This window comes from Malania oleifera, chromosome 3, assembly GCF_029873635.1.
Source record: "Malania oleifera isolate guangnan ecotype guangnan chromosome 3, ASM2987363v1, whole genome shotgun sequence".
Classification (NCBI taxonomy): domain Eukaryota; kingdom Viridiplantae; phylum Streptophyta; class Magnoliopsida; order Santalales; family Ximeniaceae; genus Malania; species Malania oleifera.
This window is the reverse complement of record NC_080419.1, coordinates 45,462,564-45,606,742: the sequence shown is the minus strand read 5'-3', so window position 1 is coordinate 45,606,742 and position 144,179 is coordinate 45,462,564. Positions and strand designations below refer to the sequence as shown.

The following is a 144,179-nucleotide window of genomic DNA, read 5'->3' as shown; positions in this document are numbered from 1 at the left end:
ATTTGATAAAGAGTTTAGTGTCAATCTTGCCACGGGTAAACCCATTTTCTAGTAGAAAACCACTAAGCCTCTCATACCAAACTCTAAGAGCTTGTTTCAATCTATACAAGACTTTAGATAACCGGTAAACATGATTAGGATATTTATGATTTTCAAAACCGGGTGGTTGTTCTACGTATACCTCTTCATTAATGTAACAATTTAGAAAAGCGCTTTTAACATCCATTTGAAACAATTAAAAATTTTTAAAAGCGGCAAAAGCAAGTAGCATACGAATGGCTTCTAACCTAGCAACAGGAGCATATGTTTCATCAAAGTCAATCCCTTCCTGTTGGTTATACCCTTGGGCAACTAGTCTAACTTTATTCCTAGTTACTACCCCATTCTCATCTTTCTTATTTCTATATACCCATTTAGTTCCAATGATGGTGTGCTTATTAGGCCTAGGAACTAGAGTCCACACTTTGTTTCTTTCAAATTGGTTAAGTTCTTCTTGCATGGACATTACCCAAGACTCATCTTCTATTGCTTCTTTAATATTTTTAGGTTCTTTTTGGGATAAGAAGGTGGAATGATTCACTATATTTCTCAAGGAGGATCTTGTGGCTACTCCACGAGATGCCTATGATTTGATCTATAGGATGACTTCTAATGAATTTCTAATCTCTAGGCACCTCCTAATTTCCATTTTCATTATCTTCGGGTGATTTTTCATTTGCTTTTTGATTTTCACTTGCATTGTTTTCAATAGACATTTTCTCTAAGCATTTTCTAATATCAATATCATCTCATCATCTTTATTAGAAAATGGATTAGACTCATCAAACACTACATGAATAGATTCAATGATAGTTAAAGTTCTTTTGTTGAAAACTGTATATGCTTTGCTATTTAATGCATATCCTAGGAAAATACCTTCATCGGATTTTGAGTCGAACTTTCCTAGATGTTCATTATCTCTAAGCACAAAGCATTTACAACCAAACACACGAAAATAGGAAATGTTAGGCTTATGGTTGTTTCACAATTCATAAGGGGTTTTATTAATTGATTGTCTAATCAACACTCTATTCATAACATAGCATGCAGTATTAATGGCTTTAGCCCAAAAGTATTTATGTAAGTTATGTTCATTCAACATGATTCTACCCATTTCTTGCAGTGACCTATTCTTTCTTTCTACTACACCATTCTGTTGAGGTGTCCTAGGTGCAGAGAAGTTATGTGATATTCCCTCAAAGTCACAATATTTTTCTATGCTTTCATTTTTGAATTTCGTGCCTCTATCACTTCTTATGTGAGTGATTTTATATCCTTTTTCATTCTGGATTCTCCTACAAAGTTTGGTGAATTGTTCACATGATTCATTTTTATGTGTAAGAAACAACACCCATTTGAATCTAGAAAAGTCATCCACAATTACAAAAGCATAAGATTTACCACCAAGACTTTGCACAGAATTAGGTCCAAATAGATCTAGGTGAAGCATCTCCAAAGGTCTAGTAGTAAATATAAATTTCTTTTTCTTAAAACTAGATTTTGTTTGCTTACCTATTTGACATGCATCACATATTTTATCCTTTACAAAAGACATCTTAGACAAACCTTTAACTAATTCTTTTCTAACAAGTTTAGATAGTAAATCCATGCTAGCATGTCCTAAATGCCTATGTTATAACCAACTAGCTTCATTTATAGCAGAAAAGCATGTTACTTGTTGTGAAGCTAGATTATCAAGAGAAGTAGTATAAACATTTTCATGTCTATCAACAGTAAAAAGCACTTTATGATCTGTTTTATTTTCTATTATGCATTTGTCATTTTCAAAAGATACTTTATATCCTATGTCACACAACTGACTTATGCTAAGTAGATTATGTTTTAGTTCATCAACCAGCAAAACATTATCAATAGTAAGAGACGAATCCTTACCAACCTTACCTACCCTGATGATATGTCCTTTGGCATTGTCCCCAAATGTTACATAGTCTCCATCCTTGGGAGCAATTGATGTGAATTTTCCCTTGTCGCCGGTCATGTGTCGTGAGCTCCCACTATCCAAGTACCATCTGTCCTTGGAGGATGACGATCTTAGGCATACCTGCAAAATAGGCTAAGTGACTGATGTTGGTCCCCAAATTTTGTTGGGTCCAACGGAGTTAGTAGCAGGATCTCCCTTAACTACCCATACCTTCCTAATTTTAGCATGCTTATTCCTAAGTGGATAATCAAATTGAATGTGACCAACGGTCAACCAGGGCCAAAATGAACTTCTTAGGTCAGTCGACTGAAAGTGCACATTTTGTGCATTTTAGTCCTATTTCATCCAACAATCACCCTATTTCAAATAATCAAACATGTTTATACATGAGTGAGTGTCCTAGGGTCCTTTTTAAGTTCTTTTTGAAGACACTGAAAAAATCCGGTGTCAGTCGACCGAAGGGTAATCCCTAAGGTCTTTCTAAGGTCATTTTCATTTCGAGCTTACACATTACATCATGCAGGTGATGCATGCAATTATTACAATCAAAGCCCTATTTACTATTACAGACCCTTTAAATGACAATGAAATAGAGTACAACATGTATTGGGCTTCCAACTTTAAGTTTTCATGTGCCATCAATATATCTACTAATATAGACCTGCACATGATCTAGATATCCATTAAATACATGAGTATTTGTCATTATCAAAACTGGGATATGACCCATGGGGTTAACAATCTCCCCCTTTTTGATGATGACAAATACATCAAGCAAAAATATGGGTATAGCCTAAGAATGCTCCCTCCCCCCCCCTATCCCGGGATCAATATGCATTAAATAAAAACCAATTTTAACCCAAATATTTTTGCCTCTTCATCTCACCTTTTTGGCAACAACAAAAAAGAGTCATATGAGTTAACACTTTAGGCAATGGGTAAGTGTTACATTTGTACATTATAAGTCTTGGAAAGATTTTGAAAAAAAAAATTCGGCAGAGTGCTGTTTGAAAATTGGACTTTCCAAAACAAATCCTGTATAACATGTAACTTGTTTGATTTTATATATCCTACCAGTTTATTCACAACTACTCAAACAGTTCAGTATGATCTAACCAATAGAATATAAAGCTCAATAAGATCATGCAATAAAATGTAAAGTCCAAGGGCATCATGGAGTAGACATACAAATTATGCACACAAGCAACAATCAATAGTCACAAAGTCAAAGGCAATAAAAAATATCAACTGTAAAAAAAATTTCTTAGACTTGTAAATTTTACTTGAGAGCTCCCCCTAAATTTATGTAAACTATGAAATGTCTAGGAAGCATCTACTTATACTGACATTAATTATGAGAGTTCATTAAGTTTCTAATACAGTATAAGTAATGAAACAAATCAAACTCAAAAAGTTAAAGCCAATTAATAGTATAGGTCCATTGAGCTTGGTGCGTTATAATTCTCTTCTCAAGGATGGGGCTTAAACTCCCCGATATAGTCACAGGCATACATAAGTGCGTTAACGCTCAAGAATGAATTTCATTTAAGCACATCCATCATATGTTCATTCTTCTAGATATTACTTAGCATGCAAGAGATTTTAGGCATTAAGTTCTTACTGATTTATTCTAAGATTGGGACTTAAATTCCCATGTACATTTGCAAGCACGCTTACTTGAATTAAGCTCAAGGATGATGTTCTCTTGAGTGCATTTCTTATATACATATCCTATCAAATAAATTTAGCATGCAGCAAATATTAATCATTCAGCGCATATGTATGACATATTGCATTTCATTTTAAAAGCACGATAGTCAATTAAGACTATACTCAAAGTTATGCAATTTTGAAAAACATATATGTAAATAATAATAATGAGGCAAGAGGAAAAAGATTTTGTTTTGAAATTTGATCTTGCCAAAAGTTCATGTAGATAAATATATATATACCTATATAATTGTAATATACATCGCCTTTTTAATGTTTGCAAAATAGTGCTGGGGGTTGCATACAATAACAGTTATCAAGCCAGCATTGGCATGATACCGTTTGAGGCGCTCTATGGTAGGGAATGTCGTTCTCCTTTATATTGGGATGAGATGGGTGAACGGCAAGTTATGGGGCCAGAGTTGGTACAACAAGCGTATGATAAGGTTCGACTCATCAGAGACAGAATCAGTGCAGCTCAGAGCCGATAGAAGAGTTATGCCGATAACCGCCGCAAAAAAATTGGAGTTTGATATTGGCACTCATGTGTTTTTGAAAATAACTCCGTTAAAAGGGGTTATGATATTTGGAAGGAAAGGTAAGCTTAGCCTTAGGTTCATTGGCCCGTTCGAGATTCTAAAAAAAATGGGGTCGGTTGCCTAAAGGTTAGCTTTACCACCTGTGTTGTCTAGGATATACGACGTATTCCACGTTTCTATATTGAGGAAATATGTCTCAGACTCTTCTCATGTGATCAATTATGGTGAATTAGAGCACAGTGATTTACTAGTTTATGAGGAGGTACTAGTACAGATTCGGGATAAAAAAAAAAAAGCAGGAATTACATAATAAGAAGATTCCTCTAGTGAAAGTTCTGTGGAGAAATCACGCAATAGAAGAAGTTTCTTTTGAGGAACGAATAAGACAGATATACCCGCAATTGTTCCATGGGGTTCAGTTATAACCAGATAAATTGTGAGTAAATTATGTAATGTTTCTTTTGCAGGTTGGTCAGTGTATGTATTAGTTTAGTTAGTAATTAGACTTTTGATTTTGGGAGAATTTTATTTTATATATGTAATGTAACGTCCCCCTTTCATAATCATATAATAAAACATATTAAGTGAAATAGTCAACCCGAACCCGTTGGTAACGAGGACACCTGCCATACACAGCGGAACCTAGGCAGTAGTAAATGTAAATCACATTCTTATGACCATAAAATATAAAATACCAGAGCCAACTAAAATCCACAGTGACACTGTATTCATATGCAACCTCAAAATATCAAAAATACATCTAAGATCCCACAACAAAAATCTCCTGATCCTAGTACAAGACTTATACTCCTAACGGGGTACCACAACAAACTCAACGGCGACCACGACCCGCCGGTCCTTTTGGATTTCCTAAAAATCATTTAATGTTCGGGGGTGAGACAATTCTCAGTAAGGGAGAATAAACTAAATACAGTTGTGTGGCAACATGAATATTTAATGATAATATAAATATACAGTGCATTCTTCATACCAAAAAACATTAATCATTTAATAACTGCATAAACGTATACCTTCGTATTATTAATAAATCATACTAATCATAACTGTCTGGTATAGCTAATAATACTGAAAGCATACTCAGGATGAATAGCTAACTAATGTCATGTATTACCCCTCATGACGGGTTGTGCAGCTCGAAGGCGGGACCCGACAATGGCTGGCCAACCACTGCCGAGTCAAAAATGTATGTAAGTACGATGGGCCCGTCACACCCTAATTCGGACTACTAGGTGGAAGTCTACAACTCTACATTGAAATTCACATCGACTATCCATCTCCTACCCCTCGTGGGGTGGTTACACCAATCTAAACATAGATATCCGATCTATATAGCTACGGTACCGTGCTCTTGAAACTGAACTAAACTAACATCCGGGTTCTGATAACATATAATACATGATAATATAGCGTTTAACATAAATAGATTGATAAAATTTTCTATAATTTCATAAATACGGCCTTGCGCCGAAATCATACGTAAAACACGGTCTTGCGCCGACTATTATTCACAGTCTTGCACCGAATATCTCATACATATCATTCTGAATAATTAAATCAATTGTCATGTATTTTCCATAATTCTTGAAAACATGCTTTACTTATAAAATTTACCATAACATAATACTTATCACGTAAAATAATATTCATGCCACACAATGTTGAGTAAAAGCATACATTTCATTCAAAAATTACATTTTCTGTATAACAGCAGTATTTTCCCAAATATGCATTTTCTCAATAATATTCAAATATAACACATGCTTTTCTAGAAATTAATTTGCTAATAAATAATACTAATTTGCATGAAAAAATAATTGCTTTTGTTTATTCCCATTCCTGACACTAAGAAAAACCCCCTAAAAATTCACTCGTCCTCCACCCACAGGGTTCCCCATTCAACACCTTGAACCCAACAACCCCCATAACTAAACATCAGTATTTTCATGTGAATATCATTTCTTATAACTATGAAAAGACCAAATTTGGCATAAAAAACCTTACCTCAACTCAAGGATGAATTTCAACTCGCTTCCACCAACGATCCGCTCCGGCAGATTTGGAGAGAACTTCCCTAGGAGCATCATGGTGGCCTCAGATCGTCGATCCGACGAACGATGGAGCCGAAATCGAAGAGAAAGGAGAGAGGAACCATAGAGGAGAGAAAGAGTGAGAATTTTTCTGATTTTTCTGCTTTTAAGCCGAGTTTTAGGCTAATTTATAGAGCTAGATTCGTCGACGAGACACGTCACCTCGTCGACGAGTCCCTAAAGAGTTTCGTCGACCAACCTTCACCTCTCATCGACAAAATTTAGAATTTCTAGAACCCTCCTCGGTATTTTCTCTTTAATGAGACATACCCTCTTCGACGAGCCCAATTGCCACGTCATCGACGAACGCGACCCTCTTTTCTATTCCCATTTTCTCTCTCTCTCTCTCTCTCTCTCTCTCTCTCTCTCTCTCTCTCTCTCTCTCTCTCTCTCTCTCTCTCTCTCTCTCTCTCTCTCTCTCTCTCTCTCTCTCTCTCTCTCTTTTTTTATTATTTAAGTACCATTATTCTTCAGGTCATTACATTCTCCCCTCCTTATTAAAATTTTGTCCTCGAAATTTACTATTCATACAACTCATCATCCCTTAAAGGCAAAATGGTCTACTTATTTTATTACTCACCCTCACTTATGGCAGAGGAATACCGTGGTTACATCCGAGTTCTGGGAGATTACATATACAAAAAAAAATTTCCCCCAAAACTAAAATACCACTTACTAACTAAAATATTACATGTACCTACAAAAGAAATACTACACAATCACTTATATTTCTCGTTATATCTGATCTTCTTGGAACAATTGTGGGTATTTCTGTCTGATTTGCTCCTCGAGCTCTCAAGAAGCCTCTTCTATTGCATGATTCCTCCATAGAACCTTTACTAGAGGAATCTTCTTATTACTTAGTTCCTGTTCCTTTCTGTCCAGAATCTGCATTGGTACCTCCTCATAAACTAGCGAATCACTGAGTTCTAACTCACCATAGCTGATAATATGAAAAGGATTTGAGACGTATTTCTCAACATAAATATGTGGAATACGTCGTGCATCCTGGATAGTGTAGGTGGCAAAGCTAGCCTATAGGCCACCGGCCCCACTTTCTCTAAATCTTAAACAGACCGTTCAACCTAGGGCTAAGTTTATGCTTCCTACCAAACCTTATAACTCCTTTCGATGGAGTTATCTTCAAAAATACATGATCACCAACACCGAACTCCAAATTCCTGCGGCGATTATCAGTATAACTCTTCTGTTGGCTCTGATCTACACTGATTCTATCCCTGATGAGCCAAACCTTATCATACGCCTGTTGTACAAGCTCTGGTCCCACAACTCGCCGCTCACCCATCTCGTCCCAATATAACAGAGAACGACATTTTTCTACCATATAGAGCCTTAAATGGTGTCATGCCGATGCTAGACTGGTAACTGTTATTATACGCAAACTCTACCAGTGGCATGAATTGAGTCCAACTACCCCCAAAATATAATACGCACGCCTGAATCATATCTTCTAGTAACTGTATCATCCTCTCAGTTTGCCCGTTTGATTGTGGATGCCATGCTAAACAATAACTAAGACCCTAAAGCTTCCTACAATCTTCTCCAGAACCGTGACGTGAAACGTGGATCTCGATCTGAAACTATGGACACAGGCACTCTGTGAGAACGAACTATCTCCTGGACATAAATCTTTGCTACACGGCTAAGGGAGTAGCTGATCTTAATAGGGAGGAAATGGGCGATCTTAGTCAACCGGTCTACTATCACCCAAATCGCATTATGGCCATGCGATGTCAACGGCAGCCCTGAGACAAAATCCATGGAAATACGATCCCACTTCCACTCTGAGATAAATAGCGGCTGCAACTGACCAGCAGCCTCTGGTGCTCAGCTTTTACCTGCTGGCACGTCAAGCACTAGGCTACATACTCAACAATCTCTCTCTTCATACCACTCCACCAATAAAACTCTCGTAGATCCCTATACATTTTCGTACTGCCAGGGTGAACTATATATAAAGATCTGTGAGCCTTCTTTAAGATGGTCTTCCTGATGTCAGCATCAGCAGGAACACACAATCTAGAATAGAACCGTAAAGCCTCGTCATCTGAAATGCAGAATTCCTCCCCCTGACCAGTTTGCACTCTATTTATCACCTCTGCTAATTTTGGATTTTATTTCTGAGCAATTTTAATTCTTTCCTCTAGAGTAGGTTGTACCACTAAACTGGCGATACATTCAAGAGGATCACTCTCTACCAACTCTATGTCGAGTCTCTCCAAATCCATCATGATCGGACGCTGGATCTCCATGGCTGCTACCACTGATCTCACAGACTTCCTGCTCAACGCATCTGCTACCACGTTTGCTTTCCCTAGGTGGTAACTGATAGTACAATCAAAATATTTAATTAATTCTAATGACCTTCTTTGTCTCATATTCAATTCCTTCTGAGTGAAGAAATACTTTAAACTCTTGTGGTTAGATAAAATTTCACACTACTCGCCGTACAGGTAATGCCTCCAAATATTCAATGCGTGTACCATTGCAGCCAATTCAAGATCAGAAGTAGGGTAGTTCTTCTCATATTCTTTCAACTGTCTGTACGCATATGCCACCACCCTGTCATGTTGCATCAATACACAACCAAGTCCTTTCAAGGACGCATCACTATAAACAATATAACCCTCACTCCCTGATGGGATGATCAGTACTGGTGTGTGACTAGCCTCTACTTCAGTTCCTGAAAACTCTGCTTATAACTGTCATCCCATTCAAATATGGCATTCTTCCTAGTCAGTCGTGTCAGAGGCCCTGATAAAGCTAATAATCCCTCAATGAAACGACGGTAATATCCAGCTGACCCCAAGAAACTCCTGATCTCGTGGACATTCCTTAATCTAGCCCAATTCACTATCGCCTCAATCTTACTAGGATCCATAGAAATTTCATCTCTTGAGATGACATGCCCCAAAAACACAACATTCTCGAGCAAGAATTCACATTTGTTGAACTTGGCATACAACTTCTTCTCTCTGAGCATCTGTAAAACCTACCTCAAATGTATCTCGTGCTCCTCATAGCTCTTCGAATAGACCAGTACATCATCAATAAAAACTACAACAAACCGATCTAAATATGGATGAAAAATCCTATTCATCAAATCCATAAATATAACAGGAGCATTCGTCAAACCAAATGGCATAACAAGGAGCTCATAATGCCCATATTTGGTCCTAAAAGTCGTCTTCGATACATCTTCTGCTCTCACCTTTCCCTGATGGTAGCCTGACTTGAGGTCGATCTTAGAATATACCCGTGTGCCCTGGAGTTGGTCAAATAAATCATCGATGCGGGGTAGAGGATACTTGTTCTTGATTGTTACTTTATTAATCTCCCTGTAATTTATGCACATCCTGATAGACCCATCCTTCTTCTTCACAAAGAGTACTAGAGCTCCCCACGAAGATACACTAGGTCGTATAAAACCCTTATCAAGTAAATCCTGCAACTGATTTTTCAATTCTACCAACTCTTTCGACGTCATTCGATACGGTGCTTAAGAGATCGGCAATGTACTTGGAAGTAGATCAATAAGGAAATCTACCTCACGATTAGGTGGCAGACCTGGTAATTCATCTAGAAACATATCTGTAAATTCTTTCACTATAGGCGTGTTAACAAGCTTCAATTCATTCTTTGATATTTCTTTTACAAAAGCCACAAATCCCTGACAGCCATTCAAAAGCAATCTCCTCGCCTGAATAGCTAAGAATCCTCGCCTGAATAGCTGAGACCATCTAAGGTAGAGATTGCACTTGTGACCCTGTAAATCTGAATGCTGGTTTCCCTGGAGGTCTGAATATCACTTCTCTTGCACGACAATCAATACTGGAAAAATTAGCTGCTAGCCAATCTATGCCGAAGATGATATCAAACCCATGCATGTCTAGCACTACCAAATCAGCATATAGAATCCTCCCCTGAACATCAACTGGACAACCATGAAGCATCCTACTACATCTCACTGTTGACCTAGTTGGTGTAGCTACTAAGAACTCAACATCTAACGTCTGTGTTTCAGCCTCACACAATTTAACACACCCCAAAGATACAAATGAGTGTGTGGCCCCGAGTCAAAAAGTGCAATAACTTTAAATGAAAACACATTAATCGTACTTGTCACCACGTCACCAGCTATCTCAACATCACCCGGCGTCAAAGCAAAAACCCTAGCTGGGGCCATATTCCACTGCTGGCCTCCACAGGGTGCCTGATAGCCTCCTTGAGCAGGTCTAGGAGCAGGAGCAACACCTATTTGAGTAAGACAATCCCTCATCATATGCCCTACCTCCCCACACCAATAGCAAACACCTCACCCGGCATGACACTCCCCCAGGTGCCTCTTCTCGCAAGACGGGCAAGCTGGAGATGGCTGCACACCCGAAAAACCGGGATTCCCAGTCTCCTGCCTTTGATCTCTGTAGTAACTACCTCTCTTCCACGAACCACGGCCAACTCCCTACTGGGAACCGGAAGGTGCGGATACCTTCTTCTACCTCTACTCCTCAGTCTCTAACCGCCCTCCAACCTCTGCTATAGTGGCCCTATCCACCAATTTAGTAAAATCCTATAACTTCAATATGGATACATGCTTATGTATTTCTCTTCTTAGACCTCTCTCAAATCGTACCTTCGTTACTTCATCTGGTATGATGTACGAGGCGAAGCGAAATAATTCGATGAACCTTACCGCGTACTGCTGTACGGTCTGTTGTTCCTGCTTCAGATTCAGGAACTCCTCAATCTTCGCTTACCTGGACGAGGCTGGGAAATACCTGTCAAAAAATATCTCCTTAAATCGCTCTCACGTCATCTCCACAGGTACCTTCCTCTGTTGTTCCAAGAGTTTCAACGCCGACCACCATATCTCAGCCACTCCAGTTAGTCTGTAGGTAGCAAACAGCACCCTCTGCTCCTCTGAACACTACAATACTGCAAATATTTTCTCTATCTCCTACACCCAGTTTTCAACAATTGCAAGATCAGTTCCTCCTGAGAAAGCCAAAGGATTCATCTTTATGAATTTCTCTATCGAGCTATCGTGACCCGCTGATAGACCACCTTGTTTCCTTGAACTCCTGGCAATTTCTGCCATTACCTGTTGTGTTACACTGCGCAAAACTGCATTTGAATCTCCACCTGCAGCGCCTGAGGGTCCAACACCCTCATTTCCACTGGCATGGGCACTACTACCACCAGGGTGAATCCTGAAAAACAAAAACTTAACTCAGAAACCCGTCACTATACATATCACCCAACCAATATAATATATACTCCCAATTAATTCATCTTTCTTGATCTTAATTCAAGGTTCAATCTTGCAACCTAGATACCCAACCTGACAATAGTTTATCATGACTTTTCAGAAATTGTCACCCCAAGAAAACCACACAAACCACCACAGAAGTCCTGCATCTAGACTACAAAACCATACCACAAATTCTCTTATCCTAAACTTTGGTATTATTACTGCTGCATTCTAGAGTCTACAAAACCTAGTATCCTAGGCTCTGATACCAAACTATAATGTCCCCTTTTCATAATCATATAATAAAACATATTAAGTGAAATAGTCAACCCAAACCTATCGGTAACGGGGACACCTGTCATACACAGCGGAACCTAGGCAATAGTAAATGTAAATCACATTCTTTTGACCATAAAATATAAAATACCAGAGCCAACTGCAATCCACAGTGATACTGTATTCATATACAACCTCAAAATATCAAAAATACATCTAGGATCTCACAATAAAAATCTCCTGATCCTAGTACAAAACTTACTCTCCTAACGACGCAGCACAACAGACTCAATGGCGGCCACAACCCGCCGGTCCTTCTGGGTTTCCTTAAAATCGTTTAATGTTCGGGGTGAGACACTTCTCAATAAGGGAAAATAAACTAAATACAGTTGTGTGGCAACATGAATATTTAATGATAATATAAATATACTGTTGGCCTAACAAGGCTTATAATTCTTATTTTGATAATAACAAATCACAATATGTTTAATATGGTTTGTTTCAAGTGAAATTCTTTCAGGAAGAAGGCAAAACTTAAAGATAGTTCAAAGCTCAAAAGGATGATAAAGCTCATGATGAAAATATTAGTCAAAAATATCAAGAAAGAAAGATGATATATGATGATAGAAGAACAAGGACTTACTTGAAAATCAAAAGAATATAGTTTAACGATATTTGTATGTAAGTACTTCAAGTAAACTTCAAATATAAACTGAATTGAAGCTTTTATAAATCAAAAGAAACTTAGAAATGTATTTTTAGAAAAACCCTAAAATATGTTTTTCAAATAAAAGAAAATAAGGGTTTAAAAGAAGAAAAGTTTTTTCTTAAATAGAAGGGCCAGGCGACTGCTTAAATTAGAAAAGGTTTTTTAAAAGAGGCAGTAGGGTGCTAGGCGATTGCCTGAGCACAGCCAGGCACCTAGGTGGTCAAGCCAGGTGACTGCCTGGGTTCTAGCAGGCGACTGCCAGTATTCTGAGTTTTGAGTTTCTTTTATGGCAGACGACTACCAGGTCATGGCAAGTGACTGCCACTCAAATAGAATTTTAAAAATTCTCAACGGGAAGATTTTTTAAATGGATTTCTTGGGCACTACTCTTTTGAAAAACTTGAGGAATACTCCAAGTAAACTTAGGGGGCAAGGAATTACTTTTAAACATCTATAAATAGTCCTAAACTTCAAAAATTTTAATACCAAGAAATTTTTCAGCTATCAAAGTTCTCTAAAAGCTCTCAAACCCTCTTGTGTTCATCATACTTCAACTACTGAGTTACTGCTGATACAAATTCCAAAGTAGAGTCTTCAAACTCTAAATCATTCAATACTTGAAAGATATATTTGGTGATCTAAATTCAATTTGAGCTTCAATCTTTTTATATTGATTTACTTTGAAGTATATTTGTGCTGAATCTTGTACTAATTAACTCTGCTGTGAGAGTGTCTCTTGTACACAAAACTTTATCTATCTTGTTTCTTGTTTATAGATGATTTAAGGTTGTAGAATCTTTGGACCGAATGAAGAAATATCGTTTGGAGAGGCAGGCTCTAGCCTAAAGGAAGGAGTGGTTGTAATCGATATTGTTCCACCCGTCAATGTAACTGAACTAGTGAATCCTTTGGTGGTTTGCCAAAGGCGAGGATGGAGGCTGGGTATAAGCTGAATCTCATAAAACCTTGTGTCTCTCTCTTTCGTCCTTACTCTTTATTTTTCAACAAAATTTACAACCTACATGGATGCTTTAAAATTGATAAATTTTGAGTGTATGGTTGTTAAATAGACCGGAAGATAATTTGTTTTGGAATGATCAACATTGATTGCGGAAACTGAAAGGGACTACGTTGGTTGATCATCCTAAACTTATTAAATTGAAAGTTTATTTAAAAACTGAACACTAGGAAGAAGTGTGATTGCGAAATAACACAAGGCTAATATAAATTCAGTTTGCTTTACACTTTGATACAGGGCTACTGGTACAAAGATTAAGATATTAATTACTTTGTTGTTTGGTTGTGGTTGACTTAATTTAATTTTGTGATTGTGTTGAAAGTATACTTGTTGTGTTTGTTGTTATAAAAACAAAAACATTAAAAAGGAAATATTTTTTTTTAAAAACCCAATTCACCTCCAACTCTTGGGAAGCTATCCTAATTTCAATTGGTATCAGAGCCTAGTTATAGCAAATTCCTAACAAGAAGCTATAAAAAGATCTAAATGGCAAACATGGGAGTAGCTCCTTTTGGAGAGGGCCAATCCTCAACTCGTCCACCAATCTTTTGTCGACACAACTACACTTTTTTGAAAAAGAGAATGTAAATCTATCTCCAACACATGGATTGGAAAGGATGGGAAGTAGTTATGGATGGAGACCTTTTTCCCACTAAAATAGTAGATGGAAAACAGATTCTAAAAGAGAAAAAGGATATGACCGATTCAGATTATAAAATGTTTCAAATAAATTCAAGTGCTATAAATGTTTTATACTGTGCTTTAGATGCTAACGAATTTAATGGGGTCATGGCCTGCAAGATGGCTAAGGAAATATGAGACAAATCAGAAGTTACATATGAAGGAACTATTGATGTTAGGGACAACAGGATAGACATGTTAACAAGCAAGTATGAAGCATTCAAGATGAATTCAGATAAAACCATATCCAGTATGTACACAAGATTCACCCACATAATCAATTCCTTAAGTGTCTTAGGAAAAACTTATACCACCTACGAAATGATTAGAAAAATTTTAAGAGGCCTTCCCTCCATATGGGAACCAAAGGCTACAGCTATCACTGAAGGTAGAAACTTTAAGACTACCTCCTTAGATGAACTCACAGGTTCACTTCTTACCTATGAAATGACCTTAAAAGAAAGGAATCCTGAACCAAAGCATAAAAGATCCATTGCACTAAAAGCATCTAGCCACAGCTCTAGTGAAGAGGAAAGTAAAACAAGTGACTTAGATCAAGATGAATTAGCAATCACCACTAAGAGACTAGGTAAGTTTTATAGAAGGAATAAAAGATTTCCTAGAAAATTCAATAAAAGGAAACCTAAAAAAGGAGAGACAAGTAGAAAACAAAATAAAAGTAAGAATGAACCTCCAATATGCTATCACTGCAATAAACTAGGGCATATCAAATCGGACTGTCCGTTGCTCAAGAAAGACAAGAAGAAAAAGAAGGAAGCTATGAAGGCCACTTGGGATGACTCAAGTTCCAACGAGACAGAAAACAAATCAAGCGGACAAGAGATGGCAAATATATGCTTCATGGCGAATGAAGAAGAGGTAAATTCCTACTACTCTTCAACAGAATCTTGCAATGAGTCTTGTGATGAGTCATGTGATAGTATGCCCACATACAAGGAATTACAAGCTGAATTGTTTTCTCTACATAAAAGATTCATTAAAATTTCCAAAAGAAATATAACCTTGAAGGATCAAAATAAAGAACTATTGAAGCAACTTGAATCATTCAAAACCATTGAAAAAGAAAAAGACTCTTATATTGAGAAGTTAGACGAGGAAGTACATAAAGTAACTCAGGAATTAGGCAAAACTCATAAAGAAAATTTGAATGAAAAGGATTTAGAAGTAAATGAACTTAAGAAATTAGTAGAGGATAAGGAGAAAATTATATATAACTTTACCAAAGGTAAAGATAATTTTAAAAAGATGATTGGACAGCAAAGGCTACATGGAAATAAAGAAGGGATAAATTATAATGGTAAAACAAATAAAAAGAATAAAAAATTATACATGGGATACTTCATCAAGGAAGCCAAGCACTATGCTAGCACTTCCTCAAACAACAAACATGAACACACTACTTGCTATATGTGCAAGACTAAAGGTCACGTAATGTTCGATTTCCCACTAAAAAGAAAGTATGTTAAAGTGCAAGGAGAATGGAAAGTTAATAATGGAACTAACACAACAAAGAAAGTTAAAAGAATTTGGGTTCCAAAGACTAACACAATGAATCATCCATTGTAGGTATGTTTTAGGACAACATCGTCAACTGATAAGCGGTACTTGGACAACGGGTGTTCAAGACACATGACCAGTGATAAAACCAAGTTTACCTCTCTAAGACAAAAGGATGGAGGATATGTCACCTTTGGCGACAATGCCAAAGGTAAAATTATTGACATCGGGAAAATAGGTAAATAAACTTCTCTTACCATTGATAATGTGTTATTAGTAGAAGGATTAAAACACAACCTTTTAAGCATTAGTCAATTAAGTGACAAAGGGTTTGAAATAACCTTTAAGAAAGAAAAATGTGTTATCCAAAATCCTAAGGAAAATAAAACATTGTTTATAGCCCATAGGATAAATAACATTTATTGTATAAACCTTGAGAATCTAGTGAATCAAAACGTAACTTGTTTGGCAGCAATAAATGAAATAAGTTGGCTATGGCATAGGAAATTAGGACATGCTAGCATGGACCTATTATCAAAATTATCAAAGAAAAATTTTGTAAAAGGATTACCAAATACCAAATTCATAAAAGATAAGATATGTGATGCATGCCAAAAGGGAAAGCAAGTCAAAACAAGTTTCAAAAAGAAAAAATATATATCTACTAAAAGACCCCTAGAACTATTACACCTAAACTTATTTGGTCCAACTAGAACTTCAAGCCTAGGAAGAAAACAATATGCTTTTGTAATAGTGGATGATTATTCAAGATTCACTTGGGTATTATTCTTAACAAACAAAGATGAAGCTTATGATATGCTAATCACCTTATGCAAGAAATTGCAAAATGAAAAGGGATATAATATAACATGTTTTAGAAGTGATCAAGGTAGGGAGTTTAAAAACAAAGAGGTTGACGAATTCTATAATGAACATGGAATAAATCATAATTTTTCAGCACCTAGGACTCCACAGCAAAATGGAGTTGTAGAAAGAAAAAATAGAATCCTACAAGAAATGGCAAGAACAATGATAAACGAAAATAACCTACCTAAATATTTTTGGGCTGAAGCTGTGAATACAGCTTGCTATATTGTAAATAGGGTATCTATAAGATCAAGTATAAACAAAACACGTATGAACTATGGAAAGGTAGAAAACCTAATATCTCCTACTTTCATGTATTTGGATGCAAATGTTTTATTCTTAACACTAAAGATGATTTAGGAAAGTTTGGTACAAAATCTAATGAAGGTATCTTCTTAGGCTACTCTACAAACAGCAAAGCCTATAGGGTTTATAATAGAAGAACTCTTACTATTATTGAATCAATACACATAACATTTGATGAATCAAAAAATTATGACAATAAAGTTAAGATTGATGAAAAAGAAGATATTCCACAAAAAGAAGAAGATCTTGAAATAAAAGAAGAAAACAATAATGAAACCTCAAATGAAAACATTATAGAGAATCCAGAACTACCTAAAGAATGGAGATATGCTAAAAGTCACCCAAAAGAACAAATTCTTGGTGAAACATCAAAAGAATAACCAGTTGAGCCTCATTGAAAAATATTTGCAAGCATTATGCTTTTTTGTCTCAAGATGAACCCAAGAATATTGAAGAAGCCTTAAAAGATGATTCTTGGATTATAACTATGCAAGAGAAACTAAATCAATTTGAAAGAAGTCAAGTGTGGGAACTTATACCTAAACCCAAAGACAAATCAATCATAAGAACTAAATGGGTGTTTAGAAATAAAAAGGATGAAAATGGGGTAGTTATAAAAAATAAAGTAAGGCTAGTAGCACAAGGTTATAATCAAGAAGAAGGTATTGATTACGATGAAACCTTTACTCCCGTAGCAAGAATGGAAGCAATTAGGATGCTCTTAGCTTATGCAGCCCATAAGGATTTTAAATTATACCAAATGGATGTAAAGAGTGCATTCTTAAATGGATATATAAATGAAGAAGTGTATGTCAAACAACCTCCTGGTTTTGAAAATTCAAAAAATCCAAATCATGTATTTAAGTTGACCAAAGCTTTATATGTATTGAAACAAGCTCCTAGAGCTTGGTATGAAAGACTAAGCAAGTTCCTACTTCAAAACAATTTTTCAAGAGGAAAGATAGATAACACTTTATTTACAAAAACCAAAAACAAAGACATGCTTATAGTACAAATTTATGTTGATGATATTATTTTTGGAGCAACTCATGAAGAATTGTGTAATGAATTTGCTAAGTCTATGCAAAAACAATTTGAGATGAGCATGATGGGAGAGTTAAATTACTTCCTAGGATTACAAATCAAGCAAGCTAAAAATGGAACTTTCATAAATCAAACCAAGTATATTAAAGACATGTTAAAGAAGTTTGATATGGAAGAAAGTAAACCTATAAGAACTCCCATGAGCACCTCAACTAGTCTTGACAAGGATGAAAAAGGGAAACAAGTAGATACCAAGCATTACCGAGGCATGATAGGAAACTTACTTTACTTAACAGCAAGTAGACCAGATATCATGTTTAGTGTATGTATGTGTGCTAGGTTCCAATCGGCTCCTAAGGAACCACATCAAATAGTAGTTAAAAGAATCCTTAGATATCTACTAGGCACACTCGACCTAGGCTTAGGGTATCCAAAGGGAACTGAGTTTGAAATGATAAGTTATTCAGATGCAAACTTTGCCAAATGCAAGATAGATAGAAAGAGCACTAGTGGAACTTGTCATTTTCTAGGACACTCATTAGTCACTTGGTCTTCAAAGAAACAAAACTCTATGGCATTATCCACAGCAGAAGTAGAATACATAGTAGCTGGGAGTTGCTGTGCCCAAACATTGTATATGAAACAACAACTAAAAGATTTCAAAATTCAATATCAAACTATTCTAATAAAGTGCGACAACACAAGTGTCATAAATATTTCAAAAAATCCGATATCTCACTCAAGAACAAAACATATTGACATAAGACATCACTTTTTGAGAGATCATGTGCAATACAAGGACATGATGCTAGAATTTGTCAATACAAACGATCAATTAGTAGACATATTCACAAAACCACTCTTTAAGGAGTGGTTCATATTCATTAGACAAGAGTTAGGAATGATGCATATACGAGAAGCCACTTAAACAAAATTTCTGCTTGGTAGGTGACTACCACCTACGTGCCAGGCGATTATTATGCTACGGACTTTGTATTTCTTGTGTTGAGAGGCGTCTGCCTCCTTGTAGCAGGTGACTGCCACGCGACGGGTAAGGGTTTAAAACCCTGTTATGTGTCCTTTTAACTTCTCTTAGGCACCTGCCCCTTCTCCTCTCACTCCAAAATCGTTCATTCCTACTTTTTTTCAAACAAGTTTCTCTTCCAAATCCTTCTGAAATCCTAATTCAAACCCAAATTTTACATCATCTCGCACAAAGTTCTAGGGTTTATCAGTTTCACTCTTCAAAACAAACATGCCTCAGATCAAATCAGTTGGTAACAAGGGTACCTCTTCCTCCGCACGAATCAACAACAACGAAGTAGAGAAGTGGTTTGTAACTCTTCATGTAGTGACCCGAAGAATAATAGTATTTAAATAATAACGAGGGAGAGAAATGGAAACAGTAATAGAAAGAGGCAGCCGACTTAGCATTCATCGACAACATTGCATTTTGGATGGAATAACCCGAAAGATTTTCCACAGGGCCTTGTCGATGAACACAGGGAGTTCGTCGACGAGTGCATAAGGGGACATTGTCGACGAAGCTACGACTCGTCAATGAGAAGATACCGAGAAAGGTTTTTGGGACAGACTGAAATTCGTCGACGAAGGAGGAAGTTCGTCGACGAAATTATTGAAGGATTCATCGACGAGGTAACGTGGCTCGTCGACGAATCCCACAATATAAATAGTGTTTAAACTCAGTTTTACACATAATTTCAGCGCTGCTCTCTTCTCTCTCTCTCTCTCTCTCTCTCTCCTACGACCTCTCCCTCTTCTCTCTTCGATTTCGGCCCCGTCAGTCGCCGGATCAACGATCTGAGACCACCACGACGTTCCTGGCAAAGTTCTCTTCAAATCTTTTGGAGCTGATCATCGGTGGGACGAAGTTGGAATTCATCCCAAATCCAAGGTAAGGTCTTTTATTCGAAATTTGAGTTTCTAGAAGTTGTAAGAAATGTAATAGACGTAGAAATAGTAATGTTTTGTTTTGGGATTTATGGTTTTCAGGGTGTTGAGTGGAGAACCCTACGGGTGTTGGACCCATTATAGTAGGGGATTTTTAGTAGGAAACAGGTAAGGGAAATATGCTATACTAGGCAATTTTACTATGTTTTAGTATAAACTATACGTTTTTATCAGATGATTATTCACGATAGAAATTTATAAAGTTTATCATTATGTATAATATGTTAAAAATTTCTGTGTGGCTTAAGAATATGGGTATACTAAAGAAACATGTTTTACAGTATTTTCAGGATATGATTTATAGAATATACAGCCAGTGGTTATGTTTTATAGTAAGTACAGAATACCATGATTATATAGTTTTCAATACCATGGTTTACAGATTATAGTTCAGTTTATAAATACAGATGATACAATTATAGTTATTACAGTGTCATGGTTAATACAGTTATTACAGAATCATGGTAAAATAGCTAGTTGTATATAGAAATATATTATATAGTATCAGACCCTGTTGGACCATATAGCAAAGCACGATACTGTAGCTATATATAGTTTACAGAGTGCAATCACCTATTCAAATAATACGTAGTAGTAGGTCGATCGTATAGTGCCCTGACGTGGACAGGCTCCCCATCAGATATGGGTTGAGGAGGGAAGATCAGATCGATGGAGTATAGTGGTTTATCCTAGTCGGCCAGCTAGGGTAGATCCCGCATACGGGCCGCACAACCCTATCATAAGGGGTTAAATTATGGCACACAGTTATCCACAGGGAAGTTTTCAGTTATTATTATTATGGATATACAGATTTACAAAGACAGAGAATATACTTATGTACATTAGAAGTATTTTGAATAGCAACCTAAAATGCAGATATGTTAAGCAACACGGATATGGTGGTGGTATCTATTATTTGTACTGTATTTACAAATCCAGCTATTCATGACTCTATAGAAACAAATTTTCATAGTATAGTAACTCATTTGCCACACACTAGTAATAGCATATTTCGTCTTACTGAGCGTTGGCTCATCCCAATTACTTTAACATTTTTCAGGTGATCTAGGTAGGCGAGCAGATCAGGCTCACAGATAGAGGGGCCTCAGTATTGCCCTGATATTAGAGTATTTTTGGGAGTATTTTTGTATAGTCCTAACCAGTTGAGGATATTTCTAAGGAACAGTTATATATGTATATTTTGGGAAACAATTTAACACTCTGGTATTGTATATAATTACATATGGTTATGTTTATTTGATTTTTGCTTCTTGCTGCTTAGGTTGATGATTGGGTTTAACCCCGTTTGGTATCAGAGCATTTCAAATGTTATAGTATATATACATATGAAAAAAAAAAAACCCAGTTAAATAGCAAGTCGTTACACCTCACTCCAAAACTCTCTATAGAAATCAAATAGCTTCAGCTGAACCTATTCTAGGAAAAGTACTTGATGTTACATTCTTCAATTCTTATTTTCCTGAAATCATGGAACTTTTTAAGGAAATTGGATGGGAATGATTTATTACATATCAAGCAAAAGGGTATTATCCAAACCTGGTACGGATTTTCTATGCTAACATGGAGAAAATTGACTATAGGATTCGTTTGTGTTTTCAATATATAGATATCTTGAAGATCTTTCATATCTTATACTCATACATCTATTACTCTTATTGAAAAATAAAAATCCTTGTGTTGTTACATTTAAATTTATTTGTGAAAGGATTTTCTGAACTTCGAATATTTGGTGATCTTCAAGTTCTTATTTTCATTCAAAGACTCAATATTTTGGTTATTGCAAAATCTACTGATTGAAAAGTATAAAGGTTCTTTATATATATATATGTGTGTGTGTGTGTGTGTGTGTGTGAGAAATATTGTTGTGACAAATAGTGTTTAAATCTTTGCAATACTCAAAGTCTTTTATGTATTCAAAGATTCAACTTCACAAATTATTTGATAGCAAAAACTTAGATTTTCATAATATTCAAGACCAATATTTTTAATAAGATCACATTCGGTATTCTTTCATTTAGTAAGTTGAACTAAAACCCTAAGTTCTCCAAAGCATTTACTTATATGATTATTTTGGGAGATTTGATCAAAGGGAAATTTTGTGAAGCATATCATTCATATAACGATTACATTGTTACATACGTACCAAGCTTCAAGTTTTATAATATGGATATGTGTTAGGTTTTCCATTGTACTCACTAGCTTTGTTAGAAGTAATATTGAGTTGTTTTGCAAATTTGAAATTCTATATTGTAATCACGGTTTGGGTTGTGAACCGGGTGAGGAGGAAGTTGTGCCTCTTGCAAGAAGCGGATGTAAGGGAAGCTCCATCCCGATTAAAAGAGTAAGGATTTAGTGGAATCCTTGAGTGGGTTGCTCAAGGTGAGGACGTAGGCCGGGTTGGCTTAACCTTGTAAAAATTGTGTTTGCCTTCTCTCTCCCTTTACTCCTTTTAATTTCCGCAACACATTTCATTACCTATCTCGCATTTGTGTATGTTGAATAACCCTACATGCACTTGATAATTAATTGGGTAAAATAAAATTTATTGAGATAATAATTTGAATCAATTTCAAACCCCTGCAATTAATTTGTTAAATATAGAAATAGGGATTAAGTGGTAAATAATCTTAAAGATTTTTAAAATACCCAATTCACCCCCCTCTTGGGATTACACCTGAATTAAAACTTGAGGAGTAGTTGGAAATAACATCACACTCTACAATAGACTCTCTCATAGACTTTGTAACAGATATACACTTTCATAGACTCATACGCAGACTTTGTTACAGATTTTTTCATAGATGCACTATAAGTTTACTGTGTAGATCACTGTGCTTGTTTGGTCATTTTACTATACTAATGTGCTTTAAATTACCTCTTATATTATTGATTGATATCGTTGAAAAATTGATAACCCTCCCTATCAAAGCCTTAAGGTTCAAATTTCAATTTGGAGAATTAAGCAAGGATCAATCAAAATGGGTAAAATTGTCCTTCTTCGATTGGGCAATAATGGTCAACTATATACATATAGATCCTCCAGCTTAATTTAGAATTAACTACAAAACCTAAAGGAGCAAACTAGAATTCGTCCATTCATCCATAAATACTAGCAAAAACTACCTAAAGATGAGTGAGACACAACACACAAAAACCTAGAGTTCAACTTTAATTTTATGCATTGTTATCTGTTCAATTTGGTTGTATTGTTGTTGTAACTACTCGGCTTTTATTGTATATCTTACCTAATAGGTTGAGTCATTTGAATGGGCTCTCTAGACTTATGGACTCAAAATTTAAGAACATACTTGTGTGAATTAGAAAAAAGACCTCAAAGGATTATTAATTTTCATTTATTTCCTTTAGGTGTAATCCTGGATTAGCACATATTTTCTAAAGTGCTTTAGTACGAGGTATTGAGTATAATCCTAAATTAGAATGTGTGTCCTAGAGTGCTTCGACACTTGGTATTGGGTGTAATCATGGTTGGGATTGTGTTTCTAGAGTGCTAGGCATTGTGTTTGGCTAAGGCATGTAGAGGCTATGTTGACCCTATAGGGCTTTGCAGTCCTTAGTGCTATAACACGACATGTTGATAGGTGTTCAACAATGTAGGACATTTGTTCTAAATTTGTATACTGCTGAAAAGCTCAAATGTGTTTGTTTGGAGAGTGGATGTAGGTCAAGGACCGAACCACTGTAAAATCCATGTGTCACTTTTATCTTTCTCTCTATTTTATATTTTGATCGAGCACTTCATTTTTAATATCCTTAATCAATCAAATAAATGATTGGATTGTGAGTTTATATTACACTTTTCATTACTCAATCAGCTTAATGATTAGATCAAAGTTGCAATCTTCATATTAAGCATTCTCACCATATTACTCATTAAGCAATGTACATCGTGGTTGTGCTTCTCGTATCATCAAACTTAATCAACTAGCTTGACAATCTAGTAACGCTGATCATTATTGTATTTAATCTATTGTTCAATTAACTCAATATTTCTAAATATTAAATGTTTTATTGAATATCATATGTGATCCATTTATCAAATAAGCAAGGTTGAGTTCTGAACTTATTGTTTACATGCATCATCCAATTCACCCCCCCCCCTTTTGAGTGCCTACCTAGACCAGCACAAACTTTATTTTAGGGAGAGAGGATAAAGTTATGAAAGAAGCGGTCTCGGATGCGGTTGTGGCCATGGTCATGGTCGAGGTCAAGGAAGAGGAAGAGAAAGTGATTCCAACTTATCCAACAAATGATGAGGAACCTAATTATTAATTTCACTGGAGGAAATTAAAAAGGAACAAATTTGAGAAAAAAAGAAAAAGGTTATGACAAATCTCAAATTGAATGTTACAACTATAATAGACACTATCAATATTCTTATGGGTGTAAAACTACCACAACGTTGAAGAAATAAACGATTTTGTTGGAGAAGAAAAGGAAGAGGTGGAACCTACTTTTTTGCTAGCATACAAAGGAGATGGAGGAAAAGAAAAGAGCATATTGTGTCTTGATGCGAGAGTAAGTAATCATATGTGTGGAAGCAAGAATTTGTTTATAAAGCTATGTTGTTATATGTGGATTACATACTAAGTGGAAAGCATACACAAAGAGAAAGCATAAAGGAAATCAAGCAACAATATAGGAAACCATTGACTGTAAGACTCTAACTGTTGATGGTTTGGAGCAGTATTTCAGACAATATACATTATGTTTGAAACCATCGATGGTTTAGTTCGGGAACCTAGCGTAGATTTAAAATTTTGAAAGGTAGATGTTAATATGGTTGGGATTTGGAGGGAAAACCTCTAAGAACTCTATTTATATGTCTTCTCGTATATATATTTATAGAGTGATGGTTGTAATAGTTGAGAGGATTGATGTATTGTTCTTGTAATTTGGACAAGAAGATAGTGAATCATTGTCGTTTGCTCCCATGGATGTTGGCATTGTCGAACCACGTAATTCCTCATATTATTTGTTGTTCTTGCTTTCATATAATTGATGTGGTTGTGGATTGTTCTATATATTCATCATTTACTACATTGTGTGCTTGATCCTACACATAAATATTTCATTGTGCAATTCATTTTTCACAACAAATTGGTATCATAGTATTGTTGTAATGGCATCTAGATCTTCATCTGTGAAATTTGACGTTGACAAGTTTGATGGAATTAGGAATTTCGATTTGTGGTAGAGAATGGTGAAGGATCTCTTAGTGCAGCAAGACATGGTGAAGGCCTTATAAAAAATTCAACTAGAAAGCATGGATGAAGCAACTTGGAATGAATTGGAGGCAAAGGCAGTGTCAACCATCTGACTGTGTTTGGCTGATGACGTGTTGTATCACGTCATGGATAAGGATTCTTGAACAGTAGTTTGGAAAAAAAACTTGAAAATCGACATAAGCCTAAGTCTTTATCGAACAAATAATTTCTAAAAAAAAAGTTGTATTGGCCTAAGATGGTGGAGGGTTCAGATTTGAACCAACATATCAACGCATTCAATCAAATTGTGAGTGATTTGAAGCGTGTTGATGTAAGGTTCGAGGAGGAAGACAAGGCGCTGATGTTATTAAATTCCCTACTTGCATCTCACATGTATGAGAATCTGGTTATCACTTTTACATGGGACAAAGAAAGTCTATATGTCAAAGAGGTGACAAGCGCATTGCTTGGTTTTCATCAAAGAAAAATGGCCAGCGATGAAATTTCACATGGTGAAGGCTTGTGGTGAAGAGCAACCAAGAACATGGAAGACATAAGTCTTGAAGCGGATATCGATTGTAGCTTGGGAAGAGGAAGGACATAAATTGTTTTAGGTGAGGTAAAATTGGGCACATAAGACCAAAATATCCGAAGTGGAAGAAAGGGAATGCCAAAAATCAGCATGGTCCGTTAAAATATGCAAATGTAGTGGAAGGAGACTCAGGGAGTAGTGATGATGATATGCTATGTGTTTGATAGGGTTCGAGTGAATTCTTGGACCCTAGATACCAATGTTCTTATCACATGACAGAAAATAGAAAATGATTCTGTAGAGACCCGAACCCAGAAAAAATAAGCAAACATAAATAAGAAAGGAAAATTTTAAAAAGAGGTGTTGAGCTAGGTGTAATCCCAAGAGGGGGGTGAATTGGGTATTTTCAAATTCTTTAACTCTATTTACCTCTTAATCCCTACTTGTATATTTAGAAAATCAAATTCAATTTACCAAAGTGTTCTTATTACCCAATTAATTGTGTGCAATGTTGTTCAACCTACACACGCAATATGAACAATTTAAATGTAGTGCTGAAAGAAAAGAGTAAAGGGAAGAGAGAAAACAAACGCGGTTTTTACGAGGTTTAGCCAACTCGGCCTACGTCCTCGCCTTGAGTAACTACTCAAGGATTTCACTAAAATCTCTGCTCCTTAAATTGGGATGGAGTTTCCCTTACAATCCGATACTTACAAGAGGCACAGATCCCTCCTACTCCGCTGCTTACAAGAAATACAACTCTCTCCTCAAACCCCGGTTCACACACCGAATCGTGAATACAATAGAATCTATAAAAACACTCAAAAATGCTTCCAAACAAAAGCTCGTGAGTACAATTCAAATTCCTAATACATTAACATATGATATAACTTAAAGTTCTGAATGTATGAAACGATACAATCGTTTATGTATGATATGCTTCAACACACAAAACCCTTTTCAACAAAAAACTCCCAAGTAATGATATATTTAAAACGCTTTGGAGAATATTAGGGTTCTTAGTTCACTTTGCAAAAATGCACAAACATCTAATGTGAATTTATCAAAACCTTTATATTGAATATTTATCAATCTAAAACCATAAAGCTTTCTTTCAAATAGTCACTCACAACCCGATCTTTGTAATATGCAAATATATATATATATACGATATGTATTCCAAAGATCAAATATTGAATATAAAGTTTCAGAAAATATCCTTTGCTAATAAATCGGTATAGGCACTATGGATATTCAAACAAGTCGTTTTGTAATATGAAAAGTATCAAATCTTTGAATAAAAAAAAACTCACTTGACTCAAAAAGATTTAATCAATGACAATAGCTTTTCTCAAGTGATAATCTTATCAAAAATGATTTTAGTATATAAATATAAGCACAGGCAAGATCAAACTCTTCACATTTAATCAAAAATAGATTTTGTAATACCAAACTCTTTAAAGAATGAATATCAATCAGCAAATCAGTTTAAATGATGAAACTCTATGAAAATAACTCTTAACGAGAGGATTGATTTACCAAACCTCAGTATTAGAATGAAAACAAGATGAGTAAATGAGTTCCCTTAGATATTCTGAGTTGATTTGCCTAAGCTTGAAGTATGTAGGCTAGAGTGCAGGCAATCGTGTATCAATATGCTTAACTTTCTCAATTCTCTTTCAAATCGAAGTTCTCTTCTCTTCTCTTCTCTTTTCGTTTTTCATGTGTACTAGGGTTTAGATATTCAGTATATATAGTGTCTTACCCTTAGGATTGATCTCAACCGTTGGATCAAAAGATATCTCGCATGTTTGCACGATAAAAATTAAATATTTAATCTTTCTAGCAAGTTCAGACGACTAAGGTCAAGGGCCCAGACGACCGAAGTCACTTTTATCCTTTGAAAAAATAGCCTGGACACAGGGTCAGACGACCGAGGTCAAGGTTCAGATGACCGAAGTGTCGAGTTCAGATGACCAAGGTCAAGGTTCAGTCATTTGAGGTGCTTTTGCTAGTTTCTATTTTTCACCCAAAAATCTTCAAACGACTGAACTTATTCTTCAGACGTCTGAGGAAATTCTTCAGCTAACCGAACTTAAAGTTCAATCAACCGAAGTCCCCATTTTCTGAATTTTTCTTTTCTAATTTAAAATTCTGTTTTGCTCTCCTTCTTGAGTCTTTTATAAAACATATTTTCCATGATTTTAAAAGTATTTCTAAGTCCATGAAAGTCTCCTAATAATATACATGAAATGCATGAATCCTAAAGTCTTTCTAAGTTATGTTGAGCCTCAAATTAAATCATACGAAAATGTAAATACATGAGGTCTAAGTACCCATTCCCACGATATGCTTGAACTTTGCCACTTGCATCTTGATTCTCGTCCTCTTTGAGTTCCATGGATCTTGCCAAGATATGTGTGCTTTACTTTAAGGCTTCCATGAATCGTTATCCATCCATGCATGCTTAATATGGTTCATGTTCACAAACTCAATGAACAGATCAAATACCAAGTGATTTGTCATTATTAAAATCAGATTGAACTCGTAGAGTAAACAAGGGGGATCAGCAGGCTTCGTCGACGAGGTCCATGTTCTCGTTGATGAAGGCCCTTCAGTTTTTCATCATCGAAATTCAGAGTCTCGTCGACGAAGAGCTCTAGAACGGCTGAAAAATATCAAGCTTAGGGTTCGTCGGCAAAGCCCTTCTCTCGTCGACGAACGACCTTCTGTAGCTCATCCACGAAGGTGCCACTTTGTCGACGAATTTGATTGGGTCAAGAGTCTATAAAAATAATTTTTGTTTGCTTCTTTATTAAGAAAGCTAAAACTCTCTCTCTCTCTCTCTCTCTCTCTCTCTCTCTCTCTCTAGAATCACGAACCACACACTCTCTCTCTCTTCAGTTTCTTCACCATTCATCGCCTGAATCGACAATCAAAAGTTACCATGAGGATCAAGGAGCGAATATCTACAATCCTAGAGAAGTAGATTCCTAATTTCAAGAAAAAAGTTAGAAATCGATTTTCGAGTGTTTTAGATTTTTTTTTCAAAAAAAGGTAAGGGGGTTGAGTTAAGTCAGTTTTTTTAATGGAATTGAATTATTTGAAATGTTTATGATGTAAGTATATTTATGTTTTCAGTTGATATTTCTAAAACCGACCGTTCAAAGGATCCGTTTTAAAACCTAGGATATATGTTACGGTATTTTCAGTGTAAACAAATGGTGGGAAGCTTAGTTTTATGTTTTGAACTGTATATGTTTTGTTGGTTGCCTATGGGCTATATTCAAAGTACATAAAATTGTGCGGCAGGAAAATGATATGTATATACTCTTTTATAACAGAAATGATGAATGTTTGTGGAATACTTGAACTGCTTATGAAAGTATAGGATGATATTTATGTTGTGAGGGCCAGGATTATGTTTAAACGGCTGTGAGCCGGGTTTTATATAACGGCCGAGGGCCAGAGGTTTAAATGATAGGTTTTATATGAAATGAATATGAAATATGTTTTTATTACTTAAATTGTATGATATTCTTTAGGAACCCTATGGACCATTATGTTATGAGCACGGTACCGTTGCTAGGATTTATATATGTGGCCATATGCGCCCACACTGTACTGCGAGAGTGGTGTGGGTGGTTTTAGCCGATTAGCCTCAGTAGAGGGTGTACCTTACCTAGAAGCCTGGACTTTTAGGACATGGTAGGGCCATCGGAGCATGCAAGAAATTGCGAATGCCTGCGTGGACAGTGTTAGACGCGGATGTATGTTTAACTTTGTCTAGGTTGATCACACCAGGCTTAGTCTAGCCTTCGAACAGCACAACCCTAATCACGGGGGTTAATACATGGTGGTAGTCCCAGGGAGTGTCTTTTATGCATATATGTATATTTATGTAAAAGATGTTATGTAATTAATGAACTGTTTATGTCAGGAAAATGAAACGAGTACTTTCAACTGTATAAGTACGTATGATGTAAAAATGGTTTTGTTCGATTATATGAAGAATGGATGTTTTCTATAAACACTAATATTAATTTGATCACCCTTACTGAGAAGTGTCTCACCCCATTATAAAAATCATCTTTTCAGGAAATAACAGGTATCATGCTTAGCAGCGTTAAGGGGGTGAAAGTTAGAATAGTATTTTGGGGAAGATTTGTATGATCTCAGTGTATGTATGTTATATTGTAAGTTAATGGATATGTATTATGGTTGTATGGACCGAACTAGTTGTCCAGTTCTAAGTTAGATTGTAATATGTATGTTTGGGAACTTATATGTATGAAAGAACTTAGAACTCTGGTAATGTATGTATGGAGAATGTTTCATTATTTCTGCTGCATGATTATAGTTTTGAGATGGGAGATGGTATGAGGTACATAAAAGTCACTAAAGTAGCACCATGGGCCCACGAGGGGTTCGATGCGTTACAGGTGGTATCAGAGCCTAGGTTTGCTAGGTTTTGCAGACTTTGTCTGTGATAATTACCAGAGTATAGGTTAAGATAAGTTAAGGATAGGAATGGGTAAGGTAAGTTGGGTTTTCATCTGGAAGCTTTGGGACGGTGATCTTTCAACAGTCTTCTGTGCTTTTCTTGGAATAACGATTTCAAGAAAATCACGGTAAATCCATTGATGGGTTTTTGTTTCTAGGTTGAGGGACTGGAGCTTGGAAATTTAGGATTGGGAATGATAGGTTAGAAAAGTATGTATGTAGTGCCAGCGTCATGATTAGGGACCGATACCTTGGCAATTTTGTGGTAGGAATGTATAAGTGATTCTTTTAACTGCAAATTTGTATGATTTGACTATTAGACATTCCATAATTACATCGACCTTGATAAATGTGGAATTTATAAGTCGATTTATATCCTATCTTTAGGATGGAACCTAAGGGAAAGGAGGTCATTTCAGGAGGGGACAATCATGTGGATGCCTCTAGTGAAGATGAAAAGGCCTCGGTTGTGCTACACAGTATAGCACGCCAGGCTAGGAAGGAAATTCGTAGGGATTCTTGTGAACATGGTCAGCTAGCGGCTGATAGAAGCTACACGTTCTAGTAGTTTTCTTAGGCCAACCCGTCGGTATTCTCGGGAAGACCAAACCTGATTACGGCGGAAGACTAGATTCAGGAGATGGAGGAACTGTTGGGGGTGCTGGAATGCACAGAGGAGCCAAAAGTGAGGTTTGCCACCTTTAAACTGGTGGGAGAGGCAAAGAGATGGTGAAGATCGGCTAAGCTGGTAGAGGAATAGCGGCCAGTGTATGCATCTGTTACCTAGAGCCATTTTAGGGATGTCTTCTTCAGCAGATACTTCCCTGTTGCCACTAGAGAGGTAAAGGCAGAAGAATTCCTGCATCTGACACAAGGATCCTTGTCAATGCAGTAGTATGTGGCCTGATTTGTGGAGTTATCTCAATTTGATCCATATATGGTCCCAGATGAGTCAAAGAAAGCTCAGATGTTTAAGAGAGGGCTGCGACAGGCAATACGCGCATAGGTGGCGGCTTTATTGGTCTAGAGCTTTACAAAGATGGTGGATAGAGTCATGGTGACAGAGGCTAATACTCAGGAAGGGGAGAGAGAGGCGAATCAGAAGAAGAGCCCTTGCCTTAGAGTTATCAATCTAGCTCCAACCAGAACTCTTGGAAGCAGCCTGATAGTTCGTCGAGCCAGCGACAAGTGTCAGGATCTCAAGCCTCTTAGGGGAGTTCCCAGAGTGCCATTTTTCCCAAGTGCCATAAGAAGCATTGGGGCGAGTGTAGGGCTGGAACGACGGTTTGCTACTGTTGCAATGTAGCAGGGCATTAGGTGCGGGACTGTCCCACGACACTGAATTACACACCTTAACAGTAGCAGTATGAGAGGGGAATTCAGGCACCTCAAGGTGGTCACTAGGGGAATACAGCATAGACACAGGTGTACTCTATGACGTCGGGTGATGCCGAGCACATAGGGGATGTAGTTACAGGTATTATTTATATGTTTTCCCATAAAGCTATTGTGTTTTTTGATTCAGGTGCAATCCACTCATTTATATCTAGGGGGTTTGTTAAAGTATGTGAAATAGAGTCTCAGTCGTTAGGCATTGAATTAGGTGTGGCCACACCGACAAGGTCGATTATTGTATACAGTAAGGTGGTTAGAGACTACCTAGTGGAGATTCAAGGGAGAAGGCTGCTTGCTAGTTTAATTATCTTCGATATGCATGGATTTGACATTATTCTAGGGATGGATTGGCTAACATCCAGCAACACAAGTATAGATTGTCATAGGAAGGAGGTGGTATTCAGGCCTCCAAGAGAGCAAGAATTTAAGTTCGTAGGGTCGTGTGTGCGCTCTACACCACGGATCCTTTCGGTGATTCAAGCAAGGAGATTACTTTTGGGGGGTTGTCAAGGGTACCTTGTGTATGTGAAAGAAGCATCAAAGGAAGGACAGAAGTTGGAGGATATCCCAATGATAAGGGAGTTCTCGGACATGTTTCAAGAGGACTTACCGGGGTTACCTCCTGATTGTGAAATGGAATTTGCCATTTAGTTGACTCCAGGGATGGCACCAATCTCCAAGGCTCCGTATTGAATGGCTCCAACTGAACTGAAAGAGCTAAAGGAGCAACTATAAGAATTGTTGGATAATGGTTTTATTAGACCGAGCATATCACCCTGGGGAGCGTTGGTGTTATTCGTAAAGAAGTAAGATGGGTCGATGAGAATGTGCATCGACTACAGAGATATTAACAAGGTAACGGTAAAGAATAAATACCTGTTACCACGTATTGACGATATGTTTGACTAGCTAAAGGGTACTTAGGTTTTCTCTAAGATCGATCTGCGATCCGGGTATCACCAGTTGAGGGTAAAGTCAGAGGATGTATCGAAAACAGCTTTTCAAACCCGATATAACCATTATAAATTTCTGGTTATGTCATTTGGTTTGATGAATGCCCTTGCAGCATTCATGGATTTGATGAATAGGGTGTTCCACACATACTTATTTCAGTTCGTGGTGGTGTTCATCGATGACATCCTGATTTATTCGAGGAGTCCTACGGAGCATGAAGCTCATTTGAGGCTGGAACTTTAGGTACTTAGAGAGAAGATATTGTTTGCTAAATTCAAGAAATGCGAGTTCTGGCTAGAACAAGTTACATTTCTTGGTCATGTAGTGTCCAGAGAAGGAATATCAGACAACGTAGAGGCAGTAGTAAACTGGGTGAGACCGAAGAACATACATGAGATCAGAAGTTTCTTGGGTCTAGCAGGGTACTACGTCAATTTATCAAGGCTCTTTCAGCTATTTTTATGTTAGTACCAGCATCTTTCAGCTGTTTTTGTGTTAATCCTAACATCTTTTAGCTATTTTTATATTAGTCCACATAGAAATGCGCTGGTCTGCTACCTAGCATCTTTTAGTTGTTTTTGGTTCCATGGTTGCATTAACACTCACGTGCAGCATATTTCATATAACATTTTCATTTCAATTCATTTCCTATATATCTTGCATCTCATACATATAACATACTTCCAGACAGAATTCTATTTTATTCATGTCACACTATTTAGTAGTAAAATTCATATATATATATATATATATATATATATATATTCTTGTAAAATAAGCCAACCTACATTTAACATTCATATACTAAAAATATATCTTTCATTTCTTACATAATTATCTTGAAAATATCTTTCACTTTCATCTGTCCATTTTCACACATACATATCTAATAAAACAACCCTAGGTTCAGAAAACATAATTTAAACGGTTGGCTTTTAAACCCATACAAAAACATGTACTTATATATATATATATATATATATATATATATGTTATTCATTTTTATCAATTTAATTCATAAAATCCTGGTTTAATATATATTCCCCTTTGCCTGCTTTCTTGAACTATGCCAACAGGAATCTCCAAAAGATGCCTGTGACGCTCACCCCGAACCCTAATTCAAAAGCCCTAGTTCAATTAAATAAACCATGAATAAACTACTATTTCTAAATTTTCTCAACTTATAAACCTTAAATAAACCTTTAAAAACCCAAAACTAAGAATCTTAACCCTTACCTCAACTTAGGAGCGTTTCTCGAAAAGCCCAGTTTAGAAAACTATTTCGCTAGATGTGTAGAGAATCTTTCCTAGAACACCATAACGATCTCCAATCATCAATTCAGGCTGAATTCGTGCCAGAAAGCTAGAGAGAAGGCAGATAGGTGTTTTAGAGAGAGAAAATCGGAGGAAGAAAATGTTTTCTTTGCCAAGAAGCTTCCCCAAACCCTTTTATACATGCTACTGTCACATGGCCTCATCGACAAGAAGAGAAGATTCGTCGATGAGTCATAGAAGGAAATTCGTCGACAGGGAGATTTATTCGTTGATGAGTCTTAAAATTTGAAATTTGCTCATTCGAGATCTTCTCATCGATGAGGAACTGAACTTACGATCTTTAGTGGAACACTCATTGACGAGGACATGAAACTCGTCGACGAGATCTGCTATTCCCTTCTTTCAAAATTTTCCCTTTTCCCCTTATTCCTTATTTATCTATTCCATTTATCATTTTCCTAATTATTTAATTATTAAAATTTTTCGGGTCATTACAATAGCACATTGCTCATTTAATCGATTGCCGAAAGTATCACTAGATGGGAGAGTTACAGGAGAATTGTGGGTAGATTTTGCAGTAGACTACTCGGGTTTGAGTGGATGTTCACAAGTGTACTATTCTAGTAACGTAGGATCTAGGCTTGGTGTTATGTTCAGACAGTACATCTTTCTAGGGTATAAGAAATGTGGGTTTAAGCTGGGTGATCCTATGGAAAACAAAGGGATGATCGGTGGAGGCATGGATTTTGGTGAGAAAGCCATGGGGCAGCATACTTAGGTAAAGAAAAGAGAAACAAATGCTAGAAAACTGCAGCACTAGCAAACATGTGGTTTAGGTGGAGTTAGACACCTAGGGAAATGCAAGGAGTTCAATCTCGGGTCAACAGTATCACATTATAAATGGGCATATGATGTAGGTGGAGCTACAGACTCGGGGTAGAGATGACACTGTTCATATTGCAGGGAGTTTCAACTTGGGCGACCAGCAGGATCACGGTGGGCCCAAGTGCACTATTAGACCACCACTCAGGTATAAATTTGGCATTTTGGTGTTTTATGCATTCATTACTACCAATAGCAAGGTTCCCACTATTTTTTAAGTTGTGGTGCACAATAAAGGGAAAAATAGATGGATAAGTTTTATGGTTGAGGAAATGAAAGTATTGCATAAGAATCAAATGTGGGAGTTGGTGAGTCTTCCAGTGGGAAAGAGAGTGATAGGATGTAAGAAAGTGATGTATTTGTTGTTTGTGAATGACATGTTATTGGTTGGGAAGGCTTTGACTGAGGCTAATCAGTTAAGAATTCTATTGAAAGGTTTTGACATGAATGTTTTGGGTACGCCCAAGAAGGGTCTTGGTTTGAAGATTCACATAGATAGAATTGTAGGGAGATTAATGTTATCTTAGGGTGGCTTTGTAGACAAAACTACAGGGAGACTTTGTTTGCCATCTCAAGGGGGTTCTATGGAGAATCAATGTAAAATTTCTATCGGTTGGTACCCAGGGACGGACTGTGATATCTAGGATATGTCAAAGGTTCCTATGATGATGTAATGGGGTGTTTCAGCAGGCAATGGAGTGGTCTGTCCGTTGTGAGATTTGCTGAAGACTATGCAGCGGGCTTTGGTGATAGAAGGCTTATAGTAGGTTTTGTGTTTACTATTGTGGGAAGGCCTTGTTGGAAGCCCAGGGCAAAATCTTAGGTTGTTACATATATAACTGAATCAGGGTTAATGGTAGAAGCCGAAGCTGCCATGGGCAAGTTCAAGTCATGCTTGGATTTGGTGTTTGTCTTCGGTTGCTAGATGGGAGGTGGTCCCAACCTAATGTTCCAAGATCAAGGTGAAGTAGTGGGTTCATATTTTCAGTTTCTACTAAGGGTTGTATACTTGCCAAGCTGGAGATTGTTGCGATATGTGGCTTACATACTGAGTGGAAAGTATACACAAAGGGAAAGCATGAAGGAAATCAAGCAGTAGCATGGGAAACTATCGACGGTAAGGCTCTACCCATTGATGGTTTGGAGCAGTATTTCAGACAATATACATTCTGTCTGAAATTGTCGATGGTTTGGTTTGGGAACCCAACACAAATTTCAAATTTTGAAAGAGGGACGTTAATATGGTTGGGGTTTGGAGGGAAAACCTCTGACAACTTTATTTATATGTCTTCTCAGATATATTTGTAGAGTGATTTGTAATAGTTGATAGCATTGATGTATTATTCTTGTAATTTGGACAAGAAGATAGTGAATCATTGTCGTTTGCTCCTGTGGATGTAGGCATTGCTGAATCACATAATTCCTTGTGTTATTTGTTGTTTTTGCTTTCATATACTTGTTGTGTTTGTGAATTGTTTTGTATATTCATCATTTACTACATTGTGTGTTTGATCCTACACATAAATATTTCGCTGTACAATTCGTTTTTCACAACAGGATGGATGAATCAGTAAGTGGGAATGTTAGATTTAGAGACTTGTCCAAGATTCAACTAAAAGGGAAAAGTAAAAATCTTAATTCACCAACATATGGAGAGTATCAATTCATCATTAATGTATATTATGCTCCAAATATGAAGAATAACATTTTATGTTTAGGAAAACTCAGAAAAAGATCACAATATCCACATGAAGATCATAAAATTGTTTAATTACAAAAGCAACGATGACAAAAAGTAGAATGCTTAAACTAAACATTCAAACTAATGTTGCCAAACATATGCAGGCTTGCCTAAACGATTCCTCCTAGCTTTGGTATCTTATGTATGGCCATATGAATTTTAGTAGTTCGAAATTTATAAATAAGAAAAAATTGGTAAAATATTTATCTTTGATTGAGCAGCCCCTCTAATTATGGGAAGGATGCCTTTTCAAAAAACAATACAGGAAGAGTTTCCTAAAAGAATTGAGCATAGGGGCAAAAATGCCGCTGGAGCTTATCAATACTAATATATGTGGACTAATTGATCTCTCATCGCTCGATAAAAAAAAAAGTTTTTTTCTCTTTATTGATGATTTTAGTAGAATTATTATTTTCTTAAATAAACACCAAATGTGTTTGAAGCTTTCAAAAAATTCAATATCCTTGTTGAAAAAAAAAGTGGATAGAAATTAAAGTCATGCAGTTAGATAAACTTGTGAGAATTCGCATAAAATGAATTCAAGCATGATTAAGTGCAAAAATCAAACACTCCTTAATATGACAAGAAGTATATTAAAGAGAAAGAAAATGCCTACTGAATTTTGGGCCATAGCAATTGATTCTGCAACATATTTGTTGAACCAATGTGCGACTAGAAGTGTGTAGAATCAAACCCCACAAGAAGCTTGAAGTGAGTGATAAAAGAAGTGGAGCACCTCTTGTTTTGTGAGTGTTGGGGAGCATAACATATGCACATGTAGTTTGATAAAAACGAATTCAAAGTCAGATAACAAGAGTGAGAGACGTGTTTTCATCGAATATGAATCAAATTTAAAAGGACACAAGCTCTACAATGCAAGTAGTGGAAAAGGGATCATAAATTAAAATGTCGAGTCTAATGAGACAAACACGTGGAATTGGAACACTCATAAGGAGAGGTACAACTTATTTCCTTCAATTTAAAAAACGAGGAGCAAGAATATAAATCCACTAAAGTACCAACCATTCCACATTACTAATATCATCTCTTAGTGAATCTTCATCATTATCATCATCAAAAAGAACGAAGACCGCCTCAAATGAGAAGTCTTCAAGTAATTTAGGGTGTAACTAAAAATATGGATGATCTAACCTTTTTCTATTCATTTTCTAAGTGTGAACCAATACTTTTTGATGAGGCTTTGCAAAATGAGGAGTGGAGAACTCCAATGGATGGAAAAATGTTGGAATGAAGAAGAATGATATATGGAAGTCAACCACATTGCTAAAGAGATAGAGTAATCGAAGTCAATTGGGTTTGCACAGTGAAGGGAAAAAAAAAAAGTTTGAGGGGGAGTTTTGGAAATTAAATTAAGCTTGATATTAATTGTTTTTGGTTACCAAGTAGTTGGAAAGATTTTTTTTTTTTTTTTATTTTCAGGTGATGCATCTACATAGATTCATGTAACTAGATAAATAGCTATATTAAATGTAATTAATATTGATACTGGAATTCATGGAAAGCATATAACAAATTATGTACTAGTAGAATTCACTTCTCTCCATCTATCTTATATCCTCTATTTCCAACACTTAACATCATATATGATCATATGAAAATAAAAGAAACATGATGATCATCAGAGATAATACTTCTTTCTAATAGGTTGGACACATTATTTATTTTAAGATATTTTTAATTTAAAAAGGAAAATAATTCGATAATGTTTCTTTCTTTTTGTTTGCTATGTTTAATTAGCCGTTATAATGGGAGGATCATGCCATTAGTTATTTTCCATTTTCAAATCCTTTCTTGAAGCAAAACTTTCATTGCTCCAAATCCTGCCACGTGTTCCTCCAACGGCCATGTTCCTTGCTCGAGCCGCACTAAAAACCCACTAACCCACTTCAGTGCTCCCGCATCGTACCCCTCACTCCTCCTTGTGGTTGTCTCTCAGCGCGCGTGCGAGGACGCAGACGCACGTCGGGTTTGCAGCTTAATCGTATCCGCCATGGACGCGGCAGCATCACAGCTGGTCTACTGCGGAATCGAGGCCCCCCGACGCGCGTTTCTCCCTCGCCGCGGCTTTTCTCCTTCACGGAGGGTGCCGAATTGCCGCCGCCTTCCAACGACAACTAGGATTCGCAGACCCAGCGGCGTTGTTCTCGCGGTGGCCGCCGAGCCCAAGCCTCCCGAGACGCAGCCTTCTTCGTCCAAACTCGTCAATGGGTCTGCGTCGCCCAAATCAATCAACGGAGTCTCTACGGTGAATTTACGGAACTGGAAACTGAATTTGTTGTCAGTTTTGATTCGTCGATCACGCATGGATTTCTGCTTTCGTTTGTTATTGTTCAATTTACGGATATGTGTGGCAAAGGGACGATCCTGTTTGTTTGCTTCCGAGGAAGCCAAATGTTTCAGTCAACTAAGCGGAGCGATTCTATTTTGAACAGATAGTTTTGTCGAATGCAAAAAATAAAGGGGGGTTTGTTTCGGTTAAGGGAGGTGTTCCCATGAATTTATTTCCAGAAAATGGCTTGAATTGTCTGCAATATAGACGATATTTTTTTGTTTGGTTTTTTTCTTTGAATGGCAATGGAGATATTTTTTCTTTCCAAAAAAATATGTTTTTGCAAACTGTTTAAATAAAAAACTCGTTTCTGGATATTTTCCCTTCTGTTTTCCTTATTTTGATTCCAAAAACCAAAAAACTGTCTTCTAGATGCGCTAAGATTCTGCAAACACCGTACCCTAGATTTTCTTGCCAAACAAATAGAGTTCAGACTGACTCCAGTTTGTATTGTGTTCCCACATCTACATGTAAACACTCATTTTGAGGATAATTTTTATTGAAACGATAACTTGATTCAACCACTCTTATGCAAACAAAACAAAATAAAATAATAAGTAAACGAAGTAATAGATTATTTATCAGTTGAATTTTTTGATTAGTAATTTACTACTCCTTGTTTTACTGAATGCGGATGGCACTATGGCAGAGAATTGGAGATGTTTCACAGGAGATTAGAAAAGTAAGAGCACAGATGGAAGAAGATGAACAGTTGGCAATACTTATGAGAGGTCTACGGGGACAAAATTTGAGGGATTCACAGTTTGCTGATGACGGTGTTCAGCTTCGTCTAGTTGAGGTACATGTAATTTATCTTTGGTTCACATTGCATATGCTTTCATTCCTTTTTTATTTTATTTTTTTTCTGCCTGTTTATTTTGTCTTCATGGGATTAATTTGTTTGACCATGTAAATGAATTTTAAAATTGGGGAACCATGATATGACCTTTTCTATTTGTTTTTCTTTTGTTGAGAATGTTACTGAAAAAGGAAATTAAGATCTTTAAATTTGGATTTTTTCTTACTTTCCATTGTCCCTAACTCCATATCAAGCTTCCTTACAATTATTGGCTATTGGTTTGTGATTATTTTTATTTTATTTTTCTGAGAAGCTAAAAGATATACTATACAATTTTGAATTTTCTTTTTTTGTTTTTCTCAATAAGAAATGGGGGTTCATCATTATCTGAAGAGTGTAAAAAAAAAAAAAGGTGAAGTGATACAATTGCTCTGCAACTGCTTTTTATTGGCTGAAGTTTGAGAATTAACAAAGAATTAGTTTATTTGGAGCATGGTGAACTTCAGTTATCACAATTACGAGATCAGATTATTTAAAGCAAGTACTGAGGGGCCTGAAGCAGCATTTAGAATGTTTAGTTCCACTTATGAATAAATATTTATATCACTAATAAGGAGTATTTGTAATAATAAGTAGTGTTTGATTAGCTACGGGAAGAGTACTTAAAATCTTAAAATAAGAAGCTTTTAAGAAGTAGTTGGTAGATGCTTATAGTTATGGCATACGTTTTAAGAGGTTGAATAGTATATATTTGTAAATTATAATTATGATTACACAATTAAATTTATAAGATTATACAATTATATATTTTGTCTAATAATGCGGTATAATCAAAATATTACGATATTATTATTATTATTATTATAGTCTTGAAAATAGAAAATATATGTTATGATATAATTATATAATATTAAATTTTATGATAATATGATATTAGTATAGAATACATAGCGTATTATTGTAATAAATGTTTATGCTATTATACTATAAAGTGATATAGTAATGTATTTTAATTTTTACCTTATAATATATTATTACTATCACACACTATCTTGATATTTATAATAATAAATTTTCATATATAAATCACTATTTTTTTATGAGATAACAATATAATATCATTATTGTTGAAGAGAAAACATAGTAAGAAAAGAGATTTCTATAACGGGAGAACCTACTGAATGTTATGGCCACCCAGTTTGTGAAGTCTTGTAATTAGAGATTCTGTCCTCTCTGATTGTTTTACCAAGCTAGGATTTGGTGAGATTTATACACCCTGAGCCTTGGGGGTGCAGGTGGGGTTATGGTAGCCTTTTCTGTAAGGTATTCTTATTTGATGTTCAAGGGTATCATCAGTGCTTCATAACAATATGGCTAGCTGGCCTGTGTGAATTACTCTTTCAGGTTCTCTCTTTAATTTCTCCTCTTTGTTTTTCTCCCTTCTTGCCTGAACATAAACTCACATGTTATCTAGATAATCAAGTTGGATATCCCATGTTTACTACCCTTAACTTGTTCTAATGGGTTTACCTCTCGGAATTTTTTCGGTTTCTTTAAACACATAAAAAATCAGGAAACACGTTTGTTTGCTTCCCTTGTTTTCATTGTTAACGGTGTTTATCTGGACTCTTCATTTGATTAATAATGTTGGCCAATGGTTTATTCTCAACCAATAACTACTTTCATTTCTTGTATATGGTTAGTGCAGATAAGAAGCTCCAGTTAAGATGGCCAAAGTGCCTAGAAAAGCTCTTTGTTTTGACATTAGAATATTAGATGCAATGTGTATGGTTTACCATGCTAGGTCACAACTTTACCTAAAAGCTTGAGCTGATAGGTGGTGGGCCAACAATATGCATAACAACCTATTCAACAGTCACCCTTATGTGCGGCTGTATCTCAAATTAATGAGGCAAACTTGTGAACTTAAACAGGTTTATGAATACAGACAAAACAGAGTGCACTCTAATGGACATAATGAGGGAAAACTCAGATAGCAAGACTTGAATCCAGTACCTCCCAGAAACAAAGCTTTGATACCACATTAGGTCACTACCTTACCTAATCCCTTAAGCTGATAAGTGGTGGCCAACAATCTATCATGCTATGCTACAGACCTCTATGGAAGGCCTTGGGGACAAAATCTTCTGTACTTGGTGGGTGTTAGTGCTATAAGTAGTTTGAGGGCATTCTCTTGTATGACTGATGGATTGGCTTCACCTACTTCTTTGTATTATTGTCAATCTTCTCAATCTTTTTTGGATGTTTGATGTTTCCTCCTTTGGGGAAGATTAAATTCAATTATAGCATTTTCCTTTGGAGTCTTGTTAGGTTAGTCAGTGGTGCTTTTTTCAGAGCTATCTGAGCCAAAATACTATTTTGTAGTTTCTCAAAGCCAGCTAGGATGGGGGTCATCATAAGAAAAAGATCCTTCCCCTTCCGTAAGATCTCTGGAAGATTATTCTGTGAGTTATCATTGCATTGTTAAAGTGGTCCTAGGAACCTGAAGTAGAAATGCTTGGGCTCTCTGCATTGTAGACATCTTAGACGAGATTCTTGATCTTGCCCATTCAATTTAAGCAGCTTGCTGCAGGGTGTTGGGAACTGCCAACTGGAAAGTGATTGTTCTAGTGAAAAGAGGAGTGGGTACTCTTTAGCCTATGAGACATTACTATCCCCCTAATTTGTTTTTTTTCTCTTTTTTTTGGGTTGTTATTTCCCTTGGAAAAAAATTATTTTATTTTCCTTTCTTTCCTTTCTTTTTGTTATGTTTCTTCCATCCCTCTGTATTCATAGTTTTTATTTGATGGTAATTTTTTTCCTTTTTATTTTTCTACGTAAATTTAAAATGACACCTGTTGTTTTGTGCTTCTTTAGGTAGATGAAAGCAGTGAGTCTCTGCCACTGGTGTATGATCCTGTCAGCATCGCTTCATACTGGGGAAAAAGGCCACGTGCTGTTGCAACACGTATTATCCAATTACTCTCTGTTGCTGGGGGGTTTCTTTCACGGTTGGCCTGGGATGTGATAAACAAGAAAGTCGAAGAGGTGAATCTTTTATTCTGAACTTGCTATTATTAATTTATTCCTGTCATAAAACAACTAATAGAATATTAGCTGTTGATGGTGGAAAATTTTTTGATATCTGAGCATTTCTATTTCCTAAAAACTATTATTTTACCCCAAACAGCTGCTGATATTTATTCCATTTATCAGTTAGAAATTCTTAATTTCTTGGGATGTTGACTTTGATTGCATGAGGAAAATTTTCCTTTCAGAATCATAGAAGAAAAACCATGGCAAATTGTAGAGGGCAATAAATAGCTACATGTAGAAATTCTAGAATATAGATATTGTATTGTAGAAGGATTCTTTAATAATCTTGGAAGCATGGTAGTCAAATCAAGATACGAATCATGAATCGAAATTCCAATTTTGGAAGTCGAGAATCGAGAATTGAATCGAATCATAAGATTCGTTACGATTTCCAAAATCAATTCCAAATGACTTGAATATATTGATATACAAACAACCAGAAAAATGGTAAAGAACATTTAAATTTTGACAATAAAGAAACACATTTCATGTGTTTGCTTTCCTAAGCAAATGAAAACTACGGGAATGAGTCAAGAAATATTAATTAAAAAATGAACGTTATGCTGTTTAAGGGAAATAATTAAGGAAAAATAATAAAAAATTGACCTTTTTGGTGTTTATCATTAAGAAAAAAAATAATTCATGTATATTTGTATATTCTTTCATGGACTAAATAAAAAAATAATTAACTTAAAAAATGATAACTAAACAAACTTTTACAAAGACCAACTCTTGAATCTTAACAATACAATAAAACATGAGTACCATCTTAGCTATAGACAAGGAATGGAACGTAACATGCTAAAATAAAAGAAAAAGGTAAGAAAAGAAAGAAAGGTTGTTTTTGGGCTTTTAGACTAGTTGGGTTTGTTAGGATATGATAGGTCTAGAATCATGTGAATTAATAGATTTAGATGGATTCATTAGACTCATGGGATGAATCGATAGATTCGGCAATGATTCAATAGTTTTTAATTCACTAGTAAGATTTTAATCAATTTGGCGTGAAGTTGATACGAATCGAGAATCATAAGATTCTAACAACTATGCTCAGAAGTGGTTGTAGGCTGATAGCAGCCATGGCTTGATGGCTTTGCAAAAGCCTTTTTCCTAGAGCCCTAGACTAGTAGCTTCCTGACCATGTGAGGTACATAATTACTCTTGGTATGTGTTTGTGTCATCAGAGGTTAAGTGATTATTTACTCTTATTACCTATCATAGGCCTTTACTCGATCCTTTAAAGTTTGATATGTATTGTTGGACCATAATCTAACAGCTTAAGCTTTTAGGTAAAGTGATTATTTAACATGGCATCAGAATTCAAAGATGGTTACTAGGAGGTCCTGAGTTTAATTGTTGTTGCCCGCATCTATTGTGTGGTGTTTAAAAAATTATTGTATTCTTTGTAATGGGTGTTATCTATCGTGTGTTTATCTCTCCACAAGCTGTCGGGCTGCACATGTGGGGGAGTGTTAAAGCTTGATATGCACTGTTGGACCACAACTTACCAGGTTAAGCTTTTAGGTAAAGTGATAACCTAACAATATTGAAGCTTAAGCTATTAGATTGTGGGCCGATAGAGTATATCAAGCCGTAACACTTTGTCACGAGCTAAGCTTGTTCAGGGCATTATGCTTGTCTATGACCGCTTATCTCGTGTGCTTGGGATGGGTTTTCATCATGTAAATACTAATGTAGGGTTATTTTCTGCTAGTAGAGTCTTTGTAAGCCAAATAAGGCAGTATGACTCCTCGGTCACTTTGATGTTTCCTAGTGCTAGGATGATAATTACATAAAAACCTCTTTAGGGGAGGGTGAGTGTTCATCAGTCATTGTAAAACTCACTAGCAATTGTTAACGTGCTTAGCCTACTTGCCTCCCTCGCTAAGTACACCATATCAACGGAGGATTTGTTAATGAATTACGTTTGCTTCAATGTTTACTGCTTGCTTACCATGACTTTCATGAATTGATTATTGTTTCCACTGCTATCTAAATGAATGTTAGTGAAAGTGCTTCGTGGATGAATGTTGGTAAACGATAGGTTGGCTAGTTAAACAAGAGTGCTTTAGCTAGCGCCGCACGGCCCTTCACAAGGGTGTGAAAATAGTTGGACCGTGACACACTTCCACACACCGCACATATGATGATGGATTGCACATGGAGAGATAAATAAACAATGGATAACACCAAATGGAGGATAATATAAATTTTGACAAACAAATGATAAAGGCCTATGAGAATTGAACTCAAGATGTCATGGAAACCACAACTTTGATACAACGAATGCCTTAAATTTCAATTTTGACTAAAAATTTGGGGCTTTAGAAGTTTGGAAATTTTAATTTTAAAAGATGATGGAACTATATGGTAAAACATGGATTTCTTTTATGAAACATTAAAACTACAAATAGACATAATAATGCAAGATTTATAACTAAAATATTGTAAATAAAGTACATTAAGGATAGATATGTTGTGTATAAGTACAATAATTGTAATATAGTAATGATATTAGACATATTAAGTTAATATGAATTAAATTCATAAATCAGTTAAATATTATTTATTAAACAAACACAGATAATTTAGACATAAATGGTCAAATGAAATGCTGTAGCCAATATCAAGTTAAATTTTCATAGAATTTCAAAATTCTGAAATCTATTCATGTCCTTGTAATAATCTTTAATTTCAATAAGAAAAGAAGATGAGTTAAGGGAGAAATTTCAATTCGATTCTGAGTCTTAAATCTGAATTTCAAGGAAATTCAATTCTATTGTTAAAATTTCGACAAATTTCACTTATATTGGAGATTTCAGTATTTCAACATATTTCTGTTGATTTGTGGAAATTTCGATGATTATTTTGTCAAAACGGAAATTGACTGCTATTTGATTTTTAGGGTGGTGGAAAATGGATGGAAATTTCAACAATTTGGTGGCAATTTCAAGGCTTTGGAAATTTTAAGACCATGGATAGAATTTTAAGCAACCATTAGACAGGGTAGGCTTAAATAAAGCCTTTCTGAAATATCGGCTACTTGACTCACAAATTTTTCAAATGGAGTCTTAACAACCTTCTTCAACACAACATCCCTCACGAAAAGGCAGTTAACATCAATGTACTTTATCCTCTCAAAAAACATTGGTTTGCTACCAATCTATCTAATGAATTTATTTTGCTATAAACAAAATAAAATAAATAAATAAATAAATGGCATATCTATGGGCACTATTACTAAGATTCCCATCTTTGACATAAGAGATGTCAACTGCATAAGCTCGTTGATATTATGAGCCATAGCTTGGTATTCTACTTCAGCATGAGATCTTTTGCAAAATTAGTTTGTTTCTTTGCTAGGTAATGTGATTACCTATAAAAAATGTACAGTATTCAGTGGTGCACCTTCACTGCCAATAGAGCCAACTTGGTCTGCATCAGAGTATCCTGTCATCTCACAGTTTTGGATACATTTGTATAGCATACCTTTGCTGAGATAGCCTTTGAGATGCTGCAGAATTCTATGAACAGCGTCCCAGTATGGTTATTTGAGATTTTTCATAGATTGATTCACCACCCCCACAACAAAGGATATGTTTGGTTTAATAACAATCAAGTAGACCAGCTTGCCTAACAACTGCTTGTATCGATGTTTGACTTCAAAGTCCAACTCAACATCTCTAGACAACTGGTTAAGCTCCCAATGAACAATTATCTCTTAGCAAGTCCAAGGCATATTCTCTGAGATAGATTCGACCCATTCTACACTATACGATCTCAATATCAAGAAAGTAATGCTAAGTAATCAAGTCCTTGATTTTAAGTTTTTCTTAAACGTATTACTTGACATCTGCATTTGCCTTTTTTCATTGTCAATGATAGTGCTATCATCAGCATAAACTATTAGAAGTACCATACTTTTATCCCTTTTGTGGACATTGAGGACAATAAACAAATGCTCAAAAGCACTTGCAAAGACCACCACATGAAATTCCTTAACTAGGCCCAAGGAGATTCTTATGACCATAAAAATCCTTATGCAATCTAGATACCTTACCATCCACTTCATGAGCAACATACCCAAGAGGTTGCTCCTTGTATACCTCTTCCTACAAATCTCTCCATACAAGAAGGCATTCTTTATGTTCAGTTGGTATAAGGACCAGTTGTGATCAGATATGTACAGAATTTAGTTGAGCAACATAAGAGAAGCTTCTGGAGAAAAGAAAAACAATACGTTAGGGAGTTCCCTTTGACAACCCACCAAGCCTTAAGCCTTCCAATAAAATTATTAGGTGGAGAAATTGATGGTGTGAACCCAATGAGATCTAACTAACTCTTTATAGGAGGAAGATCCACCATGTACCATGTCCTTTGAATGGTTAATGCATCCATTTCTACATCCATTGCATGCTTCCACCTAGGGTTTGCAAAGCACTCAACAAGTGAGGAAGGGGTAATAATAGAGCGAATAGACAAGAGAAAAGAATGTATAAGACTAGAAAGATGAATAACCAAAACATAATGAGCAATTGTATAAGCAACTGAGGATGGTTGAGTACATTTTTGGGTATCTTTTTCTTTAGCAATTGGCAAGTCTAAGTCTCACAAGGATGGATCTTGAGAACTAGAAATCGAAATAGTGAAGGGTAGAAGAGGTGGCTGCACAGTAGCAGTGATGGTGTGCTTGTTTACTATCATTCATAAACCCTCTGTTGTTTCTTTAGGTTAGTAACTCATGTATTTGAAAGAAGATTATAAGTTTTTTGAAGGGATGAGTTATGAAAGAACAAGAGGATTAACACATGGGCAGGGGAGGGGGGGGGGGGGACTACAAATCATTGATGGACTCAAAATAGATTCATCCAAAGAGGACCTAGCATAGATAAATAAGGCGTTGCCTAAAAAAGTGACATATACACTAACATATTCCCTGCGATTGTGGAAATCATAACATCTATATCCTTTTTGAGTTCTAGAGTACCGAACAAAGACATCACGGGTAGAGAACTTTCTCTCTCCAGTATGTGAAACATGAACAAAACATGTGCACCCACAAGCACAAGGCACAACAAAGAACATGGATATTTTTGGGTATATAAAGGAGAAGAGAATTTGTCCACTTGGAATTGGAAGGCATCTTGTTAAGGAGTAAGAAGAGGATCGGTTCAAAATGTTTTAGGAACGTGCATGTGAAAGAAGGAATAGTGACCACGCTATGTCTAGTAATGAGTAAACTCCATTTCGGTGAGGTGTAGCATAATAATGTTTGAGGTATGAATCGCATGATCCCTATGACGAAGCAAAAAACTGAAGCTTTCTGTGAATGGATTCAAAAGCATTATCGGATCGAGAAATTTTTATAGCAATGCCAATTGTGTTTTTAACAAATAGATCTAGGTCATATGTGGAAAATCCATAAAGGACCCAAAATATTGATCACTTGTCAAATTCCTGACTCTCCAAGATCCTAAATATTTGAATGAATAAGAGAAAACAATAATTTACCATGAGGTTCAACTCTGGATAGAAAAGTTGCCCTATTATGCTTTCCTAGCTAACATAGAAGACTCAAAATGAGATATAGGCTTGAATAGTTGAACGTGGGAAAAGCTTCTTGTAATTTTTGAAGAGATGGATTGCCGAAATGAGCATGTCATTTGTCTAAAGAAACAACATAAGTAGGAATTGAAGAAGCCATTTGACAAGAATTGGATCTAACACACCACCATTGAAATAGTATAGACCATCCTTTTCAAGCCGTTCACCAATCATCTTCTTTGTCTTGAATTCCAAATAACACTGTTAGAATACCACTTTACCTAAAAGCTTAAGCCGCTAGGTTGTGGGCCAACAATGTATATCAAAATTTAATACTCCCCTGCACGTGCAGCCTGGCAGCACATAGAGACAAACACACAATAAATAACACCCATTCCTTATAATATATTACATTTGTTATAGGTAATATAACAATAATTTTAAATACCACACGATAAATGCGGGCAACAAGACTAGAGCCCAAGACCTCTTGGTAAATACCACTTTACCTAAAAGCTTAAGCTGTTAAGTTGTGGGCCAACAATGTATATCAAACTTTAGCAAACAGCCAAACACAATGGGAAGGGAAAAGGTTACAAAATAGTTATGAGATTAGTTAATTGACTAATTGATTATTGGGAAATTTAGGTACGCATAACATGGAGGAAAACAAAATAGAAGGAAATAAAAGAATATTACGACAACCAGAAAACAATGTAAACTAACTATGTGCAAGAGTTAGCTTAGAATGTTAAGTAGTGGGTTTCAAGGATTGAAATAAGTTAAGACTACTTGTCATATAGGAGGAGGCACTAGAATCAACAAATAACCTAGGGTGAGAAAAATGAAGAGGCAATAAATGTTGTTTCTGAATTGGCCACAATAGCATTAGATGTAAAAGACTCAGTTGGGAGTTGTTGAACCATGCTCGCAAGATTGTTTTACTTTGGACACAGTAGATAACGTACTCAACTAAGTGCACTTGAAGTGTTAACTATAGAATCACCCTCTCTAATAGATTCATTGGCCCAAGTTCATTTCCCATGGAAATTCTAGCAGTGATAAATGGTATGATTGCCCTTGCAACAACGTGTGAAAATGTAATAATTGCCATGATGAACTCCCTCCAAAAGAAGATTTGAAGCTATTCATCTTTCTATATCTCCCAAGAATCCCTATTTTACTAAGAATTCCCAATTGATTGGATTCTAACCAAACTCCAAGTTTAACTTAGACACAACCTGTTGATGAATTCACCACCATATGGTTGATCAATAATTACCCTCTTGGTTATTTGCCCCCATTGAGTTTGGAACCCTAAAATGGACTGAAGAACTAGATCAGAATCGGTCTCAATGAGTTCGTAAGAAGGAATCCCATTTTTTTTGTTGGGTCCGGGTAGAGACCAAAGATCTTTAGCAATTGATGTAACACACAAATCAATAGTGATGATTAACTTCTTAATTTCAATTTCAATTTCAATTTTAGAGTTGAATGCATCTAGGTAGCCATTCAATAGTAAAAAGGGTAAAAAAAAATGCCTATATGGTCGAACGATGAAATTTTGAGTTTTTATTATTCATATTAACTACTCTTGGAGGAATGCTTTTATGTGGTGCTAAGGGTTTAATAACTATCTTTGTAGCTCCAAAATGTTTTAGTTTATACTCTACCTAGTATTTGGATATACCAAGAAAGATGTGCGCTCTAATGAGGCTACTATGAAATATTGACTCATGGGTGGGGAGCTTAATTATCTTATGGTAAAACTTTGTCTATTAAATTTTTTGATAGGATAAATTGCAAAACGATATAAAGATTGTTATTCTTAACTTTTGGGTGCAAGAATTCCTATGTAACATATTTGACACAGTAAAATTGGCGATGTGTTGGATTCTAGCATGTGCTTTGTTCGTGGGTGGTATGGATTCACGGAAAAAGTCTCATCACATAATAAGCTCAATGTTGGAACTAATGGTTGATAGGTATTGAGTTCTTCCCACATACCTTTCATAGTGTTATAATACTCATTTATGATCCTACCTTCTTGGTCATATTTGAAGAACTTCTCATACATGTCTAGAACATGAGATTAATTTTTATCTTGTGAGATGCTTTTTTTGAAAATAATCCCATATAGTCTCGGCTATTCTGTAAAACATAATGTTCGTTTAAATTCTGGGCTTCTTTCTTGTCCACAATCACTCAAGTAATATGTTATTTTATTTCCTTGGAGTTCACAGATGGAGGAGAATCTAGCAGATACTTGGATTTCCTTTTGCGCTAACATGCACACGCATGGCCTGAGACCATAAAAAGTAATTGGAGGATCCAACCAATTTGATGCTTGTCGTCTGTAACAGTATCGGGTGAAGCTGTAGAGGTGATCAGAACCCCTCAATACACTTCAATTAGTACACACATGTATCAAGAACGAACAACATAGCAACAAAGCAGAATTACGTGGCACACTAGCACAGAACAGCACTCCAGGACTTAGGTCTAGAACTTCAAGTGGCAGCTATGACCACAGAACTGAAGTTAGTATCCTAGGAGGAATCGTATACATTACTAGTCTCTCATTCATCCTGTCAAAATTGGGTTTGACGACACAGAACAGAGTGGATTATACTTTTAATGCACAAAACAGGGAGGCGACAGACAACAAAGCACTGCAGGCATTCAATAACCAACCTGGCAGCAGCTAGATGCATATGCAAGCATCAAAACAGAAATCACAACATCATAACAGTATCAGCACTCGACCCAGTCAGAGGATACATCATAATAGCAAAGTAATCTTCCAGAAGCAGCAAGTTGCTGTCTTTACATCATGTAAAGTTTTCAGGACCGGGATCCTATGTAGGATTGTCAGGTGGGGTCTGCAGGAGCAGGACCTTGAAGGAGCTCTGTTCTCTAGAGTGTTGTTGCTGTGTTGCCGAGTTTCTGAGTGTCGAAGGTTTAGTTTTTGCCCTAATTTTTGAAGGCTTTGGGCTAAATGAGCTAAGGGAGATCCAATAAACCTATTCGAAAACTTAAGAATTAATTAGTGGGCCTTGTTTATAAAGCCCAAATCTTGAGAAATTCAGTGGCTGCCTGAGAAATAGGATCGTAAGATCCCACAATGATCCTATGATCCCACATGATCCACACACGATCCTGCTGCGATCCTCATTGATTCCGATTCTCTTTATGATCTAGACCAAATTGCTATTTTAGGATCGTAGAATTGGATGATCCTACGATCTGGATCAGAAGTCTAACCTAATTACATGAGTATACACCACGAACCACACAACACCTGCAAGAGTGGCTCATGGCTGAGAGGAGAAGGATAAGAAACCCTAAACAACTCAAATCATTAAAAGAATTCTCTATTTTAAGATTCGACAAAGGAGAGAAAGAAGGGAATGGTTGTAACTATGTCATAATCAGGTTCAGGGAAGTTTATGGCTCTGAAATCATGTTGTAAATCTGAAATAAATTGAAGATTCAATGAAGAAATTTGCAGCGCTTAGGGGTTAGAAATGGGGAAGAGAAGAAGAGAAACGAGAAGAAGAGAAACAAGGAAGAAGGCAGTTTCTTGGAGTAAAGAGAACTGCCACGATGAACTCCTGATACACAACCTCTGCCACGAAATACCATTTGAACCTTGCCCTAATTCTCCAATACTTCCCTTACCACGGTTGAAGGCAGTCCCAACCATGGCTGAATTATCATGGGAAGAGCTGGAGAGAGATGAGTCTTCTTTGGTGATATCCATTGGATTCTAGCATGTGCTTCATTCATGGATGGATGGATTCACAGGCAAGAATCTGATCATGGATGTGGTGACGCTAAGGACTCAACCTAGATAAAAATCTGGCTGCCAAGAATTCTTTTCATTGCCTTTTATCACCTCAATGGATCTAACCAGTTGGTAGATATTGAGTTCCTCCCCATACCTTTGAGAGGCTATAAGATTCATTAATGAACCTATCTTGTTCATATTTGAAATACTTTTCATATTTGCCAAAACATGGTTTTGATTTTTATCTTGTGAATGAAACATCACTTTCACGGCAATTCATGTGATCCTTGGATGTAATTTTCCAGGAAAATATGACAAAAGTTACTTCATCTTTCTAACCTGTGGATGCTTAATTTTTTGTTAGTGGAGTTACTAGGTTTTATACTTATGGAATTATTTTAGTTCATTTTTCTTCTATCGAGTAAATGCTAATGCTAGTTTAATGATGATATATGCTAGAGTAGTAATCACACCTGAGCCTATGTGCGTGTGCATTTCATGCTTGTGTGTGTGTGTGTGTGTGAGAGAGAGAGAGAGAGAGAGAGAGAGAGAGAGAGATTTCTGTTAACGTGCACCTATCTCTAGTTGGGGGCAAAAACAGTCCTTTTTGTTTTTGTAGAACATGCAGATCAATGTCTGGATTATGTTTCTGTTCACCTTCCGGCTATGAAATGAAATTCTCATCTGCTATCTGTTTAATTTTACTAATCAGAATGAAGTTGCTCGAGCCATAGAGCTAAGGGAGATTGTAACCTCCTTGGGTCCAGCATATATAAAACTGGGGCAAGCATTGAGCATTCGACCAGATATACTGTCACCTGCTGCAATGGTGGAGCTGCAAAAGCTCTGTGATAAGGTAATAGTGATATGGATTACTTTATAATGCTCAATTTTGTTTTACATTAAACTGTGGTTGCTTTCTCTAGGGTAACCTTGGAAAATTTCTTTTGATAATGAGAGAAGGAAAAAGAGGGACCTCTCTACACAATAGAAATAAGATTATCTGTAAAACTGTCACTTTCATCATGATGGCAAAAACGTTCGACGCATTTCTGACCTAGAGATTCCATCATGTTCATACTAGTATCATCGAGGGAGGCCTTTAGACCTAATTTAATATGTTTTGCAACTTTTGTATATTTTAAGAAAATAAGAGTTGTGACAAGGGCAATAGTAATCTAAACTTCGTGATGAAAGCTAGGAATTGTCATCTGTCATCTAAACATTGTGATGAAAACTTCATTGTCCTCTTTTTGAGGTCTTCGTCATGCACTTTTGTCTCATTTTTCAAGAAAATAAGAGCTGTGACAGGGGCAATAGTAATCTAAACTTCGTGATGAAAGCCAGGAATCATCATCTGTCATCTAAACTTTGTGATGAAAAGTTCAGTGCCCTCTTTTTGAGGTCTTTGTCATGCACTTTTGTCTCCTTTCACTGGTGTCTTCTGTTCTTTGTTGCAATTTGTTTGACTATTTCAAATGGCTTCCTTCATTTTGATCAATGGTTGGAGTTACTCCTATGTGACATAGCATAACTATTTTATGACTGTCTTACCTGGATTTTCCACCAATACGTATCAGCATTTTATTGGTTACAAATGTTCAAAATGCATCTTGCTTTTTGATCAGGAAACAGTGTATGGGATCAAGTTGTTCAATATTTTTGTACAAAATCAGTGATTACTTAACCATGCTATGAAATTTAATAGAGCCTATTTATTATCCTGCAGAAAAAAAATCCTTAATATTGTGTGTTCAAGGAGGGAATTGAATGGTATGGAAGAGGGTGGGAGTCATTGCATCTGAGTGAGTATTTTTTTTTTCCTGCGAGAATTGGGGTATTTTTTTGGGGGGGTGGGAGGGGTTTCTCTATCCAAACAGTGTAATAATCTGCACAACTTAAAAAAAATGGAACTCTTTTCAGATATGTTGTATGTGAAATTTTTGCAAATTTTTTTTTAAAGAAGTCAAAATCATTTTCCATGTTGGAATTGCAAGTTTTGTCATGATTTCAAAAAATTCATTTTTTGACATGAATTTTACACTTATTAATGTACGATGTATAAAAAAAAAACATGGGTTTCTGGTTCCATTAATCACTGTAGCTTTGTCTATTTATGGTTGTACATATCTGTACACTTCTACAGAAACCCAGTCTATTAATGAAAACCGAGATCCTAAATTTTGATTTTGACTAATTTTGGGGCTTCAAAGTACAAAACTTCAATGTTGACATCAATTTTGATTTTTAATTTAAGAAATGATGTTAATATGCAATAGAGCATGGAATTGTTTGATATGAAACTTTAGAAACTACTAATAGAAGTAATAATGCAATAAAAAAAAAAAATACATCAGCAACAGGTATGTGGTGTATAAGGTGCAATAAGTGTAATACAAGAATCATATTTAATTTATTCAGTTAATATAAATAAAATTCATAACTAATATGAATACACATAATTTATTATTTATTACTACTCAAAAAGTGGAAAGCTATTCATATCCTTCTTGTAATAATCTCTAGTTTCAATAAAAAAAAGAAGATAAATTAAATAAGAAATTTCAATTCAGGTTTTCTAAAATTTGAATATCAAGGATAGTTCATTTTATAGTAAAATTTTGGCAAATTTTGCTCAAATTTTGAGATCTCAATAAATTTTGGGTAATTCAGGGAACTTTTGATGGAAATTTTATATAATGGAAATTGATAGCATTTCAATTTCGAGTGTAGGGGGAAGTGGATATTTCTCATTAAAATGTTGAGTTGTTGACAATCTGGTGGAAATTTAAGGCCATGATGGAAACATACTTTACCCTCAATTGATGACTACCCGACCCCCCTCCTGGGAAAAAAAAAAAACAGAAGAGAAAAAGGAAGAAAAAAGAAAAGAGGAAAGAAAAAAAGAAGAAGAAGAAAAGTGAAGGTACTTCTCAAATGTGAATGAGGGAGTTTAATTTATAATAAGAAATACACTTTAAATTATGGACAATAATTATTGCTTGCAAGTTTATGGATGGAATGTAATACTCGGATATTTTCTGGGAAAAAAAAAATGAGATGTTGGGTTGGGAAAAAATAAAATATTTGGCTTTTTTGTGGTGTGTCGGATATGGATTTTTTAAAGAGGCAAGTTTGCAGGAGCTGCAAAGAGATTGGAGGAACATGTTGACTGGATTTTTTCTTGGTCATTTTTTATGTTTTTGTTTACTCTTGGAGAGTCTCAGTTTGTCTCGGAATATTTCTCATGTTCCCTCTTTTAAATTCTCTTTTCTATTAATGAGACCTTCTTTTGTTATCAAAAACCAATAATTATTGCTTGTATGTATTGCTCTGTTTCTTCTTTCATGCCTGACTTGTTTTGTTTGACAATATGTGAAGGTTCCTTCATTTCCAGATGATGTAGCTATGGCTCTTATTGAGGAGGAACTCGGTCAGCCATGGTATAATATGTATTCTGAGCTTACACCTTCACCTATTGCTGCAGGTATTCTCAATACTGATAGATCTTTTACGTAAATTAATATTGAGTCACAAAGATTGATGTGCTTTTGCGCAATGGTTAATATTGTTTTTTTTAAAAGAAGCGTGACTTGTTTCTGAGTTTAATCAAGATAAAAACTGGCCTTCTTGCTCTAGTTTCTGAAGTTCATTAGCAACCCCCCCCCCCCAAACTTTTTTTCTCTTCTTTTTAAATTGTTGTGGACAATATTGGCAGCATCTCTTGGACAAGTATATAAAGGCCGGCTAAAGGAAAATGGAGATTTGGTGGCTGTTAAAGTGCAGAGGCCTTTTGTTCTTGAGACAGTCACAATTGATTTGTACGTTATACGGAATTTGGGATTGGTTCTTAGGAAGTTTCCTCAGGTAGCGCTTTGCCAAATCACTCATGTATTTGCTTAGCTCTTTCTTTCTTTCTATTTTTTATTTTTATTTTTATTTTTATTTATTTATTTTTTTATTATAGTTGTTTTTTAAAGGACTGCTTAGGCCTTACACCATACGGTTATTTTCCGTTGCTTTTAAAGGTTATCTGTAATTAGTATCGTTAAATTCGCCTCCTCTTGCTACATAAAATTTTCAGATCTCTATTGATGTGGTTGGATTGGTTGATGAATGGGCTTCCCGTTTCTTCGAGGAGCTTGATTATGTTAGTGAGGGTGAAAATGGAGTGCTCTTTTCTGAAATGATGAAAAAGGACCTTCCACAAGTGAGTTTTGATTTCCTTCGAGTCGAGTCTTATTTTTTTTTAAAAATTTTTAGCTTTTTATTTATCTTGCTATTAAATTTTTTAAAAATTGCTTCTTGTGTGGGATGTTTTTTTATGCTTTTTGAGTAAGTTTGATTATTATTGTTTGATCTTACTAATATGCTGGGAGTTGCTCTTTAGACTGTACAAGTTAGTAAATTAATGATGGTTCTGAAAAATAGATGGGACAAAACTAAGAAATTCTCATTAGGAATTTGATGTTAAGGAACCTGATTGTTGTTAACATTTCTTTGACCATCATTGGTGAGCTCTAATGCTGACTCAGCTTGTGCAATTTTCTTGCCATAGCGGCATAGCCTCTATTGTCTCCAGGCTACTTCATCCCTCAACCTCTATGTCAATGCTGATCTTCTTGAGAATACATACCAGGTGATGGTTAGTACTTTGAAAGTTTTCTTTTGGTAAGCATAAGAAGAGGAAAGCTTTGTTGAACAGTTTCTTTTCAATTATAAGGCTAATTTTTGGATTTTGTAAAATTTAAGCCAAAGGTCCATGGGCCATAGGGAGAAAGGCAATGCTTAGATGTAGATGATTGTTATGTTTCTCTGCAGGGTACAGGCAAACATGCGTAGTCAACAACAGGAAAAAATCATTAAATGAGTGTGAAGACTTGAAAAAATAAAAAGCCAAAGGAGTGGAGGAGGGTATGGAAGGTGCCACTGGGTGAATTCTCAACCACTACTTCCAAAATTCCAGAAAATTCTGAGAAATCAAAACTGATTAGCAAAATGGGAAGGGGAAATTCTGTACTGCTCATTGTTATCAGGACTAATATAGTACATGACTGCACATTAAATGTGCCCAGGAAAATGACTATTCTTGACTGCAGCTGTTTTTAAAGAGCTTATAAATAAACTCTGAAATTAGAGCTGGACTTAGGAAATGACACACTTCAAGTATTTTATAAAATGACACCTAGATAATGATAACTAATAAATATTGTAGCCACTAACAATATTAATTATGCATTTATGCTTCACTGGAGCTCCAGCACTGCATCGTGGGCATGACTATAGGGAATCTATGTAAAAATACTTCTTGTGTTGTTTCACCATGTCCATTTAATCTCATGGAAATCATTGCTAGGTTTCTGAATATGGCTTTCCATTTACCCTCTATGTTTCTTACTTTCCAATGTAAAGATGCTTTCACAGTCTCCACGTCAATTAATTATAAATGGATTTACAACTGATGGTTGGATGGTGATGTTGATGTTGATCTTGAATAAATGCAGTGGGGATTCTGGATCACACCTCTTTCTTTTTCTTTCTTTTTTTCCCCATGGTGACAGAATGTGGGAAGAAAAGAACGTTATTTACTTATAACTGCTGAGATGGTTGGGGGAATCATATTAACTGCTGAGATGGTTGGGGGAATCATATTAGTTGATAATATTGAAAGGCCTTCTTTTCTCTGTATGAAATATGGTTGAAGATAATAAACCCAGATCAGAATCTCTCTAAAATTAAGGTTATCACTGTTCCTTGTGATTATTATCAGCCTTGTATTCTTGCACACCTTTTAAAGATAATAATTGTCCATACAGCTCTCTCTTCAGTGACAATTTAGTTTTCTTAATTTAGTTTTCTGTGGAGAATTTGTGTAACACTTCTAAAGAAAAATTTCAGGTGGTTGTACCAAAAACATACCATAAATATACTTCACGGAAGGTTCTTACTACTGGATGGATAGAAGGAGAGAAGCTGTCACAAAGTACAGAAAGTGATGTTGGGGAACTGGTCAATGTCGGAGTCATATGTTACCTAAAGCAGGTATTCTAATCTATTAATTCACTCATGTTAACTTATGCCTCATGAAGTTTATGTTGAAGATAGCTAATGTTCTGACTACATTTGTTCATGTAAGTTTTGTTAATATTATTATTATTATTTTTGATAACAAAAGAAGATATCATTAATAGAAAGAGAATTTACAAGAAGGGAGAATGAGAAATCTCCCAAGACCAACTGAGACACTCCAAGACTAAACAAAAAACATGGAAAATGCCCAAGGAAAAAAATATCTAGTCAATGTGTTCCTCCAATCTCTTTGCAGCTCCTGAAAGCTTGCTTCTTTAAAAAATCCATACCCGACACACCACAAAGAGGCTAAATACTTTATTTTTTTCCCAAAACCAACATCTGATTTAATTTTTTCCCAGAAAATATTTGAGTATTACATTCCATCCATAAACCCCATAATACTGACAAAAAGCCACACTTCCATAAAGTTTATCTGTCCTTTCTTCCACCAAAACTTGTGAAGGATATTTCTAAAAAGTCTTCCACCGAGGGAGGACAAACCCAACTTTCTCCCAAAACACCAAAAAGCTTATTCCAAATACTCCTAACAAATTCACATTGCAAAAGAAGGTGAGAAGTTGTCTCAGCATTCTTCTAACAAAACAATCATACATTGGGAGAGAGAGCCTTCATAGGTATCCTAATTTGCAAAAAGTTATTGGTATTTATCTTATTAAGCACAACCAACCAAGTGAAAGCCTTTGTTTTAGGGGGAACCTTAGCCTTCAAAATAGTAGAGTATAACGAGAAAGAAGAGTTGGAACAATCAAAAAGTCAAAAAAAAGATTTTCTAGAAAACACACCTAACTGGTCCAAAGACCAAGAACAAACGTTCCTCTTCGAAGAAAGATTGCTCTCACTCAACAAAATAACAAAGATGACAATTCCACCAACTCCCTATCGTTTAGAAGTCTCTTAAAATGAAGATTCTAGGAAACCAAAGGGCTACTCAGTTCACCAACAAAAAAATAAATGACTTTATTTTGTTTAGAACTTAGATGAAATAGACTAGGGAAAATAGTAGAAAATGGTGCATTTCCCAGCCAAGGGTCTTTCCAAAAACGAATATGAGAACCACTCACCACCTCAAGTTTAGTGTGAGGGATGAAAGAAGGATAAATTTGAGAAATGGATCTCCACAAACTCCCCAAAGAGCATCTTAAATTAGCTTTGTTATCCCACCCGTTCTCATCCATACCAAACTTATTTCTTATTACTTTATGCTAGGGGGATGATTCTTCTAGAGGGAAGCACCATAGCCATTTAGCTAGAAGAATAGTGTTTTTAGACACCAAATTGCCAAGACTAAAATCCCCTCCTTGCTGGACCACTAAATGGTTCCTTTGACTCCCCTTGCTGGACCACAACAAAACTCTCCCATGATCGTCTCGAGCTTGCTAGCATTCCCCACCGAAATCTTAAAGACAAACATGAAATATAACAGGATGCTAGCAGGACAAGCCAGAGTCAATAATTCTACCCTCGAGAGGAAAGAGGACTCCCTTCTGGCCATCTAATCTATTCGTCACCTTTTTCACTACCGGGTTCCAAAAATTAGCGGCTTTAGGGTTACCCTACAAAGGGACACCTAAGTTTGTCAAGTTCAATCCAAAATTCCACACCCTACTTCATTACCTGCTCCCTAACACGCTTGACTGGCACATTTATAGCCTCTAAACCACTTTTCCCCATATTGATTTTGAGCCCAGACCATCTTGAAAATATGAAGAATACTTAAAATACTCCTAAAAGAGAGACTGTGATTGTCTACAAAGAAAACGTTGTCGTCAGCGAACTAGAGATGTGATACCACTACCTCCTCTCTCCCCACTTCTAGACCTCTAACCAAACTCCTCTCCACTGCCCTATCCACCATCCACTCAAAACATCTGCTGCAAGAGCAAACAAAAAAGGAGATGAAGGGTCTCCTTGTCTAATACTCCTCAAAGCACCAAACCAAGATTTAGGCACACCATTCACAATTACCAGGAACCACACATTAGACAAGCCCCTTGATCCAACGACACCAATGCACACCAAAACCCTTTCTTGAAAAAAAATCCAACTCACTCTATTTTAGGATTTCTCGAAATCTAGTTTAAAGACGAACTTCCTTTCTTATTCCTACGTATATCCTCTACCATCTCATTGGCAACTAAAATAGCATCCGCTATTTGCCTCTTGCAGCGAATCCGCTTTGAGCACTAGAGATGGTATCATCAAGCACTGCACTCAACCTATTAGCTAAGACTTATTAATAATCTTATGCACACTAGAGACAAAACTAATAGGCCTAAAATCCTCCACTTTAATAGAATTAGATTTCTTCGGAACCAAGGCCATAAAGTAGGAATTAATACTTTTACTAAGGACTCCATTATCAAAGAACTTGCTAAAAACTGTCAACAGATCCTCCTTTACTATATCCCAACACTCTTGAAAGAAGCAATGTCAAAACTATCCGGGCCTAGAGATTTATCCCTAACCTTACCAAAAATCACCCCCTAGCTTCTTTCTCATCAGCAGATCTCTCTAACCAACACATCTGATAAGCAAATATAGGGTTCCAATCTAATCCCTCTATCATTGGTCTACAGTGATGCCCCTTCGAATACAAGTTCTGAAAGAAATTGGTGATAATAAAAGCAATATGACATTTATTATTAGATACTATACCATCCCCACATCCAACTCCCTAATCAAATTCTTACTTCTTTTCATATTGGCTAGTCTATGAAAGAAAGAAGAGTTATAGTCACCATTCTTAACCCATTTGAATTTGGTCGTTTGTCTCCAACTCCTCATTTCTTGAAATATCACCTCTTCTAGCTAGTTTTTCAGGGAAACTCTCCTAATCTCCTCATTATCTGTAAGATTATAATCCAGCTCCTTCCTATCCATTGAAGTTAACTTGCTCAAGTTGTTCAATTTTCTAATTCTGATGTCATCAAACACCTCTTTATTCCAAACTTTCAACTTCTTCTTTTGGCGTTTCAAATATCTCATGAAACGGAAACCACCTCAAACCTTTTAATTCTTCTCCCCAAGAGTCTCTAACTAAAGGCTTGAAATCTGCATGATCCAACCACATATTCTCAAATCTAAAAAGCGGTGGACCCCAAGAAACCTTTCTAGATTCCAGTAGGATTGGAAAATGGTTAGACGTAGTCCTTGGAAGAACACAATGAGAAAGGTTTGGAAATTCATCTGCAAAACAAAAAACTATCAACTCTGCTAGTCACCGCCTTAGCCCCTCCACTACAGACCAAGTAAACAAAGCATTCCCCAGGGTAATATCTCTTAAACCACTGTCCCTGATAAGAAAATCAAAATTCTGCATGCTAGCTGTAACTTTATCACCCCCTTTCTTCTCACTGGGGAATCTCACTGCATTAAAATCACTTCTTAGAATCCACCTAGGGGAGCAGAAACTAAAAACGTTATACAGCTCCACTAAAAAAGAACTCCTAAGAGTTGATCTAGTAGGCCATACATAGAGGAAACCCACCATTGACCCCTACCTCTCACTTCGGATAACCCATAAGGGGAAAAAAATCCAAACAAAGTGTCTAATCTGGAAATATTTTGAGAATCCCACATAACTAGGATGCCACTAGAAACACCACGCGAGGTTAAGAACTCCCACTCCCTACTGCCCCTCCCCCCCATATACTCCTAACAACCCCCATCGACCTCTTCCAATTTAGCCTCCTGGATAAGGACAATATCTGGAGAGTATTTGTCTAGGATTTCCTTTATCAAACTCCTATTCCTAAACCCCCTTAGTTCTAACCAACAAACTTTATAATTTAACTCGCTTAGCCCCTTTGCTAACCCCTTTTTTGCACTCGTAATTAATAGAACAAACCAGAATTTTAAGCTCTTTCTGGACTTTCTTTTTCCTTCTTTCACAAGTCCTAGGACTAAGGCCACCTTCACTAGGTTTCCAGCATGATCTAAAAGCTCCAACCCTAGATCCCTGAGGAGTTTAAGCGGGTCTAGATTGTCTCTCTTACCACCCCTACAACTAAACCCACAACTTTTCCTCCTATTAGAATCCTCCCGAAGGCCTAAATTTTTTAAAGAAAGAATGGGTTGGGTAGGAATAGCCAAAATACCTTTGCTAATTTTAGATGGGCTAGGGTCCTCCATAAGATCATCCTTCCCAAAAGAATCCCCCCCAATCTCACAAGAAGGATTAAAAATAGAATTATCCATCGGAAACCAAATGAACCCAAGGGCAGTATTAGAAGGCACATGCCCCTCTTAACATTTAAGAATTTCAAATGATCAAAGTTGTAATTAATGAGATTAATGCCTGCTTAAACATTTTCAGGAGCCAATTGAAAGCAATCTCTGCACGACTGCTGTGATATTGTTACAAACTTGACATCCTTAGCCAACTCTTCACCCTCATTCTCTTTACTGTAACTTTCCGATTGAGCCAAATAGATAAAACTATTCTCTGTTTCCTAAGAGGTAGCCTCTTGCCTTATGATTGCACTACCACACCTTTCTAGACATTTAGGAATCTTTGATTTATCCAAGGCTTTCAACTGAGAAGAACTCATACACATGTCCTCAAACTCATAAATATTGGCTAAAATAGATGATAAAAGAGTTGTAACTAGAGATGATCATATGTATTTCTAATTTGTTTCTGAATTCATTTAGCTAATGTTATTTCAACATTGGTATGTTAAATTTGATGCGAGTCTTTGAGCCTCCTAATTGTTGTGGTTTGGTTGGTCTCAATCATATTCTCTTTTCACTAGCACCCCCTAAAACCACACAAAAACTTAAAGGTTGGTTAATGCCGTTAATTTTGCAAAAACCAACATTACATCCACTTGCTGCTTTTTGTTGTAGGCCTATGGTACCTCCGGGAATCTATGCGGTAGGGTAATGTTGGCTGGTGTGACATTAGTTTTGCAAAAACTAACTTATGTAGGATAGGAAAAGAGAACCTTGTCCTTGCAAGTATAGGCCTTCGTGAATTATGGTAAACCCTAAAAATAAAAAGCAACCAAAATTTAAAATAACTCTTAACACTAAACAAAATTCTAAATTGTTCAAATGCCCCAAATTAATAACAAATCCCAATTTTGTTGGGGAGCGGTGGGTAGGTCTAAATAGGAGGGTGGTTTGGGTATTGGAAAGTTGGTGTCTAAAACACAACTCTTTTGGCTAAATGGCTTTGGTGGTTTCCGCTGGAGAATTCCTCCCTGTGGCATTTGGTTGTTAAAGCAAGTATGGATTAGACGAGAATGGGTAGGATACTAATTTAAGATTTAGATGTTCTTTGGAGAGTTCATGGAAAGCTATATTTTAGAGTTATCCCCTCTTCATTCCCCATATTAACTTCCTGGTGGGAGCAGGTAGTAATATCCGTTTTTGGAAATATCCTTGGTTGGGGAATGTTGTTTTGTCCACCTCTTTTCCACATCTCGCCTAAGCTCAAGGCCAGATGGGTCTGCTTTTTCTTTTGTTGTTGATCCAGGGTTGTCTTCTTGGGATTTCCACTTTCATAGATCATTAAAATGATAGGGAGATGGTATAGCTATCATCTTTTCTAGGCTTTGTTGAATAACTGTCATTTTTCTTTAGAGGAGGATAGGCAGTCTTGGTCTCTAAATCCTTCGGGGGTTTATTTGTGCAAATATTTTTGTGATTTTTTGAATAGGTCTAATTTATCTTTTCCTCTCTATGGTTCCATTTGGAAGCTAAAGTACCCTTTAAAATTAAGGCTTTTATCTAGTTGGTTGTGCTTGATAGAAGTAATACCAATACCTTGCTGTATGTTAGGAGATCTTTGAAGGCTGTATCTCTAGAAATATGTGTTCTTTGCTTTAATTGTTCAGAATCATCATCGCATTTGTTCATTCATTGTGACTATGCTTCGAGTGTTTGGAATAAGTTATTTGGCATTTTAGGCGAATGTTGGGTGAGTTCTAAGACAGTGGAGGATTTTTTGGCAGTGTCTTTTGCTGGATTTGGCAGGAAAAAGGAAAGGGCAGTGCTTTGGAAATGTGTTTTTTTCTTTTTGCAGTCTTTTGGAGGTTGTGGATGGAGCGTAATGTGCACATATTTTTCTAGGGAAAAAGTTGTCTCAGTTGCTGGTTTGGGAAAAGTTATTATTTGGCTTCTCTTTGGTGTGTGGGACAAGGGAATTTTAAGGGGGTGATCTTTTCTGATATTCAGCACAATTGGCGTTTGTGTTGGAGTGTTAGGGGTGAGCTTTTCTGATATTCAGCACAATTGGTGTTTATTCTTATTGAATGAATGAGTAAAGAGGGCTTCAATGTTTCTGTGATCTAATTGTGCCTATGTCCTAAACATGCGTAATTGTTGACATAAGCTGATGAGGCAAAAATAGCTTAAATAATCGTATATTTGTTGTGCACGCCCATAAGATATGATGAAACATGATACTATATGTACAGATGATGGACAATTTACTCCCGTACATGTGAGCAGATAACATGGGAAGTTTATTTCATATATTTTATAGATAATCTGTACAGAATTTTATAGGAATGAGAGAGTGGTTCAAGAACTTGTAAGGAGTTAATATATCAAGCTGAATAGATAATTTGGTTCTTTGCAAGACTAATCATAGTCTATCTTTGTTCATGACAATTTCAAAATATACATGTACTTCATTGCCTATGCTTCTCAATTCTGCTCTATATGTAATGGCAAGCTGGCTACCAATATATTTTGGAAATTCATCTTGAAATTATATCTAATGTCATTTTATTTTGAATTTGTTTTGATCGTATTTATGGAAATAATATTTTTATTTATATTTTCTAATTTATATAGCGCCTTCTCATTTGGTCTACAGTTGCTTGATACTGGACTTTTCCATGCCGACCCACATCCTGGAAATTTGATCCGCACACCAGATGGGAAGCTAGCTATACTAGACTTTGGTAACAATTTACTTCATAAAGAATATATGGTGAAAGAACATCTTTCCACATGGTTAGCAGCATCATAGGCATACTCTTGTTTGCAGTGGTTTTTTCTTTTTACCTTTTTCTTTTTGTGAATTTAATGCTCTCTTGAATTCCTGCATTTCTAATGTAAATTTATAGTTAGTTCTGGGTCTGGTGACTTTGAAAGTAATTTTGAGTGAAAGAAGATGGACCTAAGTGCCAAAACTGTACAGAAGTGGGACAATGCAATACATTGTCTAGGGAGGAAATTTGGAGGAAAAAGTTCACCTCACATGGGACTTGGGAGTGAGAATTTTTAAATGAGCTTGTACACGGATTTTTTTTTTTAAAGAATATATAAATTTAGATAGTCAAATATTGAAGAAAATGCCAGAAGCAAAGATGCAAATTATATGCCAGAGGGTTTAGGAAGTATTAGAAGAAAAGGGACAATCCAACTCAAAGGCTGGTTATTTGGCTAGATTCTGGTTTGAACTTGCCTAGAGAATCAAAATCTTATTCAAATTCAAAGTTCTTTTGATTTCAAGGGTCGAGTAATTTGCTAATTTTATGTCCATAGAAGTGGCTTATTGCGAGACATTAATTTTACCGGTGGTATTAACAGTATGGTTTAACAAACTATTCTTGGAATTTTGTTCATCTTGAATGTAGCATGTGTGTCAGTGTCTGAGGTAGGAGTAAAGTGCATGCAGTGTGATCAAAGCACAATGTCTAGAATGTGCTCAAAGTATGGGTGATGTCTCTAATGGACACTTGATCTGTATATAGAGCCATATAAGGCCTACTAATCTGCAACAGACTGCTGGTGTTAACTTTATTAAGAATGTTTGTTAACACTAAAGCTTTTACATTTTGAAGGAATTTTAGCTTTCCACAAATGATTAGCAAGAGGAAATGAAAGAAAAGATCTGGTTGGATGAGAATAAAAGGATTAAAACACTTACAAGCAAAGATGCTGGAAGTATCCAAACAACAAATCATAACATTCCTGCAGTTATAAAACTGAAAAGCATTTCAACAAACTAAGGAGTGTTAAACAACTCCATATCCTTATCTTAAGATTCCTACAAAACTCAAAGCCCCAATAACTATTGATAATGAGTAAAGAAGAAATAGGTGCCTCAAGATGCAAAGTGTTAGGGGTTGACAATGTGGCCTCAGTTAAAAGGGGAGGAGAGATGTCTTTACTTGCCTTCGTCAGGGATTTTTATACTAGATGTTGAATAACTTGGATGATGACTTGTGTGGTTGTCTTTCTGATTGAATATAACAACTAGTTCCACATGTCATTGATTATGAAGGTTGCTTATCTTCATGAATTCATTATTGTTGGAACCGATATTTCATGCCTATGATGGCTTTTAAAAACCTCATGAGTGTTCATGACAGTCGGATTGAATGTGTGTTGTTGGCCGACTCTGTTAGGGGGAGCCTCGACAAGTGCCGTTCGGCTCGTTAATTGGGTTTAAATTGGCGGTCTGTGATAGTTGGTATCAGAGCACGGTATGCGTGAGCCCGGTGGGCGTGAACACTGAGTTGCAAAATGAGAATTTTAAATTTTGTAAAAATAAAACTATGTGGAAGCATGTAAGGCAAGGGACAACTCAAGAGAAAGGCGTGCAATTGAGTTGAGGCCTCCAAATAGAAAATTGATTTTGTAAACTGAATTGTGGAACTTGAGTAAGTCACTCCATGTATAAGAATCCCAGGTATGGAGTAGTTGAAAGCCTCGAGAATAGGTTGATTTGAGGGCATGATGTTATCTCCCATCTCATGAAGGAGAAAGACAAACAAATCTTGCGGTATTCGAAAGGAGGTTTAAGCAGTTGGAAACTCATCGAGTGCGTGATGCCATTAATAATCCCAAGGGGTAGAGCCAATAGAGCTTGAGGCCGCCCTACGGGAAGTAGACCGATGGAGCCTGAGGTCTGCCCCAGAATATTGAGCAATTGGAAGCCTTGAGTAGGCCGAAACACATCGTGGGATGATGCCATCCATCATCCCAAGGGGTAGTGCCAATAGAGATTGAGGCCACCCTACGGGAAGTGGACCAATAGAGCTTGAGGTTTGCCGAAGAGTATTGAGTTGTCACCTTGAATAGGTTGAATTACATCGCTGGCGTGATGCCATCCATGATCCCAAAGGGTAGTGCCAATAGAGCTTGAGGCCTCCCTGCGGGAAACAAACCAATAGAGCTTGAGGTCTGTCTGAAAATATTGAGCTGTCGGAAGCCTTGAATAGGTTGAAAGACATCAAGGTCGGATGCAATCCAGAATCCCATGGGTTTGTGCCAATAGAGCTTAAGGCTGCCTTACGAAAGTTAATTGAGATCGTTTCTATATTGCGCGTACAGAGGATGGGAAAAGAATCCCTGACAATTTGATGGGTAAGTGAGCAGAGGACTTCCAGTAAGACTACAGAGAGAAGGTAATGGTTCACACCAAGCACCCAAAAAAGTAGGCAAGGTGCCACACAAAAGTGCAAAAGGGAAGGCATTGTGAGCGCTGCACGCTCTGTAAGTCAACATGGTATAGAAAGGGTAATGGTTCAGACCAAGCGCCCAGGAAAGCAGGTAGGGTGTCACACCAAGCACTAAAGGGTTGACAGGGTAAATGATGCATGCTTCGGTTGGTATGGTAGAGAAAGGATAATGGTTTTCGCCAAGTACCTAGGAAAGTAGGCAACTATATCGTTTCGGTTCTTTACCTGTCAGTTGTTGTAGTTACCTCACATAGTCGAGGAGTTGTATCCTTTTTCAGATCCTTACTTGTTAGTTGCTGTCGTTATCCCACATAGTCGATGAGTCGTATCCCTTTTTAGCTCTTTTACCAGTCAGTAGTTGTAGTTAGCTCACACAGTGGATGAGTCGTTTATCTTTTCAACTCTTTGCAAGTCAGTAGTCGTCGTAATCTCACACAATGGATGAGTCGGTGTCCCTTTTCAGCTCTTTGCAAGTGAGTATTCATTATTCCTTCATACCGTGCATGAGTCATATAGAGTCGATACTGAATATGTAAAGTATAACTTGGTAGACATATTGTCAATCACGAAGGTCATCAACAACAAGAGTGTGAAGTATTCTTACAAATACATCGACGAGGTCGTCAATAGAGTGAGTGGGGGAGAATGTTAGGGGTTGACAGTATGACCTCAGTTAAATGGGGAGGAGAGATGTCTTCACTTGCCCTCTCCAGGGATTTTTATACTGGATATTGAATAACTCGAATCATGGCTTGTGTGGTTGTCTTGTTGATTGAATATAACAATTAGTTCCACATGTCATTGAGTATGAAGGTTGTTTGTCTTCATGAATTCATTATTGTTGGAACTAATATTTCATGCCTATGATGGCTTTCGAAAACCTCTCAAGTGTTCATGACAGCCGGATTGAATATGTGTTGTTGGCTGACTCTGTCGAGGGAGAGCCTCGACGAGTGCCGCACGTCCTGTCAATTGGGTTTAAATTGGTGGTCCATGTCACAAAGCATGATTGAAGAAAGAAGCAAAAGCTACTGAAAAGCTCAAGTTCCTAACCCAAAGATCCTTCCAAAAGTGATCATCTCCTACTTTATATTTGATGCAGGAAAGAAGCGAGATATTTGTGATGTGATTTATGGTGTATTCCCAAGAGGGGAGGGGGGTGAATTGGGTATTTTTAAAAAATCTAGGTCTTTCTTGCCCTAATTTGAAAAACATAATCAGTATTACGCAAGCCTAGGGTTTTTTCTAAGCAAACACAAATCCCACAAATATTTAAGTATGCAAATATTCAACACATATACAACAACAACAAAATAAATATAAGCATACAAGTACATAAAAATAAAGAGTGAAGGGAAGAGAGAATGCAAACACAGTATTTTTACAAGGTTCGGCTGTACCCGCCTACATCCTCGCCTCAAGCCAACCTGCTCGAGGATTTCACTATCTTGCTCCGTTAAGGGTGGAGCCCTCCTTTACAACCACTCCTTCAGTAGATGCACTCTTACAAGATATGAGTTAAGCTCAATAGAGTATGTGTATTTTTGCTCGATAAAATTTTTGCAACCTTTGAATAAATGTGTATGATAAATATTTCAAAGATTCAAATCTAATAAAAACTTCTCTAGAAATATTTTTCAAGTTGAATGTAGGAGAACATAGGGTTTTCCTCTCAAAAAGATTTTCCGCAAGTATAAATGTAGATGATCTTTGATGTAAAATGAATGCACAATAAAAGGCTTCTTCAAAGATCCAAGACCAATAAAAGCTTTCTCCAAAAATGATTTTCAAAAAATAAAGAATGGGAGAAGCTAGAATTTTTGCCCTTCAAAAAGATTTTTGCAATGAACAGAGTGTAAGGGAGCTTTGATTTTCAAAATAGATGCCCACAAATGTAAGAGTATAAAATATATGTGGAAAAGTCATTTTAAATGCTTTGGGCAAGATATATATAGGCCATTTCAAAATGTGACCGTTATTTGACCGTTGGGGAATAAAATATAATTTTATTTTCAAAATTTTTGACCGTTGGAAGCTCAAAATCGTAGCAACCCATGCGGTTCGGTTGACTGGGATGTGGTCCAGTCAACTGGCCCAAAGCGAATTTCAAATTTCGCGAGCTTCAGCATGCCGGGCATATGATCTGGTTGACTGGGCCTCAAGTGTATGAAGGTCGGTCAACTAGGCTTCTAGTGCTTTCAAGGGCCGATCGACTGGGGTAGTACACTTCTGGCCAAATGAACTGGCCGGTCGACTGGGCTTATAAGGCTAGTCAACTGGATCCTTTATAAATAAGTATTTTTGGCCATTTGCATAGTCCGGTGGACTGGGCCTTAGAGGCCGGTCGACCGGGCCTTAACAAAATTCAAATTTTGGCCCTCTTTTGACGTCAAAATCATTTCAAAACCTTTGAATGATTTTAACTTCTTAAGTAAAAGGTTTTTCATGAAAATGTTGATTCCCGAAGGTCATTCTATGGTCGTCATTGAGCTTTGCATCATACCAGGCAAGACATGCATATACAATATAATCTAAATGCATTACAATTGAGATAAAACATGTCTTCATTCCTTGCTCTTGAATATTCCATGGAATACGCCAGGTGATATAAGTTTTAAATCTTTCATGGCTTCCATTTCACCTTTCCCTTATGTGTGTGCTGAATTATAAACCTATTCAAATACTAAATACACACATAAAATACTTGTGATTTGTCATTATCAAAACGGGATTGGACTCAAAAAGTCAACTATCTCCCCCTTTTTTATGATGACAAACACACGAGAGTAAAATGAGGTTTGCCTAAAAAGGCTTCCCCTTACAATATGCATAACTTAAAAAATAAACAATGTAGCTCAAGCATATCTAAGAAAGAAGACATTGGTTTTGGCAATGTAGCTCAGATACTTGCCCTATCTAAAATTCGAAAGGATTAGGGTTAAAAAGATTTTGCATTTTGCTCAGAAATTTCTCCCCCTTTTGGCATCAACAAAAGGGCCAAGCTAAGTATAAAACATTGAAGCATTTAAGATCCCGTAGCTTGAGAAGCTCCCTCCCTCTATTTGACACAAAAGCTAGACATAGCAAGCAGTCTTATAACTATTTTAAAAAATTTGGCATTTTGCACGCAAAAACAGTATAAACTAGCTATTTGAGTTTAAAATGACATGTTAAGCATGGTCAGACTAGAAAAATCCACAAACCATTTCAATTCTAATATAACATAAGACCTGTAAAAATTGGAGTTCAAAACACAAGGCTTATGGTAACTAAGTGTAGGTTTAAGCATAATTTTAGTCTAACTAGTTAGCGCGTATTTCTATATTGAATAAACCATGCCATGCCCTTTTCAATAGTATCATATAAACAATGAAGCCCTTAAGTTCATATCTTGCCATAAAAATTTTATTTTGAAAATTTCCCTTTTGATATTATCAAAAAGTACAAGGGACTATGCTTGCTGTACAATAATATTAACGCTAGGTTCAAGCAAGATGACAATTTTTTGGTAAACATTTAAGAGCATTTCATATTTTTAACCAGAAATGGGCTACCATATAGATCCTAAATATATCAGAAAATTTTAAACAAAGATCATATGGCAAAATCTGGAATGATAGTCCACCTAAGATTACTGTGGAAAAAAAAATCATTATGCTTAAACATATGTATAAATAGAAAGAATAAAAATGAAAAGCCTTGAGAGAGAGATGAGTGGTAGGGACCAGTTCTTGGTGGGAACTTGCAGGAAGGATGGGCTTAAAGAAGTGAGATTGGTTGAAGGGATTCTTGAACATGCCATTTCTGAAAGGGAAAGGCAAAGGGAAAGGGGTTTGTGTGTCTGTCTCATTAAGTAATTTACTGGATTATTGTTTAAGCCATTTTTATTCAACCAGTAAAATCATTCCTTTAGAACACATATGCGTCAGAAAACTAGAATTTAAGTTATGCAAAGTGTTCATGAAACCCAAGAACAATCCATATCAAGGTATGATTCCATAAGAACATGATATGATGTTTAGGGGTTTTTTGAAAAGCCTTAATACTAAAAATAACTATCAAGGTATGATTCCATAAGAACATGATATGATGTTTAGGGGTTTTTAGAAGAGGCTTAATACTAAAAATAACAAAACATGTATGATGCATGTGAGTCCTTAAGGTAGTTAATTTCATGCTTTTTCTCTAAGGATGGAGCTTATGCTCCCCTGTATGTTCTTATGCACATATAAAAGCGTTTCCAGCTAAGAATGAAGTTTATTTGTGAAATTATTCATCATACAACCATCCTTAATAAAAGTCCATTATGTAGTATATCATTAATCATTTAGCATTTTGCATAACGAAGATCAATCAACATGCAATAATCTAAATTTTTCTACAGTATGCATTTCACAAAGTCTGCATCAACCATGCAGATGGCGTTCACTTCAAGTAGCATGCAAATATCATAAACATTTCTATAGCATGCATTCTGCATCAACCATGCAGATGGTATCAATCAATTCAGTATAACCGATAACAGTTCATGATACTAGATATTAACCATCCATCAAAGAAATTTAATCATTTAGTACATTATGGATAGTAAGCTGTAGTGCTGTTCTCATAAAAGCATATAAACAAAGTGAGATCATGAGAGCATTAATTTATGGAACCATGGAATTGCAAAGGGAGTTGCTCCCCCTCAGTTATGCGCTCTACTCATCGTCATCTTATGCCTTAGAGACTTAGCCATGACTACTCAATTTTCAATGATTTAAACATGGCTTTGAATGCTCAGGCTTGGAGGACCAAAAAGTCTCAAACAATGTCCCTTCAATATCATAAGCCTATTTTGCCTCCTTTCTTTTGACTTTCAATTATGTGAGAGGCTCAAGTTTTAATGACTTTCCATTTTTGCTGTATGTACGTAGGTTTTCTTAAATTTCGTGTCTTCTTCTAAATTTAAACCTAGTGCAACCATCTTGGCCATCCAGCACCATTCTAAAGCTCTAATTAATTTGATTTATAGTCAAGAGCTTATGAAGGGAGTGTGGATAAATACTCTTAGAAATTAAATCACTAACAAGTTCAGAAGAGTATTCAGAAGTGATTACGAGTGGACAATATTCAAAATATTTTCATGCTGGAGATCATGTCCTAAACATTTTCCCAATGAGCATTTAGGAGTATATGAATTTTCTTGAACAATGCTCTTTGGTGAATTCTGATTTGCCACAATTTGAGGGTATCCTTTAAATATGTTCGCAATTTTGAGCAAGGATGCGAACCAATGATTAAATGAATATTTACCGAATGTAATCGTGGTAGGGTAAAGAGTTCCAATGGAGGAGAAAGCTTTTGTATGTTCCATAATTAGAGAATTTTTGCATTTTAAACACACAGGGAACATTTTGATTTGACTAAGTGAAAAACTTGAATCCCTTAGTGGATGCCCCTAATTTGATTATAAAAGGATGTTTTTAAACAAGCACATTAATAGATTAGGAATTTATGATAATCAGTGCTAATGACTAGATTTGAGATGGTTTCACTCATGAAGAATGACAAGCTTAATTATGAGTGATGACTAAATTTTGATCAAGGATTTTGTGTTCTAAAATGAGTTTAGGGTTGGATGGTACACAGAATTATGATTTACTCTTTAAAGCTCAATTTTGTGCAATGGAAAAAATATGCTTAACTTAGGATATTCATATTTAAGCATGAATTAAGCATTAAGAATTATTTACCAAATAAAGATGCCTTTGTCCATTTGGAAGTGGATTTACTCAAGCATGCTTCTGAGATATTATTCAAGATATGATGATTTATGTTACTCATCTCAGAAATATAAGGTTCTAGAAATTTTACTAGGTTAGGCCTTCAACCTTTACTTTAACAAATAAGAGGAATGCTATAAATTATGTGGAGACTAACGTCCCATTCAAGTAAGATTAACTCATTCCTTTTCAGTTCAAAGTTAGCATGCTATAGCCAATATTTTCATATCTTGACCAATCATTATGATATATACGTTAAGTGATTAGATTGGATATATTACTTGAATTTTCATATTGGCTTGATTATCTAAGGTTCTTAGTATAGTAAAAGCATGTACTAAGATTTAACATTTTAAGCACAAACCACTTCCCAAGCCTTTAGTCATCACACCCCCCTTTTATAATGCATCCTAAACGCTAAGGAAGAATTAAACAATTATGTAATTCCTTTTGGAATCCATTCTTCCTTTGGTCCTGAGGGGTTTGCTTTCTTGATAACCCATACCATTTTTCTATCTTTGCCTCTAGCACCTCTAAATGGACAAGTGAACCAAATGGACAAGTGAACCAAATGTGCCCTTTTCTTACACAATATGAGCATGTTTTGTTTTCATGTGAAAAATTTGGCTTATTAAACCTATTTTTACTTGATGAGGCAAAAGAATGACTATGGGATTTATAAGATGAGCTCAAATCCTTTTTCAAAAATTTATTTCTTTTAATTCCTAAGGATTTATTTGAGTTATCCTTTTCTCTTGTACATTTGGAAATCATTTCAGATTAATCTTCAATTTTTCTCTCCAAGTGAGTGATTTTCATATCCTTCTCAATCTCCTCCTTTTCTATTGTAGCATAGGCTTCTTTTAAATTTCCTAAAGCCTTTGACAATTCTTTATTTTTACTTTTCAATCTAGAGTTCTTTTTAGATATTTTCTCTAGCACTTTATGAAGCCTAAGATATTCCATTCGCAATTCTTTATATGTAGGCATGCTATCACTAGATTCATAAGATGATTCATCACAAGATATATCGCAAGATTTAGCACAATAATCATCACATGAATCATTTAATGAAGCGGATTTAGAGATGTGTACCTCCTCATCGACTAACATTATTAAGCAACAAGTTGCTTTTTTTTGATCATTTGAAGTAGAAACATCCGGAGTAGTGGTCTCCTTCTCTTCGATTCCTCCATATCACCTACCAAGCTCTTCCCACATTTCCTTAGCATTTTGACATGCCATGATTTTATGAAAAATATTAGTATCTAAAGCACAACATGCTTGTTCGTAGCACTAGAATTAATTTGCATTAACCTCATATCATTTTCATTCATCTCATTTTCTAACTTGGGAATTTCACTATTATTAACTATTTTCATTGGCACAAAATTCCCTTTAACAATCACTTGCCAGACCCTCCAATCCATTGATTTTATAAAAATACTCATTTTTAGTTTCCAAACAAAAAAATTTTCACCACAAAATATTGGAGGCCTTGTAGTGATATGTCCTTCACAAAACGGGGATACACCAATATGAGCCATGCAATCTTTATACAAAAAGTGGTTAAGCTTATTGCAATGAGGCTCTGATACCAAGTGTGATTTATGGTGTATTCCTAAGAGGGGGGAGGGGGTGAATTGGGTATTTTTTAAAAATCTAGGTCTTTCTTGCCCTAATTTGAAAAGCACAATTAGTATTTTGCAAGCCTAGGGTTTTTCTAAGCAATCACAAATCCCACAAATATTTGAGTATGCAAATATTCAACACATACAACAACAAAAAATTAAACATAAGCATACAAGTACAAAAAAATATAGAGTGAAGGGAAGAGAGAGCACAAACACAATATTTTTACGAGGTTCAGCTGTACTCGCCTACGTCCTTGCCTCAAGCCAACCCGCTTGAGGATTTCACTATTCTGTTCCATTAACCGGGTGGAGCAACCTTTTACAACACTCCTTATAGGGTGGAGCCCCCCCTTTACAACCACTCCTTACAGGATGAAGCCCTCCTTTACAACCACTCCTTCAGTAGGATGGAGCCCTCCTTTTCAGGCGATACCCCACTCCTGGCACGGTTCACTACCCGAACTGTAAGGATACATAAGAAATTTTTTGTGCGTACAAATAAATGCTTCTCAAAAAGCGAAGTTGTACAAATTAAATCTAGATGCACTCTCACAAGATATGAATTAAGCTTAATAGAGTATGTGTATTTTTGCTCAATAAAATTTTTGCAATCTTTGAATAAATGTGTATGATAAATACTTCAAAGATTCAACCCCAATAAAAACTTCTCCAGAAATAGTTTTCAAGTTGAATGCAGGAGAACCTACGGCTTTGCTCTCAAAAAGATTTTTTGCAAATATAAATGTGGATGATCTTTGATGTAAAATGAATGCACAATAAAAGGCTTCTTCAAAGATCCACAACCAACAAAAGCTTTCTCCAAAAATGATTTTCAAAAAAGAAAGAATGGGAGAAGCTAGAATTTTTTCCCTTCAAAAAGATTTTTGCAATGAACAGAGTATAAGGCAGCTTTGATGTTCAAAATAGATGCCCACAAATGTAAGTGTATAAAATATATGTGCAAAAGTCATTTTAAATGCCTTGGGCAAGATATATATATATATAGGCCATTTCAAATTGTGACCGTTATCTGACAGTTGGGGAATAAAATATAATTTTATTTTCAAAATTTTCAACCATTGGAAGCTCAAAATTGTAGCAACCTGAGAGGTCTGGTCGACTGGCCCAAGGAGAATTCAAATTTCGCGTGCTTTGGCATGCCGAGCACATGATCCAATCGACTGGGCTTCAAGTGTATGAAGGCCGGCTGACTGGGCTTCCAGAGCTTTCAAGAGGCTGGTCGACTGGGGCTGTACACTTCTAGCCAAATGAACTGGCCGGTCGATTGGGCTTATAAGACCGGTCGATTGGACCCTTTATAAATAAGCATTTTTGGCCATTTGCATAGTCCGGTGGACTGGGCCTTAGAGGCCGGTCGACTGAGCCTTAACAAAATTCAAATTTTGGCCCTCTTTTGACCTCAAAATCGTTTCAAAACCTTTGAATGATTTTAACTTTTTAAGTAAAAGGTTTTTCATGAAAATGTTGATTCCCTATGGTCATTCTATGGTCGTCATTGAGCTTTGCATCATACTAGGCAAGACATGCATATACAATATAATCTAAATGCATTACAACTGAGATAAAACATGTCTTCATTCCTTGCTCTTGAATATTCCTTGGAATACGCCAGGTGATATAAGCTTTAATTGCTTCATGGCTTCCATTTCACCTTTCTTTTATGTGTGTGCTGAATTATAAACCTGTTCAAATACTAAATACACACATACGATACTTGTGATTTGTCATTATCAAAACGGGATCGGACTCAAAAAGTCAACATATGAAATGAATTTCCGTGGGCCTTTGTATGAAACTCTAGCAGTGATGTTAGCATTCCACGCATTTGCTAGTTGGCGAAATTTACCCTTAATGACCATATGCCAAAGGGAATTAGTTTCCAAAGGAAAATGACGTAACTGAATAGGCATGAATCGCATGTGTTGATTGGTAAGCAAACATTGAAGATTTATAAGCACATACTAAAATCATAATTAGGTTTTGTAGATAATTTTATGCTTTTAGTATGTGTTAGAGGTTATTTTTGTGTTTTAGTGTTATTATTGTAAGTGTGTTAGTATGTTAATTAGTGAGAGTTAGTAAGGGTGTTATTGTTATTAGAATGTATTTAATTTGTATTAAAAATAGAAGGAGAAGCCTATCTTCAACTTAGGTCATTCATTTTAATCCAAATCTCAATACGGTATCAAAGTGTGATCCGACCCTATTCTTGTCAGCTGTCGCCGGAAAAGCCATTACCTCTGCTGTCCTTCTTAGATCTACCTCCATGCCTCATTATTTCACGAAACCAACCATATACCCAAACACAAAACCCTTTGAAGCCTAACCACACAAAGCCCCATTGTTGGAGAAGCTACCAGATGCCCTCACGCACTGGCCAAATGCCGGCAGTGCCGATCCCACGCTCCGGCGTGTGAGTGAGTTTCTGGCCACTTTTTTTTTTTTTCCTCTGCTATGTTTTGATTCATTCTCTATACAATATTATCAAACTGTTGGGCCTATTTTTCGCTAAAAAATCCAACCTTTTTCGACCATGCACTCGTAGTACTCTGTTAATCTCTGTTTGGGGTTTGTGAAGGCTTCTTTGTGACTTTCTTCGAGTAGTGGCAGTGTTTGAATTCCAGATGTGAGGCTGTGGCAGTGCTATATCTGTCAGTGAGTTGTTTACCTCGTCCATGGTTGTGTTGGGGCCAAGGACTTCAATTTCGATTTTGATGGAAATTTCGATGGTCTCAATTTATGGAAATGATTTCAATTTTGATTTAAAGAAATTACGAAAATTTATAGTAAATGATGGAAATTTACAATAAAACTTTAGGAAATATTTAAATAGATGATTATGCTTAATATGGTATCAAAATACATTAAAAAAAATGCATATATGACAAGTTTTTAGTGTGTAGGATATTAAACTGCATATCGCGAAACAAGCTATAAAGTGAAGAACATTCAAATGATTATATAGTTTTGAAGCTATTCCTTTAATGATTTAAGGCAACAAATTTTCATTTAAACAACTACATTTTCAATAAATTTCATATATTTAATGATCTAATACCACATGGACTTTCTTGGTGGCTCAAAGTCATCTCTCCTATCCCTATCATTGGGATTTCGAGATGACATATTGTTTACAATAATCACCCCGTGTCATATAATTTCCAAAATATTGTGTATGTCCATAGGATTGTTTTGCATTTGTATACTAATCATACCCATATTCTTGGCCTGTTTGTCCATACCCATAGGCATGTGGTTGCCAATTTCCATATTGTCATGTCTGCTCATATGCATACGGAAACGGTTGGCCATATGTAGATTGTGAGGAGTTGTTCTATGTAGATTCATAACCACTATAACTATTAGAGTCATACTCTGTTCCTATACTCATAGATTCCAAACTAAGAGAAAAGGTCTCCTATTCTATTTGATGCATCTTCCCTTTTCCCTTTCTACGACTGTACTGCCTATCAACTGAGCGCGTTTCTCTTTGTGAACCCTCATCTTCTAGTTGGGGAGGATGTGTATATTCCACTTCTAGTCTATAATCTTGCCATCCCTCATTTCCTCCATAGTCCCCACCATCTCCACTACTGTCTCCGAGGTTAGATTCGTCACCACTAGCATCGTTGTTGTCATTATCATCATCACCACCAGAGGGCATAGTGGATAAAGTTTCATATCTAGACCCAAGATTCATTAGTGAATCATCACTACTAGATATTACTTCTTCTACCATCACCTAATTAACATCAATGCCAAAGTCATCTCGTGCATGCTTGGCCATTTGTGGGTGGGGACTTCCGTATTGTTCATCAAGATGGGATGGTCTAATCCACTAAAAAAGTGGATACTTATTCTCAACACCCAATTCAACTGATATGTCAAGAAGGTCCAGGAGATCTTGTTCAGCCACTTTGTCCATTTCGGTCTCCATATCTCTTATTTGAAGCCTCATGTTGTAATAACAAAAAACAAGCTGCTGAAGTCTGGTGTAGGCTAGTTTATTTCTTTTCTTTGTGTTAATGAGTATAAATGTTCTCCAATTTCGTTCACAAGCTAATGAAGATGTAGTTTGTGACAAAATGCGCAATGCTAGCTTCCTTAGGATTGGAGCACTTGATCCATACATCATCCACCAATCAGTTGTGCAAGATATTTTAAGAACATAAGTTAGTACTTAGTAGATTGTACTTGAAGTTTATAACTTTGTATTGTACATTTATATATAATTACTTACCAGGTGCCATGGCTGCCCTAGCTGCTTTAGCAGGTGTTTCTTCGAAGCTTCAGCATCTCTAAATAGAATAATCTAAAAAAAATTGTTATTGAATAATTAAACATGGATTAAGGCCTATTTTATTTAATTTTTATTCTGAAAATATACCTCATTTCCAATTTGATCCAGACCAGAGGAATGTGGCTCAAGGGTGTTAAAAACTTTATGAACTACATCAAGAAAATAAGGATCTTCCTCAACACCTTCTTTCTATTGAAATTTTGGATTTAAAGAATAAGCTGTTAATCAATTAAAGTAAAATATAAATATGTAATAAGTAATTTGATATATGAATTTCTTGAAATTTATAAATATTTTATACTTGTTGTCTGAAGAGGATGTTCAAGGGTTCTTTCCCTCCGGTCATTGATTACTTTGAGAACCCATCTTGCACTTCTTGCATCTACTTCAATGGCCTCTTTCATCACCCTTATTGCTTCAAACACAACTCCTAATGTTGGCCACACTCACTATCACCTATACGCAATACTCGATATATAGGCTCATAAATGTTACAAATTTTTGTCACTCTATCCCAAAATTGATGGTTAAGAACCGTGCTTTCAATTTCTCTACCCAATTTTGTTCAACTAAGAGCATGCTCAGCCCATTCATCAAACGTGAATAGAGATTTTAAACTTACTTTTATTTTTGTAAGCTATCAAGGGCAATGTAGTTTGTAGCAAATCATGTGGCTCTTGGACACACAATATCCTCTTGACAGTGCTCCCTCATTTTAGCAAGCAACCATCCATGGTTATATATAAAATTAGTGATCTGTCTCCCCTGCACTATGCTTACTACCTCTTTTTTTTGATCTCCTAAAAAACTGAGATCAATACAATGGGCAGCGCAAGGAGTCCAATACAAGTTGAATTTTTTCATTAATTTTAGACACTTGCTTGTAGGCGCTGCCATTATCGGTCACCACCTAGACAACATGTTGCTTTCCTACCTCTTGCACAACATGTTTTAATAGGGAATATATGTATTCATGGTCTTTTATTTTGTCAAAAGCATCTATTGACTTTAGAAAAATTGTACTTCCTTTCGAGTAAACCATGAAATTTAGGATGGATAATTTTGTAGGGTCTCTCCATCCATCACACATTACAGTGCAGCCATACGTGGTCCACTTTTTCTTCACTTCTTCTACACGGCCTTCCATTTCTTTTACCTCTAAATTAAGGTATTTTGTTCTAATTTCACAGGGTATCGGTGGATCGACTCCCGTTCTCGCTGCTTGGCAACCCCATACCATGTTTTTAAAATGAGGTGATTTTGCCTTCTTAGGTGGAACATTATCATATATAAAAAACTTGGAATCAACTTATTCATTTCTTCTTTTATTTTACCTCCTTCGAAGAAATTTTTCAAGCTTTTTTGTTTTGTTGCATCTGACTTGTAATATTGAGAAGGCTTTGAAATATATGGCTCTATTTCTGGTTCTCACACACTTTGAGATTGCCTTATTGGAGGTCGCCCTCCACTACTACCAGCCCCAGAACTGCCTCCTTGTTGGCTACCTGCAAACTTACGAGATTGATCTCTTTCCCATTCTGTCTGTTTTGAAGCATAGAATGCTCGACGGTATGCAGACCTTTCATAGGGAGAAATGTTAGATGGGTATGCAATATCGTCAACATCGTCCTCTTCATCAATTTGTTGTGGTTGCATCAAGTTCCCTCGCAATTCATTTTTTATTTCCTCTATTATTTCTATTTTCTTTGCCTTAGCTGCTGTTTTTCTTTCTAAAACAATTTTTATTTCCTGCTTAACTTCTGGAGGCACTTTGTCGTAGAATTTTATATTATGCTGTGGGTCATAATTTGCTAAGTGCATTTTTAATCTTGTTGCACAACCACTCTTCATTTGTATTCCGTAGCATTTGCAAATAAATCCATTCTTTACATTGGGCATCGGGTACCCATGTTCCCATGCTGGATCTTGTTTTGTCCTTCAGACATTTTTACAGATAATTTTACTTTCCTGCAAGCTTACAATGAATAAAAAAATTAGGTGTTAAATTAGTCAACAATTTTAAAAGGAAATTATTTAAGATGTTTTATCAACATAAAATATTATAAATAAGACAAAAATTAAAATATTAAATTAAATTTACGAAATTGAATGATAATGTACAAAATTACTAATAGATTATGGAAATTAAATTAGTCAAATAAATGCAATAATTTAACTATTTTAAGCTAATAAGTAGTAACTTACTTTAATTTATTTAATTACTAGGCTATAATGATTTGGTGTTAAATTTATACAATTTTTTTTAAAAAAAATTATTTGAATGTTACTCTACAATTTTAAAAGAAAAATATTTAGATTCTAAATAAAGATAAATTAATAACTAAGAGAAATATGAAATTATTAAATTAAAATTACAAATTTATTGATAATTTTTACAAAATTACTTTTAAGTAATAAATTTTGGAAATTAAAATATTCAAATAAATGAAATAATTTATTAATTTATGCTATAATAAGCAAATAAATAGTAAATTACTCTAATTTTATTCAGTTACTAAACTTACTATTTACTAGCAATCTAGGATTAAGGGGGTAAATGGGAGAGGTTAATAGGGAAAATGTATCTTAAGTTCTAAGGAGGGGCAATCTCATTAATATATTGGGGAGAAGGGAGATTTTGAGTAAATAAAAAAAAAAAAATCTAAGTTAGTTAAAAGTTAAAACTTAAACCAGGCAATTTGCCTTTCTTTTTTCTTGTTGCTAATCGTTGAGGTGGACTCAAGTCTCGAGTGTTGACTGGGTCATGTCCTGTTCGCAGCTCTATGAGAGGAAGATTGCAGCGATGGAAGGTGTTGCTGCTGGCTGCGCGTCTGCAACTTGGGAGATGGAGGTGGAGGGTGAAGCCAAAGGCTAGAGGGAGAGGGTTGAAGGGTCGGAGCATTGGAGGGGAGCTGAAGGCTTGGGCTTTTCAGAGTTCAAAGGTGGAGGTAGGAGGCAGCTGAAATTTAAGGTTTTTTTTTTTTGAAGTTTGAAGGTAGAAGATGGAAGAAGAAGAAGCCTTTTGTCAAGGACCTTGAGGTATGTATCCTAATGCATGCTACAAGCTAATTTATAGAAAAATATTTTCCTTTTGTTTACATTATTATGTAGATATTTTCATCGGTAGCTGGTAGGGTCTTAAGCCTCTTGATGAATTTGTGGAATTGCTGGCTTGCATCTACAGAGCATCTCTACAAGATCTCTTTTTTCCACTTTATAGTCACGGGTTGCACAAAAGGAGTCAACAAATTACGTGGGAAAAACAAAACAAAGGCAGAGAACAACACTAAAATTCCCCCCTCCAAATTTTTTTTTTCCTATGATTTCTAGAAAATTTCGAAATAACTGCTGAAATTTACTGAAATCTCAAAATTTCAGTCAAATTTATGCAAAATCGAATATGAATCTCAGAACCCCTCAAAATTCGAAATTTCGGTCGAAATGTTGGTATTTCAACTGAAATTTAAGTCTTTGGTCAGGGCTTCACATAGTTTGTGATTGTCTCGATTAGTTTTGATTGTTTTTCTTGCTTTACATTGGTGTGGCTACTGGTTTGTGTGTGTTGGGATGGAATCTATGACTCCAAAAAATTTGTTCCCTACATTGCCACAGATGACGACTCAAAAGTTGGATGGAAAGAACTATGTTTAATGGTCTAAAGTTGTTTGGGTTTATTTATTAGGATTAGGAAAATTTGACCACTTGCTCCAATTTGGTCCTTCTGATGAGAAGAGAAAAGAAGTGTGGGTTCAAGAAGATGCCTTTCCCTTTTATGGAATTTGATGGACTAACAGATTGCAAGAATGTATGCATCTAGATATGTGCAAGGAGATTTGGGATTATGTCAAGCTTCTATACTCTAGCAACATTACACATATGTATGATTTATCCCAGGAGTACTTTCGGTTACAACAAGGAGATAGGAGCATTGCGGATTATTTTGGAGAGATAAAGAGTATTCATAAGGAGCTTAATGTCATGCAATGTATAAATGCCAACGTTTGTGAGATCCAGAAGGTGAGGGAGTAGATGATAGTCATTTCGTGTTCTAGCAGGGTTGAGACCCTAGTTTGTGGCAATCTGGTCCCAAATACTTAGTGGTGCCGAGTTGCCATCATTTGCCAATGTTTATTCTCGTGTCCTTTGTGCTTCCTTTAGCACGCATTCTCCTTCTCTTGCATCTGGCTATGAGAGGACAACCTTTGCTACATAGGGTGATTCTAGTTCTCTACGAAACAACTACAAAAGTTTTCAAGGTGGTTTGAGTGGTTGTGGTGGTAGAGACGGATGAGGCAGAGGTACTCCTCGCAAGTGCACTCATTGTGGACAGAGTAATCATACTATTGAGTAGTGTTGGGATCTCCATGGTAGACCTTCAGTTGTGACCAATGCAACCACCACCAACTTCACATCTTTGGGGGCAGCCAATGCAGCCACCATTGACTCCTTACCTTTGGGGTTGAGTGGGGGGCAATGTATTGTATCCATGTCAGAGGAAGAGTATTCCAAGTTCCAGCAGTATCAAGTGTCACAACAAGCTTTTCTTCCCATTGTATTCTTGCCCAAATAGGTAATCCCACAATATGCTTGTCATCCAGTACTTCTCGTCCTAGTCCTTGGGTTATAGACTCCACTACCACTGATCATATCACAAGTATACCTAGCTTCTTCTCCACTCTTCAATGTCCTACAAATTTACCTTGTGTTACTATTGCTAATGGATCCAACACTGTAGTCAAGAGAGTTGGGTATGTAAATCCCACTTCTTCTATTTCTCTTCCTTTGGTTTTGTATATTCCCAAATTTCTTTTCAATCTTAAGTTTGTTAGCAAGATTCTGAATCCATGAATTGTTCAGTGAAATTCTTCCTTGATTCCATGGTTATTCAGGATTTGAAGATGAGGAAGGCGATTGGCGGAGGGCATGATGATGGTGGACTCTTATCACTTTGAGCCACTATCTCCTTCTGCCGCTTGCACTGCAGCTGCCACACCTTTCCAAATTCATTGTTGCCTTGGTTATCCTTCACTAGAAAAGTTAAAATGTCTTGTCCTAGTTTGAGTTTTGTGTCTAGTCTTGATTGTGAGTCTTGTTAGTTGGAAAAGCACCATCATGTCCCTTTCACTTCCCGAGTCAATAAATGGGTTGCAAGCCCTTTTATGTTAGTTCATTCTTTTGTTTGGGGCCCTAGTAGAGTTGTGTTCCAAGTTCGGTTTTCGGTACTTTGTGACCTTTGTGGATGATTATTCAAAAATGAATTGGTTATATTTAATAAAAGATTGTTCCAAGTTATTCATGTATTTTGTGCCTTTTGTTATGCAATAAAGACTCAATTTGGTTTGCCAATTCGAATACTTCAAAGTGATAATGCTAAAGAGTATTTCAGTGCACAATTCACTACGTAAATGACTCAATTTGGTATTGTCCATCAATCATCCTGTGCTCACACTCCTCAACAAAATGGGGTTGCAGAGAGGAAAAATAGACAAATTCTTGAAATCACTCACACGTTAATTTGTCGAATGCATGTACCTAAAGTGTTTTGGAGTGATGTTGTACTTCCTGCTTGTTATTTAATCAACAAGATGCCATCCTCTGTTCTCAGTGATGAAATTTCCTACTCCATTTTCTTTCCTAATTAACCTTTATTCTCTCTCCCTCGTATATTTGGGTGTGTTTACTTTGTTCACCAACTAACTCCTAGGGTGGATAACTTGGATCCTCGTGCTATAAAATGTGCCTTTCTAGGCTACTTATATACTCAAAAGTGATATCGTTGTTATAGTCCTATGCTGCATCGCTTCTTTGTTTCTACTGATGTTACCTTCTTTGAGTCTACACTTTACTACACCCAATCCCTGAGTGCTTCTAAGCTCAATGAGTCTCTTCCTTTGCCTAATCTTCTAGATTCTACTTTGCTGTCCTTGCCCAACCAACCATATGAGTCTCCATGTAGTTCGACTTGTTTTCATCATCTTGATCATCCTAATTTGCAGGTGTATTCTCGACAGAGGCTCCAAGGAAGAGAATCCCCTCTAGCTTCTACTATTGTCTACCACGCCGTTGGTTTCCTCATCTGATGATCATATTCCCTATGATGTTGATCCTCCTATTGCTGTTGGTAAAGGTAAACGCACCTGTACTCAACATCCCATTTCCAACTAAAATTAGGAATAGCTTCCCAAGAGGGGGGGTGAATTGGCTTTTAAAACTTTCTTTTAACTTCTTTTAAGAATCCTTAACTTCTTTAAACACTTAACCAATTCTTTAACTTGTTTGTTTAATTTCACCAATCACACAACAACTTAATCTCTTTAATCAACCACACAGCTAATAAAACATTCAAACAATTAATCGCAATCTCCACACCAACACATCCACACTTTATTTATCAAATATAAGTTCACTGCAGCATTATTAAATTGATGAAATCATTCAAGATTTAGCACTCTTGGAATACAAACACTATCCAATCAATCTCAAGCTTTTATACCATTCAATCACAAGATACCTTTTGTTGTCAGCCCTGGATATGAAATTGTAAGCCCTATATATATGGTTTTACTTCTTCAATATGTGTGCAATATAACATTCAATCAACACAATATCTACACTCTTCTCAATATTTAGAACTCAACTAAACTCTTGGTAAATTTATCTTTGGGATGTTAACCAAGTAACGTACTCCCGTATGGTTTCCGCAAGATATGGTGTAACTAACGTACTCCCTTTCGGTTATCGCAACCTATATCAAAATTAAACCTTAAGTTTGTTTGATTTCCAAATATATGTAGTTTATATGATTTTCAAATTTAAACCATCCACGCAATTTAAATATGCATTGAAAATAAAGAGTAAGGGAAAGAGAGAATGAGACGAAGATTTTTACGAGGTTCGGCTTATACCCAGCCTACGTCCTCGCCTTTGGCAAACCACCAAAGGATTTACTAGTTCAGTTCCGTTGACGGGTGGAACAATACCGATTACAACATTCCTTGGTTAAGGCTAGAGCCCGCCTTCTCCAAAAGATATTCCCTCGTTCGTTCACTCCTTACATAGGCTAGAGCCCGCCTCTCTAAGCAATGTCCCCTTGCTTAGCCAACGATCCAAACAACCCTTGGAATGTCAAAGGACTATAAGAAACACAAGATAAGATCTGTGTACAAGTATACTCTCTCGAAGAGCAAGTTAGTACAATTTCAGCATTATATACTTTGAATGTAAAATATCAATATGAAATAGAATGAAGCTCAAGTGTAGAATTCACCAATATCCTTCTTAGAAGAGGGTTAGCAGTAGGAACTTAGAGAAAGAAGGATCAGCACTTCAGAATTCTCAGCAAAAGAATTTTTTAATGAGTGACCAAGAGAACTTAGGAAGAACAAGAGTACTTTCAGCTTCTCAAAACAGATTTTTCAATTCTTGGATGTATTTTGATTTGCAAAACCATGTATTTATAGGCTTTCAAACTTGTTTCCATGTTGCAAAAGTTTCCTTTAAGTGTTTCCCAAAATTTTAGAAAGTTTAGAGCTCAAATGGCTATATTTTAAAATATTAGAATTTAAAAAATTTGCCCGTTGAACAGTGTTTAGACGTCTGAAGTCGCGAGTTCAGACGTCTGAACTGCTACTGCCTTCATTATATTCTGTCCAGAAAATCTTCAGACATCTGAGGTTTGTTCAGTCATCTGAAGTCCCTCCCGTGAATAGTGTTCAGATGTCTGACAGCAGTGACCCCGCTTTAGTGTTTTGGCCATAATTTTTTTTGTATGACTCCAAATTAGGTGTTCTTGGTGTCAAAAGAAAGCTAAGAGAAAATCCTACAATTTTCATGTTGATCACATTTTAAAATAATGAGATTTTGATAGAGAAAAATTCATCTTAATGCTGCTGTATAAAAATTGACAGCAATTGGAAAAACTCTTTTTGATTCTTTTCATTCCAAAAATGATTCTAACCTTTTTAAAACAATTTTTGACTTTATGAAAATATTTTCCAGATATTTTAAAAGGTATTTAGGTCCAAGAAGTTAACCCAAGAGGTTCAAAATATTTCAAACGATATTTTAAACATTAAAGTACTTACATGAAAACTTCTAAGACTTTTCTCATTTTAGGTTTTTGAATCTTCATGCTTTGTCCTTGGATTGAGTTCATCTTTTCTTCAAGCTTCCATATTTTTTGAGCTTTCTCAATTTGCCTTTCTTTGGCTCTTTTGACTTTAATATGCCTTGGCTTTCAACAACTCATTCATGTCGTCATATTCTTCAAGGTTTCATATATTATCTTTAATTCCATGTTTTGACTCTTTTAAGCTTCATTTGATCCTTGTGAGCACTTTGACCTTGCTTTCTCATATATGAACCCTGAAATATCATTACTCACACAAATACATTAAATTTCACTTGTTTGTTAGCATCAAAACAAAATAACAAGATTTTAAGCCTTGTAAGGCCAACACCAACTATGTTTTTTGTGATTCCTTATCACCCTCCTATTATTGTTTTGTTACTGCTCTATTATCTACCGCCCTTCCTAAATCTGCTTCGGAAGCTTTAGCCCATTCCGAGTGGAGGAATGCTATGGCTTAAGATTTTAATGCTTTACATGACAATGACACTTGGGACTTGGTACCTATTCCTCCTGACAAGTCTGTGGTTGGTTGTCGCTGGGTTTACACTATGAAAGTCAACTTTGATGGTTCAGTGGCTTGTCTTAAGGCCCGTCCTGTTGCTAAGGGATATACTTAGGTGTATGATCTGGATTATTTTGCTACTTTTTTTTCGATTGCCAAACTTACATCAGTACGTCTGTTCATCTCCTTGACTACTACTTGTCACTGGCCTTTGCATTAGTTAGATGTGAAGAATGCCTTCTTGCATGGTAACCTTGAGGAGGAGGTTTATATGGAGCCACCACTTGAGTTTGTTGCTCAAGGGGAGTCAGGCGTGGTGTATTGGCTCAAGAAAGCTCTATATGGTTTAAAATAGTCTCCAAGAGCATGGTTTGGTCGCTTTAGTGTTGTAGTACTTGAGTTTGGTCTTCGACGGTGTGTAGTGGATCATTCTGTGTTTTATCGTCATACTCCATCGAGTAGGATCCTTCTTGTTGTTTATGTGGATGATATTGTTATTATAGGTGATGATGATAAAGGTATTTAGAGTCTCAAACTCTTTGTACAGACTAAGTTTCAAACCAAAGATTTGGGACCGTTGAAATACTTCTTGGGTATAGAAGTATCTAGATTTCGTAGGGGAATTGTTTTGTCATAGAAGAAGTATGTTCTTGATTTGTTGTGTGAAACTGGATTGTTGGGATCTAAACCAGTTGATACACCCTTGGATCCTAACAGCAAGTTAATCTTGGATATGGGTAATTTGCTACCTAATCCTGGACAATACCAAAGACTTGTTGGAAAGTTGAATTATCTCACAGTCACTCGGCTAGATATAACTTTTTCAACAATTGTTGTGAGTCAATTTCTAGATTCTCCTAGGATTAGTCATTAGGATTGAGTAATTCGCATCTTGAGATATCTCAAAGGTGTAATCGGGAGAGGTCTTTTATATTGTGATCAGGGTCACACTTATTTCCATGGATATACAGATGTAGATTGGGCTAGGTCGCCTTCGGATTGGAGATCCACAACTAGGGACTGTATCTTGGTTGGTGGTATTTTGTTTTCTTGGGAAAGTAAGAAACAAGCTGTGGTGGCTAGGTCAAGAGTTGAATCAGAATATAACTATGGTTCACACTACTTGTGAACTCATTTGGTCGAGGAACATGTTGTAAGAATTGGGTATTTCACATTCTCAGCCTATGAAGTTGATGTGTGACAATCAAGCTTCTCTCTATATTGCTTCCAACCCAGTCTTTCATGAGTGGACGAAGCACATTGAAGTTGGTTGCCACTTTGTTTAGGAGAAACTCGTGCAGAAGCTCATTACTACTGCTTATGTGAAGTCTAATATGCTGCTTGCTGATTTGTTTATTGAAGCATTGGGGGGTGCATATGTTAAATTTATTTGTAACAAGCTAGGAGTATATGACATTTATGATCCAGCTTGAGGGGGAGTGTTAGAGGTTGTTTATGTCTTTTAGTATTATTATTAAGTGTGTTAGTATGTTAATTAGTGAGAGTAAGTAAGGGTATTATTGTCATTAGAATGTATTTAATTTGTATTATAAATAGAGTGAGATACCTATCTTCAAGTTAGGTCATTCATTTTAATCAAAATCTCAACAGTATGTACAAAATAATGAGTAGCACTTTGACAAAATTTGACACATTTTGGTACTTAATGAGTTTTCAGTTGTCAGTAATTTGTATATTGCAATGGAACTAATATTGCTTTCCAATCTGCAATTGGGATTTTGTACATATTTTGTGTGACTGTTTGCTAGTTTCATCAATGGTCAGGTGGCTCTCTATTGTGGGACTTTGTGAAATAATAATATATTGCTTCCATCATTTTTTATATTGACAAAGAATTATGTCAAGAGAAGAAAGAAAAGTACAATCAAGGAGGATAAAATATCCTCTGATTAACAAAGAAACCCAAATGAAAAACAGAAAATAAACAAAACACGAACAACTAATGATCAGATGACTGCAGATTCAGTAGCATTATATTGCATTGCATCTTTTAATGGAGATTCGTGTCCCTTTGTGATTGATTTATGATATACTGCCTCAGATCCTAAGCTGAATGCTACATTGAACTATGTGAACTCTCATCTACATGGCAGGATCAGTTTAATGATATATTGAAGTTATGTTTTTGCTCCAGGCCTAGTCACAAAATTAACTGATGATCAGAAGTATGGAATGATTGAAGCAATTGCTCACCTTATTCATCGGGATTATGAAGCTATAGTCAAAGATTTTGTTAAACTTGATTTCATTCCAGAAGGGGTTAACTTGGCACCCATTTTGCCTGTCCTGGCTAAAGTTTTTGATCAGGCACTTGAAGGTGGAGGAGCAAAAAATATCAACTTTCAGGAGCTGGCATCTGATTTGGCACAAATAACATTTGATTATCCATTTAGGATACCCCCTTATTTTGCTCTTATAATTAGAGCAATAGGAGTATTAGAAGGCATAGCATTAGTAGGAAATCCTGATTTTGCAATTGTAGATGAAGCCTATCCGTACATTGCACAGGTATGGATGTTTAATGGTTTCCAATGATAATTTTGGGATAGAAATTTATTTTTATGTCTCAGATATGAACATGTAGAGCCTAAATTGTCATTATGAGTCATTAAATATAGTTTCTGTCTAGCATTTGAGTAAGTGCTTTGGCATATATAGTTTATGGGGTACATGTCTTTAGCTGAACTGTTAGGCCAATGTAAATACCATCAAATGGTAATCTGAACAGAAAAATAATTATTCCTTAACTTCAACAGCAGAATAAAACCAAGATATCATTTACAGATTACAAATTTAGATCTTGAATCCCTGTGTAATTGTTAATTCCAAATGACCCCTACTGGGAGTAGCTAAACTGGTTTTTCAGAGCACAGATTCTTGGCTGTCACTGTGCTGGATTTTTTCCCATTTGGAGGTTCATACAGAGAATTTTCAGTTAGCTGGCCTTGAGCAATTGCATTGGGTTATTCTGTTTTGGTTTCCATCTGAAAGATCCTTTGCACAGTATTATAAGTCAGAACCACAGCTTCAAAGTGTTGCATGTCTCCATTGAAACAATTCCATGCAATTAGAAAAAATTGTGTTAATAATTTTCTGGGAAGTATTCTAACTGGTAACTTGCTATTACACAATTTAGTTAAGACTGATTTGTGTTTAGGATTTTTTTGAATTTCGTAATCCTACTATCATAGGTGGCTTGGGTTTCAAATAACTTCTCATAGTATCAGATTTGGGGTTTTGGCTCTGTGAGATGATTTACGAAAATTCAAATTTCATGATAGAAGTCCTTCAATTGTTTTGGATTTGACAGGCAGAAATCAAATTTGCTCCCTCTATATCTTTCTGAATATCGCACTTTCTTTTTATATTTGATTCACATTGGTTCTATATTGAAGTTCACTGGGTTCTCTCTTTCCTTTCAGAGGCTTCTGACTGATGAATCCCCACGCCTAAGAAGTGCTTTACGCTACACGATATATGGAAAATATGGAGTTTTTAATGCTGAAAGATTCATTGATGTCATGCAAGCCTTTGAGAATTTCATAACTGCAGCTAAAAGTGGTGGTGGTGAAAAATTGAATGGCGATATGGCTGAACTTGGCATCCTGAAAAGTCAAGCAAGTCATGTCTTTCCTGGGTTTCCATTAAGTGCCTTGCAAACAGGGCAGCCAATTCAAACAAGGGTAGCCTTAACCTTTTTGCTGTCTGAAAAGGGGAATTTTTTCCGAGAATTTATTCTAGATGAGGTATTTCATGAAATAAGCAATGCTGTCTACTGCAATTAAATTTTGATATCCTATTATATGTCATTGTGGAACTTTTTATCTTTGGATCTTTTAAAGTGAGATTCTTTGAATGTGAGAGATTTTTTCTTTCTACAGTATTATAATGATCAAATGTGTTGTTATGTGTGTTTTGCACTGTAAGACCTTAAGGAGTGCAAAATATGTCTTAAAGGTCTAAAAATATTGGAATAGAATTCTAAGCAGGTCATGCTCTAAGCTGTACATCTTTTCTCAAATTGTTTCAAAAAATTTAATTGAGCATGCATAGTCATAAGCCTTTTACATGTCAATCTTGTCTATACTAACTGGGAAAGATCTTTGCTTTTGGGACCCAGGCACATATTGTGTCCTCATACTTTTGGTAAACAGATGCTGGATGGGAGAAAGCATATATGGCAGGTTGAGGAACTTTTACTAAGTACTGCCCAACAAAGTTATTGGACCTGGGCTTATGGCCTTTGTATGTGTCTTTATATATGTCAAGGTACAAGATCTGGTACTTTTTAGTCGAAGGTTGGACAGAGAATGATTAACTAGTAAGTTGGAGAATCTGACAAACACAGCCTTGGAAATTAGAGATCAATCCAGGATTTTATTTAAAATCTGTAGTTTACCCTGGAACATATGCATAATTCTGATCAATCCCTAACGTTTATTAAATTTCTTAATCAACCTCAGATGTACTTGACATTGCAGAAAGCTCCTGAAATTTCAAAAACTTGTAGAAGAACCCATAGGTTTTGGAAATTTCATAAAAGGCCCAAACCTTTTAAATGCGACTGAAGAACCCAGAGTTTCCAGATGTTTGCTTGAAGCCCTAAAGACTCAATAGTTATGTTATTTGCACAGTGCATTGTGGGAAGCAATATCAGATCTCTACTCTTTTAACTATATCCAACTGTCCTAAACTTGCATTGAATAAGCTGAATCAGGTTCTATCAGTGTCATTTAATCATATGTTATACGGTGTTATGGGGAAAGTATTGCATTCTGACATCATATGGATATTATGCCTAAATTTATTATGACTTAAGCAGCAATGCCATTTCAGCTTGCACTTGTTATGGTTATTGTTAAATGTGCATTCACATCTCAACATGCGTTGAGTTGCAGGCGGGCTATAAAGATAATCTATTGTGGGATTTCACTAATATCAACTGCCATTATGAAAAGAAAGCTTGGAGAGTCTTAAGAAGAAAGATGATATAGGTGTGTTCCAAGAGCAAGATGAAGAGTATTGAAAATATCCAAGCCCCTGAAGTTGCCTATGATGAAGGCACCTCAAACAATGATGAAACTATTGAGCAAGTCTGATGGAAATGTGGGAGGAGGATGAAGATTCTTCTTATAGAATTATTTTTATTTCTTGTGGAGAGCTCTAAAGAAAACTTCAACTCCTTTTTGTAAATATCCAAGGGTCAGAATCTTGATACTCGACCACTTTAGAAAGAAAGAATTAAACTTTATTTTGGGGTTAAATTTTATTTTAGTCTTTAGATTATTGGGACTTCTATGGTCAGTTATTAATTTAGGCTTACAAAAGGAATTTCTCAAGATTTCTTGGGAGTTGCTCTTTGTTAAAGCTTGATATACATTGTTTGTTCATAAACAAAGAGCTTAAGCTTTTAGGTAGGGTGGTAACTGTTGTAATATGTGACTCATATGTTGAGTGGAACGCATGTACAAACGAGAAAACATGGTAGAAAACGGTAGCTGAGGTTTGCAAGAGCAAACCGTCGACACTTTTGTCAGGATGACAAGAAACAGTCGATTGTTTTGGTGTTGTTACTTCGACTATTTGCTCTTGGTATTAAACCGTCGACGGTATGTATGAAACTGTCGACAATTTGGCTCAATAACTTAGCGTTGTTTTTCGAATTTTGAATTTGGGAAGTTGTATGGGTTGGTTTTCGTGGGGAAAACCTTTGGGAGGGTTATATAACATGGTATATGTTGCAACTCTAAAAAGTTCATGTCTTTGGACAAGAACATAGTGAAAAATACTATCGTTTGCTCCTGTGGATCTAGGCATTGCCAAACCACGTAATTCTTCGTGTCATTGTTTTATTGCTTATATATAATCTACGTGATTGTGTTTTCTGTATATTTCACTATTGAGTGCCGCATTGTGAGATCATTTGTTTCCGCTGCACATGGATTTGCACAACAAATTGGTATCGAAGCATTGTTCTAATGAATCCTGGAATTTCTTTTGCAAAGTTTGCTGTTGTTAAGTTCGATGGAATGGGAAACTTCGGACTATGGCAGAGAAGGGTTAAAGATCTGTTAGTGCAGTAAGGTATGGTGAAGGCTTTATATAGAGGTCAATCGGAAGGCATAATTGAAACAAGTTGGAAGAAATTGGAAGTAAAGGTTGTGTTGACTATTAGGCTTTGTCTGGTTGATGACGTGTTGTATCACGTCATGGATGAGGAATCTTTGGCGGAAGTTTGGCAGAAATTGGAAAGCCGGTATATGTCTAAGTATTTAAGCAAATATTGTATTGGCTTAATATGGCAGAGGGTTTGGATTTGAACCAACACATCAATGCATTCAATCAGATTGTAAGTGATTTGATGTGGGTTGATGTGAAGTTCGAGGAAGAAGACAAGGCTTTGATGCTATTGAATTCCCTACCTGTGTCTCACACGTTTGAAAATCTGGTTACGACTCTTACGTGGGGTAAAGAAACTTTGAATTTGGAAGCGGTAACAAACGCTATATTGGGTTTTCATCAGAGGAAATTAGCATGCAATGAAATTTTGCAAGGTGAAGGGCTTGTGATGAAGGGTAACCAAGAATGTGGGAGAAGTAAGTTCCGAAGCGGATTGAGTGGTAATAAATCTCGATTGCAATTGGGGAAGAAGAAAGACATAAGATGTTTTAAGTGCGGGAAAATTAGGTACATAAAATTGGAGTGTCTAGAGTGGAAGAAGGGGAATGCCGAAAATCAAGAGGGTTCGACAAAATCTGCGAATGTAGTGGAAGAAAGAGGCTTAGGGAGCAATGATGGTGATATGCTTTCTATTTCATTGGGTTCAGAACACCTCACGGATTCTTGGATCCTAGATTCAGGATGTTCTTATCACATGACACCAAATAGAAATTGGTTCAACACCTACAAATCAATAAATTCTGGTTCTGTTATAATAGGAAATGATGCTTCATGCAAAATTGTTGGAATAGGAAATGTCAGAATTAAAATGTATGATGGTGTTGTGAGAACGTAATGTGATGTAAGACATGTATTGGATCTACAAAAGAATGTGATTTCATTGGACACTTTAGATTGTAACGAGTATAGTTACAAGTCTGAAAGTGGGATAATAAAGGTGTGTAAAGGCGTCTTGATGGTGATGAAGGGACATAAGTTTGCGGGAAATATCTATGCACTGCTGGGTACCATAGTTGTAGGTGTGTTGTGCAAGTCAATGCGCAGCGGAAACAAACGATCGCACAATGCAACACTTAATATTGAAATATACAGAAAACACAATCACGCAGATTATATGAAAGCAATAAAACAATGACATGAAGAATTACGTGGTTCGGCAATGCCTACATCCACGAGAACAAACGGCAGTGTTTTTCACTATCTTCTTGTCCAAAGACATGAACTTTTTAGAGTAACAACATATACCATGTATATATATTCTCCCGGAGGTTTTCCCCTCAAAACCCAACCTATACAACTTCCCAAATTCAAAATTCGAAAAGCAGCGATGAGTTATCAAGCCAAACCGTTGACGGTTTCAGACATACTGTCGACAGTTTAATGCAAAGAGCAAACATTCGAAGTAACATCACCAAAACAGTCAACTGTTTCTTGTCATCCTGATAAAACCGTCGACGGTTTGCTCCTACAAACCTCAGCTACTTTTTTCGACCATGTTTTTCTCATTTGTACATGCATTCCACTCAACATATGAGTTACATATTACAACAATCTCTACCTTGGCAAATACACACTCCTTAGGAGAAAACCGAAAATATAACCCGTTGCTCCACCTGGGACAAAAATCCGTATAGGTTGGGACCGCCTCCATGGTTTTAAATAACGGCCGTTACGTAGCGTAACGGCCGATACGTAACGGAAATCGGAAGCCCCGAAACCGATACGGGCCGATAATGCGGTTCGGAAAAAATTCACGGCCGTAACGGCCGTTACGGAGGCGTAACGGCACGTAACGGCCGATTCTCCAACGTTACACTTCGTAACGTCCGTTACGGACCGTTACATGGCCGACAGTCGCAGATTCGCTGAAGGATTTCTGCTGCAGGCAGCAGGCAGCAGCGCTGCTTTCCCCCTCCCCAGTCCCCACACTCATCTGCCATTCAAAGGGTAAAATGGAAAGTTACAAACTGACCTTGAAAATTTGTTGGCGCCTGGCGGAAGCAATAAGAAGGCTTCGAAGCCTGAGAGTGAGCACACCGAGGCTACCGAGCAGATCTACTCATCTTGCAGTTCCAGCAACTTGGCGAGTCACCAGCGACGGCGAAAGGTCTGCAGCAGCTCCGCCAGTCGTCGCAGTCGGCACCTTCCTCCGCCAGTCGTCGCAGTCGCCACCAGCCAGCCTCTCGTTTTAAGCTTCGGAGGCTCGGAGCTTGGCGTCATCTCTGCTTTGTGCTTCGCAGTTCGCAGCCTTCGCTCCTTCGAGCTCCTTCGAGTTCCCTCGAATCCCTCCCCTCTCTCGCTCTGAGTCGACTACCAGGCCCAGCGTATGAGACACTCTAACTCTTAACACTCAACACCCACAGCACTTTTCATTATTTTTTTTTTTTTTTAAATTATATTTTGTTGTTCACAGCACTTTTCATTCTGTTTTTTTTTTTTAATTATATTTTGTTGTTCCCACAGCACTTTTCATTATGTTTTTTTTTTTTTTAAATTATATTTTGTTGTTCCCACAGCACTTTTCATTCTGTTTTTTTTTTAAATTATATTTTGTTGTAAAATAGGTTTGTTAAATTGAATTAAAAAAAAAAAAGTAATTTAATAGAGTAAAAAATTAGAAATCATTAATAATTATGTAAAATAAAATTTTCTTAATTTATAAATATTTTAATTGTATTATATTTTTTGAAAGATAATTATGAAAATTAATTCCATTACATAGCAAGCAATTATTAATAGTATATAATTAATATTTTAAGGTTAGTAAATAATTAATATTTACCAATAATAATTGAAGCCTTTTTTATAATAATATTTGAATATCAATAATCCACTACTGCATTCACCATCTAAACAAAGCATTAAAATAATGTATGTACACAAGACATCCATGTGATGGCATTTTATATTATCTAGGCTTAATTGAGCTATATTTTTCACCATTCTTAAAGAATTCTAAGGAATACTCTGCACAATTATTATAATATTTAGTCTTAGGATTTGCCAAATTCTAAGGAATACTCTGCACAATATTATAATATTTAGTCTTAGGATTTGCCAAACTTATAGAAATAAAATTAATTCATGGCACCAATTGGCTAACATGCTATTTATGTCAGCTGGACAAAGTGGTTATTTTGATAAAGAAGATATCATATTCACTCCCATCTATTGAAAAAATATTGAATAATGTTCATATTATAAAATAAAAAAAAATTAAATAACATCTGTCACCCATTTTATGTTACATGTGTATCTACTTGCCATTTCTTGAGTAGGGTGACCCTGTTTATTAATATTTTTTAAGTTTTAATACATCATTTTGACCTTAAATTTAAAATTAGGTAAAATAAATGTTTACATCTATTTTTTGTTTTTAGTTATCAAATAAAGTAAAATTTGATAACTTAATAATAAAAAAATTAACCTAATAGTTAATACATTAATAAATCTGATTTTTACTAATTACTACTGGAATTTATAGAAAAATTTAATTTTAATCCATATACTGAGAAAATGCTTAAAAAATTAAATAGTCAATTTGTAATGTATGGATCTCTATTTGTGATGCTATGATGTATATGAAAGTAGAGCAAAAATCTTTTTCACCTGTTAATTTCTTATAGTTATAAATGAAAATAAAATCAAGCTATGAAAAATAATAAAAATATCTTTTTAAAGATAAAGAAATATATTTTTTTTGTAATAAAATATCTAATATTTTATAATTTTGTTTATTTAAATATAAAAATAATAAACATTACTTATTATTTTTAATCAAATATTATACTTTATTTTTACGTAATAAGTATTTAAAATTAGGACTATTTAGTACTTATTATTTAATATTTACTAAATTACTAATTATATTATTCCTGTCATTGTAGAAAGGTTGTAACTTTGTATTTTCTTTATATTTTGTGTAGAGATCATCAAATTAAGTCTATCAATATGTCACGTGATAGAGGAAATGAAAACTTACCTAGTGAGGATATTGGATGGCATTTTGGTACTGCGGTAGACGGTAATAGACATGTTATTATGTGTAAGTTATGTGGGAAGATAATCAAAGGGGGCATTACACGCTTGAAACAACACTTGGCACATAAAAAGGGTCAAGTAGCTGGATGCTCAAATGTGACCACACAAGTAAGAGAACAAATGATGAAACATCTACAACAGTATGCTGAGAAGAAAAGAGATAAACAAAAAAGGCAAGAAGAAGCAGAAGCCCAAATTAGAGGAGATTTTGAGAATTTGAGCGATGAAGAAGACTTAGAAGAAGAAAGTATGAGATTTGCTCGACAAGAAAGCATGCGATCACAACAACAATGGGAAGAAAGACAAAGATTTCGAGCAAGAACAACTGGAAGAGGTAATATTTATGAAGAGGGAGGTGGCTCTGGCAGTGGTGCTACCAGTGGTTTCAATAGAGCAGGAGCTCGATCTTATAGTGGTCGAGAAGCTGGAGGTAGTGGACGACAATGGATCAATCCTGATGCCCCTGAAGCTAGACTAAAGGCAATGGATCCTATTTTAGAAAGAAGCAAGAGTGCGAAACAACCAAAACTCAACACAAAGTTACTGAAAGGTTTAAGAAGTAAATTAGGAAAAGCGGTTGGAAAATTCCTAATTTATAATCGGATTCCAGCGAATGTAGCTGACTCTCCATTTATGCAACCTATGCTTGATATTGCTGCAGAGGTTGGAAAGGGGGTGAAGGGTCCATCACCCTATGAGATATCTGAAATTTATTTGGAGCAAGAGTATCAAGAAATGAAAAATTATATAGCTTCTTTTGCTGGAATTTGGAAGGAAAGAGGTGTAACACTTATGTGTGATGGTTGGTCAGGACCAACTAGAAAACACATTATAAACTTTTTAGTTTATTGCGATAGAGGCACCGTGTTTCACAAATCAGTTGATGCCTCTGATGTGCCAAGCAGAACAGCTGAATATTATTTCAGGTAATTTTCTAATTTTAATTGTATATGCAAATAGTATTATGGACTTGCATGTTTTTAATTAAATAGTAGTAATTATTGAATCTATAATTTCATTTCAGATTAATGGATGAGGTGGTTGAAGAAATTGGAGAGGAGAATGTTGTTCAAGTAGTGACTGATAATGAAGCTGCAATGAAGGCAGGAGGAAAATTATTGATGCAGAAGAGGCCCAATCTCTATTGGACAGCATGTGCAGCTCATTGCATAGACCTTATTCTTGAAGATATTGGTAAGAAAAGTAACGTGAAGAAGGTCTTAGAAGATGCAAGAACAATAACCTCATTTATTTACAACCACACATGGACAGTGAATTTCATGAAGAAATTCACAAATAATAGAGAGTTACTTCGCCCTGCCATCACTCGATTTGCCACAAATTTCATTGCTTTGGAGACTATTGTCAGGCATAAACAAGCACTAAGGGAAATGTTTACATCTGATGCTTGGAAAAACTCAAGATTTGGAATGGCAAAATCAGGCCCAGCATATGATTCGAAGAAAATTATCTTAGGCAAAGAGTTTTGGCAAAAGGCCTCTGATATAATTAAAGTGCAAGAACCCTTGGTGAAAGTTCTTAAATTGGTTGATGGTGATGAAAAACCAACCATGGGCTTCATATACGAGGCAATTGATAGGGCGAAGTTGGCCATTCAAAAAGATTGCCGGTTTTACAAAGATTATTGGAAAATTATTGACAACCGGTGGAGTTTTCAGTTGCACCAAGATTTGCACGCTGCTGGTAAGTGTAAATCAAATACAATTTCTTATTATTTTAACTTTTAAATTATGCATAGTTGCATTAGAAAACTATTGATTAATATGTTTCTAAATTTAATTGTAGGGTATTTTTTGAACCCACAATTTCTTTATGGTGCCCCACCCTCTCCTGAAGTTGCTAGAGAAGTCATGGATGGAGTTAAAAAAGTGATAACCAAGTTGGTACCCGATATAGATACTCAAATTCGGGCTATTAATCAAGTAAGTATTGGTTCCATTAAATTGAATAATGAATTGTTCTAGTATTCTGTAATACTTTTAAGAATAATTATTAATACATCTAATTAATTAATTTTATTTCACAATCATCCTTTTTTAGTTGTTGCTATATCGAGATAGGCAAGAGACTTTTGGAACCCCATTGGCTCAAAGGGCAGTGAAACAAACAAATCCTGGTAAATATGACTATATAGCTAAATAATGGAAAATTACTCTATTTTCTCTCTTTGTGTTCAAATTTGACTTTTGAAATACGCTATACTAATATAAAACTCTTTTTAATTATTAATGCAGCTGAATGGTGGATTCATTATGGCTTGTGTGCTCCTGAACTCCAAAGAATAGCAATTAGAGTTCTTAGCCAGACCACATCAGCTTCGAACTGTGAGCGTAATTGGAGCACCTTTAGCCTCATCCATACGAAAACAAGAAATAGATTAAAGTACATGAGACTACAAAAACTTGTTTTCGTACATTACAACATGAGGTTAAAGTTAAGACGTACAATGAGAAGAAGCCAACGAGAAATTGAAGAGGGTTTCAATCCTATCAATTTGGACTACATTTTCGAAGAAGATGATCCTTTAAGTCAATGGTTAGAGGAGAGAGAGACACCACTACTCGACGGTCAGGACAATTCAAATTGGTTAAATGAAGAGGTTGGTGGTACTACAGAAGGAGGTGATCAACCACCAATAAACGCGCATGATGATTCAAGTTCAAGCCCTGAACGTACACAAAGTGATGACAATCTTGGTTTGAGCCCACCAAGTGATGATGATGGTAATAGTGGTGCTGGAGCTGGGGTTGGGGGGGGTGGCAGTGGTGGTGGTGGAGGCGGCGGTGTAGAATATAATTATGGATATGATACAGGGACATCATTTGGAAGGGATATATATCCTTCTGATCCTTATGGACTACATGACATACCTGAAAATTATGACTTGGGTATTCCTCCAAGGAACCAATCTTCACAACCCAGGAGAAGGAGTGCTCGTGGTGACCCTAACGATTCTACTAAAGATTCATATGGTGTGGTTCGTAGTTTTGGCGACTTTGGTTTAGATGGTTCATCATCACAATCATATGGATCTCATCCAGCATATCCACATTATGCATCTCGTGACTCACATTTTTATCCCAGTGGATCAGGAATCTCAGGATCTAGTGAGTCTTCTTCTACACACTACCCAGAGCCAGCCCCTGCCCCAACTTATAGACATTATTCAGGAGAATTTTCATCACCAGTACATTTTCAAGAGCAACAACAAAATGACGTAAACTTAGGTTCATTCAACTATGTATTTCCACAAGGATGGGGAGATAATTTCCCATCCCAATCCCAAGATACAGATGCAAATTATGAAGACCCTCCACGTCATTCTTTTTGGTGGTGACATGTGTTATGTTACAAATTTGTAATATTGTATTCATGTATTTTCAACTATTTATTGATATTTGATATTAATCACTTTTTAAATTCATGTATGTGTAATGTGTATATTGAGTATTAAGTCTATTGAGTATTGATTCATTTTTAGTAACTTTATGACTTTAATTAATTGATTCTTACATTTCTACATCTTTTTACTCATTAAAGTAATGTAAACTATAAAAAAAATATGTTTTTTTTTGTAAACAGCGCACTAAAATTAATATAAAAATCATAATGCCTATTAAAAAGCATTTGTAGGTTGAAAAAAAGCCTTCAAAATTCATTAAAAATCATGTATTAATGGATTTCATGCTTATTTTTTAATTTTGGCATGGTTGTGCATGCGTGAAAAAAATTCACGACCGTTACGCCCGCTTCCCGTTACGTAACACCCGCGTCTCCCGCGACCCGCGACACCCGCGACCGTTTCGCGACGTTACCCGCGACCGCGATTTCGAACCATGACCGCCTCCTATCTAGCAACTGGAGACAAAAACCAAGTCCAAGCAATGCTTGAACTTGTTCGTGGCAGGTTTGGCTACTGCCAAAAACCCTGACTTAGTTGTAGATAGTACAACCAGAGACTGTACCCAGGACTTCCAAAAAATAGGCCTTCCCACAACAGTAAACTTATGCCCTGTTATAGACCTCATGTCATCAAAGTCTCCTGTTTAGTCTGAATCCACAAATCTCACAATCGACGGATCATTGTGTTGCCTGTCGAAACATCCTATTACACTGGCATAGGGGACCTTTAACATATCCCGAACATCACCGTCCGTCTTTGGGTACTGAGCGATAGACAAATAAAAATGATTCACCAATGGTATACCAATGACCGGTTTAACCAAGCTAAACCTCTTCACTACCTTTTCCACAAAACCACCTTGAGACAGCCACAATTTCCCTATAATGCTTGAACTTGTCCGTGATAGGTTCGGCTATTGCCAAAAACCCTGACTTAGTTGTAGATAGTACAACCAGAGACTGTACCCTGGACTTCCAACAAATAGGCCTTCCCACAACAGTAAACACATACCCTATTGTAGACCTTCTGTCATCCAAGTCTCTTGTATAGTCTGAATCCACAAATCTCACAATCGACAGATCATTTTGTTGCTTGCCAAAACACCCCACTACACTGGCACAGGGGACCTTTGACATATCTTGAACATCACCGTCTGTCCTTGGGTATTGAGCAGTAGACAAATAAAAATGATTTGCCAATGGTATACTAGTGACCGGTTTAACCAAGCTAAACCTCTCCAATACCTTTTCCACAAAATCACATTCAGACAACCACAATCTCCTTGTAATGCTTGAACTTGCCCGTGACAGGTTCGGCTACTGCCAAAAACCATTGTACCCTGGACTTCCAACAAATAGGCCTTCCCACAATAGTAAATACATACCCTGTTGTAGACCTCCTGTCATCCAAGTCTCCTATATAGTATGACTTCAAAAATCTCACAATCGATGGATCATTCTGTTGCTTGCCGAAACACCCCACTGCACTGGCATAGGGGACCTTTGACATATCCCAAACGTCACCGTCCATCCTTGGGTATTGAGCGGTCGACAAATAAAAATGATTCGCCAATGGTATACCAGTGACCGGTTTAACCAAGCTATACCTCTCCAATACCTTTTCCCCAAAACCACATTGAGACAATCACAATCTCCCTGTAATTCTGTCCACAAAGCCACCCTGAGATAACTTCAATCTCCCTGCAGCTCTGTCCTTGCGAATCTCCAACCCAAGAATCTTCTTGGCTGTACCCAAAACCTTCATGTCAAATTATTTTCTCAACATGGTTTCTAGCTGATTAGTCTCAGTCAAAGTCTTCGCAGAAAATAACATGTTATCCACATAAAACAACAGAAACATCACTCACTTGCATCCTATCACCCTCTTCCCTTTTGGAAGCTTCACCAACTCCCACATTTGATTCTTATGCAGTAATTCCATTTCCTCCACCATAGCACTCATCTATCTAGTTTTTCCTTTGTTGTGCACCTCATATTGAAAAATAGTAGGAACCTTGTTGGTAGTAATGAATGCATGAGACACCAGATCATCAAATTCATACCTTAGTGGTGGCCTCATAGTGCATCTAGGCCCACTGTGGTCCTGCTAGTTTTCTAAGTTAAAACTCCCTACATTATGAACAATGTCATCTCTGCCCTGAGTCTCCAACTCCACTTGCATCACATGCTCATTGTTGCTACAGTTTTCTGGCACCTGTTTCTCTTCGTCAACCTGAGTACGCTGCACCATGACTTTCTCACGAAAAATCATGTCCCCATTGATCACCACCTTGTTTGCCATTGGATTACACAGCTTGAACCCATCTTTCTTATACCCCAAAAAGATGTGTCGTTTAAACATTTCACCAAGCTTAGATCTCACCTCACTAGAAACATGCACAGGTGGACATCCAAACACTCCCAAACCAGATTAGTCTACCGCTTTACCTGTCCACTCCTCTCCTGCAACTTTCCCATCTAGTGATACCCTTGGCGATTGATTAATTAAGAAACACGTCATACTCACTGACTCTACCAAGAACTTCCTTGCAAGCCCTGTATACAACTTGCTATGCTGCTCACAAAACTCCTTGAGCACCAGCGTACTCAGTTCTAATGTCTGACCTGAGGATCTCTCCCGGTGTGGTTTTCCACCTCAGCCACAAGTTAAATTTGGAAAACATTTTTGACTAGTGTCGCATGAAGTACACCAAGACCTTTCATGATAAACTCACGAAATATATATGTCCAACCCGTGATGCTGCCCTCACCGCTCCCCAAACATCTGAATAAATGTAGTTAAGAATGCCCTCCGTCTTGTGTGTGATTTTTTTACACAAAACAATATTACTTGACTCAGAATCTACAGCTGCAGCTTCACCTATAATTGTGGTACCCAACAGTGCATATATATATTTCCTACTAACTTCTATCCCTTCATCACCATCAAGACGCCTTTACACACCTTCATTATCACACTTTCAGACTTGTAACTATACCCGTGACAATCTAAAGTGCCCAATGAAATCACATTCTTCTGTAGATCCGGTACATGCCTTACATCACATAATGTTTTCACAACACCATCATACATTTTTATTCTGACATTTCCTATTCCAATAATTTTGCATGAAACATCATTTCCCATTAGAATAGGACCAGAATTTACTGACTTGTAGTTGTTGAACCAATTTCTATTTGGTGTCATGTGATAAGAACATCCCGAATCTAGGATCCAAGAATCTGTGAGGCGTTCTAAACCTGATGAAACAGAAAGCCAACATGGTATTAGAGCTTTAGTTGCTAAGAGGTCATGGGTTCTAGTCTTGTTTGCATTTTTTTCGTGGTGGTTAAAAATTATCTTCTTCTTTATAATGGGTGTTATCTCTAAGTCATGTGCGGGGTAGGGTTAAAGCTTGATTTACATTGTTGGCCAACTGCCTAAGAACTTAAGCATTTTCAGGTAAAGTGGCAATCTAATACTCTTTTTAGTAGGCTTAGAGATTTTTGGTCACGGCAAGACGAGCCGTTTATCATTACGATAGGTGTCAAGTGGAAGTGCAGTGATGTATGCAACTGAGGCATCCTAAGAGACCGGTAGACTTGAACCTTGTTCCTACATGACCCGATCAATTTGATTAGGCACTCGCCATCTAAACCTAATTTTCTTAATTTATTCCTTCTAAAATATTTGGGGACGAAGCCTATGTTATAGTTTCTTTTGTGTAATTTTTAGGGATGTTCTTAAATTGGTAATCTAACACCTTTTTTAGTAGGCTTAAGAGATTTTTTAACTTTATTTTCTCAGTTTATTCCTTATTGATATTTTCGGGAGGAAGCCTATGTATTGGTTTCTTTATGTAATTTTTAGGTATATTGGGCTGATTGTGATACTGGGAACCCTATGACAATGATATTCTGTAGAGAATTTTAGCCGGCCATTTATGCGCTGGCTTAAATAATAGGTATTTTATTTTAATTTGGATATTTTGAGATTTTGAGTTATTTTATGAAGTTAATCCTTGTGTAAATTGGAAGATCCAATCACAATGATAGGTCTCTCCCTCTTTTTATAATGATCATAATATTGTCACTAACTCTTAGTTACTGACGTAAATAACACCAATAATTGATAATACTCTTGCTCAAGCTAGACCCTAAGTGTCATATGCTCCTAGCTTGTTTCAAATTGTTAACTTGAGCACTCCCTAAAGCTTTAGTAAAAACATCAATTAGTTGGTGTCTTGAGTCCACATGGGTGGTTTCAATGACCTTCTACAGAGCTCTCTCGATCAAAATGACAATCAAGTTCAATATGCTTCATTCTCGTTTAAGATTGGATTGGAGGTGAATTATCACACATCAACTCATAGGTTGAGATTGTGAGAAACCAAGTTCTTCCAACATGCTCTTTTGCCAAACAAACTCATATGTAGTGTTTGCTATACTACCATGGTCCTATAGTCAAACTAACAGTCTATTAGCTCACAATAGTTTTTTCTTATGCTTTTAAGATGCTAGGTTACCACCAAAAAACACACAATACCTAGTTGCCAATATCCTATCAAGGGGACTTGGTCCAATTTGCATTTTTATAACCCTGATTACATGTATGACCTCAATTCTGAGGCAAGAGGCCTCTTACTCGATTACTCATGTACCATTGAGGTATTGCAAGATACAAACGACAACATCCCTGTGGATTACTTGAGGAGAATCTTGAAATTGGCTCACAACAAAATTGTAGCAAAAGATATGTCTGGTTGTATGATTTTAAGGTAGTTTAGCTTCCTAATAAGTCTCCTATTGTCAAGTGTCAGCCAACAAATCATTCACATCAGGTAATAATTTGTTGTTAAGATCCACAGGACCGTTAGCACGTTTGGATCCCAACAATAAAAGGTCTTTAACATACTTCCTCTGTGACAAGATGAACCCCCTATGAGATTCGGATATTTCTTTACCCAAGAATCATTTTAGTGGGCCCAAATCTTTAATTTGAAACTTTGTTTAGAGGAACCATTTCTAACTTTGGATACCCTAATTAGGGTTGCAAATGAGCCAAGCCGTTTGCGAGCTATTTGGTGCTCGACTCAATGATGGCTCATTCGAGGTTGTTTGTTTAGATAAATGAGCCAAGCTTGTGCTTAGATTTTGAGCTCAAAAACTAAACGAGCTGAGCTTAAACTAGACCATACATAGCTCACTAAGCTCATGAGCCAGCTTATTTAACTGGCTCACAACTTAAATTGTTTAAAAAAACTCAAATAATAGGATTGTTTAATAGGCTTACAAGTTAACTAATGAAGTAAATTCGTTTACTTTTTAGTATGTTGGATAAAAAATAGACTTGTCCATTTTCTTGTTAGGAAGCTCATTAATTTATATATTTGATTTAGAGTTTAAATAAACTTACATTATTTTACACAAATATTTAAAAGTATTTTCTCTTTAATCATCACTACTCACTTTGTTTTTTTATCTTTTAAAAAATTTTAATGACATAAAATTGTAAAACACAAATTAAAATATTAAATTTATATTTCAATAAGCAATTTTAGATCTAATTATAAAGCTCATTAATATATAATCGCAATTTTAACAAGGTTAGTCTTGGTTCGTTTAATTAACGAACCTAGCTTGAGCTCGGTTTTAAGAGTTTTTTTATTAACAATCCACACATGAACATGCTAAAGCTTGACTCGACTCACTTGCAGCCCTAGCCGTAGTCATCATTGCTAGTAATCACAAGGCCATCTACATACACAATGATTAAAATCCTACTAGTGGTAGTATGGCCGTAGAATACAAAGTGATCTGTCACACATTGATTAAGGCCAAATTCAAGCACAATTCAACCTACCAAACCATGATTTGGGAGATTGCTTTAGGCCAATTTATGGATTTATTAGTGAGCACACCAATTCTCATGACTAGAAGCAACGAACCTATGTGGTTGCTCCATAGACTTCCTCATGAAGATCACCATGTAGGAATGCATTCTTCACATCTAATTGATGCAAAGGCCAATAATAGGTGGTGGCTAAGGAGATGAACAAATGAGTTTAGGCAAGTTTTCTGACTAGGAGAATGTGTTAAGTAATCCAAACCGTATTCTTGAGTATATCCTTCTGTAAAAAGGCTAGCTGCAAGCCACTGAACTAGGATTGACATTCACGGTATACATCTAGCCATGTTCTTACACTTCCACGAAATTGTCAAGATTTCTGTTGAAATTTCCACTTTCTTCAACCCTCAAAAATCGAAATGATAGTCAATTTCCATTTTTCAATTTACGTTGAAATTTCCATAGATCATTTGAAATATCAAAATCTCAATATTTCAGTGAAATTTTCTGAAATTCTAACTAATAGAATGAAATTCCCCTAAAATTCAAGTTTTAGATTCTAAACTCAAATTGAAATTTCTCTCTTAATTTATTTTCTGTTCTTATTGAAACTAAAGATTATTGCAAGAAGGATATGACTTTTGTCTAGACAATTGAAATTTTATGAAAAAATTAACTCAGATATGAACTTGCAACATTTTATTTCAACATTTATGTCCAAGTTATTTGTATTTGTGTTCACTTATATTAATTGAACATTTGAACATGCTTAATATCATTATTATATTACAATTATTGCATCTTATACACGACATGCCCATCTTTATAATATTTTCATTCTAAATCTTCCATTATTATGTCTACTAATGGTTTCTAGAGTTTCATAAAAGAATTCCATTCTTTATGGCATATTTTCATCATTTTTAAAAATCAAAATCGAAATTAACTTGGCAAAATTTCCATACCTTCGAAGCCTCAAATTGAAATTTAAGACATGTTAGGATATCATTTTACCTAAAAGTTTAAGCTGTTAGGTTGTGGGCCAACAATGTATATCAAGGCTTTACACTCCCGTACTTGCGCAGCCCAACAACATTTGAAGAGATGCACAGAATAGATAACACCCATTACAAGGAATACAATAATATTTTAAACACCCCACAATAAACGCGGCCAACAAGACTAGAACCCATGACTTGTTGGTAACCAACTCCGATAACATGTTAGAATACCACTTTACCTAAAAGCGTCACGCAATGGAGGTAAAGCATTGACATAAGGGCCACATATGTACATCAGCCACATGTGTATGGTGTGGTTAGCAGGTGGTGGCAGCATTTTTGCTCCAAGTCTCTGCTAGCAGCGAGCCTACTGAGTTGTCGGGGTAGGGCTGAGGTTGCCCTTGAGGCCTGCACGGCACAGCAGCCTAACCCCAAGGATGGAACTCTTAGGAGCTGTTCAACGAGGTTGGTGAAAACTCAAAAGTGCCAAAATTGTACGACGCGCTTCAGGCTTATTACCTTGATACTTTTGCTTTTAGGTAAAGTGGTATTCTAACATGGTATCAGAGTTGGTTACTAGCAGGTATTGGGTTCTAGTCTCGTTGCCCGCATTTATTCTGTGGTGTTTAAAAAACTATTGGCTTTTAAGGTGGTAATCTAACAAAGACTTTGCACCTAGTGACAACCAACCATTGACTTATCAGGAGATACCAGTTCCCAAGTGTCATCATAATGTAACGCACAAATCTCTTCAACCATTGTAGTCTCCACCTAAAATGGGATAAGCATCCAAAAACAAACTTAGGAAGAGCAATAGAAATACTAACAAAACAGTATACGCAGGTGGCAAGAAATCACAAAAAACAAAATTAGAGATTGAATGTTGGGTAAAAGTGTGTTTACCTCGTCAGGCGGCAATAGAAAGATTGACATCCTGGGAAATAGGATCATCAAGGAAACTAGACGGGTAGAAGTAGATACTAGAGGATGCTCTTGTTTTTTGAGTCATTGTTGTGTGTGCATGAACAAATTAGGATGATCCAAGCGACGAGAAGGACTCAACCTGGATGAAGATGTAGGAGGACTAGGCGGAGATATGAGGTTAGGATATGGAAGACTAAGCAAGGGAAGGGGCTTATCATGGTCAATCCGACTCAAGGAACCAAAATAGTATGGTTTAGACTCAAATAAGGTAAGATCAATAGGGACAAAGAATCAATGTAAAGTAGGGCTAACATACATATCCCTAATACAAGAGTAGCCTAAAAAAATACATTTGATCATGCCAGGATCCAACTATCCATTCTTGGCCTTAACTGGTGTAGAATGGACACACAACCAAATATATGAGGAACAAGTGAGAACAAAGGACTTAGGGTATATTGCCACCAAGGGCAGAGGGCAACATTTTATTAATAAGAAAGCAAGATGTGGACATGGCATCACTCCCAAAAAAAAAAAAAAAAAATCCAAGGTCATTAATTTGACCATAATACCCTCGCTAACTGTTAGGTACTAACATGGATAATAATTCTAAATAACTGATAACTAATGACAATCCTTATAGATCTTTGGGATGGAGGCTATTGTTAAGGCTTGATATATTATATATTGTTGACCACAACCTAATAGCTTAAGCTTTTAGGTAAAGTGGTAATCTAATATGGTATTAGAGCTATGGTTTCTAGGAGGTCCTAGGTTCTAGTCTTGTTGCCCGTTTGCTTGTTAAGAATTATCTTATTCCCTATAATGGGTGGTGTTTATCAATTGTTCACCGCTCTACGTGCAATTGGGATGCACATTCAGGAGTGTTAATGCTTGATATACATTTCCCCATAACCAAAGAGCTTAAGCTTTTAGGTAAAGTGGTACTCTTAACACCTAATGCTTTCCTTGTGTCACTTTTGGGTGGTTTTATGATGGAGGATATTTCGTGGAAAAGTTTAGTGGCCATTTTATGCACTGGCTTAAAAATTAAGTGTTTTATTTTAGTTTGATAAATTTGGATATTTTGAGCTTATATTTTAATTCTTGTTTAGTTTCTCAATAGATGGGGCTTGTTTTACTAAAAATATTTTTTGTAGAGGTAAGAAAGATCCAAAACAAGCCACCCACATGAAAAAGCTGCTGCACTTCTAATTGCACTCGATCAATAGGCCCCCTAGGAAGCTCCTCCTTCAACTTGAACTCTGCAGCTGGACTCTCCTACACTCTTCTTGCACTGTATGGGCAACCAAAACTGTGTAGCTTTCTTGAGGCTGTTGATGGTTATTTTGATAATTTAGCATTATTGGTATGCGTTAATGTTATGTTAGTAAGCGTGAATTAGTAAGGGAATTCTGGTGATTGGTATGTACTTGGCATATATTAGAAATAGAGGCAGTGACCTATCATTGTAATTAGGTCTTCCATTTTACCCAATTCTTCAACATGGTATCAAAGCATGATTTTTGAGACCTAGACTCTAATTGCCACTGCCACCGTCAAAACTGAAGCCTAAGACCCTCAATCTGCTGCATGTCTACAATCATAGGAGAATTTCTAGTGCCACTATAGGCCTAGAAAATAGCCAGCAGCTGTCGGAAGCCACAGTAGTTTCCAAAAATTTCCTGAACGATGCTGCCAGTTCAAGAACACAAAAATCTCTATAGATATTTGCGAAACCAACACCATAGCAACTCACAGATATTGCCAATCTGCCTCGCCCCCACCCCCCTGGTGAAATCAAATCACCAGAGATCCTCCCACATGCCGGCTGAAAGCAGGCAGGGCTGACCCCACGCACTGGTGCATGAAGGTTATTTCAGGCATGTTTCTGGCCTGAATTCCTTTTGCAGTGTTTGAATCCCTTGGTAAACATGTTGTTGAAGTTTTTTGGTGGTTCTATTGTTTGAAGATCTTATCTTCTTTAGTTACTCATGTGTTGCCGCCGGGGAATTATTGTTTGATACTTCCTGAAGCTGTTTGATGTTTATTGAGTTCATTGGGGCCTAAAATAGTGATATTTACTGTTTGTGATTCATTTGTCATGTGCTTCTTGTTTGCTCTGGTTAATAAGGTTGTGTGTGTTGAAAAGTATGTTGTTCTCTGTGAATTTTTTATTTGCTGCTGTATCGAGGTTGTGTGTGTGTGTGTTGGGTTGGAGTCCCCAAATCCCAAAAATATGATTCCCTTGTCATTCGCTTGTTTCGGTAAACAACGTCCTATAATTGTTTTAGAGGAGTCGTTTTCAAGGTTCCTGCATTATTAGGCATCCCAACAAGCATCTGATGACATTGCATATTTTGCTCAAAAAGGCAATCCTATAGTCTGTATGTCATCCAAGGTTGTCAGAATCGGGATTCTACGTAGAATTGTTGGAGGGGTCTGCAGGATCGAATCGTAGAATCAGATCAAGAATTGTAAGATTCTACTTTCAGTGTAAAAAAAATATTTAAAATAAATGTATATGGAATTTTATGACAATTCTTAAGACTATAAGCTTAATAAACACAGCAGCAAAAAGAAGAGGAAGAAAGGAGTTGATAGAGAGAAGAGTGCTGACTCTGCTGGCTGCTGTGGTGTTCGATAGAGAGAAGAGGACTGAAGAAAGAACAATCAGAACTTAGTGCTGACAGAAGAGTTGGCTGTCAAGTGCTGAACTGCACATCGAAGCCTTACTGGAGTAGTCGACTGGAGTAGAGGAGAGTCAGAGAGAGATGAGAGTGTTCGAAGGGTTCACTGGTTGCTGCCTTGCTGCTGATCAAAGTATCGAACATCTCAGCTGTTGAACAGTGCTGCTGGCGAGTGCTGAACTGCACATCGAACACAAACAGGACTGTTACAGCCTTACAGGAGTAGTTGATTATAGTAGAGGGAGACGAGAGTGCTCAAAAGGGTTTGCTGGTTGCTGCCTTGCTGCTAATTGAATCGAACTCTGAAGCTATCGAACGGAGCTGCTGGGAGCTATTTTGCCCTAGATTTCAAGATTTTGGGCTTAATGGAAAAACTTTGGGCCCTCTTTTATAGTAAAAACACATATTGGGCCTTACAATTCAAGCCCAAAGAGGGAAAATACCCATTCCAGGCAGAATTGTAGAATCGTTATGATTCTACTCACAATTCCAATTCCACAATTCCATCGATTTAGGTACCATTTTGCAACGATTCTACGGAAATGCGATTATCCATGGGAGCTGGATCGTTAGGGTGATATTAAATCGTAGAATCGTACGATTCTACAAATCAAGTTGTAATTTTAACAGCCATGATATCATTTAGTATCTCTCCAGCTAGTGCGTGGGTATCAATTCTGCTGCTATTGACCATATGACAAAGTGTCACCAACTTCTTTTTTGCCCTATAGTATTCTAAAAATCTACCTCAAATTATCCTTGTTGATGGGTCCACGACTATATTTAAGGGGATAAGAAGAGTAAATGTTACTCCCTCCGTCCCTCTTTCGCGTGATTCTACATTCCTAAATCCACCCTTCAATCTCATGTCTGTTAGTAAAATTATGGAATACTAAATTTTTTTGTATTCTTCTTACTTGATTCTAATGTTATTTAGGATTTAAAGACTAGGAGATGATTGACATAAGAAATAAGTTTGGTGGACTTTACTACTTTGAGTTGCTCTCTTCTCTAGTTGCCTATAGTGTCGTTGCTACACCATATCAAATCCATTGTTGTGTTGGTTATGTGTCATTGGACAAGTTAAAACAGCTAGTTCCTACTTTGGGTTTTGTGTCTAATCTTGAGTGAGTCTTGTCAATTAAGAAAGAATCATGATGTTATCTTTTCTTTCTGTGTCAATAAATGGGTAGTTAGACACTTACCCCTTTCATGTTAGTCCATTACAATGTTTGGGGTCCTAGCTGTGTCACATCAAAGTTCTAGTTTTAGGTGTACTCTAGTATGACTTAGTTTGTATTCAATGAAATATCATTCTAAGTTGTTTAATTTCTTTTGTGCTTTCTATTTAATTTGCTATGCCAATTAAGATGCTTGGTAGTGATAATACAAAGGAATACTTCAATATTCAAGTTCACTACTGCTATGAAAAACTCTAGCATGATCCGTTAGTCATCTTGTGTCCACACTCCACAACAAAATGGAGTTGCAAACTGAAAAAGCAAACATATTCTCAATGTCACTTGAACCTTATTGTATCAAATGAATGTTCTCAAAGCATTTTGGAGTGATGCTATGCTCATTATTTGTTCTCTCATCAATAAAATGTCATCCTTTGTCCTTGGTGGTAAAATTTCATATTTCAGTTATCTTTCTAAGGTTCCTTGTATACTCAGTTGAGTGTTTTTTTTTTCATAGAAAAATAAATTCATTAGATAGAATAAGAATATACAATTAGGAGAAGAGACATCTCCTTAACAAAGTTTAGGAAACCCCAAGAAAAAACAAAATAAGTAAACCAAAAAGTCGACAGAGATAGCCAATCCCACTAAATATTTGAGAAGCATATCCCCTTGAAATTACCATTATCCACGCATCACAGATAAGCCAGAAAATGAATCTTCTCCCACTTAATGCTAATTTCTTCCTTGAAAATATACGCAAGTTTCGTTCCTTCTACAAACTCTGAAATACTACAAATATAGCACTAACCCATAGCGCTTTTCCTTCATTCTTCCTACCAAACCCAACAAAAGATATTGCCAAAAACTCCTCCACTGTCCTTGGACAAACCCAACTTTCTCCAAAATAACTAAATAACTTGTTCCAAACCTTCCATGCAAAATTATAATGCAAGGAAAGATGCGGAGCAGATTCTGAGCAATTAAAAGAAAGCACGCATATATTTGGAAAAAAAAAAAAGCCTTTAAAGGCCTCCTAATTTGCAACAAGTTCTTAGTATTTATCCTATTAAGCACGACCAACCAAATGAAAGCTTTGATTTTTTTTGGGGGTGGGGTTTGGCCTTCCAAATTGTTTTGTAGAGAGGGGCAAAGTTGGTGATAACCAAGAATTCACAAAAAACAATTGCAAGAATAGACCTTTGAGGGATCCAATAGCCAAGATCGACTATTAGCTTCTAAGGATACCTGAAAATTATTCAACAGGACCAATGAAGAAGATAACTCATTTGTTTTCCTATTGTTCAAGGATCTACTAAAATGGAAATTCCAAGAAGGTAAAGGACCATTCGAATCAACAAGGAAAGAGGAAATGGAATCATTTTGTTATGAGCTCAATCAAAATAGGCAAGGGAAAGAGGTGGACAAGATCCTTAACCAAAGGTCTTTCCAAAATGAATATTACACCCCTTAACCCAACACAAATTTAGTATGGGGAATAAAGAGAGGATAAATCTGACGAATATCTTTCTATGGACTTTCTGAAGAATATTGAGGACCCAAATTGGTATCCCACCCATTCCAATCAAGTCCAAACTTGATTTTAATAACTTTATAGACAAAAAAGAATCCTTTAAAGGGAACCACCAAAGTCATTTGGCCAAGAGAGCCGTGTTTTTAGACACCAAATTTCCAAGACTGCCTTCCTATTTAGACCTACAAACTACCTCCCAACTCACCAAATGATCCTAAAACCCCCATCTTTGACCAAAGAAAATCTCTCATAACCCTGTCGATCTTACTAGCAAAACCCGCTGAGATTTTAATAATAGAAAGAAAATACAATAGGATACTAGAAAGACAAGCTTGGATTAGAGTAATCCTACCTCCCAAGGAAAAAAGAGCTCCCTTCCACCCATCTAGATGTTTGGACACTCTCTTAACTCTTGGGTCCCAAAAGCTAATTGACCTAGGATTACCCCTCGAAGGAACCCCTAGATAGGACAACAACCACTCCAACTCAACCAATTTCCAAAGATAACACTCTAGCATGCTTTGTAGGCACGTTAATTGTCGTGATAGCACTCTCTGCCATATTAGTCTTAAGCCTTAAAATCCTTCCAAAAATATGGAGAAACCCCAAAATTTTCAAAAAATAAAAATAAAAATGAATAAGTTGGATCTTTATTCTATCACATGTATTTTTTTGGGTTATTCCTATACTCAAAAGGGATATCAATGTTATTTCCCTACTTTACATTTTTTAATTTGCCACCTAGGTGGGTAGTGGGAGGTGACTTTAATGTGGCAAGGTTTTTGGCGAAGAAGAAAAGGCGCCCGGGGGGGGGGGGGGGGAGGGGGGTGGTGGTGCAGAACTAATGCTAGTATGCAGCATTGACTTGTTTACTAGAGTGTGGCCTGAGAGATTTTCCTTTGAGTAATGCCTTTTTTACTTGGTTTGTGTGTGAGTTGGGCCCGAGGGTGTGTCTACTAGGCAGTGAATAGTAGAATGAATAGATTGTTGTTTTGTAGTTATTGAGAGGACAAATTCTCTAACTTCTTCGAAATTGTTCCCCCAAGATCACTTCCCTATTTTTTGGAATCAAGTGGGGTATCTTAGGTCCCACTCCTTTTGGTTCAAGAATATGTGGCTGGACCATGCTTCTTTTAAGCCTTTAGTGAGGAGCTCATGGGAAGAGGACATAGGGAGGGGTTTGGAAGGCTTTACATTTATGAGGAAGTTGAAACGTTTGAAGGAGAAACTGAAAATTTGGAATAAAAAGGTGTTTGGAGATGTTAGAATTAGGAAATCCAGCATCTTAGGTGAGCTGTAATTTTTTGGATATAAAGGAAGAGGAGACTAATATTTTGGAGAGCGAAGAGGTAAAAAGGATCTCTCTAAAGAATGAATCGGACAAGGTGATTTTTATGGATGAAAAGCCAAGGTTAAGTGGGTCAAAGAAAGTGATTGTAATAATGGCTTCTTCCTTAGGCTAGCTAATTGATAAATGAGGAAAAAATATGATTAGGGAGTTGGAGATGGGAGGAAAGGAGAATTATTAACGATCTTGATAGGATTGCTTTTGAGAGCACTAATTTTTTTTATTATATTTATTCTAAGGAAGAGGTTTGTAGACCAATCGTTGAGGGATTAGAGTGGAATCACATCTTTAGGGATGGGATGCTTTGGTTAGAGAGGCCTTTTGATGGGGGGAGGTGAGGGGGTAGTTTTTGGGATGGAGAGGGATAAGGCTCTGGGTTTGAATAATTCTAACTTATCTTCTTTCAATATTGTTGGGATACTATTAAGGACGACTTGCTCTAAATCTACTGAATTTTATGGGAATGGATTCTGAGTAAGAGCATTAAGCTTTGTGCCTAAGAAATGTAGGTCCATTAAGATAGAGGACTTAAAAACTATTAGTATAGTCTCTATTGTTTAAAAGATTAACACCAAAGTTCTAGCTAATAGACTGAGCCCGATGCTTGATAAGACTATATCTATAGCTCATAGTGCTCACTTCCCCCTTTTTTTCTTTTTTCTTTTTTTGGGTTTTTGGGGGGGGGGGGGGGGGTGAGTGGGGTTAGACAAATAGGGCTTAGAGAGACATTAGTCAAGGGGATCCACTTTCTCCCTTTCTTTTTGGCCTAGTAGCTTATGTGTAAAGTAGATTGGTCGAAGGGGTTCTGGATCGGGGGTTGGTGAAAGTTTTGGAAGTGGGAAGAGATGGAGTAGTGGTTTCTCATCATCAGTTTGCAAATGATACTACTTTCTTTCTAGATAATCATAGTCCTCCTTTCAGATGCATTTTAGGTATCCTCCGTGTCTTTAAGAGGGTGTTGGGGCTTAAAATAAATTTGTGGAAAAGCGAAATAACAAATATTAATGTGCTTGTTGAGTGCGCTAGGGAGAAGTCTTCTGAGGTGAGGTGTGGTCTTTTGGATTGGCCTTTGACTTATTTAGTGGTCCCTTTGGGGCGCAATCCTAGATCTGCAGAGTTTTGAAACTTGGTAGTGGAAAGAGTGGCCAAGAGACTAGATGGTTGGAAGGGGGTACTTTATTCCCTTGGGGGTAGAATCATTCTTATTTAGGCTTGTTTATTTAGTATCCCATTATATTATTTGCCTATTTTTAATATTCCTAGGGGGATTGCAAATAAGATTGAGAAAATAATGAGAGACTTCTTATAGCTTGGATTTGGGGGTTTTCAATAAATAGTGAGGTGGGAAGAGGTCTGCAAATCTAAAATGGAGGGAGGGTTAGGTCTTGGAAATTTGGTGTTTAAAAACACTGCTCTCTTAGCTAATTGGTTATGACATTTTCCCCTCGAAGCTCATTCCTTTTGGCATAAAGTGATTAAAAGTAGGCATGGGTTGGGTGAGAATGGGTGGGATACTAATGTTAGTTTGCGATGTTCTTTGGAGAGTTCATGGACATCAATTTCCCAAATTTATCCCTTATTCAATCTGACATTAATTTTTTTTTTTAGGGGTGGAAGGGTTCTCGAATTCATTTTGGAAAGCCCTGTGATTGGGGAATGATATTCTATCCACATCTTTTCCTTGTCTCTTTCGATTGAGCTTAGGGCAGGATAGTATGATTTCTTTTTTTGTGGTTGATTTAGTTAGTCCTCTGGTTTATTGGAACTTTCATTTTAGAAGATCTCTAAATGATAGAGTTGATGGAACTCTCCTCCTTGTCGTCATTATATTGTCATCTTTCTTTACCTTGGGATACTCAGTCTTGAGCTTTAGATCATTCGGGGGTGTACTCTTGTATATCTTTTATTTTTTTTGAGTTTTTCCCGTTCCAGCTCTACCTTTCCTGTATATTCATCTATTTGGAAGGCCAAAGCTCCCCCAAAAATTAAGGCTTTCATTTGGCTGACTGTGCTTAGTAGAATCAATACTAACAATCTGTTGCAAATTAGGAGTCCTTTGAAGGCCTTATCTCTAGATGTTTGTGTGCTTTGTCATTTGAATTTTGAAATGGCATCTCGTTTATTCTTACACTATGATTTTGCTTGGAGTATCTGAAATAAATTATTTGGCATGTTGGGAGAAACTTGGTTTTGCCTCAGTGTTGGTGGAAGGAATGTTGGCTCCTTGGAAATGCTATATATTTGCAGTGTTTTTGGGATTATTGGTTGAGTGTAATGCTCGTACTTTCAGGAAAAAAATTGAATTGGAAGCTGGCTTGGGAGAAAATTCAATACTTGTCCTCTTTATGGTGTGTTGGTTTTGGATGCTTTAAGGGAATTAGCTTTTAGGAAGTTCAGCAATACTGGAGGAATCTTTTGCTTTGATATTTTATAATATTTATTTGCTTTTTTAGTTTCATTCTTCTGTTTTTTTTTTTGGTCAGAATTTTGATGGGAGATGGCTTATTCTCCTCTTTGTAAATTCTTCTCTTATTAATGAAATCTCTTCTCTTGGTATAGAAAAAAAGTATTTGCTAGTGTTACATTGTACCTTGAGTAAGGATATTATGGTCATTAGCATATGCTTGACATATATTATAAATAGAGGGAGAGACCTATCGACTAGCATTGTGATTAGGTCTTCCATTTTACCCAATTCTTTAACAGAAGCAAATTTCCTTGAATTTCTTACACACTGATACTGAAACTTCTCCCTGAATGATCTAAACCACTGCTTGCTTCTTCCTGAAAAATCATTTTTCCTAACTGCAATGCTTTGCTAGCACAACAGCTCAACAGCATCTCTCATGGCATGCATCTCTGAAGCTGAAACCTCCCATTGGCCAACTTCCTATCACAGCTAAAAAATTTGCCTCAAGATAAATGGCTTTATAGTAGCAACCGACCTTCTTATTGGTCAATTAACCAGCATCAGCATCAAACTCTAAAACCTTTCTCTGGTGCTTGCCATCGATCAAAGGTTGAGAATGTATCATCCAACTTATTGACATGTGGTAGCCCTTGTGCCAAATGAAACTCGCTGAAATTGATCATTAGCTTTGTCAAGAATCTCATTAAGAAACCAGAACTTACTGTGGAAGATGTTTGCATTTGGATTTTCCACAGACGCCATTGAATAACTGTTGCCAGCTTGACCAGCATATCTGAGTTTTGCACTTAATCACAGCTCTTGACTAACTCATGTCAGCAATCTGCAACCTTTAGCCCATCCATTTGTTTAGTTCTCAACATAGAAGGAGAAGAGGACAAAACCAGTTTTGCTGCTTCATAAAAAAGAGCTAAATAGACTCTTCTTTCCCATGCGCTCTATGGTATTTCTCACAGCTGATGTGCCTTTCTTGGAGGTTATCCTTCAGCGTAATTGCATTGTGAAAGAACTTCCATAAGGAGTGTTTAATCTTTCCCTGTATGCTCAATTCAAAACTTTTCAGCATGCTTCCAATAATTCTTTCTGAAATGGACACATGTACGCAACTGTATGCCTTCCATTGTCAGCATATCTCTTGAGACTGTACATGATATTTTGTCTTCATCTTCTTATTTGTTTCTTGCTAACTTGTCGTGCATCAACATTCTAACAGAATTAAGGGGAAGGTCCCAACTAGCTTTCTGGGGGTAGGGCATGAGAGAATCAAAATGAGGAATCAATTAGGATTTTTGGCATGGATAATCTCTTTGGACTAATAGCAGTGCAAATTGTGGCAAAGAGAAGGGCTTATTATAGTGAGAATTATGTAGGACCTTTATTCATTTAGTGTTTTGATTAGTCAACTTTTTGTTGGCATTAGGGCTAGCATGTTATTAGGCTATGGCTGATCACTTGTATTTGGTACTTTTCCCCTTGGTTATGGATGCAAGTACATCTTTTTTTTTTTTGGGTATTGTTTACTTTTTACAGTATGAAACTTGAACCGAAAAAAAAAAGGTAAAGGAAAAAACCTTATAGGGTGATAATTCCTTTAGTTATTTTCCAATTTTATATGTTCTTATTTTTAGTTTTGTTCCATTATATTTTAGAACACCATTCCATTCTTATGGTATGCGGCTGCATTCCATGGTATATGCTTAGTGATTTGGGAACTAAAATGTCTGATCATTGTCTCTGGTATGTTCATCAGATTGTGAAGGGTGTTGATGCAGTAACAAGGGAACAGTTGGTGCAAATAATGGCAATCCTTGGAATTCGAAATGCTGCTCCTATTTTTAGTATGGTTCCTGTTCTTGGCCCTATCAGGCCTGCAGCATTCCTACCAACAATAACCGAGGAGGACAAAGTTATACTGAACAATGTTCAAAAAATTGTTGAATTCTTAACTGCAGGAAGTTCGTTGTCAAGAGCATCTAATCAGGTAACTTAAAGAGTCAACTAATCTTCTGAGGATGATCCTTTAATTGAAAATTTTCCCCATCTCTGCTTTAAATTCCATGCACTCAACAGCTGAAATTGTCTTTTCAAGTTTGGGGTTGAAGCTTCTTGTCCTCTTTCGCTGCAACTTCTCTTTCTCTATCTAATATAACTTATTTTATGATAAAAAAAGTGAAAATTTTGGAGTTGAAGTTAGCTTGTGTTCCCTGAAATCATGTGCTTTACTGCTGTCCATTTTTTGAAAACAAAATACCTCTAAATCATATCTTCAAAATAGTTCATAATCTCTTCAAGATTTTTCTTCTTTTGAACAGTTAAAGGATGTTTACCTCTTGATATGTTTATGTACAAGTTTTGGTGTTTTTAAAATGACACTTGGATTCATAGTGGTTTATATTTTGCAATGAGATTTTATTCAGGTACTGTACTCAAATTTCATTCACTTGGACTGAAAAGTTCATAGATTTTGTTCTGATTAATGCCTTGTCATAATTTTTTTTTCTTGTTTATCATATATCATTTCTCTTGATGACACTGACTGGTTCTTTCAATTTTTGCACCATAGAGAATTATTTCTGAACTTGTCAAGTAGGCTTCTTATCTGCCTGTAGATTTCCTAAGCAAGCTCCCTAGCTAGAAACTTCTTTCAGCTTGTCTTGGATCCTGATCTTTCAATGCACTGATGAGGAGATAAAAAATTTAAGGCATTCTGTGGACTATTATGGTAAATTTCATAGAGGTTTATGCTTAGGACTTGGTTCCGGAGAATAGGAATGCTTAGAACTTGGGGAATGTACATATCCATGCAAGGATTTATATAAGGTTGTTTGCTTACTATTTGATAGATCAATTGACAGTAGGTGAGATGCCTTGTAGACTGTGCATGCTGGACGTGAACTCTCCATTTGCAAGGATATCTTCAACTTCTCATTTGGGTTCTTCGGCTGCTTTGTTTGACTTCAACTCCAGTCTCAACAATGAGTGGCTTGAGGCAGTTGATGTGAAATACAGGTTGCACCTGTTCAAGTTGAAGGATCAACCTTCTAAGAGGAATGATCCTTAATATTTGAAAAATTGTCTCCTATATTGACCCCATTGTAATTGATCTATTATAGATAAAGCTTAATAAGCACCAAGTCTTGCACATTGAAGTGCAATAGTCTTCTCCCTTGATCAACCCATCTTAGCTTCAAAGCTTTCTCCTAGTAGGCTTGGGCAATCTCTATGTTATTTCTTCTTTTGTTGGTGAAGATGTATGCTTTCAAACTCTATTTTCTCTATACAATTACTCATTGTGAGGTAACAATGGTTGTTGGCTTGTAACAAGCTCAAAAGAACTCTTGTTGGTTGTTGAGGTCTTTTTGGTATTGAAATAGAACTGAGCCACGTCAAGAGGGGTGCACCCAATTCTTAAGGAACACCCCAATATTTCACAAAATATTTGAAAAACAATTAAGTTGTCTCTTCTACCAAGAAATACTTGAGTGCTAGTATGAAGCATTGTACTTTGAAAACATGTCTATAAATACTAGTAAAGACCCATGCCTCTAAATCTAGGTAGGTTGGTTTTGAAGTCAAGGGTGACGCTTTCCTATTGGTCTTGTTGGTTCTAAAGACGCATAAACAACCTTGCTTTTTTCTTTTGCTCGATGTTGTCTTGTTGACTAGTAAGATTGGTCCGATATTCTCAACCATCTCGCCTTGCATGTGTGGCAAGTAATACCTCTGCTTCAACAATGCACTTTCCTAAGTGGCCTGCCCTGCTCAAGGAATGGAGAGTTAGTTGGCATGTGTTGGAGTAATTCATCATCTAACTAGAACTAGTGCACTTTACTCCCTTCCATCACTTCATGAGGTTTTGAGCAATTGGATCTTTGTCAAGGTTTTCCTTAATGCACTCCGACATTACTTGCTATTAGATGTGTTACTAGGCTGCAAGCTTGGCCTTCGTAGTTGGTGTATTTGTGACTTGGTTAGTTTGCCCCACTTTGGTCTATGAATTTCTCTATCATATCCATTACCTTATCCTTACCAATGAGGTTCCAACATTTTATCCTTAATTGACCTAGGAGTTGTTCCCGGGCATCCTAAAAAAAAAGGGTTATTATACACCCTATCCCTTGGAAAGAAAAAGGTAGCACTGAAGAAAGGAAAGAGTGAGATTGTGGTTTTGGTTGTTCTTGCAAAGCAAAGATCATTCGCTTGGCGAATGATAAAAAATCAAACCCCGCCTAGAATTCTTGCCGATGGGCTTACTTGGGGAATAATTGGAGCTGTGAAAAGAAATAGCTAATAGCTGAGTTTTCTGTCTTCACTAGGAACTTCGACCCAAACTAGTAATGTTGCTACACTTGAAGACAATGAATTACTGCTAACATCTCCTCCTCGAGTTGCGTACTTCCACTTAGTTTCACTAAGCTTACAGCTCTCGTATGCAACAAGATGTCCATCCAGTAACAAGAATCCTCCAAGGGCATAATTTGCTGCATATATCTGTTCCTTGAAAAGCTTTATAATGTCCAAAAGAGCTAGTATAGAATCCACCATCATGGCTTGCTTCAAGTTTTTTAAGGTTCCTTCGCACTCTAGGAGAGTTCTCCTTAACCCTCAACGAACTTGCGGTAGTAATTGGTGACTCCAAGAAAGGAATGCAACTCCTTGACTATTGTTGGGATATTCCTATCTTGAATAGCTCTCACCTTCTCTATATCCATCTGGATACAACCTTGTTGAATCGTATGGATGAGAAATTAAAATCTCTTTCTAGCAATTATCTTTCTTCCCATGTAGGTTGTTCTCTTTCAACCTAAAAAATACCTTCCAATAAGAGACCCTTAAAGTTCTTCATAGAATTGTAGACAATAATGTCATAATGGTATATGATGACGAACTTTTCGAGGTAGTCACGAGACACTTGATTCATTAGTGTGCAAAAAGTTGATGGCACATTAATTAACCGAAAGGGCATAACAAAGAATTTATAATCCCCATACCATCTCGCACATGTAGTCTTTGGGCTATCACCTTTGGCTATCCTTCTCTAATAGTAAATAGTAGCCCAACTAGCGACCTGCAAATCCAGTTTGGTGAAGTACTTGGTATAACTTAGCTGATCAAACAAATCAACATTAAGGTAGTGTTTGGTTCACAATTGGAATCAAAATCGGAATTCACTGGAATCGGAAACGGAATGTTAGATTCTTGTCTCATGTTTGGTTCGGCGAGGAATCGGAATCGAAATCGTATTATAATGTTTGGTATATATAAACATACGAATTGGAAATGAGTTTAATTTATCAATTATATCATTATAGTATAACAAATTTATTCAATTAATTTAATGTGGAATAATAACATTATAAATATGTAATTATTACATACTATTATTTTATTAAGCTATATAATAAATATTTTTTTGCAATAAAACCATTTTGATAATTATGAGCTTGATTATAATTTGCATATTATATATTATTATTATTTTAACTATATTATTAATATTCTATTTTATCTTATATTTTATAAGTATTATTTTTTAATGTGTAATTTATTATATGTAAATAAAAATCTCATGAATTGTAACACTATAACATAATTTATTATTTAATATAAAATAATAATATAATAAAACAACCACCATAGCATTATATTTTATTACGCAATAGTTTTTTATTCTTTTTATATATTATATCATTATTAAAATTTATTATATATTTTTTAATGATATTAATAATTAATATTTTATTTTACTTTAAGGTTATACATAATAATAACCACAATTATATCCTAGTATTCTATAATTAAATACTATTTTCTTACTTTTTTAAGTGTTATAGTATTAATATTATTTTTTAGATTTGTGTAATTTTATATTATATATTTATATTAATATTAATTTTGATATTTATGTAGCATGTATCTTTTAATATTATAATATACATACATATATATATATATATATATGCAAGTATTAAATATTTTTCTATACTATATCATTATTAAAATTTTTTATTATATATTTATAATTGATGATAATACAACAACAATAACAACAACAACAACAACAAAACCAAGCCTTAAGCCCCACCAGGTGGGGTTGGCTATATGAATCATTTTCCACCAATTTATGCGACATGGACCATTTCTTTTGACAAATTTAGGGCTATTAAATCCTTATTCACTCTCATTTCAAGTTATTTTAGGTTCCCTACCGCTTCTACTACCCCCCACAGTAACTAACTCGCTCTTCCTCACTAGCGCACTATGTGGCCTATGTTGCAAGTGCCCAAACCATCTGAGTCATCCCTCCTTTATCTTATCTTCTATAGGAGTTACACCTAACTTATCGTGAATATATTCATTCTTTAATTTATCTTTCAGTGTTATACCACTCATCTATCTAAGCATTCTCATCTTGACAACTTTTACATTTGGATATTCTATTTTTTCCTCGCCCAACATTTTGATCTATATAGAGCATAGGTGGTCTTATAGTCATCCTATAAAACTTCTTTTTTAATTTTAAGGGTATTCTACGATCACAAAGTACACTTGAAGCACTTCTCCATTTTACCCAACCTGCTTTAACTCTATGTATCACATTATCTTCAATTTCTCCTTCAGCTTTTGTGATAGATCCAAGGTGTCAAAATCTACAAGTACTATTTATTTCTTCTTCATCAAGTTTGTCTTTGTCTCCAATATTCCTCCAACCATTACTAAAATTACATTTAATATATTTTGTCTTAAATATTTAATTTAATTTAATTTAATTTTAATATTAATAATAATAATAATGTAATAAATCAATAATCATATTACAAGTATATAATAATATTTAACATTTAATATTTTCCTATTAATTTTTATATGTTTTAACATTATTATATATAATAAAAAAATATTATATTAAAATATATTATAATATCTTAAATATTAATAATGATATCATAATATTACTATTATTTTTTAAATTTGTGTAATATATACTAAATTATATTTATATAAATTATCGTATTATAGTAAATACTGTGTTTTTATGAATCAGATTTTGATTCCAGAGTAAAGTCAGGAATTAAAATTTAGGTAAAAGGGGGAATCTCATTCCTACATGGAATGAGAATCAGAATGAGATTACCATAAAACAAACATTAGAAATGGGAATCAACCATTCCAATTCCGATTCCTAAAGTTGATTCTCAATTATCAAACACCACCTAAGTGGAATGGGATACTTGTTGCAGACAGTCACTTTATTGAGCACATGATAATCTACACACGTTTGCATCTTCCCATCATATTTATTAAACAACACTAAGCTTTGGAAGGTTGTATGTAATCCACTTTTAATAACTAGTCAAGCCACTTTCGTGATTTCACCAACTCTAGAGGCGCCATCGGCTGTGGCCCTTTACCAGGGAGCTTCATACTTGGTAATGACTTAATCTCATGTTCCACAACTCGTAATGGTGACAAGTTGTACAGTAGCTCATCAGGCATTAACTTGGTGCTCCTTCAACACATCTTGAATGGCAGTAGGCACCAACTCTGGTCTTATGTCTTCATCCACCACCAATGAGGCAAGATATGTAAATTCACCCTTCTCAGTCCCATCTTGAGTTGCATGGCAAAGAGGAACTTCTAATTGTCTTCTCTCTTCTCCACAGCTTTAACCATGCAAAGGTAGTTACTCATGAGCTACTACAGGGCTTACCACTTGCCAGAAGGATTATCGATCAAGAATGTTAATCTGGTATCCTTGAGCAAAGTGCAACTTCGGCCCAAAGGAAGGCTGTGTGTGTGTGATAGGAAATATCACTAATGAGTTTCCTACCCTTAATTATACAATCCTAAGAAAAAAATAAGAAGCAATATGCAGTTGTAGTCGGCCAAATCTTATCAATGCAAGATCTCTTAACCGCTCACACAATTGCAGCTCAATTGCTTTGGCAGAATTGCAGTCTCTTATGGCATTTTTTCTGGCTGAATGACTCCCAAGGCTGTGACCCATACATCAAACCTGACCAAATCCTATGAAGCATAGATACTTGAAAACACCCCACCCTGCATAAATGTACTACCTGAATTGGATAAGGATATGCAAATATACGGATTGGGTAGATATCCCTAATGATTCTTTTGTTTTAAAATTTTAGATATTTGAAGGATACAGCTAGGATATGCGGGGATACATACAGTATATCTCTGGGAGTAGTTTTATATTTTTCTTTAAAAAAAGGATCGATTTAATATTTTAAACTCTACCCAATTTCGTTTAAGAAATGGGATCAACTTTGTTATTTTATGAAAGTTGGTGACCATGTTTATAAAACTATATGTGAGATTTGAATATCATTCAACTTGTTTGTGTTAGATTATTTATGTTGTTTTTGACAAGTTATGCTATTACCCTTTTAATGCTTTTTATCTTCTGTAAAATATTTGACAACTGTAAATAATTTTTTAAAATTTTTTTGTATATTATATAAATTGTCATATCCTTGCTATATCTATCCCAATTTTTCAAGAATTGTTCATATCAAATCCTGTATCACAATACACCTGTATCGTATATCAATATCAGTGCTTCCTTGGTTAAATCCTCTTTCACTTCCCACAATCCTTCTGTTGTGGGTTACATGCCATTGCCTGACAGCATGATTTTTTTTTTTTTTTTGTAAATTTTCGCGCTCCACTGTTTTTACTTTTGTATCTAATTTTCTTGCTGTTTGATTCTAGAGAAATTTTTTTTTATAACAGATTTAAGTTTTACTCAAGAATTGGATTTTTACTTCTAGATCTTTTTTTAGTTCAACTGTGTACTGATTGTAGCACATTGCGGAGATGAAAATACAAGTTTCAATTTGTGTTTCTTTTCTGTGGCTGTCAACAGGATTTTAATGTTACTCAGGTTGTGCAAGAACTACTTCCAGTGTTGCCAGGCATCTCAGCCCAAGTGCTTCCTGAGGTGCTGAGCCGGTTATCTTCCCGGGTATTGTCGCGCATTATCCGGGATGTATTTTTGTAATTGTGTAGGCTGCATGCTAACTGCTCGGGTCCCCTAAAATGTGTATATGTCAATAACTGAAATCAATTTTTAAGTGGAAAGTAGTTTTCCTCCATATATCATGTGTTCTCCAGCCCTTGGCCAATGTTGAGACGTAACTGGGTTCAGTTGAATTGAGGTTAACTTTGCATTAGAAACCAATTGTGTGTCGTGGCCTATGCTCTTTTAGTTGGCCTTACCATTCAGACGAGCTCTGATGGGGAGTCTGAATGTTGTTAACATTGGCCTTTGTGCATAAAGTCATCTGTTGTGTATATCCATTTCTGCTCTGAAGCCTACAGGAGTTCCATCTAATTTTCATCCAAATCAAAACATCAACTGCTTGGATAAAAGTCAAGGCCTTTTCCAGCTAGGTGTGCCATTTCATCTTCTTTCATGGTGTTATGGTGATACGAGAACGACACTCAAAAGAACTACGAATGTTCTGCTAGTACACTGTTATCAACAACTGCTGATCAAGCGGCCCTTGTCCTTTGTTACACATTGCCCACCTTGCAGTATGATGCAATTTCTGCTACCAAGAGATGTACTGTTGAAATGGTTATGTTTATGAAGGAAAAAAAAAAGGGACTTCAAAATGCTGTGTCTGCTGCCATTTTTTTGAGAAGATGGATTGAATATTGATTTCCTTTTCTGCATTTGTGCAAATCGGATTGCCCACATGATTTCACCTACCTGTATCCCTCGTCAGATATGGACCCTCAGCTGCCCTCAAAAGTTTTGTTTGGAATATGAATTTTAGTCTTGGATTTGGGTTTCTATGAATCTAAATGTGGCTACATAATTTCGCAGTATATATATATATATTTCAAATCCATAAAAATTTAATTAATGATCCAAAAATTCAAGCTCCTAAATACATAAATCAGATTGAAATTTAAGAAAATTATTAGCTTAAATTTTATTTTGAATGTATTTGGTTAAAATGCAATATGTATAATTTATTTAGTTTTTTTATATTTCAAACCTAAAAAATTTAAGGTACTCTAATTCATATTTCCAAACATAATTTAGGAGGAAAATGGATCATTAATGCCATAAAATAATGCAATTTCTTCCAAATATTTTTCCAAGTAGATTGGCAGTCTTCAATATATCTGACATAAATCAAGTATGGAGACTCATAAAAAACATTCCACTTTGTTCATTGCAATAAAATCACCCAAGAGAATGTTTTATCATAACTTTATATCCCAATTAAAAACATTTGAAAAAAAAACAACCTTAATGCATCATAAAAAGTCATAAGATCTTGGAACGATTGACTTACGTTTTGAGGATAAAACATCTAATAACCTTTAAAAGTGAATAAAATAAAAGTTAAATAGGTTTTTTTTATTAACTTAGAGCATAGACAGTTTATCAGTGAAATTTGTATCATACAAGATCAAGTTTTTGTATTAGATATATGTGAAAGGGAATAGAAAAGAGAGAATAATATAAATTAATGCAAGAGAATTAGGTAGTAGATTTAAAAAAAAAAAAAAAAACAATAATCTTAGAATGACTAAACATAAGAAAACATGGAAGTGTAGGTTATTTGATTTTGTTAGAGAGATGGCAAAAGAAAAAAAAAAAATGCTTTAGGCTAACTTAGAGGAAGATGCTTTAGTGGTAAAGAAAATTAATGGTAGGATCAAGATTAAGGATCATCCATAAGACCACAAAAAAAAAAAGTGGTTTAAAACATGTCAAAAATTTAGAAACATGTAAAAAGTTAGTACAAAGAGTAAGAAAAGATATATACATATACAAGAATGAATAAAAACTTCGGTAATATCAAATGTATTCAAAAAACAAGGATCATCGTATTTTAGTTAAAAGAAAAATGTTCAAGAGAAAGATGACGTATTTATTTTAGTAAGTTATTGAATGAAAATCAAGTAAAAGACATCAACTTAAAAATGACACACAAGAAAAGTTTAAAATTTTGAGATTTAGCTGTAAAATCAAAGTCAATGAAATTAAATTTGTATTAAAAAGGATGGAAAAAAAAAAAGCATTATAATTTTATGATATATCAACTGAAATTTGAAAATATATAGGTGACAATGGGATTTTTAGGAAAAATTAAGCCTCGTATATTAAACCCAAGGGAAAACAGGCAACTAGCCTTACATATTTGGAAAAAAAAAAAAAAGCAACAACAACAGCTGGATCTAACATCTTCTCCATTCAAAAAATAGAACCATTGTTTTTTTAGCTATTGTGGAACCATTTTTTTTTTTTTTTTCAGTTCTTTCAGACACCAAAGTGTTCCTAGCTTTTCAAATCCCAAAATATAAGAATTAAAAAAATATGCCATGATGAATATATTTAAAATTATAATCATTGTGAAATTAAATTTATAAGTTATAAAATAGAACTTTTTGAAAAAAGAACTAGGCAGATTAAATTAGGAATGATAGTTTAGAAAATCAATATGATCTTATGCTCAAGAGACCAACTACATAAGCTATATATCCATTATTAGGATTAATGAAAAAGTTTAGAAAAAAGAAGAGGGACTTGCGCTTATTTTTTATTGACCTAAAGAACCTAAGAAAGTTTCATGGCTCAATTTAGGGGGTTGGGGGGAGGGGAGGGGAAGAGAGGAATATGTAATAGGTATTTTAATGTCAGTAAGGACAGAGTAATGACTGGTTTAGGACTGCATGTCTAGTATTTAATTAGGAAATTTATAATCACAACAAATGTACATTAATGGTTTTCATTGAGTTCTTAACCTTTTGTGTTAGTGATTGATTAACTTACCAGGTATATCCAAAACAATTTGTTGTTTGTAGATGATATTGTTTTGATTAATGAAATTGTGGAGCATAATCCAAAGGGGCATTTGGTTAATGGTATAAAATAATACTCCCATAGAATGACATTCTCCGGAATCTCATTCCTAGTAATGGGATGATTGCGTCATGGGAATATTTTTGTTTAGTTTGCATCGTAAGATTGTTAAGAATGCACACAAGATTTCCATGCTAGTGTTTGGTTGAAGTTGGGAATCCTAGCAGGCATTTCAAAGAAGATGATCGTTATACACTTGACATGTGTATACTCAATATATAAAGAATAGTTATATTTTCAATACAAAAAATTACTAAGAATATGTAATTAAATCTATGTCATAAAATTATGGACAATCATAAATAAATAAATAAAAATCCAAAACTTAATCATCCAATTAATCGAAATAATTGAGGTAATATGGTGTCTAAGCATTAATAATTAAATTATATCACTATGGCACAATCATAATATTATTTTCATTTTATTAACAATAATTATAATAATAGAGTGAAATAATACAATTTTATAGTGACCCTATTATTCAACTCACTAAAATAACTAGGGCTATTTGGTCTCAAAACTAAGTTTTCTATGTAAATGAGATTTCCATGAAACTTTCCCATGGTGGAGGATAGGAATGAGATGTCCATGCTCTTTGGGAATCTTTCATTCTCAAGAATGTTAAGAAGGATTTCTATACCGAACAAACATGGAAGAAAGACATCCTAAGCATAACTTTCCTAGGAATATTAAAAGTTGACATAAACCACAGGACCCCTAAGTTATGATTAGAGAGAGAAAAAGATAGAAGTTAAGACATATAATTTTAGTCACACTGGAGGAATATTAAAAAAAATATTTAAATTGATTGCCAAGAAATTAATTACGCTAGTAGAATTCAATGTCTAGATCTATAATCTAGGCTGAAGGAGAAATTGAAGAATATATATAATGATGAGAGATAAAATGGGTCATGAAGTGTGGTTAGCATGATTGAATGATTTTTATAACAAATGTGGAGATTTGGAGGAAGATTTGATCCCCTGGTACCAAAGTCAACCAAGATCCTTTGTAATGATGGAGGAGTCTCTGCCCAAAGGATTTCGAATGCTTGCTATAAAGTCCTATACTAGGACCACCGACCTTATAGACCATCTTGAGGCCTTCAAGGATAACATACTCTTGTTATCTGAAAGGTATCCTTCGGATGGATAGGTGGGGTCTTGTTTCCGTTCATCGTTAGTTCATCTCTAGAGTTTCGTTTGGTGTATTTCGTTTTGTTTTTATCTCCTTTGTTAGTTATGTTTAATTTTGTTTATCTTAGTTTGGTTGGTTGGTTTTAACTTGTAACCATGGTATTCCTCCGCCAAAAGTGAGGGTTTATTAATAAATAATTGGAGGTGCCGCCCTCTTTTAGCCAAAAAAAAAAACACACTCTTGCATGAGGCCTCCAACACTGTCATATATTGAGCATTCGCAGCCACTCTAAAGAATATTAAGTGGACTTGGTGCTTTAGGACCCAGCCTAGAAATATTACAACATTTAAGGAGTTCATTGCCTAATTTCTAAGGCACTTCATGATTAATTGGCCAATGGATGAAGAAGGCATCCCCTAGCCTTATAAAGATTTTCTAAAGACCTAGTAAGTATTTGTGGGACTATTTAAAGTAGTTCAACTTTGAAGTGTTTGAAGTACCAACCCTAGAACAAAGGATGGCAATTGTTGTGCTCCTATACCGCTTAGCCCTTTCTAAGTTCACCTTCATATTGTTGAGGATGATTCTATAATCCTTGTGAAAGCTTTTGAAGAAGGTAACAGGCTATTTAAATGCTAAAAAGGTAGAGAAGGCCTAAAAGGAGTTAATTTGGGAGGGAAAAAAATGAAAGGAAAGGTCTAGAAAGCCACAAAAATATAGTAAAAAAGAGTAGAAAAGGAAAGCTAAGAAGCTCCCTTCCAAAGATAAGTCTCCAAAAAGAGGTTGAATATTTCACTCCTCTAATACCTCTCGAGGCCAAATCATTATGTAAATTCAAGACAACTTGCAAATCTGCTAGTTGTGGCACACAATGGATGTTTTTAGAATGATATTGTCAATTCCACCATGATTATGGTCATGACACCTAGGATTTCCACCACTTTAGGGATGTTATTGAAGCCCTAGTGCGAGATAGAAGCACACATTTTTCCAAGGTGCTAAACCACCTCAAAACTAAGCTAAATATTGAGTATCAGGACCGATTAATTTCATCTCTAGGGATCAATGAGGTGAGACTCAAAATCCTCACAGAAGGCATTAGCTCAGGAATCCATGTAGCTATAGGTAGCAAAAGGATCAAGGTACGTGGGAGTAGCCCCTACTGGGATCGTCGTCACCTTCTTTGACTAGGACCTTGGTAATTTGCACAAACCCTAATATGACACCTCTCTAGTAACCACTACCATAGAAAAATATGATGTGAAAAGGTTTCTTACCAATAACTGTATTTTGGCAAAAATATTATATTAGGAGAAGTTCTAGTAGATGAAGATTGCACTCAACACTTGAGGTTATTAAGAACCCCATTAATAGGCTTCATAGGGAAAATTTGGTAGCCCTAAAGAACCATTGCCCTTCCTATCTTTTTGGAATTGACTTACTGAGGACCACTACCATTGTGGACTTCCAGTGGTGAAGATGTTATCTATATACAATGTTATCTTGGTGAGATTATCTCTCCACTGAGTCAAATCCATAATTTTGACCTATCACCTAGTGATGAAGTTCCCAATACCTTATGCGACCATAGAACTTGGATGATACCAAGAGATAGTTCGCAATTGTTATTCCACCACAATGAAGGGAAAGGAAAGTTCCAAGAAAGCTATGATGGTGAAGGAGCTACTCCTTTTAGGAGGATTTAACCTCCTAAGCTAAAAAAAAAATGTTGTCCTTTCTTCCCACTACAACATAAACTTGCCTAATTCTCATGAATATCAAGAGGCGTTTGAAGATATGAAGTTGTTTTTGGGACATCAACTAGTGCTCTCTCACCCTGAGGATAACAAGGACCCTCTACATTACCTGGTGGCCTCACATTATACAACCAACGCTGTCCACATTTGAGATGATTTCGGGAACACAAACCAATATATTTTGTCAACCACCTTCTAAAAGAGTAGAGTTAACTTATTCGAAGATGGAAAATAGGCAAATAATATAGTGATTGCCTCTGTAAGCTCCAGTCCTACTTTCAAGCTCATCCAATAGTAGTCTTGACTAACTAACAGATCAAGCTATGCTCCAAAGGCCAAAAGTGTCTAGGATGGAACATTTCCTATTGAAATTGTTAAGGCCAAAAACGTTGATCAAGAAAACAGATCACTGGGACGCCTTGAAGGGGAGATGAGCTGAGCAAAAGATTTTATTTTACCCTACTGTTTAGAAAATTTGGGCGCCAAACACCTTTTTAGATGCTGCGGATAAAGATGGAGAGATGGTCCCACCAACAATGTCAATTTATTGTTTCCATAATAGTTCCTAGAGTGGGGATTTTTGGGTATAGAGAATGATATGAGATTGTTATGTTTGCTTCCATAAAAGGTTTTGGGATAAATACCTTGTTTTAGAAAGGGTACCCTAATGAAATAAGGAGATTTTGATAAGGGAGTTATGGAAATCATATAAAGGAGGGAGAAAGATAAGGAGGTGAGTAGACTTAGATTAGAAGAGAGTTAGAGAAAGAAATAGGTTAAGGAAACGCAAAGAGTGGGGGGGGGGGGGGGGGTGGGAGAGGAAATTAAAAAGGTGTTTTGGCTTGTTATGTTAAGCATTGATGAGCTAGTTTGAATGTTGGGTTGAAGGTACTTTACAAGGATAGTTCATCACATATGTACACTCTCCTATTCTCAAAGTCAAACTTTGGAGTTATAAGAAATCTCCTAATCCTAGTCTTTACATAAAGCCTGCTACTAAATTACACCATAATTTACGGATAATTTGAACTAAAATAGACAGTACTATTAACTTTTTGAGTCATATCCCGTTTTGATAATAACAAATCATAACATCTCATTTATGTGTTAAGTGTTTGAACAAGTTCATATATATGTAAGCACAAATATTTGATGCAAAATGGAAGTTAGGAAACACTTAATCGAGCACATCAATTGATGTATTCCATGGACTATTAAAGAGTAGAAGTTTGAAGACTTTACATTTTTCTATTGCATTGTACTTAGGTTTTAATTGTGCATGCATTTCTTGTGATTTGAATTGAAGCTCTTATATGGCCTTAGACTGACCTTAGGCACTCAATATTTCATGAAAAATCATTTTACAAATGTACAAAAATTATTTCAAGTGTAAAAATAATTTTTGGAATGAAAAACTCTAAAACAAGTTTTTCAAAAACCCTTTCATGTTTCTTCCATTGCATTGATAAGCTCTTTTCTCGATCAATCCGTTCCCATCTTAAAACTTGTTCAACACAAATGTTGTGGGATGTCTTTTTAGCTTTCTTTTGATATCAAGAACGTTTCATTTGGAATCTTTTAGAAAAAGTAATGCCCAAAATACTGAAATGTGTCCACAGCAAAAAATTCCCTTCATGTTTCTATCGTCTCATTGATGAGCGATTTTATTAATTAATCACTTCTTATCTTAAAACATGTTCAATATGAAAGTTGTGAGATTTTGTCTTATCTTTCTATTGATACCAAGATTGTCCAATTTGGAATTTTGTAAAAAACGTTATGCCTAAAATACTAAAGAGTATTTGAAACCTCTAAGGAAAGGCATAGAAACGGGCGAAAATGGCTAGTTTTTCAAAATAAAATATCATATCTTCCCCCAATGGCTATATAATGGTTAGTTTTGGGTTTGACCTATAAATACAAGTTTAAAAACTTATAAATTGTTAGAAAGACATATTGGGAGCATACTTGCATATTCTTTAATTCCCGAACATATTTTATACTCCATTTTGAATATCAAGGTCATATTTCTCCTACTCTTTATTTTTTGAAAATATTTTTAGAGAAATTCTTTTGGGTTATACAAGTAAGGCTTGAACATATATTTTCTTTCATATATACTGCTTGAAAATCTTCTTGCTATTTGTTTTTTCAAAGGTCAATCTTGAAGAAATATTTTTCTCTTACTCTTCATTTTGAAAAATCTTTTGGAAAAAATATTTTGAGTTTTACAAAAAAGTTTTGAGCATATATTTCACTCAATATATAATTTCTTGAAAGGCTCCTTATTTTTGAAAGTTTTGAGTAGAATTACACTAATATTTATTACATCAAAGCATTCTTATTCTTGATATTTCTAAGGTCAAATTTTGAGAAAAACATTTCCATGCTCTCATTCATTTATTTGAAAAAAACTTTTGAGTGGATTACCCTACTCTATTGAGCTTCAAATTGCAAATCATGTGAAAGTGTATTTAAATTATTTTTCATTGTACAAATCAGCTTTTTAAAAAGCATTGCTTGTATGCAAATTTATTTTTTAAATCATTGTAATTTGCGGTTTGGGTTGTGAACCGTGTCGAGTGAGGGGATATCACTCGGAGAAGTAGTTTCGCCTAGAAGGAGTGGGCCAAATGAGGGGATATCACTTGGAGAGGTGGCTTCGCCTATAAGGAGTGGACCGAGCATGGGATCTTGCTCGGAGAGGTTGGTCCGCCAATGAGGACTGGTGTAATGGGTGGCTCTGCCTATTTTTGAAAGAGTGGTATAGTGGAATCCTTAAGTGGTTTGCTCAAGGCAAGGATGTAGGTGAATATAGCTGAACCTCATAAAATCCTGGTCATGCCATTCTCTCTTCCCTTATCTCATTTATATTTTTGCACGTTTATGTTTTTATTTATATTGTTATGATTGATTTACGCACACGTTTTTATTTTGATTGAGATATTGTTGGTGAATCGGTTAAATTATCCATAAAAGTTTTAAAATTCTTATTCACCCCCCCCCCCTCTCTCTCTCTCTTTCTCTCTCTCTTAGGATTACACCATTCCTCACATTTGGTATCAAAGCCTCATTACAAAAAGTTTTTTGTTAATGATTGCATGGCTCAAGTTGGTGTATTCCCGCTTTGTGAGGATCAATCATTTTCAATGCCTCCAATATTTTTGTGGTGTTAATTACACCCCATGGAAACAAAACATGAGTATTTTTATCAAATCAATGGATTTGAGGGCTTGAAAAGTGATTACTCAAGGGAACTATATCCCAATGAAAATTATTCAAAATATAGAGTTTTCCAAGCTAGAAAATGAAATGAATGAGCATGATTTAAATTTATTGCAAATCAATTCTAGTGCTATGAACATGCTATATTGTGCTTTAGATACTAACATTTTTAGAGAAATTATGGTATGTCAAAATGCACGTGATATTTGGTAGGAACTTGAAAAGAGATATGGCATAACTGAAAAAGAAAAAATGCCACTCCAAATGATTCAAGCCCAAATGATCACAAAGGAGATAGGTGTTGCTTCATTGCATTAACCAACGAAGCGGTACATTCCTCTCATTCTACTTCATTAAATTATTCATGCAATAATTCATGTGATAAAATGTTGTGATAATTATAGTAGTGAATCATGTGATGAATCTAGTAGTGAAAGCATGCCATCTTATGAGGAACTAAGATTCTAATTAGGATGTCTGAAAAGAAAACAATTTTGAAAGATGAAAATAAAAGTTTGGCAAAACAATTAGAAAATTTAAGAGAATCTTATATACTACCTTAGAAAATGAAAAGATTGAAAAAGACTTAAAATTAAGAGATTAGAAAGAAAAAATGAAAAAGTGATAAAAGAGCATGAAACTTTTAAAGTTAAAAAACAAAAAGTTTGGAAGATAAATTGTCAAAATGTAAAGGAAAGGAATCTTGTATTTGTTCCACCTTAATAGAGGAAAATACCTCCCTTAAAAGGGAAAATGAGAAGCTCATTGAAAATGTTCAAAAAGATCATGAATCTTTTCAAGTAGAAATAGGAAATTTGAAGAATCAAATTGAAAATATTTCAGAAGAAAATACTCTTTTGAAAAGGAAAGATGAAGATCATGGTAAAACCATTCGAGGAAAAGATAACTCAAATAAATCCTTAGGAGTTAAAATAAATATTTTTTTCAAAAGGGATTCGAGTTCATCTTATAAATCCCATAGTCATTTTAATACCTCATCAAGTAAAAATAGGTTTAATAAGCCAAATCTTTCACATGAAACCAAAATATGCTCATATTGTGAAAGAAAATGGCACATTCAACACACTTGCCCATTTTGAGGTGCTAGAGGCAAATATAGGAAAATGATATGGGTAATCAAGAGAATCAACCCCTTAGGACTCAAGGAAGAATGAGTTCCAAAAGGAATCACATAATTATGTAGAACAATTCTTCCTCAAATATTAGGATTAGTTATTTAAATAAAAAAGGGGTACTGATGACTAAATGCTTGGAATGTAGTTTATGCTTAAAATGCCAAAACTTAGTATACGCTTTCGCTATACTAAGAATCTTAGAGAATCAAGCCAATATGAAAATTTATGTGATATATCCAATCTAATTGTTTATCGTATATATCAAATTGATTGGTTAAAATAATGAAAATGTTGGCTATATCATGCTAACTTTGAACTAAAAAGGAATGAGATAATATCTACTTGAATGGGATTTCTGTCTCCATACAATTCACATCATTCTTTCGAAATGTTCAAAGTAAAGGTTAACGATATAACTGGCTATAATATCTGGAATTTCTTATTTCTAAGATGAATAACATAAATCATAAACTCTCAAATAAAATTTCAGAAGCATGCTCGGATAAAATCCACTTCCAAATGGACAAAGGTATCTTTATCTGGCAAATATTCTTAATGCTTAATCCATGCTTAAATATGAAAATCTAAAGTTAAGCATATTTTGTCCATTACACAAGTTTGAGCTTTAAAGAATTAATCTTGTTCTATGTATCATCTAACCCTAAACTTATCTTGGAGCTTTAATGCTTGATCATAATTCAAAAGACATTCATAGAAGAGTGAGATTCTTTATGGGTCAAAAAAAAAATAAAAAAACTCAGTGAGTTGGGTGATGATATTATGTGTATGATGAACATTAATTATTGATGGAATCCACGTCTTGGTATCGGGATTGATGATACTCCATTGAGGAAGCTTATAAGTTTTGATTGTATCAAACCTTGTAGGTGGATTTTGAATCTGACACATCAAATAAGTTAAGTGGAAGGTCTCTGGGAATTAATATGTTAGTTAATTAAATTGTCAGTAATTTAATTTAATAGATGGGTATCTGTAATCTTTATGTGGGGAGATAAATAAACATTTAATAATAGGAGCTCGAAATTTAATTTCGAATATGATAAGGAGTGCAATTATAATTCTTTACTGGTATGAATTATAATTAACGTAATTTAGGATGAATTCAGGTCGGATTAGGAATTCTTAATTACATGGGAAGCCCTAGTCATTTTTGCCCAGAGGTCCCTGTTGTAACTTATATACACGTGCTTCATTCAGTAGCTAGGGTTTGACGAGTGAACTCTCACAGAGGCAAATGTTTTCGTGAGAGAAGAAAACTCTAACAGTCACTTACAAGCCCACTCTCTCAAGAGAAAGGTGTGTTCAAGGAATACAATAGAAGATTCTTGGTCATATTCAAGAGTTCATTTTCGTACTTGCAGAGTCGAGATCAAACCAGACATATCTCGCAGGTATAATCCTAATCACGTAATTAGGGTTTGCATGATCAATTTTTTTTTTGGTTATCCGTATGCACTACGGACGGATCTCAGGGCTATTCCGCAAGTCCGTTCACCTTTATTAGCCTAAGATATTTTAAAATGATACATATTAAATAAATTAAATTGAAAAAATTGGTCAACATAATGTTTTCAAAACCACCTAAGCAACTCAAAGACCTAATTGATTCTCAAATTAACTAGTCTATCCGGTTCAATCACTCTAGATCAACCAACTAACATTAGCATAAGAAAAAAAAATCTATTATTTTTTCAAAAAATTTAAAATGTATATATAAATAAAAATTACTAATAAAAAATAAAAAATACCTAATAATTATAATGCTATAAAATGTTTGTTAAATGTAACTTTCATAAAAAAATTAATGACTAAACATATCATAAACAAATAAAACATAGTTCAATATTTTTAAATTGAGGTAACTTATCATAGTGTTAAAAAAAGATGAAATAAAATTTTAAAATTTATTCATTATAAATTAAAATTATAAAATTGGATAGCAGTTCTTCTATGTGTAAAACATGAACGCTAAATGGATGAAGAAAAATCAAATCTATAACTGGTTGACCATTGTTTGAGACATTTCACGAGATTTTATTGATTTTATTCATATGATATTCAATCAAACCTAAAAAAAGCAAGTCACAATTCGTCCAACCATCTCATCCAAGTCAATTTTTAAAACTATGTTTTATTAGATAAAGATTTAGTAATTTAATTTTCATGAAATGTAACACTATAAAAATGTAAATATTTTTTCCTAAATTATTAGTATTTTTTTTATTTTTATAATTTTTATTTTTTTTTAAAAAATAATAGTTTAATTATGTTGTCATACTTATGTTAACTAATTGACCTGACTTAGTCGTTGAAGTTTTGATTCACTTATAAGTTTAATTTTCAAAACATGTATTAACTGATCAATATTTCTAACTTAATTTATTAAATTAATGTTATTTTCTTAATTTATCTTATCAAAATTGAATGGAAGGGTGAAATAGTTTTCTTCATCATCATCTTCTTCTTCTTCTTCTTCTTAATTTGGTGTTATACTTATCCGAATGATTCCAATGTATGAACCCGAGTATAATCCCGAATGATTCCAATGTGTATAAACCTTAAAGATATTATACTTGTTTGAATGATTCCAATGTATGAACCCGAATTATTCCAATATCTTCAAGTACAAGATATTGTAGCTTGCTTCTTTTTCTTTTTTTCTATGCTTTTTTTGCATATTTTTTTTTCAATTTTTTTTCATTTTTTTAAAATTATGATGCTTTCTTTTCTTTTTCTTGGATTTCTTTGTTGAGCATCCTATTTCCCAGTTTTCTTTTAGGATTTTATTCCAACAAATTTTTCCTTCACTAGTTTTTGCTAGTTGGTATTGTCGATTGTCAATTTTTGACCAAACAACTTTTAACCCAAATGAAGAAGAAAAAATCACAGGAAAATAAAGAGAAAAACACAATTTTTTGTAGACACCCCAATTTTAACCAAGCCTTTCCAAGGAGACCTCATGGCAAACTTTCCCACACATTCTTTGCAGATCCCACACTGCTGTGGACCCCACACATTCTTGTAGGTCCCACGCTGTTGGTGGACCCCACACATCCCTGTAGGTCCCATGCTATTTGTGGACCCCACACATCCTTGTAGGTCCCACACTGGTTGTGGACCTCACACATTCTTGTAAGTCCCACACTGGTTGTGGACCCCACACATTCTTGTAGGTCCCATGGTGTTCGTGGACCCCGCACATCCTTGTAGGTCCCACACTGCTTGTGAACCCCACACATCTTTGTAGGTCTCACATGGCTTGTGGGCCCCACATATCTCCATTGGCCCCCACATGTATTGTGGACCCCACATCTCATGGTACGCTAGCTCAGATTTCTACATCCGATGCACGTTACCCCCTGGTACGCTAGTTCGGATTCCTACATCCGATGCACGTTACCCTATCTGGTACGCTAGCTCGAATTCCTACATCCGATACACGTTACCCCCTGGTACGCTAGTTCGGATTCTTACATCCGATGCACGTTACCCCCTGGTACGCTAGCTCGGATTCCTACATCCGATGCACGTTACCCCATCAACACTAGCTCGGATTCCTACATCCGATGCACGTTACCCCCTTTGGTATGCTAGCTCGGATTCCTACATCCGGTCCACGTTACCCGCTCTGGTACGCTAGTTCGGATTCCTACATCCGATGCACGTTACCTCCTTTGGCATGTTTGTGCCTGCTAGCTCGGGTTCCTATAACCCTTAAATGGCTCGTGGTCCCACACTGCTTGTGGACCCCACACATCTTTGTAGGTCCACATGGCTTGTGAGCCCCACATATCTCAATTGGGCCCCACACGATTTGTGGGCCCCACTTCTCCTGGTACGCTAGTTCGGATTCTTATATCCGATGCACGTTACCCCCTCTGGTACGCTAGCTCGGATCCACATATCCGGTGCCTTGCTAGCTCGGGTTCCTGTAACCTTCAAACGGCTTGTGGACCCCACATGGCACGTGGGCTCCACACATCTCCGATATGCTCCGCACAGCTTCTAGAACCCTTATATTATTATTATTATTATTTATTTTAATTTGTCATAAACAAGCATACTTTGTCCTCATATCATCACTCACCACATGTTATGTTTCCTCCCTTTATCATTCTTCCCATACTATATTCCCTTCATCATTATTCATCCCATACTTTGTCCCCCCATTATCACTCACCACATGTCATGTTTCCTCCCTTTATCATTCTTCCCATATTATATTCCCCTCATCATTCTTCATCACATACTTTGTTCCCCCCATCATCACTCACCACATGTCATGTTATCTCCTTTTATCATTCTTCCCATACTATATTCCCCTCATCATTCTTCATCCCATACTTTGTTCCCCCCATCATCACTCACCACATGTCATGTTTCCTCCCTTTATCATTCTTCACATACTATATTCCCCTCATCATTCTTCATCACATATTTTGTTCCCCCCATCATCACTCACCACATGTCATGTTATCTCCTTTTATCATTCTTCCCATACTATATTCCTCTCATCATTCTTCATCTCATACTTTGTTCCCCCCATCATCACTCACCACATGTCATGTTTCCTCCCTTTATCATTCTTCTCATACTATATTCCTCTCATCATTCTTCATCCCATACTTTGTTCCCCCCATCATCACTCACCACATGTCATGTTATCTCCTTTTACCATTCTTCCCATGCTAATTTCCCTTCATCATTCTTCCCCCCATACTTGGTTCCCCCCTATCATCATTCCCTTATGTCTTCTTTCTTATCCCTGCCCCAAGTTAAGCCTATAAATAGCCCTCTCATTCCAAGCATAAGGGGGGGAGAACTCTTAGTGGTGGTAAGGAGAAGATTTCAAATATTGAAGTTTTCTATCATGAGTTTGTGAAACTAGTGTTTTTTTAGTAAAGATCAAGAGGTCGACTGATCCCATTTCCTATCGGTGCTGAGTCACCCCATTTGAAGAAGGCACCCCGTAGTGCCTCAAATCAGAGCTCAAGAACAACTCTCGAGAAAACGTTGTAGAGCGGCCTAGTAAACTCACCAATAGGAAAAGAAGACCGGAGCAGAGGAAAACAAAAGAAGATCAAGCGGTCGACTGATCCCGTTTCCTGCTAGTGCCGGGTCACTCCATTTGAAGAAGGTACTCCCTAGTGCCTCGAGTCAGAGCTCAAGAACAACCCTCGGGAAGGCGCTGTAGACTAACCCCTGCGGATTCACAGACCGGAGAAGAAAATCGGAGGAGAAAAAGATGATAGGTAAAACCAATGAACTTTCTCTTCCTATGTTACATCTCTACCCCCCTTTCCCGAACCGACCTCTGCTGGTTTATTTGATTCTATTTCATTTCTCATTTTATTTTAAATGACTTCTTTTTAACTCATAAAATATTTAAAAAAAAAAATTTCATAAAAGACAAATTCAAAAAAAAAATTGTCAAAGAAAATTCAAAAATTTTTAAGGCTTTGAAACTTATTACATTTGAAAATTTTTGAAGAAAATCCAAGCAAGTTTCCAACATGTTTGGCAAAGGTTAGATATATTTCCTTACATTCAAAATTTTCAAAAATACATTCTAAAGTCATGTCTTTAAAACTATGACTTTCATGATTATTGTCTAAAATTCTGTTGTATTCGGAAGAACATTGGAAAGCCTCGAAAAATCAATGGTTTCGACCAAGACCTTAAACTGGTTTTCCCCCCAAACTGGTCAACATTTGACCGGCTCACCATTCCCGAACTGGTTCACCTCGGTTTTCTCCATTTCGCTTGTATATTATTGTTGTATCCATAAAATTCACAAAAATCATGAAATTTTCAAAATTTTCAAAAATATTTTCACATTTTGATTTCAATTGATTTCATTTGTGTTATTTTGAAACTTCGGGAAAAATCATTTTCACACTTAGGAAAAATCACAAAAATATATTTTTAGGCACAAGAAAAAAATCATTCCAATCCCAAACAAATTTCAAAAACCTCCCGAAATAGTATTTTTGATACTTTAAAAAAAAAAAACCTATAGATTTCAAAATCCCCGGGAACGTATTTTGTATCCTATTTTTGATTTTCCTTCCTGATGATTGCGACCAAGAGCATTGGCTCTTTGGGGTATTGGATTGCCCCGGTTCTGAGGTAATACCTATATAGTATTTTCATTTTTTTTTTTTACTTTTGAAAGGGAGTAATCTTTAAAGGCTTATTACATTTATTTCGGGAAAACTCTTTATTAATCTAGTACCGTTCGTAAGAACGGGCGTGTAGGGGGTGCTAAGACCTTCCCCTTGGGTAACCATACTCCTGAGCCCGACTTTGGTGACGCAGACCGATTCTTCCCTTAACGGGGTAGCAATCAAGTGTTCTAACCATACTTCAAAAGGTTAGTGGCGACTCCACCACACATC

General features: G+C 35.9%; 2 protein-coding genes across 2 annotated transcripts; both read left to right on the top strand.

Annotated features, from left to right (window-relative positions):
* The first annotated feature begins 38,433 nt into the window (after window positions 1-38,433).
* On the top strand, window positions 38,434-128,417 carry LOC131151772 (uncharacterized). The gene is made up of 13 exons (XM_058103174.1): window positions 38,434-38,794; window positions 39,528-39,677; window positions 42,555-42,725; window positions 52,820-52,963; window positions 55,489-55,594; window positions 55,826-55,974; window positions 56,192-56,317; window positions 58,006-58,149; window positions 65,027-65,114; window positions 90,131-90,504; window positions 91,419-91,742; window positions 120,345-120,575; window positions 127,485-128,417. Exons 1-13 carry the CDS (start codon window positions 38,540-38,542, stop codon window positions 127,617-127,619), a joined length of 2,397 nt encoding a protein of 798 aa, XP_057959157.1. The 5' UTR covers window positions 38,434-38,539; the 3' UTR covers window positions 127,620-128,417.
* On the top strand, window positions 97,915-101,662 carry LOC131151771 (uncharacterized). Its single transcript, XM_058103173.1, has 5 exons — window positions 97,915-99,143; window positions 99,242-99,921; window positions 100,024-100,160; window positions 100,279-100,354; window positions 100,473-101,662. Exons 1-5 carry the CDS (start codon window positions 98,128-98,130, stop codon window positions 101,573-101,575), a joined length of 3,012 nt encoding a protein of 1,003 aa, XP_057959156.1. The 5' UTR covers window positions 97,915-98,127; the 3' UTR covers window positions 101,576-101,662.
* Window positions 128,418-144,179: the final 15,762 nt, after the last annotated feature.

Coding starts and splice junctions, on each gene's coding strand:
- LOC131151772 (XM_058103174.1), top strand. CDS start 38,540: ATGGACGCGGCAGCATCACAGCTGGTCTACTGCGGAATCGAGGCCCCC. Junction 42,726..52,819: donor TAAACAAGAAAGTCGAAGAG/GTGAATCTTTTA, acceptor TTTACTAATCAG/AATGAAGTTGCTCGAGCCAT. Junction 55,975..56,191: donor TTCTTAGGAAGTTTCCTCAG/GTAGCGCTTTGC, acceptor TAAAATTTTCAG/ATCTCTATTGATGTGGTTGG.
- LOC131151771 (XM_058103173.1), top strand. CDS start 98,128: ATGTCACGTGATAGAGGAAATGAAAACTTACCTAGTGAGGATATTGGA. Junction 99,144..99,241: donor ACAGCTGAATATTATTTCAG/GTAATTTTCTAA, acceptor ATTTCATTTCAG/ATTAATGGATGAGGTGGTTG. Junction 100,161..100,278: donor AAATTCGGGCTATTAATCAA/GTAAGTATTGGT, acceptor ATCCTTTTTTAG/TTGTTGCTATATCGAGATAG.